This window comes from Python bivittatus, unplaced genomic scaffold (genome assembly GCF_059951505.1).
Source record: "Python bivittatus isolate LINGU-HERP-01145 unplaced genomic scaffold, Pbiv_v1 ctg000960_np1212, whole genome shotgun sequence".
NCBI classification, from domain to species: domain Eukaryota; kingdom Metazoa; phylum Chordata; class Lepidosauria; order Squamata; family Pythonidae; genus Python; species Python bivittatus.
In genome coordinates this window covers 11,930,882-12,052,777 of record NW_028277124.1, presented here as the reverse complement: position 1 = coordinate 12,052,777, position 121,896 = coordinate 11,930,882, and the positions used below count along the sequence as shown (strand labels likewise).

Here is a 121,896-nt window from a genome sequence, read left to right as displayed (position 1 = left end):
AAATCAGGAAAGGATGAAGAAATTTCAGTGAATTTCCTTCAGCTTTGCATGAGAGAGGGTTTAGCATTTGTTTTTTTGAACCTGCCTGAATGGATTGAATAAGAGTTCTACAGACCTAACTGTTCAGGAGCTCAGCATGCTAGATGGAAAAACAGAAACCTGACTGGATGGGAGTATGGCTGGGATGCAAGAAGAAAGTGGCAACCCAAGATAGGTAAAGAGATGGTCAGTTTGTCTTCAGGCCAGACTCATTACATCCAAAAATCTTGAAGGAGCTTGCAGAAGTCATCTTGAAGCCCCTTTCTGTGATCTTTGAGAAGTCTTGGAAGACGGGTTTAGTGTCAAAGGACAGAGGAAAGGCAAATGTTCCTATCTTCATAGGGGGAAGGGGGGAAGACCTGGATGACCACAGACAAGGACAGCTTGACATTGATCCTGGGCAACATTTTGGCACAGATTACTAAGCGGTCAGTTTGTGAGCATTTAGGGAAGAACACACTAGTTGGCAGGAGCCAGCCTGTGTTTACCAAGAATAAATCATTCCAAACTGAAGGAGGAAATTTTTAAATCTGCTAAGTGCTAAATGCCATGGGCTTAACCCAGTCCCCGGGTTAAGAATGTCTGAGTTACAGAGAACTCATACTTACAAACAGGCTGCCTATTACTAAAAATGGTGGGCAGCATTCTCATTCCTCAAGCTGAAAAACCACTGAAGCTGTGCAATGTTTTCATGAACCGTTGAAGCTGCACATTTTTAATATACAGCCCGTTTTCTGTGGTTTTCAGTGGTTCATGAAAACATCATGCGGCTTCAGCAATTCGTCGGCTCCAGGAAGGAGAACTCCGTCCACCATTTTTAGTAATGGGCAGCCTGTTCGTAAGTATGAGTTCCAACTTACATACAAATTTGAATTAAATACAGGCCTAGGAATGGAACTTGTTCTTAACCCGGGGGCTGCCTGTACACTTGCACAGAAATCTCCAGTAGGTCAAAGTGAGACAGACATGCATGCAGTGAGGCTTAAAAAGAGGGGGCTTAGAAAGAGGGGGTGACTATATATCGTAAAAAAATTGATCAGAAACATTCCAAAGAAACATTCCAAAGGATTGTGTAAAAAGGGTAGTACTGTGTATGTATGTGCAAAGGTGTATAAAAGGTCACCACTCTCTTTATCTAACACACATTCCTATGTAAGAAGTGTGTCTGCTCAGCTGACTGTAATGAACTCTTCTTGGAAACTGATCCTGACCAAGTTCATTCCTCAGAGAAATCCAGACCAAAATTTCCTTCCAACAAAACTAATCTAATCTCCTTTATTGATATAGCAACCACTTTAGTTGACTATGGGAATACAGTGGACATAGTGTACTTTGACTTCTGCAAAGCATTTGGCAAGTCTCTGGTGAAATTCTAGTTGAGAATATGGCAAAACGTGGGCTAGACTATGCTACCATTAGATGGCTATTTCTGTTTTCCCAACAGACTATCATATTTTGAACAAACAAAACTGATCAAAATACACCTAGGGAGGGACATTGTCAGCAGGAGCAGTCTGAAATCATTTCCACAATCACATTTTCCTATAGACAAAGGCAATAGGCTGAATTGGAGGATATCGCCATCATTTAAGGCAAAACTCCAGCTGGCTTAGAGATAACAGTCCTGACTAGGGTTATGAAAGAAAAGGTGCCCGATAGGGGAACAAATTGCAGCAGGCCTACGTACAGCAGGCCTAGATATTCAGACCCCAGACAGAATGGGGACTGGCTGGAGCCATCTGCACAAGAGAGCCTTGGCTTTAGCAAAGCCCAGACATCTGCTGGATGTCTTATGAAGTTTGGCTGCTCTGGTTTTACTGTTTTTTCCCCCAGCAACCCTGGAGGAGCTTTCTCTTTCCATAGTAATTGGCTCCTATAGTGTGAGGGCCATGCAGTGATGATGGTGGAGGAGGAGCTTCAGGAAAGTGATGACTCAGGTCTATCAAGAGAAGAAATACTGCCATTGCCCACTTCAGGAGCTGGCACCTAAAGCCTGACTCAGCCTCCAGAAATTCTGAGAGCTGAAGGTTCAAAATTCCCTGGCATGGAAGGGCTGCCTTAGGTCTAACAGTTTAGTTGGTTTGCCAACTATTTTATGATACTTAACAGATATTGCAAAGTGGAATTCTGATGTCAGGCTCATAAAGGCCTTCAGTTTACAGCAAACTGATGCTAACAATGTCTCATGCAGTATTAGCTTTATGCTCTGAGTTCTTTCTCTTCTGATCTCCTTTTACTGCTGACTTGAGACCATCTGAGAGCAAGGCTGGATGTGCCTTACATCAAGCATCTATGGATCAGTCCCAAGTCTGTGCATGTTTACTCAGAAGTAAAGCTTACCAAGAAAACATACCACCCGTCAAGCATGTATTTCATTACAGCTTTAATTCCTGATCAGAGATCCATAGTGCAATTTGTTGCATATGAAACGTTTCTTTAAGTATAATCTTACTTCAGGGCATCATGAAATACTAACTTTCTGAACAAACAAAAGAAGAGGGGCTTAGATTTTTGGGTTTTGTTGCTGAATGAATCTGAGTACTTGGTTTTTGGATAGCAACAAGGCCTGTGTGAGCCTCCTTCAATATTTGTCAGGTTAATTGTGCATAAGATGACACCATAATGCTCTGGAACAGCAAGATGGACAATGAATGGCAAGCTGTTTTCAAGATCTCGCCTTCCCATCATCGTTCAGAGAATTTCTATAAAAGTTCTGCCAAAGTTCTTTATTCCAAATATGATGTTCTGTTGGTCAATTAGGAGAACTTGCCATGCTGTCAAAGTGAAAATTTACTAGTCTACTATTCATTTGGTGAACATCCTGGTGATCATAAAATAAGAAATTACATTTTAATTTCATTCAAGTTCAATTTAACACCCATGAGGTAAGGGAGCTTAACACATTTGTAATAGACAAATAGGACACTTTAAATATTGAGAAGCAAACCCAACAAGGTAATCGACCTGTGGAACCATAACATATTCTTTATAAGCGTTTCAAAGTTTTAGGGTTGTTTCCAGCCGTTTGCTTTGTAAAAATCAGAATTAAGTATGTCAGAATATACTGTTGATTAGAAATGGAAGGAGCCATGCATCTTCTGTTAACTGAAAAGAGCTTCAGAAATTCATATTCAGGTAGACTCTAGTTCCCAGCTGGTTACAAGCTGACACATTTAGGCAGCTTCTCTTAGTCTCTGCATCTTCCACGGCGTTTATTTGCAACCCATCTTACAGTCCCCATCCCTGCTTGCAGCTCTTCTTTTCCCATCTCCCCACCTCAACTTCATCTTGCTGCAGCTTCCTTCCCACTTGTTCCTCCTCCTTGAGGTCCTCTCCTGCTGCTGCTTCCCAACCTTGTAGCTTCTACCCAATCTTCACCTTGTTCTGCTTTTCAAACCTTTCCTTCTCAAGCTTTGCCTTTTCTGTTCTCCCTCCTGATGCTGAAGCCTCCTGGTGCACGTGTTTTTCCTCTGGGAACAGCTCAGCCTGCAGCCTCTTGGCAGAGAAGCGGCCAGCTTGGTTTTACTAAGCCTATTCTAAGGGGATAGACGGCCATAGACGGAAAATGCTTTAATTTGGATTCCTGCAGTGGAGGGCCTGAGGGGCTCCTTCCATTTCTAGGATTCTAGAAATCCTTTTTCCTTTCTACTTTTTCTTAAACTGGAAAGCAAATGTTTTTTTTTTCTTCAATAGGAATGGGGCAATTTTAACAGATGGGGACGAATGGCCAAAATAAGGATAAAGAGATGGAAGGGCAGAGTTAGTTACGTTATTAAAGTTGCCTCAAGGATTAATCTCAGTAGTATGAAATGAAGTGTGAATGGGAGTGTGTGCGTGTGTGTGTGTAAACGTGCACATTTGCATTATGTACAATGGGTAGCTGCTTTGCCATTCAAACACTGCTTATTATTTATAGTAGGCACAGTTGGGGAAAGAATGTTGCCCTAGGCATAATTTGAAGAAACTGGAAAAGTTGCACTTCTTGATTGTGTCTGCCTAGGTGTGTTATAGGAGCTGAAAAAGAAAACCAAAACTGACCTTGATTTTGTATTTCAGCTTCCTGGGTTTTGGAAGCATGAATGGAGATGGGAATTAAAAAAAATTTTTTTTTTATTTAGATAAAATTTGTTTTTTGGTGGTTTCATCTTAGTCTTTAGAATGACATTGGCTGCAGAAGAAAAATGATGTTTTTTGAAGTCTGCCTAGAATCAGCACTTGGTTAATACTGGCAAGTTGCTGTAATAAACCATGGTTTACAAATCACAGTTGCTGGGAGCACAAAGCACAAAACATTTCTCCCTTCTTTTCCCTTCCCTTTGTGAAATATTCATTGTTAACTGCTTGGGCAGAGGACCTTTTCTCACCAGAGTGGCAAGAAAAGTGGGCAAACAGGGAGCTCAACCTGGGTTTGTGCCTTTTAACTACAGGTCTGAAGGGAACTTTCTCACATGCCCATGAATGAGAATGGAACCGAGTGCGCCACCCTGAGTGCACCCATGTTTGTTTGTAAGACCCCGGATCACATGCAACAAAGATTTTATGCCTGGATGGGTGAGGGTTGGACTGAGGTGGCGTGATGCACCCCATTGCCCCCACTTCAAGCTCTTCATGTGTGCAGTTGAATGCCTGAATGGGGCTTGGATGCATATATTTAATTAATGCATGGTATTCTGAGAAGCATCATGAATTACTGGCTAAGTATATGACAGTAATAGAGAAAGGGATATTGTTTTTCTTCTGTAAATCTGCTCTAACAGTTAATAGGAAGTTGTAGCAGTTATGATATTCAGGCTGCAGCCATAGCCAGATGTCAAGTTCCCAGTCTGGATTCTTGTGGCTCTATCACAAAAGATACCAAGAAAGTCCACAGAAAAGTCAAGATGGTGGCTGCTATGGCGCAAAGCTTGTTTTTTTTATGTGCATCATGCTGATTGCACCATTGTGGCTGTCATCTTGACTTTTTTTACCACCTCTTGCATACTCACCTGCATGGGGTGGCTATTTTTATTTCATGCAAACAATCTAGCATAGATAAACACAAATTTGAAACAAGCGTTGTGTGGAAAGGGTTACAAACTTGAGAGGAGAAAAATATGATTCTAAAACAATGCAGCTACTATGGCAATAAAAATATAAAATCCTTTCTGTCAACTGAAAAGTAATTAAGACTGAACCAAAGTTCATTGTTTTCATGAACTTTTTTGACTGCAAGGACCTTTCTTTGAGGGTATTTTACAATGATTGCTTTGTAAAATGAAAATGCTTTCTTTCTGAACAACTTTATTTGATCTCTGAACCACAATATTGTGAGGTTATTGGTTCCATATCACGAAGATATTATTAGTTCTGGTCACTGAATTCAATAAAGGTTTGTTGTGGTTGTTGCTTTATATAATTCCACCCATTTAATTGAATCCAGAAAGTTTTTCCTTTAATATTAATTGATGCATTGTCCTCAGCAACCCCATGACATCATGATAACATTATATCATGTCCAGGAAGAAGCCACAGAATTTGTACAACAAAAACAGTAAATTAAGCAGATGGTAAAAACAATGACAGGGAACAGGAAAAGAAAACTGACTATTCCCCTGATGGATGGAGGGAAGGATTGTAGGAACTAATCTTCCCCCAACACATGCATCTTTGTACTGCTGATTTAACTTAAAAATAGAGATGGGGAAATACAGTACCTTTTACAGATGTTTGAAGTTCCACTTCAGCCACAAAAAATTGATCAAAGACAAACATAGGACAGGGAACTAAACATCCTGTTTCACGAGATATTTCAGCTGCTAATTACATTTGTGAAAAGCAAATAGCTTCCTCTCTACAATCCAGCCCAGGAAGTGGCTTTTCCCACCATCTGCCTCTTGATCTTGTTCTACCTAGATGGAGCAAGGTGTATGACAATGGTTGTAAACGGCACACGCTTAAGCAACTCTGGAAACATGAGGGCTTTATGTCCTATGTCGTAAGTGAACACACTGATCTATTTATTTCCCTTTTACTACATTATCATACCTCAGGATGGTCACTCACGTAAAACAGTTAGATATAGTTCCAATGTCTGTTGCTGAAAATACTCTTACTACAACTACTACTAATAGCGATGACGATGGTGTAGAAATACATTCGGAATAGTAAATACTGAGGGGATCAGAGTTTTCTGCAATCAGGGTAGATGTTTAAGGAGTGAACCGCAGGATGTTCATACAGCCAAACAACCCGCCCCCCCCCCCCCACATACACAAAAGGAACACACAAATACAACTCAAGGGATCCTGTCTGATAGTAAGGAAGAGATAGTCTAACCTCCTTTTGACAGACATGGGGTGAGCGAGCACTGCTGAGCATTTTGCAGCGTGAAAACCAGCCACTCTCACCTTTGTGGAAAACCAAAACTCTGGCCCTTCCGGATTAGGGTCCACCTGGTGTTGCTCCCGAAGTTGGAGCTGTTTGTGGAGGGTTTTAAAAACAGCACGTGAAATTTGTGAGGACAGGGTGGGGAACAGGCCCCTCATTTGTTGGCCCTAAAAGAGACCCTGCAAGTCCAGTAGAAATACAGTTCCCTTAATTTCTGAACAACTGGCCAGCTGCATTTGCTAGAGCTGATGGGAACTGGAGTTCCTTGGTCCTGAACTATAATTTATAAATACAATTTAGATCAGGTATAGGTAAGGAGGGAACAGTGTTGTTCTAGAGCAGTGTTTCTCAACCTCAGCTACTTTAAGATGTGTGGACTTCAACTCCCAGAATTCTGGGGAATTCAACTCCCAGCTGGCTGGGGAATTCTGGGAGTTGAAGTCCACACATCTTAAAGTAGCTGAGGTTGAGAAACACTGCTCTAGAGACTGGAATTCTACTGCAGTCAGTCATGCAAATTCTTAATCCCTGGCTATTTCTGACAGGCTGTTCCTGGTTCTCTTACCAGTTGTAGGAGAGGCCAGCCTGCTTGCTCCTCTTTCTCTAGATAGTTGCATGGGGGGGGGGGGCAGGAAAAAGAGCGAGTGGGTGCTTGCGAGGAAAGGGGATGGCTTTTTTTCTTAAGGAATCACAGCCAAGGATCCAAAAACCTAGAATTTTAAACTGGGGCTACTGTAAGGAGGGCATGACGGCTGCAGTAACCCCAACTTGGGGGCGTTTCAGGGCAGCTGGATTTGCAAGGAGTGGCCTCTGTACAAATGGGACATCACCTTTCTTCTATCGTTCAATCAATGGTAATCCCCTTTTGCTTTACTGTCAGTATGGCTCAAAGCTTGCAACTTCATTATTCGTTTTTCAGACTTTAAAGGGCTGTAGATCAGTACCAGCAATTCAAGGCTTTCAAGGTTCATTTAAAAGCAAGTCAAGTTGAACCATCCAGTGCTAAAGAGCTCAATGCAAAATTCTGGAAGTTTGCAAAGCTGCAGAGAGGCGGTGTGGCACAGATTCATCTAAATCATCTCTCTGAATGGTTTCAGAGAAATACAAACAGGATTCAAAGTCTATGGACTGACTTTGTGGCATCTTAAACTGTGTTCAACTATCAAGGGGAAAGGGATAGGAGCTATGATGGGCTGATACTGATAGGAGTGGCTGGCCGGCTTGTTTCTTGGAGGGACTTGGTTCATTTCTGCCTTATTAAAATCTGGTATCTGAGTTTCTTGGGTGATCCTCTAGCTTCAACCTACATCTTTATTTTTCCTTAATTCTCACTCTCATTTATCTAACCAGCAATCCAAGGATGGCCACAGGATGTGGTAAAAAAAAAGGTCAAGATGGTGTCAGCAATGGTGTGATTGAAGCTCCACCTGCCTATAAAAAAAGTACCTTTTTTTTCCTACCAAAAAGCACCAAATCTACCAAAAGCACCAAAAAAAGTAGCGTATGGCTTAAAGGGGTAATATACAATTCTCAGAATGTTTAATTGGCACACAAGCAAGTCAAGAACACCCCTCTTTTCCCAGAAAACTCTAACACTGCCCTTCAGTTCAGTCATGCCAATGAGCTTGCCAGACTGGAAAAAGAAAGGTTAGTGGGTGGAAGACTTTTTGCTTAAAAAAAAAAACCCTGCTGTGCGGTGCCAGTAGATGCTCTTCTTGTTTACTGTTACAGATTTCTCCATCATTCTGCAGCTTCTGCACCCTGGCTGCCCAAAAAGAACCAGGGCAGATGGTTCTTATATGGTGCCTCCCTCAAGATGTAATGGAGCCTAATAATGCTGCAGATACCTGGACATATGATCATACAATGCAAGACAAGATCGCAACCACCTCATAACTAAAATAAATGCAACAACTCTTCAATCTCTATTAATATTTGCCTACTTTCAATCTTTAAAGATCAAGTTGTCTTCAAACTGTGCTCAAGGCATGATGACTTCATGGATTCACCCATGACATTTTCTTACCAACAACAGGGATTGTTTGTCACTGTTTTCTTCCAGGAATTCTTGGGATTATCTAAGAACCTGGAGAAGTTTAAAGTGTCCTGTGAAAATAATAGAGGGATGGGCTGAGATACAGATAAAGCAGTTTCTCTCATTATCTTAGGCACATGAAATATATTCCTTTAGACTTCCATTAGAATTTAATCATGTAGATTTACTTCCAGCTGTGAACCAACATTATACACAAAACAGTACAAAAGCATGTCACAAAATGTGAATCCAAGAGATTCACACCCAAAGGAATTAGAAGTAACTGGCTGAAAAAGCATTTAAATGGCTTTTCGAGAACTTCAACTAGTATGGGGGAATGAAAGGGGATGTTTTTACACATGAAGGCAATGAAACTTGTAGGAAAGAAACTCCACTTAAACGAACAGCTTCTTAATTTTTGTTCATGATGCAGGTACAGAGTGATAGAATTCTGAGGGAAAATATGCCAATAACTTAAGTTTATTAGTCAGTCAACAATATTACAAATATTTAAAAATGACTTATCATATAAATAGTTGGCAGCAAACTATTCCATTACAGAGTTAAATTACCAGTACAACAGACAGACTGGAGATTTAGACACTGGAAGATAACAGTAAAATGAACGGAAAGGTTTTAAGCTGAAGGTGAGTAACCAAGGGAGCGTTCTATCCAACCCAGGCTGCTTGGGAATTCGCCTCTCTGCCGGGGAATTCTGATGCTCCCCTGATCCCAATGCAGCTGTCGCAGCAGCACCGGGGGCAACGACCTTCCACCGGCGCCCTTCAGATGTGCTGGATCCCATCATTCCAACCTTGCGTGACCAAAGGTTGCAGGGCTTGGAAATTCTGGAAACTGTACTTCCTAATTCTATCTGAAGGGCACAGCATTGGGGAGGCCATGTTGGTGCATTGCTTCCCTGTGTCCATAAAAAGCATGTTTTTTTTTTCTTCAGGAAAAGAAAATGATTTTAACACCCCATTACGAATACAAAATAAACTTAACAGAAGATATTAATTTGCATATCAAAGAACAATTTATAATTACAATCCAAACACTCCGTAAACCACTTGTGCGATTCTTTACAGAAACTTGAATTTAGAAACTAGTTGCTTTTAATATTACAAAGATTTCAGCTCCAAAAATAATTCAACATAAAATAAACTTTTAGCAATTAGCATCATAAAATTATATATTTCCACATAAAAATACAAAATAATATTAATGACAAGAATATGAAAAATTATTCCAAGTACTTTTGCTATTTGAAACAAAACAAAGAAACAAAACCCAAAATGACAACAAAATAGAAATATGCATGAAAAAAGTCTCTCCCTTTGTTAGCAAAACACTATCCAAAATAACTACAATCATTTACATCAGTACAAAGATTTCTGAATTTTAAAAAATAGTAGCAATGACAAAAGGGGTTTTCTTTTTCTGACAGTAAAAAATGACACTGTGGATAAAATTTGCAAAAGATGCAATGAAAAAATAAAATTTGCATTAAAAAGGTTTACACGGTTATTCTTTTTATACAAACATTAGAAACAGTATTGCACATCACAACACAGAATCGAGGTTAGTCAGCCTTCCAAAATGTGTTATATTCAAGTTTTGTAGCATCTTTGAGGAGAGGCCTTGGGCAGCCAGATGCAAACAGGGAATTAAGGATCAAGTGTTTTCCATACACAAATATATAAATGCTAAATGTTTCCTTCTTAACAAAAAGTGTGGACTTTTTAAAGTTTTTTTTTTCCTTCCACAGTCATACATTTGAACAGCAATATGCACATCTGGGATAACAAAAGTAAAGAAGCTTTAAAAATACAAAAATACAATAAAATTAACAATCTTCTACAAAAATAGTAAAATAAATATGATTTATAAAACAAAAGCAATACAGTGGTGAACACTGGAGAAAACAGGGGCCCAATCCAGCAGAAAGACTCTTACACCCTCCCCCTCTCTATTAATAAGCAGGAGGTACGCACAAAATCCGTATGTCCCACCTCTCCTCTAAGAAATGAAGGGAGACCAACAGATCGACTGCTTTGTTTCAAAAGATGTCAATGCAAGAGATCCCTCCACTGAATTAACACCCAAAATTCATGGATTAAGGACCAAAAAAAAAAAAAGGGAGATGTAGGTTAAAGTAGCTATTAGCATTAATAGCTCCAGAAATGAAGTGACAAGCATAGCTTGATAATTTTGATGAGTTTACCCATCTCAAGTAAAGGGTAACACCACCTTTTTGACAGCTTTATTGTAGGGGAGAAGGGGGGAAAAGGCTTTTTCAACATCTCCAATTATTTCAATTGTGTACTATTTTTCGGTATTATTTTCATTATTTAAAACATATAAAGGCGCTTCAATTTTAAACTTCAAGCAAGAAATACGAAAATAAAGTTAAAAACATCTGCAGAATTAAATTATATTTAAATAATTAACATTGCAAAACTACTGATTTTTCTTTTTAATTCCAAAAATTGAGGTATAGCAAAGGAGATGTAATCAGTCAAAAAAACTGTGCCTTGAAATAGCTGACTAGTTGGAAAAAAATCTCTTACAGAGATATAAAAATAGTGCATAACAAATGTCAAAAATGGATCAAGGTTTAGCAGGGCTTAAGGTTAGAAAAGAATACTCCAAAAAGTCTGGAGGATCATGGTTAAGTAACAAATAGAATACATTGATAAATAAATCAGTTAAAAAGCTTTTTTTTAAACAGCATCAACTTTAAAACTTTAAAAACCTGAACCACAATCACAACAAAACAGTAGCGTTAGACATGAAACATACAAGCAGCTCACTAAGACAACCAATTTAAGAGCAAACTACGCTTCCATAAAGGATTGTCCCCGAGGGTTTGGCAAGAGCACAACCCTGGTTAATTTCTCTCTGTGGAAAGGGCTGCAATTCTGGACTTGCTTTTATTGGGTGCTTAAACCGCAGAGTAGCTCTTCCACTGGAACATAAAAGCTAGTTGCACTGACATGTTCCGAGATGGACAAAAACACTGCTAGTGAAATTCTTGCACTTAGGATCAAGAAAATGTTTGTTGGCTTGGTTTACACCACCCAAAATCTTGCAAGCAATACCATTACTTGAAACGGCTTCATCTGGATTAAAATCTACACTCGACTGTCAGTAAACGAACTGGATTTCATGCAACAGCGATGCCATTTTGATAAATATACTGTCAAGTGTACTGAGGTCAAGCAAGAACAGACAATTTAAGCCAGATTTCACTGTTGCCTTAAAGATAAGATTTACCTTCTGCAACTAGCTGTAGAAATATTATACCATCTCCATTTTGACTTTATTTAGATTTTTATTAGTAAAGCATTTTCTTGGTATCAGCATGTTTTAGTGCTCATTTCTCAGTAGTTTCCCATTTGGTGACTGGTTAGCAGTGGGCTTCCCCATCTTTGGTTTGGAGAGGAAGTTTTAACCATGAACAATCAATGGGGCTGAAATAAATAATAAAATATTCTAATGTTTTACTCAAACTTGTGTCTATGCTATATTACTCCACAGGAATTAGAACCACACACCACACCAATTACAACATTACATCCAGTCTGTAAAAATTGAATTCCACCACCAACCTGGTCACAAAATGGCTGCACTTTCTAATCTAAAACTAATTTGCATATTGTATACATGTAGGACATCTTTAGAAAAAAAAGCTTGAGTCACAATAATGCATGCAAGTTTCTTTTGTTACAAATTTTGCAGTGTGCTCATGCTATCTAGATTTCAGAGCCTTATTTTAAAAAATCGGCAATAACTTATCTCTTGTTAAATCTAGTGCATGCGTATGCTGTATACAGGTAAGTAAACATGCAATTTTCACATTCTAAAACTATGGCAGTTTGCGCCATATTGTGCTGCCTGCATTTTAATGGGTAATGCAGAACATCTTAAAATGTTTCCATCCCGTATTTATAGGTGGCATTACATACAACACCTATATAGCAGCAAAGCTAATACAGCTTGTGATTATAAATGTTTAAAAATAGCTAATAAATCAGATTATCTTGAGGTATTATTTCTTGCAAGTCAAAATGGAGAGCAAAAAATCAACCCTATTTTTTAAAATTGATGTATACACTGAAAATAGCAACAACGATAAAAAATAAGCTTTTTGTAGCAGACATATTCCATCTTCTCTATTTTTGCTACCTTTGGTAAATTAGTGGGGCAGATCTTGAAGTTAAAAACCCATGTTTAGAAATAAGTGCACGCTTCACCCACTAACTATAGCAGCAGACAGTGTGCCCCTATGCAAAAAACATTCTCTCATCTAGTTTTAATTCTACATATAAAAATAAGTTGGAGAAAATACAAAAAAACTTTTTTATTATTATTATTTTAACATGAAAATATCACAAAAATTAGTAAGCCTGAGATGTAGGGTTTTGGTGAAAAACAAGAGGCTTTGTAGTATTTTGGCTGCTGAAAAAGATGCATGTCTAAGAGAGCTGGGGTGAGAAGCAGAAGAATGCACTTATTTCTTCTGCATGTCAGTATCTTCAAGCTGAGGAAGCCTGCCTGCCTGCCTGCCTTCCACCTCAGTTCCAGCGGAAGTGGATCTGCCGTGGCCGGTCCGCCCCCTCCTTAACCAATGGCTTATGGAATTCACGCCCCGCCCGAGAGTGGATATTTGCCCAGCAAAACTCACAGTAATACTGCAGGCAAGTAACATTGGCACAAAAAAAAGGAGCAAACTTTCCACCACATCGTGCGCCCTGGCATTCATCACACATCTGGTCATCCAACACATATGGCTTTACCTCCACCTGTTTAAAAAACAAGAAAAGAAAAGAAAAGAAAAGAAAAGAAAAGAAAAGAAAAGAAAAGAAAAGAAAAGAAAAGAAAAGAAAAGAAAAGAAAAGAAAAGCATTAATACTGAATATTTGGACTCTGGAATATTGTTTTCTCCTTCTCCTGGATAACACATTGGAATATCCCCCGAACAAATCCCATGTCAGTTAAATAAGGCTACAGAGTTATACTCCATAATAATACTATATTGTAACTACATGCTGGTATAAAATAGCAAAGTGACAAGTCTGCTATGAGATCTACACCTTTTGGTCAGAAGTCATAAGCAAAAAATTCCTAACCATCTTGCTTCCTCATTCCTCTCTTTGCAAACAGGATTCACAATTGTTACAAAGCTGCAAATAAAGAATTAAGATATCAAGGCAGCAAATATTACTACTAGTATTTTAACTAGTATTCCTGCTTCTAATTAAAGAAACTGTATCCTTGGAAGGCCTCCAAGTTACCTGGAGTTGAGCCCAATTTGGTGGCATGTAACAAACTAACAGATACATATTATAATAATACATTTCAGAAACAACTGATATTAAAACAAAGCAAAAACACCCCCTGCCTCCCCAAAAATGTTTCAGAAGATATATTTCCAGAAGTGGTCACCAGAAATAGGTTAAGAAGGAAAAGAAAACTGTATAAAGTTAGGTGTTATGATATAAGCCCAAGCAAGAAAAACTCCTGCATACATTATTTAAGATTACAGACAATATTACACCTCTACCATCTACCAACAGTCATTCAAAGACCTCTACTAAGTATAGATACTAGGAAACAAGTTATGATGAACATCCACCTACAAATTAGGTTTTTTTTCATGGCAACTGGCTTGAGGACTAGGTGGTACTTCCGTCCCTCCCCACTCTCACACTAATTTTTATACTTCCTTCCTAATCACCTGTTTGCTCTTATTAAAAGAGGAACAGATGCTATGAATAATCAGTTTCATCAAGGATCGTGTTTCGTAACTTGTGAAAAGCAAACGATGCAAGCTTAATAATTCTCTGCAAACTTACTCGTTTATCAATATCCCCATGTTGAAGCTGAACAAACCGAGCACTGATGGCAGCAATGTAGCTCTGTTGATTGGAAAAAGCCACTCGCCCAGCACCTTTGGGGTATTTTAATTCAGGATCGGTGTCGATTCCTGCATAACACACTCCACCATAGAGACGGTCCATTATCATAGCCAATTCCACTACAAAGCAACAAAACACACTTGCTAAAGTGCCTTTAAGTAAATCAATGGATTTTAAATAGAAAAACTACTTGGAAAGTTATAATATGTAATACTGTATGCGATATAGAATATAGTCTACAACTTAATGCATAATCCATGTTAGAATCCTCTGCTTTGCCGTACACCAAAATGGAGCAGTAAGGACTAGAAGGGAACCAGGGGCATCGGGGGGCTTTCAATAAAAAGCATGGAAGACACATTAAAAGAGGCAGGCTTTGATTATATGGTCACAGCTGCCTGCTAGACCTTTTTGACCCCTCCCTAGTAGATGTGTTCAACTGCATAACAGCATTGCACAAAGAACATTGTGGAGATGGAAATGGAGACTTTTAGATGTTCTTGATCAGACAAGTTGTGGTGCCACAGGTTTTCGGCTTGATACCTAAAAAAAGGTTATTCAATTGGATTTAAGGCTAAGTCAATTCAGTAAACAGACTTGACGAGGTAGGTCTGTAGGCGTGTTGTAGAAGTTCATCAGAGTCACACAATCTATGATGGCTCCAGACATGTTCAAATGGAAAAACAAAGCGATACCAGAACAGATTCTATGAATGTGATCAACTCAGAACTCTAATTGATCAGACATTGCTATTGTGATCCACTATGTTTTAAAAATATACTTCTGCAGTGGAACAGAAGGAATAACCCAAGTGTTGATTTCTAGGAGGGATGGGAGAAGGGAAAATTAGTCAAAGGTGAACTGTGACTGTCTTAAGAATCTCTGGGTAAGTACAACTAATCCAGAATGTGTTGGACAGTGTACTAGAAAGAGCATACACTATTATGCTCCTTTTAAAACTACTGCAAAGTCACTAATCTGTTGTCAGGTATAATTCAGATTTCTGGTGTTTATCTCTGAAATCTTAAATGGCTTAGCCCCAAGGAATCATCTTCTGCACAAGCCAGCCCACTCTTTAAAATTTGGGAAGAAACACCCCCACCATTTGATGGAGACTCACGAGGACATTCCTTTTGCTTCCACCTTTAACACAGAACTTCTGTGTTCTAACTTCCTCTATTTCTTCAATATTTTTTTCTTCTTACTCGAGATATTTAGGTTGTTAGGTTGAGATTTTTAGTGACTGTGATGTATTACATTTATTTGTACCTCATCTTTTTCAGTAACAAGCCCCCACCTCCAAAGGGACTCTCATTTACAACTATGAATGTAAATCCAATCATATAAGTTTCCAGGACTCTTCCCACAGATGACAGGATTAATGTTAGTTTTGACATTTGGATATATCTGAAGAAGCTTTGGATAGCAAAAATGATTTAACATGATATTCTCTGAAATCAAATTAGCTTGCTATAATTAGAATATAAAAAGGTCTGTGTATATTTCTTTTTTATCTTTATTTTATTTTTAAAAATTAATTTAATTTGTTCAATTTAGGCACCACCCAAGTCCCAAATGACTCTGGCGGCATGCAATAAAACCAAACAAAATACAAAATAGGAAAAATACAACATAATAACAAAGTGATAAGAAAGAAAATAACAAACAAGAACAGATGGTAAGTCCGGCTAACAGAACCCCCATCCACAAACATATCCGATAGGGCCCCCAATCACTCTAACTCAAGTTGTGGTTAGATCTTTAACACTTTCCAGAATGCTATCAGGACGGGAGTCACACAGATATCAAAGGGCATCTCATTCCAGAGGACAGGCACTGTGGCAGATAAGGCCCACTTCTTGGGTCTCAATAGATGTGTCCAAGTTAAAGTTTGCATTAGACTTATTTTTAAAATATATATTTTTTAATATTGATCTGAATTCTCAGAGCTTGGTCTCCTGGTCCTCTAATATAGGAATTGAGTGTTATTTCTAATGGGAAGCATAAAATATTGTAGCAGCTGTTACCATGTACAAAGCTAACTCAGTATACTTTGTATAAGGTTCAGTGATACTCAGTAGCAAAACAGCTGGCAGGAAGGGAAAATCAGTATTTAAAATATGTTTCATTTGACAATGAATCAACTTTCAAAATTGCTCACTTTGTGACATTGCCATCATATATGAAAAAATGTAATGGTATTACACTTTACATTTCCATCAGATTTTTAAATATGCATCATCTACTTTGAAAACCAATACTGGAGTACCTGTTTTCTCTGAGCTAATATTCACAAATTTAGTATCTGTTTTCCAGTGATGTTCCCCTTATTGCATATCAATTGTCTACTTAAATCCTGCATCAATTTATAATCATGCAATCTGACTTTCAGTTCAGTTTCTGAATCATATTTCAGTAACAACTATTTCATCTTGCTTTTGTTTTTTCCGTAGAACAAAATTTTGAAGATACTGAAATCAATGAAGCTTTTCTAACCATTCCAAGGAAAGATTCTTGAAAGTTCTGATCTTTATTAAAGGTTAGCACTTGCCATTTATACAAATTGTTATTTCTCCACTGATCAATTTTTTTAGGATATTCACCTTCATAAAAATAAATATTTTACACTGAGGCCAGAATCGATAAGCCTGGGTTTATTCTTTTTTATATATTTGTCCCATACAGTACTTTTAATAAGCTATCTATAATTAAATGATTTTGTAGGCACTGGACAGCTGTATTTGTACCAGACTAAAGACTGGTAGGCTAAAGAGTAGGCTGGTAGGCTAAAGACTGCAGGCCTTCTTGGAATCCTGCTCCTTCCATAGAAGTAATCCAACTATACAGTGTTATAAGCCAATTTGTAACCCAAGTCAACCAATTTGAGAGTATAATTTAAAATTTGGTGCCGCTAATCTACCTCATTCTTTTGCATCTTGTAGAATACTAAGTTTCATGTTCAGTCCTTTATTTGAGCAAATTAAATTAGTTATATGTCTTTGCCATTCATTCAATGTCTCTTCAATTCTTATTGTGATAACTTGGAATAAAAATTTAATCCTTAATGAGACACTCTTTTTTTATTGTTGATATTCTTCCTAGCCAAAACAGCGTTAGCTTTTGTATCTTAAAATATCTGCCATTTTCTTTTTTCAGATCGGTGGACAATTATTTTCCAGGCTTGATTGGCTGGACACTGATATTAAACCCTGCTGTTTTTTGCATTTTCTTTTCAGATAGATTCCATGTGATCATCTGTGCCTTATTCTTATTGATCTGTTCTGTATGTTCCATCTATTCTAAAGACTCATTTGGATGAGTAACTATGAGTACATCATCGGCATATGATTTTAATTTAAAATCTTGATTTGCCAATTTGATTCCTGAATTTTTCTTTTTTGCCATATTTTTCTTGCCAGTGGTTCTAATGCCAATAAAAACTGAAAAGGGGAGAAAGTGCAACCTTTTCTTATCCATTTTATAATCATTCATTTTTGTGATAGAAATCCATTTACAATTAACCTGGTTTCTTATTTACTGTGAATACTTTGAGTCCTCTGTAATCTTCTCCAAGCGTAATATCCATTTTCCATGTAGCTGAGAATACTATTTGACAAATTGATTTGTCAGCTCCTTAAGACAGATTTCTCTCCATCTCAAATTGAAGCAATAGTTCCTTTCTCTTCTTTTCTCAGCTGATAGGCCAATAATTTATGACCTTTCTCAAAGTACTTCTGCTTAACAAAATCCATCTTCTTATAAGACTCATTTGCTTCCAAAAGATCTAGTTCATTACGAATTACCTTAACCTACTGCTTTACATCCAACACTGGTTTCTGCTTTGTGCCTTGATTCTATTTGCTTCAAGCCATTTAATAATATATCTTTCTGTTTTTGAATGTCTTTCTTTCTATTCACTGCCAAGAAATAAATAGTCCTCTCATAAAGACTCTACCAGATTCCCATAATGTGAATAAAGGAACATCAGGAATTGAGTTAGTTTGGAAGGAACTCAGAATGGCATTTCATTGTAGTATCTTTTTGTAGTTACAATAGGCCATTCAGTCTCCCATCTTTTTGACCTAGTGATTCCTGTATGCAATTTTGTAATTATTATATCATGGTCTGCATAAGAAAGTGCTTCAATTTCCACTACTGTAAGTTTAGACAGTAATGAACTAGATGCCAGTGCATGTCTAATATAGAGTAAATTTCATACACAATAAAAAAAATCTGGTAAAATCTATGTTGTTGTATCTCTGAGCTTTATTCCAATTTCTATTGTTATTGCAATCTCTACTTATTCTAATCTCTCTTGTTGTATCTATAAGTTTTAAAGGGATATCCTGCCCTTTTAGCTGCAGTACAGCATCCTTTATTGTTAAATATGTGAATTTAATCACGTATCACATGATCTCTATATATTTCAATTATTATTTATAATATTTAGGACAGGACTTCTCAAACTGTGGATTACAAGCTGCTGGGGGTTGATGACCAAATCTGGGGATGGTCTCAAATTCCAGGCAGCTGGAACACAGAGGAAAGGTTTGCTGCTAGAATCTGCTCCTGGCCTACCTGCATAGGCTGTTGTCTAGGTAAAATGAGAGGGTAGGCTGGCAGGGCTTTCATGGTGTGTGCATTAGATCACTGTAAGAATTTGCTCCCACTTTGCTTGGACAGACCAGTAGTAGGCTTGAGATTTCCTGCAGCTGCTACTGAAGACCCAGGTTGAACATGATGGTAGGGGTGAGAAAGGTTGTCTCAAAGTTGGAACCCAGATTTCACAGGTTGTGTGGAGCTGGGCAGGCTTATCCTTCCTACTAAGGGGTGTAGTTTTGAATCTCGTTGTTTTGCTATTTGTTTCCAATAAAAAGGTTTTATCAATTTGTCTGATTGCAAGGTTTTTGTTTGTTAAGTAGACTGAAATTTATTGAGGGTGAATGGCATTCAACTGGGGAAATGGCATTAGGATAGACAAGAACATTACCCCCTCCTCAAAATACACTTTCCCAAGGTAATAAATTATTAGCTTAGCCATAAACATTTAGATACTATTTAGAATGCTAATTAAGACACAGTAGGGGGACAGTGAAAGTGCCAGGAAGCAAGACCATTAGATAACACCTACAGAAAAGTAACTGTCAACAGAACCTTTTCTTAAAAAAGACCGTTTCTGTTTAACTCAATAAGCCACTGCATTTGTACTGCCTCCTTCATACCTCACTACCCTGACTTCATTAATACACACATGCTGCTATAAGCCAATCAATTATTCTGCTGCACTGATCAAACATACATTGTAATTTATATAACTCTACTTAGAGAGGTTGCATTCCTGCTCTTTAGGTTAGTCTCAGCTGCCTCCAGTGCCATAAACCAGCCAGCTGGGTTTCTCTGGAATTGCATGCTGGGCTCTGGTTTAAAATAAACCTTTGGGGAAATGTGTGAAAGTGTGTCTATTTCTTCCCAGCCCTAGCCCCAATAAAAACATTGGTTTTGAGGAATGGGGATAGGCAAGGAGTTTGGCTTGTGAATTTGGTGGATTGTGCTCCTCAGTTTAATACTTACCAGCTCGCAACGGTCTGGGAACACCACCAACAAAAATGGTTTTTCGAGGATCCAGAGGCTGTGAACCATCCATTACGAAGTCACTATCGCTTAAGTTCCAGGGACGGATCTGAACCTGTTAAAACAAAGCAGCTGCATGATTCTAAGTGCATTTGTGGGACACTGCCATTATAAATCCACATAAGATGCCAGTGAACCCTTCAGCCTATAACAGAAGGGTTATGCTCCACAGTTATCACATGCTCACTGTCCAATCTGAGATAAAAGCAATTTTTGAGGATTTTTTTGGGATGGGGTGAGGTGGCAGATTAGCTCCTTTCTTGCAGGAACAATTTTGCTTAATCTCTCCCCATTTTATTCATTAGGACAAATGAAATGCGTTCACTCATTTTAGCATCACATTTTTTTTTTTTTTAATCTGCGCTCAGTCGTTACCGACTCTGCAGTGACTGCTTGGACGAGTCCTTGCAGTTTTCAAGGCAATTGTTTCGGAAGTGGTTTGCCAGAGCCTCCTTCCTAGAGCAGAGCCCAGCTGGCGAGCGCAGGAGGTGGGGTTTCTGTTGCTTCGCGCCCTTTTTGGCTGCACACGGTTTTTTGCGCTTACCGGCAACTGCTCCCGACTCCTTTTTTGCAAGGCGCCGGCAGCATTTTTCCTCCCACCGGAGAGTACCCATTTATCTACTCACGTGAGTTTTCGAACTGTTGGGTTTACAGGAACTGGGGAGGAAACAGGAGCTCACCCTGCTAACGCGAAGGCTGGACCCGAACCGCTGAAGCGTCGACCATTTCTGGCCAGCAACTTTCAGCGTCATTAAGCCGCTGCGCCACCGCGTCCCCCCTAGCATCACATTTGCTTTGATACTAAATTTAAATTTCTTTTTAAGCTGTTTTCATCACCCTCTTAGAAACAGTTTTCAGATCTTTGTTCTGAAGGCTTTTTTTTAATACTCAGGTTTCTCTTCAGATAAATCTTTAGCTTTTTTTTTTTTTTTACTTACAGGCTTATCCTTGATAGTAGGGCTGGAAACACACAAATAAAGCTTTCCATCTTCTTCAAGGCAAGCATCAATCAGGGCTTGAACAGAACTCTCCTCTTGGAAAAGGAGGAATGCATAACCTGGATATCAAAGGAGGAAGAGGAGGGGAAAAGAGAAAGGCTGGAATATAGTTAATGTTTTCCTCATGTTGTCTTCAATGTGAGCAAGATCCAAAGGACAACACACATCTGCCTAAAGTGCTCCCACTTGTGCATAAGGTTCTGCTGTTATCTTCTTATTACTCAAAATCTTTACTCAAAATCTCAGGAAAGTCCCCCTGAGGGCACTGGCCATGCTGAGAAGTGGAATGTGTATAGTCCTGATACATGAGGAGAGACCCCAAGACCCCACTTATTTTAAATTTATGGAAGTCAACCTCAACATGTCATATACGAAGCACAATATGCTAACTCTGCCATGGGCAATCGGCAAAATTTCAACCCCCCTTGGCAAAAGAGAAGTTCAGATTGCTGGGGTGCGCTACCCACCACTTCTCTGCTTGCGGAAATGGAAGAGGGGAAAAGATGCAGCTATTTTAATGAGTTGTAAACAAGTGCTGCATTTGTGCTCTTGTGTATTCTAAAGCTCCTCTTGCAAATCATATCCAAAGCACAGCAATATCTGATTTAAAGAAGGTTTCATTTTTAATGAATTCCCCAAATAATGTTTTGAAAAAAGATGGGTATCAAATTTTCTGAGTTGGTGTTATAGGTACAGTGACCATATTTTCTTGGAAAAAATAAAGGACAAACCTGAAAAAGGGGCAAATCTGAAAGACGATCATAAGGATAAATTTTTTAATTGTTTATAACTTTGCTTTACAAAGGAAAATTCAAGAGCAAAACCAAGAAAAACTTTACAAAAGCACATATTCTAATAAAAATATCTAAAAGCATAAAAAGCTATGAAGTTATAAGAAGCAAGCATTGAAAAGGATTCCTGCAATCAGACTCTGCATCAAGCGGTACCATTTGTATGATAAAAGTTAAATGACTAAAATAAAGGACAACAGTGGGTTTTTGAAAAATAAATAAATCTAAATGCAGCTTTCTGAAATGAAGGCCTGTCCTTCATAATAAAGGACATATGGTCACTGTAATTATAGGAAACTAGAAGGGTCTTCGACTCATATCACTTCATTATGTTCTTTATGGCTTCTTTTTGGTCTCAAATTATTATAATCTCAACATTGTGAGAAAAACATTTTTTTTAAAAGAGATAAACATGTGATGCTGAACTACACTCCAAAAATATGTTATTTGACATTTTATGAGAAACTTTGGCTTCACTGAGCCCAGGGATCGGTTAAAAAAACTATCTCAACTCTAGTAGAAAGAACACTCCAGACACCAGAGTGGATTCAAAAAAAGTGTTTTTTCCCTGATTTTCAAAATGGCTTTGTATTGGAGAAATGGACTAGACGATGGACTAGCATGTTGATACATGATCTAGATTTTTAATAATACGTTAAAGGACTAAGCTAGCTGTATATTAATAGTGCATGGATCTTTTTCTACCCTATTAAAAGTTTTAATTCCTTTTTATCACTATCACAGATATTCCTGTTGTAGTCTCTTTCGTTAAATTTGGAAGGAGGAGGAGGAGGGATGCAACAAGCAGGAAGTGATATGATGTCACCAAGGGGATGGGATTTTTGTCTCATTTTCCTTGTTTAGAGTTTCACAATATACAGGTAGTCCCCAGGTTAAGAATGCCCAGGTTACAGATGACCCATAGTTAAGAACAGAGCTTACTCTAGCAAAATTTGAGTTAAATACACAATGATTCGAGTTAAATACACAATGGCTGGAGTTCATTACAGAATACTACTTATACAGTATTATACAATAATACCGTTCTGGCTTACATATAAATTCGATTTAAGGACAAACCTTGGGAATGGAACTCGTTCTTAAACTGGGGACTACCTGTACACGATCCCAACCTGCAGATTTTGTGCTTTCTTAGTTATTGTTTTAAGCTTCCAACAGAGGATACCTCATGCTGAAAGAATGGAATTTCACAATTTACATTTCAAGGAGTTGGGTATATGTGCATGTGCACTGGCTTTTAGTTGTTCCTCAAAACCAAGGAACCAATGTCAGCACTATTTTAGCACCCTGAATCCCCCCAATAAATAAAAACAGAATCTGCAGCACAGATCAAATGGATTGCCAAACACACCTTTTACCAGGCAATTGGCTTGCTTCGTGCAACCCTGCATCCATGAAATCTTCCCAAGGCATCTATTCCCCAATAAAACAAAAATGCCTTCTTTGAAGTCTTACAAGACTATAAAACCACTGGAAATTAGCTATTTTTGGAAGGGCATCCAGAGTGGACTGGAAAACGTTGTTGACCCTTGTTATACAGGTTTGGATATTTGCTTGTTATTTGTAATCCTGCAATTTTGCCACTGTTTCTTTTATTTCTTTTTTCTTATCAGAAAAATCAGTTAGGAAGAGAAAGACAAAGTAATGCAGGAGGCATTCTAAGAAGCTTTGGTCCTGAAGATCTTAATATACTCACATACTTGCTTTTTTCCCACCCTTTATTTTCCTAGTCCGTTTCTCAACCAAGCTAGAACACTGTATTATCACAGCCAAATCCTATTTATTCCAAACTGTTTCTTCAAAATGAAAACTGCAACAGCTGAAAGTGATCTGCATGGCTTTTGACTCCCTTTGGACTTAATCTAAAAAGGCAGATTTTGAGCGATTTCAAAGCACATAGATGAGAAATGCAGTCCTACATTTCATGCATGTTTACGCAAAGTAAATGCTGCTGTGGTTAACTTAGTGGTTAATCTCTATCACAATTTATAATCATGTGAGAAGGGAAAGGACAGAGAATTATGAGTTTCTGGCAAACAATGACAATTTCTAACCTATCTTTCACCTCTACACAGACAACTCCTCCCATCATGTCTCAACTGAATATTTTCTTGTCTACACTTGCAGAAATATTATACATTTAAAACATGCTTTGTTTGGGACTTGCCTGCTAATTAAGATCATCTGTAGAGACCCATCTTTAGGCGCATCTCCCCAAGTTAGGGGACTCTTATACAAATACAGACATTTGGCATAATACATTCCATATATTTTAGTCCTGCATTCTTCTTTATTTAGGGTGAAAATAGCCTGTTTTAATTGTGGCTGATAAAACCAAAGCATGTTGTCTTTCTATCAAAGAAAGGCATTTCTCCAAAATGGGGTTGACATTATGTTCACCTAGAACCTTATTTGCTATATTTCAGATGAGTGAAGAAATTCATCCTTTTCCCTCATTGTTTGGATAAAATTTCATCCATCTTGTTTTAATCTGGTCTTTTAGTGATTTCATTATTTCATTATTACTGTTTTTATCTGATGCTTCTTATTGTTGCTGTTCTTTTCCCATCCATGAAAGTAGGATTTTAATCTGGACACTCTGAGTGGTGGCCATAGCAGAGGGAGCACCCTGGCAATTCTCCCCATCTTTCAAGCTATTCTGAAAGGTCTCCCAACTCTTGGCAGCCGATTTTCATGGGGAAGCAGGGCTGCAGGGAAAGCAAGAGGTAAATCAAGGACGTTGTCCCTTCAGTTCAGTCCCTTGTCTTTCACCTTCCCTTGTGGTCACCACACATCCCCTCCCTTTGACGCTCTGAAGCAGCCAAAACCCTGCTCTTTCCATGCTCCATCCTGCTCTTCTGCCAAGTTTTGAAGACACTCCCTGCTTGCTTAGCCTGTTGCTCAGATTTTTGTCAATTCATAGCTTACTTCCATGCTCCCAATAAGAATAGATAAGTGCATCTTTAAAAAACAGTTATCTGAGTAATCCATTGTTCCAGTATTCTTCATTTATTTTTAACTTTTTAAAGCTGCCTGCAGCACAGGGCTAAAGATTACAGCTAAGCTTACTTAATACTGAACACAAGCTAGGCTGGGTTCCATTAATTTCCCCTGAGAATGCCACCACTCTAGTCAATTTCATAACCCTCTTCTAATGGAAATCCTTAATTCCTCTTTCTCAGACCAAGCACAAAGCAGCCCTCTTCTTTTATAACTCCAATACTTGTATTTTATTAGAAAAAACAGAGTTTTAAAAGGAAGGGGAAGAAAAAGAAAGGGAAGCAGTGACAGAAATAGGATCAGAAAATGTCTTCCACATCTCCTGGGTGCAATTCTTTCTCTGTGCCTTAACTCTGCCTTTTTCTTTTCTCACCTCTCCCTAAATGATGATACTGTCCCCCTTAATGGATTTTCTACACTAAGAAAAATGATGCGAAAAGTAAAAGAAATACATGGGAAGATTTATACACAGAAGAGGTAATGCTGCCTGGACTCCCCCTAATAAAATCCCACAGATAAGGCACAGCTCTTGCACAGGTGGGAGTGGGAGCTCATTTGCAAGTGTTCCAAATGTGTTCCTTTCTGCAACAACATTCCCAGCTCCCACCCAGTACTTGCGGTCACTGATTAAAAACAAACATTCTCTTTCTGCAGTATAACCGCCATCCTGAGCTGGGCCTGGCTTTGTTTGCTCAGCAAAAGTCTGATTCTGATTGGCCCCACACTGACCAATCCCCAGAACCCCTTCCTAACTTCAGCAGATCATCCCCTTCCTATCCAGGCAAGGAGAGAATGTATGCCTGCACACCTAGCTATTTGCAAAAACCAAAATGAAAATAGTAATAATCTTTAAAAGGCTTTGGACGAGAGTGAGGAAAGAGCATGTATCAGCACAAGCTGCAGTCCACAGAAAATAAAAGACGGTGGCTCCACCCTCACACTCCCATGAGCCGACGTGCCCCAGTTGTGTCGAAGAACCAAGAATTGTACACAGCCACTGCAACTTGGGGCTGTCTTATAAACTGATCTTTTAATGCAGGAGGGAGTTGGAGTATGATGGATTTCCTGTTTAGCCTCCACGTGAGTGAGGTGAGTTAACGCCACCGAGGAGATAAATGAAGTCAAAGACTGGAGAAAGTTGGAGGGACAGAAAAGGACTCATTAGCTCCAAACTAAGAAAAAACAGACTTTAGGAAGTAAGAACCTTTTCAAGATGTCCAGACTTTTGAAATTCTGCAAATAGATAACTTTTTTGGTGAAAAATGGGTAGTTGTTGTTTCCAAGGGCAGAAGAAAATGGAATGGAGAAGTTTCAAGCACGATTAACCAAGGGCTGGGAACTGCATCAGGGGCGGGGGGGGGGGGGATAAAAAACATCCTATCCCAGTGTGGCTATTTCCTACCGCAGCATCTCTTCTACACCAAAACCTCCTTCAATGCCAGGTATGATTCCCACCATTCAGTGCTACTGTAGCAGTAGATACCCCCACTGCTATCTTATGAGGCTGCAGGGGAAGCTCTGGGTGTATTTAATATTTACCCAAGAGACAAGGTTCAAGGTATCCCCTTTCACATGAGTCCTGAATGTGTGAGCTTATACCAACAGAATCAGGCATGGACAAATACCTTTTTGACATTGACAGAAGCTGCACTGGTAAATCCCACTCAAAGCTACGGATACTCTAACTCTCCCCCACGTTATCATTATTTAACTCAGAAATAACAGAAAAAGCATACAATATTGGGAGTATACTCTTTACATCATTCCTAAGGCAATAGTAATACAAAATTCATTTCGAAGCATTTAAAATAAGTTAGGTTCTTACATTCATTGGAAAGAATGCAGACAGAGCATACATTAAAGCCCAGGGGAATGTCAGAGACTGACATCTGATGTATATTTGTTTGAACTCAGTGGGAACAGCAAACCAACCAACCCAGAGATATATAAGGAAGTTGCCATGAATTGTATATTTTTGACAGCATATCAATGAAATAACCAAACTTAAGCTGATATATATATATATATATACACACACACATATATATATATATATATATCAGTAAAAAACAAAGGCTTATCTTCCTTCCTTTAGAAAGAGAAAAGACAAGATGGAGAAAAATCCTCATAACCAACTAAGGCTGCCTTCAGGAGGGAAAAGATCAGTTGTCTCCTAAATTTCAGTGGTGGTTCTTAATTCCTTCAGAACTTCCAAAATTTTCCATATAATGATGTAGCATTGATTTGATGGTGATATCTAGAGGAAAAAATGGAGTCTACCCTCAGCTGCCATAAAGACTGTAAATACTATAGGCAAGTTACTTCTCCACCCTGAAAAACTGAGCTAACGTGGGAGTCAGCTTGATTCGGACCACCAACAAGCGCTCTCTCTAAAATCTAGCTGCAAAAGACTAACAGGCAGGACAAGCCAAACTGCCCTCCTTTTTTTAGAAAGGGAGATTCTGTGACTTGAGGATCAGAGGCAAGGTAAGCCAGGGCAATGACTTCTTCAGCTATCAACACAAGGCAGCAGTGGTCACCCTCCTAAACATTCCTTTCTTCAAAAAGGTGATGGATGTGATCTGAACACTCTGCAAACGGGTGTCCGGGCCCTGAAGCTGAAGGGTCCAGGGTTCAGGAAGGTCTGTTCAGGAGTTCAGAACAGGATGCAGTCTAGTGGTAACTCATTTCTGTTCTTTGGAGTGTTTTACAACTTTGCATCATCTTTAAGTTCTGCTAATTAATTAGAATTAACTAATTTGGAAACAACCAATAAGCCTATTTTAGTATTCAGATTTTTCCTAGATTCCAAAAGGGAACAAAGGGGAGACCTTCTAGCAGCATATCTTCAGGCAGTAAGGTCTTGCTGTGTAAGCTTAATTCTCCCTATTTATGGAGAGCATTTGGAGAGTCCTATTGGCTGCAGACTGGAAAACCGGAGGGTGGGGGGGAACCAGTTGGCCCACAACAGGAACTTTGGTTGGCAGCCTTAACTATCAAATCTGGCTAGTATGCAGAACCAGGAGGGCAAAACTGGAGGAGATTCTGGCCAAGCCTAGTTGTCACACCATGCCTAATACCAGTTCCAACAGCTGACCCCAAAACAATGGGGGATGGTGCTAGTGCCTGTAGATCTGGGGAATGTTGCGGAACCTCATGATATAGCTATCACTTTTATTCTATTTCCTGGCAGAATGAAGCTTCTGATTAAAATAAAACTCAACTGTTACATATTTAACATACATACATACATACGCATATATGTGTATGTATGTATGTGTGTGTGTATACACACACACACCACACATTTTGCAGTTTTTATACATGTGACCATTATATTAGACAAGTATTTCAATGATATCTTGACTAATCAAATGTTTAATCTTTCTCCAATTTCTAATTATTTAACATTCATTTGGATTGTATTATAGATATTCTCTTTCAATCCAAATTAATTTTAAATACAGAAATCTGTATTTAAAAAGGCAATTCTTTTAGCAAACACTGACCAAATGTAAGTTTAGTCAATCTAATAATATTGTTGTGTATTAAGACTGGAACATAATCCCTGAGATATATTGGTCTATGAACAGAAAAGCTATTTATAATTTGTCCCAATACAGACTATAACATTCCTTTGGATACTTTAGCTTCAAAAATTTGAGCCTTTCCTTTTGGCATTTATTAAGGCATGCTTCTAAAACAAATGTGGTTTAAGTAAATGACAACTATGGATTTTAGAATCTCGAAATATAGAATTCGTCATTCTATGATTTTAAATAATAACCATCACTGCCAGACTTGATGCAAAGACAATCTTGAGATGTCAGTTAAAAATCATGTAAAGGCATGAAGAGGAATCTGGCTTTTATTGAACAACTAATAAAGGTTTAGAGAGAAAATTTACACATGAAGTGTTTACATTTCCTTCATTCTTTGCAATCCTTTGCAAGTATTTTTGCTCTTGATCCCTTAGCAGTTCTCCCCCCTGATATAAAGAAACAGTGTCCTTTCTGAGGCTTATTTCACAAACAGCAGCGAGCCACTTATTTTATCCAAGCTATTATTCAGGGTGTGAAATTGTGGATAATTTTCTATAGTGTTTACTGACACGTTTCTCCTTCTACTACAAAGGTAGAAACTGCTGAAGTAACCCCATGGCTTGTCTTCGTACATACCTGCACAAAGGAGAAATGGTGAGAAAAAAAAATAACTGAACTAGCTCTGAATCAATTTCCAAACAATACCTTTAGGTGGAAAGTAGGATTTGCTTTCTGCTTTGTGAGGCCAGTCAACCACCAGAGGTCCAAATCTTCGGAAGCTGGCAGTTATTTCATCTAAAATAAGGGGGGGGGGAGGAGGGAAATGCAATTATTGTTCTAGCTTGCAGTTCTTGTCTCAGTGTTTTTTCACATCTATTTCTGAACAACTTTCTTTGTTGTTATAGTTCAGGGATGGGGAAGTCTGATCTATGGGACTAATCTGGTCCATCTGTATACAGAGATTTGATCAAGATCCCCCCACAGTCCCCAGCAGAGGCCACGTATCTTCTGGGGTCTATCTTGAGCATGAAAGCCACAGCTGCCTTTTACATCAATTTTTCTGAAAATCACATAATTATGCTGGAGTGCCTCTCTTCAGCTATTCTGTATGTTCTCCAGTTTGTTATTTACATCTATCTATCTATCCATACATACATACATGTATGGATGTATGTCTATATATGTATATATGCATACAATGCCGATAAAATATCTCCCAGATATATCAAAAAGCACATGGGTTTTGCAAGCATTCTTGTTACATATTCATAGAAAACTGGGTGAAGGAAACACTTTAAATTTGGTTTTTCCACGTTCTCCACTTCTGTTTCATTAACAAAAAATTAGTTATTCTCCAGAAAGATGGAGTAACAAGCTCAAACTTGCAATGATGCCCTCGAGTTCAGGAATTTCAAATATCAAACCAAATCAAATCCTTTACTATAGTCAATGACCAGCCAAAGGTACAATTCAGAAAAAAATACTTATTTTCCACCATGATTTGCAAATAAATTCTTTAAAAATCAGACAATGTGATTTTCTGGATTTTTTTCCCCCATTTTGTCTCTCATAGTTGAGGTATACCTATGATGAAAATTACAGGCCTCTCTCATCTTTTTAAGTGGGAGAACTTGCACAATTGGTGGCTGACTAAATACTTTTTTGCCCCACTGTAAGTACAGTGGTATTTTGCTGAATGACAATCTAGGAAAGTATTAAAATATTAATACATTATTAAATAAAAATGTGATAAAATGCAGTATAGACTAAAATAAAAAAAATCTACCTAGAATACTTTGAGTATAATTGATGATGCTTATTTAGTACCTTAGTTATTATAATAATAATAATTTAGAGTTATATAAGAGGAGGAGAGAGACAGAAAAGGGAAAGAAAAATAAAATGGTCCAAGGACCTAGAGTTATCAAGTTCAATCTGTCGTTAACTGTTGCCTAGTTTTAACTGCTGCAGTGACAAATTTAGGGTGGTATCATGATTTGAGTCTGAAAGGAGGTAGTGGATGTAGAAATCACCCTTCTCCCCAACATAAGAGGAGTTATAATGTTGTTTTGAAGGTCCTTATAGAAGTTGCAGTAAAGGAAAACATGCTGGATGATCTTGATTTCCCCAGAATGACAAGGGCATGTATGCTGGGATATAGGGATGTTGTTGTACCACCTGTCTAGAAGCACCGATGGGATCACATTGTGCCTAGCCTGAAAAATCCTTTCCTCAACTTAGAGGAAGTGAGAATATACTAGAAGTTTGCAAGTGCCCAGAACCTGTATCTAGTAGGATTCCAGAGCGCTAAGAAACTGAGCTGACTTCAGATTGATATTTAATGTCACTCAATCCTTGCAGCAGTAGCTTTCTGGCCTGAGCATCATCCAAAGCTATCAGGGAGTCTACAGGCAATCCAGCAGTTCATGGTTTTTGCTCTACTGAAAAAAATCATCACGTTCTAGGGCTTGCTATGTTTCTTCTCTGCTAAAATGCCGTGTCTTGTGAAGAGAAAGTTGAAAAGCTGAAGAGATAAAAGCCCAATTTGAATGAGCTCCAATCTTGTTTCAGTCTGGTTCCCTTTTTAAACTGATATAAAATATATTACTCTGTTTTATTTCCTACCAAAAGAGCTTAGCAAGGCTACTGTGGTTACCAATAAATAGTATCCAATCTTCTGAAAGTTCACTAAGACATATCTTCTTAACTTCCACAATTTCTCCAACAGTGACCAGTATCCTGAATTTATGTACCCTCCTGCAATTGGCCAGGTTTTCTAGCAAATGGGTTCTTGACAGTGACTGGTCCTCCATCTTTCTGAATACTCTTTTCCACTTTCTTTCTTTAACTAGTGGTGCTCTGTCTCCAGGGCAGTTTCACCATATCTTGCTTTTCAGGGAATTTCTCATTTCAGATCTTCTCTCGTTCATCACAAAAAACAATCTAAGGGTAAACTATTATAGAGAGCAATTTATCCAAAACTCCTAAAAGGAGTTTGAAAACTGAGTATAGTGTCTTCATTCTGGAAGCTTCACCCAATAACAGAAATAAAATCATGAGTGCTTCTCAACACTGCAAAATTTGTGTCATGTATGTTCTTGCATGATCCAGTCTTTACTTCTATAGAATTTACCAGAGCTTATTAAATCACATATACTGTAGCTAATTGATTTCTCAACTCTCAGTTTAAACCTATGCACATTTATTCAGAAGCATATCTCACAGAGTTCAGTGAGACTTCCTGCAGTCTCAACTCCTCAGTGATTTATTTTGTCTCCACAGACAACTGAGATGATCCTATCTAGCCTATTACATGTCAGGCAACTCACCTTCATCGATGTCTGGAGGAAGACCACCAACAAACACCTTCCGAGAGAAACGTTCTATCCGTTCTCCATTTTGATGAGCAGGATAACAGGTAGGTGAATTCAATACACCAACTTGGTCACTGTGACCATCATCTAATAAGCCATCATCTATGGGAAAGAGGGAAGATCGACCTGGGGAAGAAAAGGATGGAAAATGTAGAATATTCTATGGTTCAAGAAGTCTTCATTCAAATCTGCCATGAGTCCATAAATTATCAAATGAAGACCAATTGACATCACCTTCCTAAGATGAAAAGCAGGTTTGAAAGCAGGAGGGAAATTAACTGCAAAAATTTTGGTGAGTCTCTTTCTGATTTGGCTTCTCTGGGACTGCTATAGGAAGAATGTGTTTAGTTTCATACAGTCATGTGAAAAAGTAAATACACCCCATTGAAACGTTTGACTTTTTCAATGTATTTCAAAATACATATATTTGATCTACATTTCATCAATACTGATAAAGGAGATATAATGTAGCACATATTATGCACCATTTACATTTTGTAGTCAATTGTGTAATTTAAATAAACCTAAATACAAATTCCACCCTTAAAAACAGTATCACGTCATCCAACTACAACCAGGCACCACCCGGACCATCCTCACAACAGTTGCCTTCCATTACCTGACACCTTCTGCTCTGAAGGCTCTGTGAAAGAGCCTCCCGGGCCCTTAACAGCGAGAAGAGCATCCTGACTTTGATCCTCTGAGAAACTATGCCAGAGCAAGGGAGCTATGATGGAGTCTCTGAGAATCCTGAAGGACAGAAACTCCAGAAGACTGGAGGAGAGCAAATGTCATTCCCATGGATGTTCCCTTCCAACTCTATGATACTAACGTTACCTAATTTTCTTCTACTGACTTCTATTTTTGCCTAATAGTAACTCACAAGACAATACAGTATCTTCAGTCTTTGACCAGGATAAAGTAAAGACACAGATGCTATGTAATTAACTATAACATAAAAAGCATGTGGCTAAAAACTAACTTGACTATAGAGTTTAAAAAAAGCTGTAAGTCTTCTGTTAAACAAAAAGCTGTAAAAAGCTGTAGAGTTAACTAATATAAAGATAAAATGTAAGTAACACTCAAGCATTTTACATCATACAGGGAGATTACATAGTATGCTATCTAAAATGTTGAAAAAAATAAACTGCTGCAAGCATTAAATCTGAATAAATGGAGGCTAAACACTACAATATAGAGGTGAAGACATGAATGGTATCAGGCCTGGTGAGTCTTAGCTGGTAGCCAATACCAAACAGGTTTGGTATGATAACATCTGGGCTATGTGTGGATAGGAGTAGGATCATATAGCCTGATTGACTTTAGTTGGAGAGGAAGTGTATTGCAGCTGTCTTTGGAAAATAAAGAGGATATGCTTAACTTCCCTGCCATCACAGGGACCTTTTGTGCGTGTGGGTGTGTGTGCACGTGTCCCTATACCTACTTTTGAACCCAACCAAAGAGTGCAGATTGGAGCAAGTCAGAGTGAAGGCCCTTCTGTGGTAAGGGGCTTCTAGCTACAAAGCACATGCAACCAGTGTTACTATGTGCCTTATGAGCCTTTCCCAGATCAGGGTAATGCTCTACGCCAGGCTTTCTCAACCTTAGCAACTTTAACATAAGTGGATTTCAACTCCCAGAATTTCCCAGCCAGCCAAGGTTGAGAAACACCGCTCTACACCCACTAAGAACTGCACTGGCCTGCCCAAAAGAACAAAGTAAACAAAGAGGGAAGAACCCAAGTGACAATAAGTTGACCAGCAGGGTGGTCTTCCAGGTGGATTAATAGCCACCCTCCAGTATTAGGAGAAAAATCTAGTCTTACCCAAAAACTGAGCATTCCATTTTTAGATATAGCAGAACATCTTGTAATCCTCATTTTCTTTTTCTTCTAGTCCCTTATACTTCTGCTAACTACCATCTTAGCTTCAAGAAAACTTGGGAAAAAAATATTTTGCAAAATGAAAATGGCCAGAGTTGTATCCCCTTTTGGTGCAGTCCACCAGCAACCTTCCAAACGTGCCAGGTAGAAAACATGCACACCTATATTTAGTCTTTCAGTGTACAGGGTATTTTGTTTTAGTGTTTCAGGACAAATCAGATTAAAATAAAAACAAGGGCCACCTCATAATGAAATTAAAATAATCTTAAATTATGTAGTTTGAAAAAAATCAATCTGCTGATAGTTCCAAATCTACAAATCCCTGAGAACCACAGCTTCAAATTTTCAGATGATTAACCAAATGGAATCCAAATCGAATCGCTATGGATCTCCTTCCTTCTATTCACGTGCCACCCAGCTGTTTTCCTATATAATCCAGGCATCTGACTATGAAGCATCCCTGTCCTGTTAAGACAACCATTAAACTAAAGATTTTAAACATTTAGATCTGAACACAATCCCTATCACAGTGTTTTTCAACGTTGGCAACTTTAAGATGTGGGGGCTTCAATTCTGGGAATTCCCAGAATTCCTCAGCCAGCATGTTAAAAGTTGCCAAGGTTGAGAAATCTTGCCCTATCATTTCTTGCAGTGGGGTCAGACTAACAGCAACAGTTTTACTGTCTATAAACTCTTTACAAGAATCCTGGTAAATAAATGAAAAAGCTTTGGGGGACAGGGAAAAACTGTATTTTAGAATCCTTTTGAGAAAACTTTCCTTGCAATATCTTTAATCTTTAACACAGCACAAAAATCAAGAATCAAAAAATGTGAGAATGTTTGGTGAAGTAACGTGAAATGAGTGGATCAAGTAATTACAAATCAATTTGTGATTTACTTTAATAAATAGCTATTGATACCTTCAAAATAATTAATATTGAAAGTCAGTTTTATCTGCTTCAACCTCAAATGGCATTACATGTATTATAGCAAACAGAAGAAAATTACCTCGTCTTCGTCCGTAACTCCTTGCTGCATGTAAACAAAGGGCAGATTGATTGTAAGATGTTAAAGAATTACACATATCCTCATGGAAATTATGTAAAAGATTTGAGTTTAGATCAGATAAGTTCACTCTGTAACATTGCTACAAATGGAAAACAGTTGTTTTATTTTACAAAAGTACATGAAGCATCAGTGATATATTCTATTTAATTATGGAAACACTTTGGGGTTATTTCATTAAAACAGTTTCATTTTTATACTTTTACAGTGCATTCGGAAAGTATTCAGACCCCTTCACTTTTTTCAATTTTGTTATGTTGCAGACTGATACTAAAATCATTCAAATTCATCTTTTTTCTCATTAATCTACACTCAGTACCCCATAATGACAAAGTGAAAACAGAATTTTAGAAGTGTCAGTAAATTTATTAAAAAGGAAAAACTGAAATATCACATTGGCATAAGTATTCAGACCCTTTACTCGGTACTTTGTTGAAGCGCCTTTGGCAGCAATTACAGCCTCAAGTCTTTTTCGGTATGATGCGACAAGCTTTGCACATCTGGATTGGGGGATTTTCTGCCATTCTTTGCAAATCCTCTCAAGCTCAATCAGGTTGGATGGGGACCGTCAGTGGACAGCCGTTTTCAGGTCTCTCCAGAGTTGTTCAATAGGGTTCAAGTCAGGGCTCTGGCTGGGCCACTCTAGGACATACACAGTTGTCCCTAAACCATTCCTGTATTGTCTTGGCTGTGTGCTTAGGATCGCTGTCATGTTGGAAGGTGAACCTTCGGCCCAGTCTGAGGTCCTGAGCACTGTGGAACAGGTTTTCATTGAGGATATCTCTGTACTTTGCTCCATTCAGCTTTCCCTCAACCCTGACCGGTCTCCCAGTCCCTGCTGCTGAAAAACACCCCCACAGCATGATGCTGCCACCACCATGCTTCACTGTCGGGATGACATTGGGCAGGTGATGAGCGGTGCCTGGTTTCCTCCAGACATAACATTTAGAATTGAGGCCAAACAGTTCAATTTTGGTTTCATCAGACCAGAGAATCTTGTTCCTCGCAGTCTGAGAGTCCTTTGGGTGCTTTTTTGCAAACTCTAAGCAGGCTTTCATGTGTTTTGTACTGAGGAGAGGCTTCTGTCTAGCCACTCTGCCAGAAAGCTCAGATCAGTGGAGGGCTGCAGGGATGGTTGTCCTTCTGGAACTTTGTCCCATCTCCACACAGGATCTCTGGAGCTCAGTCAGAGTGACCATCGGGTTCTTGGTCACCTTACTATGGCTCTTCTCCCTCGATTGCTGTTTGGCTGGGCGACCAGCTCTTGGAAGAGTCTTGGTTGTGCCAAACTTCTTCCATTTGAGAATTATGGAGGCCACTGTGCTCTTGGGAACCTTCAGTGCAGCAGACTTTTTTTTTGTAGCCTTCCCCAGATCTGTGCCTTGCAATAATCCTGTCTCTGGGCTCTGCAGGCAGTTCCTTTGACCTCATGGCTTTTGCTCTGATACAGAATGCATTGTCAGCTGTGAGGCCTTCTATAGAGAGATGTGTGCCTTTCCAATCAATTTAATTTACCACAGGTGGACTCCAATCAAGGTGTAGAAACAACTCAGCAACCATCAAGAGAAATGGGAGGCACCTGAGCTAAATTTCAAGTGTTGTTGCAAAGGGTCTGAATACTTATGCCAGTGTGATATTTCAGTTTTTCCTTTTTAATAAATTTACAGACATTTCTAAAATTCTGTTTTCGCTTTGTCATTATGCAGTACTAAGTGTAGATTAATAAAAAATGAATTTGAAAGATTGTAGTATCAGGCTGCAACATAACAAAATTGAAAAAAGTGAAGGGGGTCTGAATACTTTCTGAATCCACTGTATATTAGCCATATTGCATGGAAATGTTTGAAAGCTTGAGTTTTGCACTTTGGCTTTCAGCTGTAATGGAAATTAAATAAAATGGACAGTTTACTGTTAACAGATAGTGCTTTGATCCTTCATAACACAAGCAAAAATGAATGAAACTGAAATGTTTTGCTCTTTGGGCATTTTATACTTTATAGAGGCAATGTGTAATCTATGGTCATGAAAAAAAGCTGGAAGAAAATTAATTCAAAGGCTTTGGTCTAGAACAAAAGATTTAACAAATCTTCAGCCTTGCACCATAACTTAACAGGATGCCTCTGATGCACCCACATGGTATTTATAGGAGTTTAAGTGGCAGTTTACATATCCAGCTGCATGTCTCTTTGGGGATGTTTTCTCTGGCCATAAATAGCCATTTACCTCTTCATTCAGATGTTGACTCTCCAACCAGGACTGATAATTCTAGCCCTGGTCACCCTCCCACTTATGCTGTACATTTTAAAGTTGCCAAGGTTGAGAAACACTGCTAGAATCAATGAGTGTTCATGGAACAGCCTTCCCTGTACGCCAGAGATGATTCTGGGTAGAAATACAGTGGGGCAAAAAAAGTATTTAGTCAGCCACCAATTGTGCAAGTTCTCCCACTTAAAAAGATGAGAGGCCTGTAATTTTCATCATAGGTATACCTCAACTATGAGAGACAAAATGGGGGGAAAAATCCAGAAAATCACATTGTCTGATTTTTAAAGAATTTATTTGCAAATCATGGTGGAAAATAAGTATTTGGTCAATATCAAAAGTTCATCTCAATACTTTGTTATATATCCTTTGTTGGCAATGACAGAGGTCAAACATTTTCTGTAAGTCTTCACAAGGTTTTCACACACTGTTGCTGGTATTTTGGCCCATTCCTCCATGCAGATCTCCTCTAGAGCAGTGATGTTTTGGGGCTGTCACTGGGCAACATGGACTTTCAACTCCCTCCAAAGGTTTTCCATGGGGTTGAGATCTGGAGACTGGCTAGGCCACTCCAGGACCTTGAAATGCTTCTTACGAAGCCACTCCTTCGTTGCCCGGGCAGTGTGTTTGGGATCATTGTCATGCTGAAAGACCCAGCCACGTTTCATCTTCAATGCCCTTGCTGATGGAAGGAGGTGTTCACTCAAAATCTCACAATACATGGCCCCATTCATTCTTTCCTTTACACGGATCAGTCGTCCTGGTCCCTTTGCAGAAAAACAGCCCCAAAGCATGATGTTTCCACCCCCATGCTTCACAGCAGGTATGGTATTCTTTGGATGCAACTCAGCATTCTCTCTCCTCCAAACACGAGTTTAGACCAAAACATTCTACTTTGGTTTCATCTGACCATATGACATTCTCCCAGTCCTCTTCTGGATCATCCAAATGCTCTCTAGCAAACTTCAGATGGGCCCAGACATGTACTGGCTTAAGCAGGGGGACACATCTGGCACTGCAGGATTTGAGTCCCTGGCAGCATAGTGTGTTACTTTGTTACTTTGGTCCCAGCTCTCTGCAGGTCATTCACTAGGTCCCCCCATGTGGTTCTGGGATTTTTGCTCACCGTTCTTGTGATCATTTTGACCCCACAGGGTGAGATCTTGGATGGAGCCCCAGATCAAGGGAGATTATCAGTGGTCTTGTATGTCTTCCATTTTCTAATTATTGCTCCCACAGTTGATTTCTTCACACCAAGCTGCTTGCCTATTGCAGATTCAGTCTTCCCAGCCTGATGCAGCTCTACAATTTTGTTTCTGGTGTCCTTCAACAGCTCTGTGGTCTTGACCATAGTGGAACTTGGAGTGTGACTGTTTGAGGTTGTGGACAGGTGTTTTTTATACTGATAACAAGGTCAAACAGGTGCCATTACTACAGGTAACGAGTGGAGGACAGAGGAGCCTCTTAAAGAAGTAGTTACAGGTCTGTGAGAGCCAGACATCTTGCTTGTTTGTAGGTGACCAAATACTTATTTTCCACCATGATTTGCAAATAAATTCTTTAAAAATCAGACAATGTGATTTTCTGGATTTTTTTCCCCATTTTGTCTCTCATAGTTGAGGTATACCTATGATGAAAATTACAGGCCTCTCTCATCTTTTTAAGTGGGAGAACTTGCACAATTGGTGGCTGACTAAATACTTTTTTGCCCCACTGTATGTGAACATGGTCCTTCTTTCCTACTCTAGGTTCAAATGAGAAGGAGCTTTTCAAAGCCCAAACCCAGAGTGGGTTGAGGCCATTTAGCATGATTTTTAACTCCCTCAAGGCTAAATGTGTATTTCCAGACACTGGGTAGAAAAAGCAAAAATATGTTTTTGAAATCCTACCTTTGGACAGTTCAGCCTTTTTGGGGAGGGGGAAGGGGAACAATGGATTCAGTGTATGATATGTCTGCCAAGAGGAGGACTCATTTTTCAGTCTTCCATCTTTTGTCCATTTCCTACATCTCTGGTGGACTAGAGTTTAACCAACCGCTTATCTTGTTTATCACCCATCCTTAGACACAGCAAGATGTTTTGGGGTGGTCTTATCTACCAAATTAACGTAAGAACTATATTTTTCCTCTGAGAGGGAAAAATGAGTACATTAATTGTCTGCTACTCCTAACAGTGATATCCCATCCATTCAGATAGGGACATCATCATTGCTGGCCATCTTCTCTTTAATTATCATAATCTTCCCACTAACAGGCTACCAAAATATCATAGCCAACCATATTTTGTTCTTTTCATGGGTAGATTTTTTTGCAGTAATGCATTCTGCTGCAATGCATTTTTATAAATGATTAATTTTATCTAAATGCCTTTAGCATTGCTGAACTAAACAACAATGAAAGCTTTCTTTACCAAGGTAGATATAAAGTCTGAACTGGATATGTCAACTTGAAAGCTAACCTGTAAAACATGTCATGGGAATAGCAATCCATATTTATATGTGTGTTTTTGATTTCATAATTTGGTTTACTTTTTATATTGTTTTCAAAACTGGCTCAATCAACTTCACAAATTCACTCACAAAATGTTTCAACATTGCAGCATGCTACTCTTTTGAATCTACAGAAACATACATGAACTGTCCAAAGATAATATTAAGAAGAACTGATGATTTCGAGAACACATTAGCCACGTTTATCCACAAGGCTAAGCCAGGGTGGCTTTGATTAAATGCAGTTTCTATTTATTTGAACCTTCTCTAGGAAATAAGTTATGATTTAATTTTCAACAAAAAATGTCTTGGTTAGTTGTTTGTTTACAAATATTAGTTTGCTTTAAGAATGGCGCCAAAAATCAAACTATACTGTAAATTAAGCAACTGTTGGTGGTGTGTTTTTAAAATTAATTCTTTCTCCCTCATTCTACCTACAGAAGTCTCTGTGGAGACAGGACAAATATGAAACTCACATCAGTAAATAAACCACGTGATCTGATGGTGGGATGCAAGTATGGGCTTTGAGTTATGATGCTGCAGGTTTTGGCATTTGTGCATCCTCATAGTTTGTACTGGATGCCTGTCTACCTGCCAAGACGCTTGTCATCTCAACTGTTCATGAACGGGTTTCCCTCTCAGGCTGTGCTTCTAAGTTTGCTTGTGGTTTTATTAGCATCTGGATAGATGTCTGTTGTTTGAAAGTTAGGTGGTATTATTTAGGTAACGCTGTCCCAAGAAGGGCAAAATAAATACTTTTCAGAGAGAGCAAGGAACACTGACATTTCTTGAAGCGCTGAAAAGTTTCTGAGGAAAGTTTATTTATGATCAGCAGGTACTCAATATTTTTATTTATTGAAAAGTCCAGCCCACTCTTTCATCCACAAGAATTTTAGGACAGTTCAAAACCAAACAATATATTAAAATAATTAACAGTATTTTATTTTGTTTAATATATTTATATCTTGCTTTTCCTCTATAAAAAAGAGAGGCAAGACCATTCCAGCAGCAAACAAAGCAATCAGTTCAAATTAAGCTTTTGTAAATTATAATGATTTGCCTTGGAGATGCAAAGCATAGAAAATTATGACCAGTCTTTCATCTTTCAGATGTACATTCCAGAGAGATGACACAGTGACAGGGAAGACCCTTGCAGACTTCTCCCAGGGACATAATTCAAGAGAAAAACATTTTGATTATCTTAATTTAGAGACAGGCTGATACACATACAATATGCGTTTTCATCGTTACTTTAAAGTTAAATATAGTTACCAGAACTTTGAACTGAGTTCTCTAACTAACTGGGGACCATGGTAATTCCTTCAGAACTGGTGTAATTCAGAGAAACCATCTAGAATTCTAGCAGCTGAATTCTGTGCTCATGGAAGCTTTCAGTTCTTTTTTAAACAGCAGCTCCACACTTAAAGAGTTTAGCCTGGTGTGATTTTGGCCAGGCTACATCTTACCATTGCAGCGACCGGCTATCTCACACCATTACGGCATTTCCTTGAGAATGAAAGAAATACTTGATATAAAGTATGTTAATATATTAGAAAAGTGTGCATCTGACACATCCAAACTATAATCAGAAAAATAAAACATCCAAACACCATGGCCGACATTTCCACATATGAGATAATATATCCTCTGCCTACCATATCAACTAATACAGTGCATATTCATGTTATTTAAACTATGTGATTTATTTATTCTTTAAAAATAAAAAGTACTTTAAAAATAAAATACTTTCTCCTATTGGATTTTTTAAAAATGATAATCACTTTCAGGTAAAACGAAGAAAACAACAAACTAGAGATGAAAGAAATCTTATTTTTTGCTCTGCATTCTAGTTCTATATAATAAAAAGAGAGTAGGCAATGTCTTTCTATCTATCTGGGCCTTGACCTAGAAATTACAAAAAATAGCTACAATACTGTGTTCTGAAACACATTCTGTACGACAGCCATTGACTGAACAAAAAAATGTTTTCAAAGCAGGCAGTGGGAGGAAAAATAGCAATTGATAGGGTTAGGAAGACAGAAAGGGCTTTGTCATATCTTGTAACTTAACTCAACTTCAGAATGCTTTGATAAAATACTTGTAAAATCAGTTCCTAGTTAGAAAACCTGAAGTAAATGTATATCATCACCAAGACTGACCACAAAGAATGAAAGGTATTCACCCATATGGAATCCAAATTGAAAAATAAGGAAGGAATTCCTTTACACTCCATTTGGGTCAACTATAATTGCTCTGAAATATTGACCGACTTGCTTAGCAACATTTTGTAGCACTGAAAATGTTACCTAACTGGGTAACAAAATGTCTGCAAGAAAACCACCAAGCTCAGAGAACCCCAAGGACTCCACAATTTTGTGGAAAATTCACAAATTATCTGTAAAACTGCCTTGCTTTCTTGTCTTAAGTCAAAAGATGAATGTTGACCAAACCACTCATACAGGCCCTGTTGTGAACAGTCTGTGTATTTCTGGGCAAAAATGTGACAGTTGACAGATCCTGCTATGCTACTCTGTTTGCCATTTTATAGGCCTAAGATTATGTGGATATCAAAAATGGACCAACAACAAAGGAAAAGGAAATGTTATAAGCTTTTAAAACTTAGCTATCTGCAGCTCTAGCTCTATTAATCTATTTATCTTATAAATCTGAATAGTAGTATACAGTCTGTGAAAAAGTCCCCCCCCCCGCAACATTCTCAATTTTTGTGTATTTTTGCCACAAATGTTAGCAGACCTTCATTTGAGTCCTATAAAGGGAGTTTGGGATTTAACACCACATTTTGGTCCATGCTTCATTTATGTTATAAACAAAGTCTTCAAGTATGGGATATACCAATGTGAAAAAGTAAGCTGCAACCAAACACTTTCTGTTGTAATTAGTGATCAGTTTCTTTGACTGAGGTGTAGGAATTTTAGCCCATTCCTCCATGGTGAACTACTTCAACTCAGCAATGTTTGAAATTTCCTTATATGAAATGCTTGTTTCAGGTTATGCCACATTTCTGTACAACTGACATCTACATTTCAACTTAGTATTCCAAAATACTGCATTTGATCTTCATTCTCTTTCAGATTTGCTTGTATGTTTGGGATCCTTTTCCTGCTTAATAAATGGTGAAAGATACTTATTGTGGAATGCAGTGTTTGGTTTCCACCATACATAATGACAACTACAGAGCCTGGAAAGTTCCACTTGACTCATCCATCCATAAAACAGTTCTCCAGAAGTAGAACTGTTTTTTGGCAACAATGTTCTTAGTGAGCAAGGGTTCCACTTTCCTACTTTTCCATAAATCCCATTTTTATCCAATGCTTTTCTGATGATGGAGGCATAAACACTGATTTTAGCTAACACAAGAGGCCTGTGAATCCCTGGATGTTGTTTTGGAATGGTCTTTGATTTTTGGGAGAATTTATGCTGTTCTCTTGAAATAATTTTGTCAGAAAGGCCATTCTTGTGAAGATTCACTATTGTCTTCAATCTCCATTTCTTGATTTTCTCTTGACTGTGGAACAGTACTTTAGAAACAATTTAGTTATATTTTCCAGATCGATAATCATCAGTAACATTTTACGGCGGCATTCAGGAGTTTCTACTGAGAGGGACATAATATAGAATCTGTGAGATAAAGGAAACAGATTCTGTGTAGCAGGGCCAGCCCAAATCAGCCATTTAATGATGTAATCACAGAAGTGACCTTGTTACAATCAACAGATTGAACTAGGGTGGCAATTACTTTTCACACTGGCAAATCATGTGTTGAATTGCTTATGAAATAAATGAAATAACTCCAGTCTAAGTGCTATTTATTCATTCAGACTCCCTCTATGTATCACTAGGCTCCACATGAAGGACACATAACATTCAATGTCAAGAGGTAAAAAATTAGAAAATCTGAAAGGGAGTGAATATTTTTTATGAGACTGTGTTTTTTCAAATGGTTGAATTTCTACAAGAGATTAGTAATACAATCCAATACACGCTTATCTGGAAGTTAGCTACATTGAACAATTTGGTATGCGTAAAGCTGCACTGGAGTACTTGCAAGATTGTTCTGGCTGATCATAGTCTGTACCCGCTGGATGTTGGCATCCCAACAGTTTAAGGGACAAAAATTGTTAATATTGGCTCTTGGTATGAAGCCAAGTAACGTTGCAATATTATCTGTCTTTCTCTACTTAGATATAAGACTTTTTGAGTTCAGTGGGATTTAGTCTCAAGTATGTATGTACAGGTAGTCCTCAGATTATGACAGCAATTGGGGCTGGAATTTCTGTCACTAAGCGATATGTCATAAAGCATGACATCATGGAACTGCATCGCTTAGCGGCGGCAATGCTGTCAGTCTCGGTTGCCATTGTAACCCCAGAACCACACGGGTCATTAAGTGAGAACCTCACATGACTGCAAAGAGGCAGGAGTACCAGGCAAGCAGGCCGGCAAGAGCTACAATCAGGCGGGAGGGTGGCATGGACTATGGAACACAGGTGGGTGCCATGGGTGGGCACTATGGAGCATGGGCGGGCAAAAAACTGCAGGAGCGACTTGTGAGAATGACTTGCGACCTCCTGCCGGCTTCCCCATTGACTTTGCTTGTGGGAAGCTGGCAGGGAGTCACAAATGGTGATCTGTGAGATGCTGCGGGCATCATAATTGTGAGTCAGTTGCCAAGCACCTGAATCACAATTATGTGACTGCTGGGACGCCATGACAACCGGAACTCCGAGGACAGGTCGTAAGTCCCTCTCTTTGAGCATTGTTGTAACTTTGAACAATTGCTAACAAGTGGTTGTACCCCAAGGACCTTCTATATAGTATTTCAAATAGCAAAAAGATTCATAAATGCTATAAATGTAGAATGTAATTTGTAAATACAATGCACAAATATGCCAAGGACCCCATTTTATATACTTTATATTGGATTAATAAAAAGCTTCTGAAATAATGGAACACTTGCCAGAAGGCAAGGAACCTGCTTTAGAAATCCCCATTCAACATAACTGATGGAATGCTTCACATACCCTGGTAACATGGAGGAGGGAGCAAGATCATTGCAGGAGGGAGTTGGACCATTACAGATAAGATTCCTTAGTCCAGGGAAAGGGGAAAACATGAGAAAGAGGCTCAGATTAACTGGGCCTTAATTACACTAGATATAAGTTGTAATGGTGTGTGAGAAAGACCTTAAGGAATGGGTTGCTGCCTAGGGAATGGTTAGATAAGAGAGGGCATAGCCTGCAGCTGCATAATGTCTGGAAAAAGAGGCTCAGAAGGGACCCTCCCTAACTTCTCAGGCTGTAAAGGAGATGGTGGGAGATTTGTACTTTCAGACTTGCGAGATTCTGTTAATGTGGCCTTACAGTAAAGTAGAATTAGCTCATCTGGTCATGTTACCTAACTGGTCTACCTGGGAAGGCTGATGTAAGTTGAGCTGGAGAATTACTTTGACAGGCTTTCACAATTCTGTTACATTAACCTACTAGCAATAAAGAACTTTCCAGAAATCTAAGTGCTTTTTGTTTGCCTACCTCAAAGGCTTGACAATAACTGGGCATAACCCAGTGAATGCTGGCGCACCACCATCTAGCTCCCAAAGACCTCATAACCCAACACAGCTTTTCCCAGAGATCTTGGTGAATTCACCAAGGTGCTGAGTTTGGAAACAACATATTTAGCCTATAATCCCTCCCCCCAGTTCACTAACATGATTGAAACCATTCAGCACTGCCAATGGCACATCCAGTGGGCTTATTCCCCTCCTCTGGAAAATGTTCAGTGCTCTGGGGATCAACCAATACTCCCAGAAGAAAAAGGCCCCCATTCTAGCAAGTCCTATGCACTCTTCAGTGATACTTTAAGCAGCTAGTGTCCTTTTTCCCCCTAAACATAACTACTTTTCCTTGAGCTGGAGTGAGAAACTCAGAGGGAAGCAATAGGACAAGCATCAAAGGTAGCCTAGTCAATACTCTCAAATACAGATGGAAACTTCCATCCACTTAAAAGCAGGGAGAACAAAAAAATCCCAATTGTAGCAAGTGGATGAGGAACAGAAAGTTTCTTGGTTTTGCAGCATGTTTAATACTGGATTGCTCTCGACTCTCTCCACTAGGAGGGAAGCACCCTTGTACTCTTAAAATCCTTGTATTAAGCTCACTTAAATGTAAAGTTATTCCTCCTGACTTTGGCATAATCATGAAATCAGGTCACAAATTTGGGACAAGCCATGTTAAGTCCCACTGAGTTCAATATGCTACTCTTAGATAAGAGTGACAGATTTATGATGCTAAGGCTGCAACCACAATAACAGTAAGCAAAATTCAGGAGATGGCAGAATTAAAAGAAATTAATTCCAGTCCCATAAATCAATGTATTAGTAACTGTATTCTATATCTGGTGTTCCCATAACATCTGCAGGGACATGCGGCTGAAAAAAGCTGTATTAGATTTTATAGGTCAAGACAAATTGTTATATACTGATACCAGCCTTCATATCCTCATCATCAGACATTTATAAAAAGCAGAAGTCAGATGGAAATCATATATAAAATAAATAAATGATAGGGCTATGCATCAACATTTTGTAAGCATAGATGTTACTTCTTTAAACTGGAGATGACCATGGTTCTCTGAAGAAAGTTGAACTTTGCACACTGATAGAAAATGCAATTGTACATTTTTAAAACAGAATTTCCAATTCAATTGGATAACAGATAGTTAAAACGGACAGAAGACTAAACCTTACCATTTAACATTAGAAGATTGTCAGTTCCTGGATGTGGGTAACTTAAACGACCTAAAATCAAATAGATGAAGGAATTATAATTAAATAATCAAAGAGGAGGAAATAACTAGACGTTTAAATACACGTGGTAACTCTCTACTGTTCAGAAATAAAACATCTTAATTCATTAGCTGACATGCCTGACTTAACTTCAAGTTAAATGAAGAAACTTCTCCTTAATCCTTCGGTCATAAGACACACATGTGCTTTGAGATCAGCTTCAAAAGGATAAAGCCCTCCTTATTTAAAATATCCAAAAATAGCTGTCATTATTCCAAGTCTTCTTTTTCATTATGAAAACTTTAATCTTACTGAATAAATCAGCCCTAATACATAAATATCAAGGGGCTGTAATATCAGGGTTTTTTAAAGCTGCACTGTAGACTATGTACGATTTAATCTAACAGATGTTATTTTTACTTGTATTTTGAGATGCTAGATTAACAGATGCTAAGATAAAAAAAGAAAAGTTCTTGTTAATTTAGTTGTAAATATTTAGAACTATATAGGAAAATATTTTATAATTTATTCAATACCTTTATGTTCCAAATAACATACAATAGCTGCTTTGCTCACAATATGAAGACAGTCTTTTTAAAACTAAATCCTTTATAATCCTCACATACGTTAACAACATACTCAAGCTTTTAGTGAGGTTATTCTGTCTTCAAAATTACTACTAATACTGAAAGCTCCTGACATGCAGGATTGGGTGTATTAGTTTTATATCAACTTGAATGCAGTAAATACTGTTGAACAAAACAGGCATTTTCAAAAACACAAAAGTAATCCTCCCTATTTTAAGACTACTTAACAATTTACACACTTTTATAGTTTTCTCTCCCTTTCTTTTAAAGAAGCAACTCTTGAGACTTTGCGACTTGTAAGATGCTAAAATTAAACAGTGAAATCACCCAATTAAGGTCAATATAGTACAGCTCACATCTTTATTTCAGATTACAGAGCAAGAGACTCCAATTCAACTGGACTTTTTTGCTTTTAAGTTTTTGATCGGACAAACATTCTGCTCTGATGCAACACAGGGAAAAGTACCAAAATGGCACAATTCTGTATGACCTCTGAATTCCAATACCTTGACCCTAAAAGTTGGCAAATTTACTTTTAATACATATGTAGCTGGACAGAATTAGCAGCAGATAATTTTATGTATTCCATCCAATGCATTTATGGAGACCAGCAAAGTTTTGGTGAAGGCTATCATGACACAACTTCTAAGATGTTTATGCACAAGCCCCATAAAAATGAACTGGAGATGGTCTAATGCCCACTTCTGCACCGCTCACTCCAGTTTTAGTAGGTGGCTTGTTGGAGTTTCTACCTTCCACACCAAAACAAAACACCCTAACAAAAATAAACCCAAAGCCCTCATTAGATTTTCCTAATTACCAAGATGCTGATGAAGTATCAGGTCTCCAACAGTGATTTTCACGTAAGTTATTCTAATCATTGCAAATAAAATATATTAAAAAAAACTTTCCAAATTTATTAGGCACTGGGTCAGATAAAAAATTAAGCTGCTGCTAATGGAGTCAGTAATGAATCCATTATATGTTTTTATTATATGAATCCAAGATATGTTTTTCTATTCCAGAGGCCACTAATATAAAGTTACATTTTCAACTGATACATATTACGGCTTTAAGCAAAGACAGAAACTGTTATTTCTCAGCATTATCATTCTGTTTAGCTGTTATTCTAAATCCTGAGAAACTCGTGAAAAAATTGACATAAAACTGACAGACAAAAAATCAGGTTTAGCTCTACTTTTTAAATATACTTTAAATGTTTAATGTATAACAAACATGTATCCTTCTTGGAAATAAAAATCCTTGCTGAATCAATGTTTTCACAAGTTAATGAAGCCTCCTCTTCTTTAAAAGCCTGCTTTGAATAAAGTTAACACACAATTATGTAAGCATTTGCTCAGAACTGTGGTCCATTAAACTCAACGTGTTTCAGGCTATAATTTAATAGAGGCTTTTAGGGTGTAATCCTGGGCAGGGCCCCACTAAACTGTTTATTAGCAGGTATGATTTAGATGGGATTTCTACAGTACCAAAAATTAATAACAGAGCATATTTTGATACAATATTTGGTATTTAATCAGTGTGCACACTGGGAAGCATTATGCTTCATCCAATGTTAGTGAATAAAACTCCCGCAGTAGAGTGAAATCTCAAGAATTTTTTTCTAGGAAGTTTGAACTTGTTAGCTATCTTGTTTTAGCCGCCTACAAAGTATGTCACCAAGACAACTTTTTTGCCTTGTGACTAATGCTGTTTACATCTGTTCTTATTTATATGTTGTATGGTTGAATTACAGGCTCAACTAGAGACACGCTTGTCACCTAATTACTAAAAGCGTTAGGGTCAAGCTGAGAAGAGGGTTCAATTTGACATACTTACAAGACAAACATTAATGAATTCTTTTAAACATGGTCAGAAAAAAAGCAATGCAGTATTATGAACAGTACTGGAAACATTTTGCTACAGGAACCCATAGCTTTAGTGAAATAATGACTCTCAATTGCCCATTTTCTAAACAAGACAGCAGTAATTCAGCCTTCATTCTTCTTTTACAAAAAGTGATTTGAATTGACCGCAGGGTTTTCTAGTGTGAACGTCCATTTTTCTCTGTGGGGTTGGGAGCAAAGGTCCCATCAGAATATTTCCTAGCAAGAATCTGACAATAACTTCTGGCCACAATTCCTTTATTTAGAGTGTGCATTAAATTTTTAAATTCACTTGTTGGTGGTTATTTCCAAGCACTGCAGCATAAGCAGTGCTCTAGATTGAAGCATAAGCCCACGTACCTTTAAGAGGATCATGCTCAGCTCTCATTATGTCAATAAGGGAATTTTCCAGTGAATGCATATTCAATGTGTCATACATTCTGTTCCGATCCTAGAAGAGAACAAATCCTCAGTGTTAGAGTTTGTGCTCTTCAAAAGAAAAAAAAATGTGGTAACACAACATTATTATCATTCTCATGCTTTTTCAGCTTCGTAATTTCCCATTTTTACAGGTAACTACATACATCATGCTTCAGCTGTAGGGAAAATCTGAACAAATCACGAAACTTGTGATGTGGAAGATACAGAATCCTTTTTAAAAACACTTATGATAATCACAGGAGGAACTGAAACTACCTAGGAAAATCTATTATTTTATTAATCACATTTTTATATTGCTTCCAATGCAATCACATTTCAGAGTTGTTTATCAAGTATAAAATAAAACATCAATATAAAGCATTATTAATGAATAATTATTTATACATTAGGTTTTTGTCCTGCCTCTCATTTAGGAATTCAAGATGCCATATGAAGTCCTTCCACTTCCTATTTTTTTTCCTGCCACGATAACCCTCGAACATGGGTCTCCTCACTCAGTCCAGCACCTTCACCACTACTCCACATTGGCTCTTGGATCGAGAAGGAGGGACTGGCCCAAAGTCACTCAGGCAGCTTCCACGGAGGACTAGAACCTCAGCTAGAACCTTAGCCATCATGCCACCTGGGTCTCTAGTGAATATATAGGCAGAGGGAAAAGAGGAACAAAGGGCCCACTCAACCAGCCTTTATGCAGGGAAGGCTGAATGGAGACATCAGCCATGGGCCCAGAGGACAGAGGTCACCACAGGCATGCTGCGATTCTCAGCACACACAGTATGGCTTCCCCCACAGTCTCAGGGACTGGCCAGTTGTTCAGAGAAGATGGTCTATTAGGGATCCTCGTCCCCAGCTATTCAGGGATTTGTATGTCAAAAGCAAAAGCTAGAACATGACTTAGTACTAACCGGCAACAATGCAACTGCTTCAACTGAGGCACAGCATATGCTGCAACTTGTTACTAAGAGGATCATATTAGCAAAGCTAGCAAGAAGCTAACTGCTCCTGGCCAAGGAGGCAACTTGGAGCTCCAATGAAAGCGATGACTCCAGGACATTCCCCAAGTTCTTTCTGACAACATTCAACTTCATTTAGAAAAGGCAACACCCCCTTCTCAAACTAGAAATCATCCATCCATAAGGCCTTTGCCTGAATTCCATCTCAGTTTCTTGGCTCCATCTATTCCTCTGCTGGATCTAGGTACTAGTTCAAAGCATGCCTGTCCTGACCCAGAGGTTAAGAGTATTATCAGTATATTGCTAACCCTGCTTGCAAAACTCTTTTTTCTAGCTGCTTCAAATAGAAGTTGCATAATACTGGGGAATCTCAAACACACCTGCTGTGGTGCAGAAGCTCCATCAATCTGAGAGGTGTGCAAATGGTTTCAAAGTTGAAACATTCTGATCTTGAAACTTTCATTTTGACCTCAGAATGGCTGCCTTGATATTGGATTAGGCTCCACTGACTTTATTAGAAGAGTTCTGAAGCCAGAACACACCATTCTGAGTGTGTACAAGTAATATACATCTGACCTCAAAAAGGGCTTTCTGGCCATGGAACCATTTCCGGTAAGGACAGAATGACTGTTTCAATATCAGAATGCTTCTAATAAGGCTGGAACAGCCCATTCCATGACCCAACATTTTGATTCTTAAAATGTTTTGCCTTCCTCTTGAGCCAATAGTTCTGAGACTGCTCCTGCACACAGTAGAAGTATCCTTATCTCAACTTCTGAAGACTGTCCTTGAGAATATCATGATCAATCATATCCAAAGATATTGAAAGACAGAGCAGGATCCAGATAGTTGCATTCTCTCTTGTCTTTCTCCTGCAGGAAGTCAGTTATTAAGGCAACCACAACCAGTTCACTCCTGAAACCAGGCCTAAACACAAGACTGAAAAGGGTCAAATTAATTGGTATCCTCCAAGAATGTCTGCAGTTGCCCAGATTCCCCTCTCCTGAACACTTTGCTCAAAACAGGGATACTGGGCAGTATCCTGTTCCTTTTAAGGGCAGTGACCCAAAGAAATGTTCACTACTCCTTAGATCTACTTGTCATGTCCCCATCAAATAAGCTTAACAGGGTAGGGGATAAACTGAACAGCTGTACGAGTTTTTCCCTTGTCCTCAGAGCTCACCAAATGAAAGCGCTCCCACGCAACTAGAGTAATGTCCAGAACATCTAAGCATGGATAGCATCAAAAACAGCATTCAGTTTGGCAGGACGATGACTGACCACAACTTGCAAATCTTTCACAGCACTCCCTTGAAGCCCTTTACCACGATTGCCCACAGAGTTCTAGAATCCCTCAGATTCCCTCAGTCTCCAGGGCCACCCCTATGAACGAGAGGAAAATTCAGCAAATGGTGATGTGATCATGACAGAGGGGTAACCGTAACCCCTCTTCCAATATCCAGGCCACACTGTCTCATCCTTTATAGCACTAAAGTATTCTTGATTTCCAAGAGCTCCTCACTGAACAATGTAAGAACAAGCAATGATTACTGCATTATGGATGCTCCCATTGAGACATCTCTCTTCCAAAGCAAGCCTGGATGTGGTACTTTGGTGAATGGTAGAAAAGAGAATGAACAAATTGTTGCTCTAATTCTCTTATATTTCTTGGTGAGGTTAAGCTTCATAGAACATCTGTATACTGTTCCAGCACTTTGCCCTTTTGCAAGCAAGTATTTTTTCAGATGAAGCAAAATAAAGCACCTCACTCCCATCATAAAACATCTGTCACAGATCTCCACACATAGTTTAGTTGAGCATGAGAGAATAGTTATCCCACCAGAGGAAGTCAGGCCAGACTCAAGAATATCTAGTACTGAATCATTAAAGAGTATCTTCAGATTATATGTAATCTGTAATTTGACATCACTCTAAAATAAAAACAGCATGACACAGATTGAAGGACTATTAGATACCCATTTTTCCAGATGCTATACCTGGGAAAATCTCTCTCCAGGTAGAATATCTAAATAATTTTCTCTGTCACACATTCCCTCATACAGTTGTTCAGCCTTGAGGAATCTGCTGAAGGAACATGAAGGTTATTTACTTTGGCATTTTACTACAGAAAGGAACTACTGTGCATGGTAGTTCCTATATCTATTTATGGCTGGGCTCAAATGTAGGGACAATGGACCCAGCCAGAGGGAAAAGACACCTATAATTAAAAAACAAGCAAATCAAGTTTGTGAAAACAAACTCATCTGGTATTATTTTGTGTTCCTATGCAGCTTCAAGCTCTGTAGTGCAATAGAAAACTATTTCCTAATTTTGTAAGAAGGGGCAATACTCAAGTTTCTCAGGCGTATGAATAAATGGGTTAGTCACAAGCTTTTCTTCAGTTTGTACCCTCTCACTCATTTGCACCTAATTCTTGATGTTGGCTTATAAAGGCCTGTTCCCACAGTGTCAGGCACTGCTTTGGATCCTGTTCCTAATATCTTTCTCTACCAGATTTATCCTTTTATTGCTCAAGAAACAAAAAGTGGGCTGTTGGAGTAGAGAGTAAAAAGAAATACATTTTGTGTGCTGAAGATATACTGAAAGATAAAACCAAGGGAAATTAGTCCAGTGCAATACTTACACATTTCAAATACTAAGATCTGTACATTTTTCTTTAAAATGTAAGTAACGCAAGGAAGCCAATGGTAAACTGAAATGATCTTTTGATATATTGAAAGATATTTCAAAAATATGATTTTCAAATCATACTTTGATTCATTGAAGAAAACATGTAATCAAATAAAGTCTTAATTTTGCTGTTAACACTCATATGTATTATGAGCTACAGAGGTAATTACACTGAATGCAAATTAACATGACATACATTTTATTAACTCATTATAAGTTAGATACACATGCTATACACTATTACTCTGACCAGTTTAAGACATGATAATATTTTGAATTTAAGTGAAAAGCTTTAAATAGTTCTTCCTTCCTTATAGTAACAAGCTGAGGGTTGATTCCTGAGGTTTGGCAGAGTGGTATATCTATCAGATCTCCAAGACCAAGAAAGTCCTCATTATTTCAATCATGCTGCCATTCACATTTCACAAATAACATACAAGAAGTTCTGAAATAACATGAAAAAAATTATATGCATTTATATAACACCTTACCAGGGAGTAGCCCTGGTAAAACTAAGATCATGGCATCTGGACCCATCAATTCCTGGCAAATAGAAGAGGTAGAAATGGAAGCAGTAACAGACTTCATTTATTTGGGCTCCAAGATCACCGCAGACAGAGACTGCAGCCATGAAATTAAAAGACGCTTGCTCCTTGGGAGGAAAGCTATGGCAAGCCTAGATAGCATATTAAAAAGCAGAGACGTCACCTTGCCGACAAAGATCCGCATAGTCAAAGCTATGGTTTTTCCGGTAGTAATGTATAGCTGTGAGAGCTGGACCATAAAGAAGGCTGAGCGCCGAAGAATTGATGTCTTTGAGCTGTGGTGCTGGAGAAGACTCTTCAGAGTCCCCTGGACTGCTAGGAGGTCAAACCAGTCAATCTTAAAGGAAATCAACCCTGACTGCTCATTGGAAGGATTGATAATGAAGCTCACGCTCAGATACTTTGGTCACCTAATGCGAAGAGAGGACTCTTTGGAAAAGACCCTGATGCTGGGAAAGATTGAAGGCAAAAGGAGAAGAGGACGGCAGAGGATGAGATGGTTAGATAGCATCACTGAAACAATGAGCATGAAACTGAGCAAACTCAGGGAGGCAGTGAAGGACAGGAAGGCCTGGCGCGATATGGTTCATGGGGTCACGAAGAGTCGGACACGACTTAACGACTGAACAACAACAACAAATTCTGTAGAGCAGCCTTTCTCAACCTTTTTAACCATAGAGGAACCCTTGAAATAATTTTCAGGTCTCAGGGAACCCTTGTATCAAAATTATTACACCGTGTGCACAATTATTAGGCAAGTGAGTATTTTGACCATATCATCATTTTTATGCATGTTTTCCACCTCCAAGCTGTAGAAACCTGAATGCTTATTGGATATAAGCATATCAGGTGATGTGTATTTGTGTAATGAGGGAGGGTGTGGCCTAAGGAGATCAACACCCTATATCGAGGTGTGCATAATTATTAGGCAGCTTCTTTTCCTCAGGCAAAATGGGCCAAAAAAAAGATTTAACTGACTCTGAAAAGTCAAAAATTGTAAAAAGTCTTTCAGAGGGATGCAGTACTCTTGAAATTGCTAAGATATTGGGGCGTGACCACAGAACCATCAAACGTTTTGTTGCAAATAGTCAACAGGGTCACAAGAAACGTGTTGAGAAAAAAAGATGCAAATTAACTGCCCAAGAATCAAACGTGAAGCTACCAGGAACCCATTATCCTCCAGTGCTGTCATATTCCAGAACTGCAACCTACCTGGAGTGCCCAGAAGTACAAGTGCTCAGAGTTAGGAAGGCTGAAACTCGACCACCACTGAACAAGACACATAAGTTGAAACGGCAAGACTGGACCAAGAAATATCTGAAGACAGATTTTTCAAAGGTTTTATGGACTGATGAGATGAGTGACTCTTGACGGACCAGATGGATGGGCCCATGGCTGGATCAGTAACAGGCACAGAGCTCCACTTTGACTCAGACGCCAGCAAGGTAGAGGTGGGGTACTGGTATGGGCTGGTATTATTACAGATGAGCTAGTTGGACCTTTTTGTGTTGAAGATCGACTCAAAATCAACTCCCAAACCTACTGCCAGTTTACAGAAGACACTTTCTTCAAGCAGTGGTACAGGAAAAAGTCTGCATCTTTCAAGACCATTTGTTTATGCAGGACAATGCTCCATCGCATGCATCAAAGTACTCCACTGTGTGGCTAGCCAGTAAAGGCCTCAAAGATGAAAGAATAATGACATGGCCCCCTTCCTCACCTGACCTAAACCCTATTGAGAACTTGTGGGCCCTTCTCAAACGGGAGATTTACGGTGAAGGAAAACAATACACCTCTCTGAACAGCGTCTGGGAGGCTGTGGTTGCTGCTGCACAAAAAATTGATCATCAACAGATCAAGAAACTGACAGACTCCATGAATGGAATTTGCTGTCTGTTGCTGTCTTCTCAATTCTGGCTTTATATACTGTACATTTGTTCTTAAGGCTTGGTCTCGTGCAGCCAGAATTAGCCCCTCTGTCTCTTTCTTCACCTTTCCTGCTCTTAGCCACTGCCAGGTCTTGTTATCTGATTTGCCTGCTAGTTTTTTTGTGTATTGGCCATGTAATACTTTGCCTTGCCGTGTCTCTTTTCTGTTCTTCATATGGTCTTTCTTATGCGCCAGTTTGGTTTCTTTGGTATTCAATAACCCTTCATGGTGTTTTAGCTTCAGTGCATCTTCTTCACTGTCCTTCAGATATTCTTCTAATGCCCCTTTTTCTTCTCCAACTCTCTGGTGTGCTTGCAACATTCCATGATGATGATGATGATGATGATGATGATGATGATGATGATGATGATACTATAGTTACTAAAGTGCTCCCAATGCAAACTTTTAACAAATTACCAAGAAAAGATTCCTGTTCATCATTTTTCTGAGAAGACACCTCAAATCACTGTATCCCGGGAATAGATTATTTGAACCTGACAGGTTTATTTATTTATTTATTTAATCTATATAGCCGCCCATCTGAAGTATGTGACTCTGGGCAGCTCAAAAGATTGAAATAAAAATAAATACAGTACAAATACAAAATAAGGAGGACCAAAACATGCAGTAGCCAGAGGATTATAAAAAGCCTTCAGCATAGCCAGGAAACAGGCTTGTCACACACACATACCCAGGGCCCCAGACTCAAGGTCAGAACTAGGTTCTCAAGGCCTTGTGAAAGGCCAGCAAGGTCGGGGCCAACCTGATCTCCAGAGGGATGGGGACCATGGCAGAAAAGGCTCTCCTGGGCCCCACCAGCTGACATTCCTTGGCCAATGGTACCCATAGCATGCCCCTCCTGCCAGACAGGACAGGTAGAAGTAACCAGGGAGAGATGGCCCTAAGTAAACTGCCTTCAAGCCATGTAAGGGCTTTAAAGGTAACTACCAGCACCTTGAATTGCACATGGAAGCTCACTGGAAATCAATACATCTAGCAGAGCAGTAGTGTCACATGCACTGAATAACCGGTGCCATTAACTGCCCGCAGCACATTTTGCACCAGCTGAAGCTTCCGAATACCCTTCAAGGGTAGCCCCATGTAGAGTGCATTGTGGTAGTCCAACTGGGAGGTCATGAGGACCCCCAGTCCAGGCTGCTCTTGCCAATAAAAAAGGAACAATGTAAAAGCTACTTTTCTAATTTGTTCATATCAAATGAAATATGAAGCTATTTAAGGATGAAAACTTGGTGGCATGTATCTCCTAGGGAAATTGATATGATCTAAAATCAAAGAAATGGAAGCTGCTGGTTCTCTTGCAATCTTTTTTACTCAAATGACTATGCATTCTTGGCTTTCAATCTAACAATGTTTTGTAATGACAAGTTCTTTATAGTTGTCATTATCTTAGCAGAAAAAATGACATTTTTAAATTACTTCCTGGCTGAAATTCATATCTTCGCTCACTAAGGCAAAATGCATTACTTCTGAAGATAAATTATGATATGCATTCCATTTTTCAAATTCAGATTCTATGATTTTTAAATTTTTCAGGGACTATTAAATGCCTCACATTGATCATTATCCCAGTTTAAAAACAGTACAAAATAATAGTTGGATAATACAACTGTAGATTACTCCAGCCCCTTAACCTTCTCTATTATTGAAATAATTTCAGCTTAAATCTTAGCTTTTCATGATATCAAATATATCTATAGCATCATCTATAAATTCCTTAATTTCTTACCTGGAATAGAGACTGGACTAAATCCCACACCCACTCAGTCACTCTAGCCTGCTCTTCCCATCCAGATCCTCTATAGCTCCAGGTGCTGGGAAAGAACAGCACCACTTGGATTGCCCAGGACAGAGATTTATAGTTGAGCATCACTGACATACTAAGGAACTTTACCCTGTGCCAATGAATGAAATGTTAAACAGGAGTGGGGACAAAGTCAAGCCCTGTAGCACCCTGTAGGGCTGAACCACCACCATCAGTGCCTGGAATTGGCCTTGGAGGGAAGACTGTAACTACTGCAATATTATGCCCCCTATTTCCAATCTTCTAATCCAGTCCAGAAGGATACCGATTGATGGTTTTGAAGGAGAGACTAAGGAAAGCTAGGATGGATATATCATTTCGACCCCAAACCTGCCAAAGGTCATCAACGAGCACAACAAATGCCTTCACAGTACTATAACCTGGCCTCAAACATGATTGAAAAGGGTATAGATAATCCACTTCTTCCAAGGTCCTTTGGTAGCAAGCCTACCACCTTCTCAACAACCTTCTCTAGGAAAGGAAGGTTAGCGACTTGATGAAAACTGACCAAATCTACTGAATCCAACAATAGCTTCTTGAGGAAAGGGCAACCCACTACCTCCTCGAAGGACCCTGTTTACTTTATCAGTACTAACAAGTTTAAACTTTTCCCAGCTAACCAAGCAAGACCACCTGTTAGTCAACTCCACGGGACCTACTCCAGAGCCAGAGTCCTACTCTGAATGGATTTGAACAACTTCATCCCACAGCCTCCAGAATCTGTCAGATGACAACAGCCATTCCACCACCCTTGCCCTGGATTCATGACTGATGCCACACACAAAACCCAAGTAGGCACATTTCTCAGAGGGGAAACCTCCCTTCCCCTCCTTTCACAGCCAGGTTTTGGTAATGCATTATCAGGTCAGCTTTCTCATCCATAATTAAATTAAGGAAAAAACAGACTTTACCACAGAACAACCTTGCATTACTTCAAGAAATTATTTATTGGGATTATTTAACATTTTAAAAAGAATCAAGGAGGGATATATCTTTATTACGTGTAACATATATTCACAAAATGATACATTTTTCTTCTGCAGTACCAAATTTGAAAGTACTAAATATTTTGCCTCAAAGTTGATTTGAAACTGGTGGACCTGACCATCTGTAATTAGTTGAATCAAGCCTAGTTCCTGGTAGCTGCATGGATAAATGTGTGCCACCTTGCCCTGTATCTCAGATATAATCCATAGCTCTTACAAGGTGATTCCAGTAATATCTCCAATTCTGCCCTTCCACCACAGCAGTCCTCCTTCCCGCTGGTTCTCTCAGCCTTGCCAAGCATACTTATTTTTTCTAGCCCATCAGCACCCACATCACCTGCCAGTCAACCTTTACTTGATCCAGGATTGATGGTTCTTTTTGCAGTCCTTTATACTCTTAGCAATCGTCTCCTAATCCATAATTCAAAGATGTCTATCTTATTTCTTTCACTCTCCAGGTTCAACAGTCATGCCTTACTACTGAAAAATAATACTAATTTGGGAATTCTGAGTTAGAAACACCATTATCCTTCATGCTTCTGACTAATCTCTTTACTTCTCCAGCACATGTCCATTTTTACTCTTGCCTCTAAGAAAGCAAAGAATCACTTTCACTTCTCTGCTATCAACTGTGAGTTCATGCCATTTTATATTTCCTTTGCCTTAAAACTTAATATTAACCCATTTTTACTTTCTTTTTTATTTTCATAATGAACTCTTCCAAAGTCTACTTTCAGGTAACAATGCAGTGTCATCTGCATGTCTCAAGTGGTTACTGATTCAACCTCAACATTTCTCGCCATTGTTATAATTTATTCACTGTACAAGCTAAACATACACAAGATGTATTTAATCTGGCCTCATTCTGAACTCCTCTGTTTCTCATGCAGTAACATCTTGTTTGTTATAAAAGTTCCTCAGAAGAACAATGAAATGTTCTGGCACATCTACTTGCCTTTTATTCCGCATTCTGGCATGATATACACAAGCAAAGGTCTTGCTGTAGTTAATAAAGCAAAGACAAAACTCATTACATTCTCTTAAAATGGTACATACAGTCCATCTTCCTTTTCTCAAGTTTCCAGACCAGAGAGAAACCGATTTTATATATGTCATGTCCTCATTTACTACATTACTTCCAGCCTCCCTTATTTCGTGCTAGTAACTAATCTCATCTCCCTTTCCCTACTCTCTCCACACAGGCTTTTTTCCCCTAGAACATCTTAAGCAACTCTTTGCTGTCAGGAGAAATTAGAGTATCAGTTCAGCAATTTGCATCTTCCCGTGTTTAAGATTTGTCCAATCTCTAGGCTGTAGTCTTCTTCCATGTATGTTGGCACAGAGTTCTTAACAATTTAACTGCCTCCTCTCCTGTTGTTTTAACCAATCCAATGAATATTTTCATCTGCTTGTGGTGCTTTCCTACTTGACAGCTGTTCTATTTCTTGTTTGACCTAATTTTCCAGTGAAGTCTGTGATGATAATGTATAATAAATGTATTAGCAAATGATTCTGTTGTTCTATAATTTTGTTAGTAAAGCATTTCATTATGGTCTTTCCATCTTTCTTAAGCTCACTTGTTTCTCTTAGAACTCTTCCATGATTACTCTTCAACAGTCTTATTTCAGTTGAAAATTTTCTGTGATTTTTCTAATCTTCTTAATAAAACCTGCTTTTCTTATTCCCCATTTGTTGACATTCTTGATGAAGGTGTCTTCGTCCTTTTTTGCTTCACTGTGGTCAGTTGTTTTTCTTCTTGCTACCTGATGCTTTCATCATGTCTTTCCTTGACAATCATGACAATACGTTCAGAAAACCACTTGAATCTTTTCCGCTTTGAAATTTTGAGCCTCCCCCCCTCCCATTTTTGCTTTCATGATGTGTCTTGGCTTTTCTCCTCAGGTTCTCTTTTACATAAATAAATGAAGTGTTCTGAATCTGTTCCTAAATTCTGACTGTACGTTCTCCAAGTCAAATCTTGTTGACACCTTTAATCTTCTAAGACAACCAATACCAATAATTCACGGTCTATCCCACCATCAGTACCTGAAACTGCCCTACAACCTGACAGAATCGTACATCCTCATTTTCTGTTTCCTATTATGCTTGTTTTCAGTCTGCATTTATGTTATGTTACCTAAAGCAGATTTTGGCAAAAAGCAAATACAGTGGTACCTCGAGTTACGAATTTAATCCGTACCGTGACTCTGGTTGCAACTCGAATTGGTCGCAACACGAGGCAAATTTTCCCATAAGGTTCAATGTAATTACCATTAATCCGTTCTGGTGTGGAGGACAGGGAGGTGGCTATTGCTTGGAGGGAGAGTCAGGGGCGGAAAAATGGCCGCGGATCACGTGTCAGGGGAGTATAAATGGCCGCGGACGTGTCAGGGGCGGAAAAATGGCCATGGACCACATGTCAGGGGCGGAAAAATGGCTGCGGACCACGTGTCAGGGGTGGAAAAATGGCCGCGGACCACATCAGGGGCAGAAAAATGGCCGCAGACATGTCAGGGGCGGAAAAATGGCCACGGACCACGTGTCAGGGGCGGAAAATGGCCACGGACCACCTGTCAGGGGCGGAAAAATGGCTGCAGACCCCATGTCAGGGGTGGAAAATGGCCACGGACCACGTGTCAGGGGCGGAAAATGGCCGCGGACCATGTGTCAGGGGTGGAAAATGGCCGTGGACCACGTGTCACGGGAGGGAAAATGGCCGCGGATCTGGTTCGTAACTCGAGGTGGTTCGCAACACGAGGTAAATTTTTGGGGCCGGAGCTGGTCATAACACGAAAAATTCGTAAGCAGAGGCGTTCGTAACTCGAGGTACCACTGTAATATTTTTCACAAAACTCTAATAGAGTATCTCTTATATTATTGCATTTACCCAAACCAAATCTTCCTGCAATTCCAGGTTCCTCCATTTCACACTGCACTCACTACATCCTTTCTTGTGACTGTAATATGGGCAGATTGTATGTATGTATGTATGTATTTCTCTGTAGCTGCCCATCTCACTACCGTGACTCTGGTTGGTGTTATGCAGGCCATCCACTAATTTTAATAGGCTGACTCTTGTCCTTTATTAGGTAATAGCTAAGCACATACTTAACAGTGACCTTTTTGAGTATCATCACCAAACCCTGTGCAATGCATCTAAGATTCTCTTATTATAATAGACTTCCATATCAAATATGAAAGGCTGGGGGACAGGTTTAGGCTCACATATCTGCACTGCTATTAACCAAGAAGAAACATTTAAGCATAACTTATGTTTCTATTTTCTCCTTCAAGGAAGCAGCAGCTGCCCGTCTTCATGATTTGCACTGGGGAATAGGTATAGCAGCTTAACTGGTCCCTTTGCCCAAATAAATTCCTCTTCTGTTTTTACCAAACATAAGCTTTTAAAAAATTCAGGAAATCCAGCCACAGACTCCCTGCTTCATGTGTAATTTGACCTTAAGAAAAGTAAACAGAATATGTTTCATAAAAAGCATATGAGCTCCTGCAAAGACTGTTATACATTAGCATTTTATTAACTCAATTGTGGGTTTATTCAATGCGGATTTGAAGAATTCTCTCAACATTTGGCAGACAAAACTGCCCAGGATCGAGAGAGCTGGACTCCAACTGGAGAGCGTCAAAGGAGGACAGTGAGCCCGTCAGTGATCTGGCATAGTTTTGGGTCTGCAAGTCTCAAGGAAGTGGACAGGGCCCCTCTGAAGTGTTAGTTTCACCCCTTCACAGTTAGATCCCTACTACTCATGGCTGGTTAAGGCCCCAGGCCATGATATAGGAGGAGGTTAGATCTGAGCAGTAATCAATGTGGGATATTTCTTCACCTTGGAAGGAGGATGTGGTATGCCCAACCTCATAGCTTTTGCTTGACCCAACTACTTTGGACTTTGCAGACCCATCTCCAACTTTCCTTTTTTAGGAAAGTTTCAGAAACTCTAAAATAGCACAAAAAAAAAAAAAAATTGATTGCCAGTTGGTTTCTAGATGTGATTCAAAGTGTTGCTGACCCTTTAAGGCCCGGCTCCAGACCTGGTTAGCTAAGGCATCTAAGGTCATCTAAATCAGTGTTTCTCAACCTCAGCAACTTTAAGATGTGTGGACTTCAACTCTCAGGATTTCCCAGCCAAGTATGGCTGGCTAGGGAATTCTGAAAGTTGAAGTCCATACATCTTAAAAATTGCTGAGGGTGGGAAACGCTGATGTAAGGGACTGCCATCTCCCATATTCCTCTGCCTAGCCAACCAGATCAAAGAGGATTAACTCCCTCCATATTTTGCTCCTACAAGACTGCCACCTAATGGGACCTTGGAAGTGGGTGTTTCCAGTAGCTGCCCCCTTTGTCTTTAGAACCCCTCCCAGCAAAGACTGCATCAGCTTCACCCCTCTTGGGCTTTTGGAAGACGATGAAAACTTACCTGTTCTGTCTTGCTCAGGAGGAAGGTGTGTTGTAATTGAAGGGGGTGGAGAGTCACCTGTATATGACATTTGCATTTTCTGGTTTCTTTCTTTTTTTTCTTTTGACATCTTTGTATATACTTGAGGTTTGGGGATAATTTTATTTTTATTTTACGTTGACACCCAGACTCTCTGGGAATTCAGAGCATATGAGCAAAATAATATAGAAATATATAAATATCACTAGAAAAGGCATATATTTGAGCTTAGGATATTTTAATTTCTGGGTAATATTTTCAAGCATCACTCACAGTAGTATTTTATCATAAGTTTTATAGTTAACAGTACAGAGCACAGGGCTTATAGCACAGTAGCAGCTGTGATAATATTGTTCCTTTAAATTTCTATTAAATAAATTTTAAAATCTGTATAAAATACTATAAATATGAGATGGGAAGTTATCTTGTATTAATACATTTCATAAAGCCACACTTCATACACCATAAAACTAAGTAGCAGAAGGAACAAAATCAAAGTTTTCATAGTAGTAAAATGTTGTCTTTTCGGTGCCCAGAAATGCATTTGCTTTCAACAGCAATAATAATCTAATCAGTTGTCCAATTTCTGATGCTGAAATTCCACAACACACCCAATATAGTCCCACTGATCAAAAATCTATTTAAAAAAGATTATTTTCCAAATACAGAGATTGTATTTCAACCTGCAGTGAGAAAGCAGCAAACAATACAAACCATGAAATGGAAACACTACCAACATTCTTAAAAGCCCCCAAATTTTGCATAGGGACACAGTCCTCTCTTTCAGCCATCCATATAACATTTCTGTGCCAATCAAATTTCCACACTCTTGGAAAAAAAAAAGTGAGCAATAACATTTTAAGCATTCCTAAAATCCACATGGTTTGCAAGAGGCCCATCACTGAGGATGAGATGCTGGTGCACTGCAACTTTAAAAATGGCTGACATATCAAAGGTGCTGATTTTCTTAAGATTTCAGTCATTTCATCCCCAAAAGCTCTCCCGCTATCACGTGACATTTGGCATTCTCATCTGAGAAACTGGGGGAACTCTGTAAGCTTTTAACTGTTTTTATTTTTAAAAAGTATACTTAATCATGAGTTCCACAATCTGAGGTAGTAACAAAATAGATTAATGGCATTATTTTCTATAGCATTTCTGCTCCTGTGCATGAATGTTGTCAATTAATACAGAGGACAACAATATGCTTGTGGCAGAACTGAAGTCACATAAAACCTTCTTTCTTCCATCTTTGATCCAAAGATACCATAAAATTCTTCTTTGCTTCAACATAATATCCTTAATTTTTGGAGTGATATCACAGAAAGATTTTTTTCAGGCTGGACTACACACCTGACCACTGGCCCTACTTCCTGGAGGCTCCATTACAATTTCTATTTGATGTCTTCATGTGAAATGCATGAAAATACATTTGCGTGAACGGAAATCCCTTTAATGTTCCTTAATTCTAGTCTCGGCTGCAATATATACTACCCTCAGAGCATCAATGTGTTTGTACTGCCTCATTTATAGAAATAAGGAACATTTTCAGTCTTGGAACTGACAATCCACCAGCTCTAAATTCAAAAGATGTTTTAGTATCTCTCAAGCTGATCCATTTCAGCACTGCAAAATGGAAGAAGGGAAATGAAAAAGGAAAGCTAGAATGTATTTCTTAATGAAATAAATAACAGGATGAAATTATGCTGGAAAAAGGTATTTTTCAATACCACATCCACAATAGCGATATACAGTGGGGCAAAAAAGTATTTAGTCAGCCACCAATTGTGCAAGTTCTCCCACTTAAAAAGATGAGAGAGGCCTGTAATTTTCATCATAGGTATACCTCAACTATGAGAGATAAAATGGGGGGAAAAATCCAGAAAATCACATTGTCTGATTTTTAAAGAATTTATTTGCAAATCATGGTGGAAAATAAGTATTTGGTCACCTACAAACAAGCAAGATGTCTGGCTCTCACAGACCTGTAACTACTTCTTTAAGAGGCTCCTCTGTCCTCCACTTGTTACCTGTAGTAATGGCACCTGTTTGACCTTGTTATCAGTATAAAAGACACCTGTCCACAACCTCAAACAGTCACACTCCAAACTCTACTATGGTCAAGACCACAGAGCTGTTGAAGGACACCAGAAACAAAATTGTAGACCTGCACCAGGCTGGGAAGACTGAATCTGCAATAGGCAAGCAGCTTGGTGTGAAGAAATCAACTGTGGGAGCAATAATTAGAAAATGGAAGACATACAAGACCACTGATAATCTCCCTTGATCTGGGGCTCCATCCAAGATCTCACCCCGTGGGGTCAAAATGATCACAAGAACGGTGAGCAAAAATCCCAGAACCACATGGGGGGACCTAGTGAATGACCTGCAGAGAGCTGGGACCAAAGTAACAAAGGCTACCATCAGTAACACACTATGCTGCCATATGCAGTGCCAGATGTGTCCCCCTGCTTAAGCCAGTACATGTCCGGGCCCGTCTGAAGTTTGCTAGAGAGCATTTGGATGATCCAGAAGAGGATTGGGAGAATGTCATATGGTCAGATGAAACCAAAGTAGAATGTTTTGGTCTAAACTCAACTCATCGTGTTTGGAGGAGAGAGAATGCTGAGTTGCATCCAAAGAACACCATATCTACTGTGAAGCATGGGGGTGGAAACATCATGCTTTGGGGCTGTTTTTCTGCAAAGGGACCAGGACGACTGATCCGTGTAAAGGAAAGAATGAATGGGGCCATGTATCGTGAGATTTTGAGTGAACATCTCCTTCCATCAGCAAGGGCATTGAAGATGAAACGTGGCTGGGTCTTTCAGCATGACAATGATCCCAAACACACCACCCGGTCAATGAAGGAGTGGCTTCGTAAGAAGCATTTCGAGGTCCTGGAGTGGCCTAGCCAGTCTCCAGATCTCAACCCCATGGAAAACCTTTGGAGGGAGTTGAAAGTCTGTGTTGCCCAGCGACAGCCCCAAAACATCACTGCTCTAGAGGAGATCTGCATGGAGGAATGGGCCAAAATACCAGCAACAGTGTGTGAAAACCTTGTGAAGACTTACAGAAAACGTTTGACCTCTGTCATTGCCAACAAAGGATATATAACAAAGTATTGAGATGTACTTTTGATATTGACCAAATACTTATTTTCCACCTTGATTTGCAAATAAATTCTTTAAAAATCAGACATTGTGATTTTCTGAATTTTTTTTCCCATTTTGTCTCTCATAGTTGAGGTATACCTATGATGAAAATTACAGGCCTCTCTCATCTTTTTAAGTGGGAGAACTTGCACAATTGGTGGCTGACTAAATACTTTTTTGCCCCACTGTATATAAGTGAAGAACAGGCTGATGCAATGCTTTGACTGGGAATACCATCCATATGCAGAATTTGCCTGCATGGTGATTTGAATTATCATTTGATATTATTTTAATCAAATGAGGAGGCACAGAGAGGGTGAAGCGGAAGTTATGTCTGTGCACATTCATTCATCCATAGTCATACTTCCTTTCTTTCTCAGCTTGCTGTGCTCTTAACCAATCTATTGGAGAGGAGCAATTCCAAGAAGAATGGGGCACACTCTCCTTATATTCCTTCTTTGCCTTTAAATTAAACTCTGGACAGTCTGTTCAGCAAGCTATCTCAAGTGCTGAGAAATCTGAAGTATGAAAAAATCTGCACATTGTGGTGCACCTCCTTTCCCACCCCAATTCTAGCAATAACAGCACTGATACAAGGGGACCTGGAGAGCAACACATAACTTCAGCAGGCTGCAGACTTTTTAGTCTTTAACTTTAGTGACTGAGGAAATTTTTTTTTAATTTAATTTAAATCTAAACCCATGCAAAGTAATTAAGTTACCTTATGCAAAGTAATTTCAATGAGGAAAAAAACCCAGCTATTTTGCTCATTTAAAATAGGATTCAAAGTTGTAGATTGATACCATGCTTACCTGTAAGGGCAAAAGTGGGTTACTGTTGTTGTCTGTTCTGAAAACATTATCCCCAGTCCATGGTTTTGGAGTCAAGGATGAAGCAGAACGAGAAAATTTAGGGGGTGCGATGACATTACCAGAAAATGGCTTCTTTAAGGGAGAGACTTGGTTCACTGTCCCTGGTATTCCCATATTTCCATTTCTACGATGGTCTCGACCGTGTAGGCCTCCCCAGGATATATTTCCTGGGCTCCATCCACCACTCTGAAGATTGCTCCAAGGTGATGGTTTCAGAAGAGGCTAAGGGGGAGGGGAAAAAAGGCATTACTTAAAATTCTGATGTGCATGGGAAAACGCAGCCAGTCCATCTCTAGCAACAATACAACAGCAAAGGAAGTGCTAGACAGCGTTACAGAATAAAACAGAGTTTTGCTTTCCTATACCATCCCTCTAATTCTTCAGGATCAAGGGCATTTCATGGCCATTATACTAATGCAAGCATTCGGCTGAGTTCCTTGTACTGTTTTGTAGCAGAATGCTTAAACCAGCATGAATGGCCAGAGACCAAAACAAATGCATCAGCTTTGAGGGGGGAATGTATCTATTTTGTAAGGCGGGCGTTATCCTTTACTTTGATAACCAAACTAGCTAGATGTGTGGCACAAGACTGCAATTTCCATGGGACTTACTCATGAGTAGTCCCATCGTTGGAGGCTGATAAATATTTCTTAGATCAAATACCACAACTCCTGTCATATCAGATATCTATAAAGAAAAATATTCAAGTATTCCACTTTGTCAAATGCTTTTCTCTTTACCATAGTTACTTGGAAGAAATTCAAGCCAATCAAATGAGCAGTTTTCCTCACAAGCTTGTTAGACATATTTAAAAATTTTATAAAGCAAAAAAAGTACATAAATAATTGAAGATTAAATACAATGAAAGCATTTTAGTGCTAAAGTACTTTTCAGCTGACATAGGAGAAAAAGGGCAAAAAACAAAATGGAAATACACACACACACACACACACACACACACACCCTGAATGATGCTGCAATATTTTATTTCAGACTGTGAAGTAAAATGTGTTCACAATACAATCAATATGGAAATGGTTGCAGATGCGGATGCAAATGTGTTCACAATACAATCAATATGGAAATGGTTGCAGTCCAACTCCAGACATCTCTGGGCATTATCATCGATATACTATAGAAACTTAAAAAGACAAAAGGCTTCTTTCACTTTGTGGGCAAAAAATCCCCTGAAAGTAAAACTACTTCTATAAAAAGGAAAATTGTTTCTGTAATCCTCTCATGATTTGAAAACAGAATGGGTAGTGGTAACCCAGATTATTTAACAATAGTGAGGCCAGAGTGAGTTCTGTGTTTGCACATGCTTCTCAACTGACTCCACACAGAAATCATCATTAGACCACACATTACCAAGTGGGCGCCATCCGTGTCCAGTCTAGCTTTAGCTCCCCTCTCCATGGACCTCTGGGCCCTTGGAAAAATGGGGTTAGCTGAGGTCTGTCAGGCCTCTTGTTTCAAGGAAAAACTACTTCAGCAAGAAAACTTCACATAAAGAAGCTTTGTTAAGAGATCTGTCATAAGACTAGAAGGAAAAACATTCATGCCAGAATATAAGCATAAAGGAATAAATAATATTTGAAGACAAGTGGGATGCAACTGACTGTTTCTTGGACCCCTGAAAATAAAATTAATCTGTTGCAGAAGAATATATAGGACCTTTGCCAGGATATAATTCTTAAACGGCTCCCTTCTAGCCAACTATAAAGTCCCACCTGCAGCAGGAAGAGACAACTCAACTTTTCATGGCATCCATGACTCCTTAGCTGGCAGTTCAGCATTGAAAAATAAAATATAAGCTTCCTTTTAAGGGGTGTATTCAGAGATGAACCGCCACAGCAGTCACCCTGTCAAATTTTGTTCTACCCCTGATGTCAATTCAAATTTCCTGATTCCAAGTTCTTGACCCAAAAAAAAAAAAGGGGTGTGTGTGTCAAAAAGCGAAATTTTAGCCCAGGATACAGTTCTGATACCACTGATCTCATCATCAAACGCCATCCGGCATACAACTAACAGGAGAGCAAATGAAACTTCCAGCCTGGCAATACTCAGCAGTTACTCAGGGAAGTAACTGAAGCCCAAGAAGGGCCCTGCTGGACTAAGCCAAAGACCCATCTGATCCAGCCTTCTGGCCAAGAAGATGCCTGTAGAACAGCAGTGGCCTTCTTCTCCAGGAATTCCAGCTCTATTCAAATCATGCTATCTGTCCTTCCAGCTGTAGCAGCAGACATTTTAAGACCAGCAGCCATGGACAGTGATCCTCCATGAATCTGTCCAGTTGCCTGAAAACCATCTAAATGGGTACCCATCACCACCATCACCACGCAAGTTCTTTGATTTAACAATGTACCAGATAATCTTTGGTGGATTCCCAACTAAAACTGCCATCCTACATTGCAATATTAGTACATTATCACACTATGGCCAACATCTTCCAAGCCACCCAGCCATTGCCAAAATCCAAATAAAACCTACCTTTCCTGCTGCTCATCAATGGTTAGGTGACTCTAGAAGAGGCTGTATCTTAATGGAGCAAAATACAGCAAAAATATCCAGGTCAACTGGCTTGAGAAAAGAGCAAATCAGATGTTCAAAACATCTTCAACATCTGTTCCTACTGTCAATTAACACCTGGGCATGAACAATAACCAGCTATATATTGTAATAATCTACTTTTGTAGGACCTCTTTGCACATTAATAAATTCCAGGGGAAACCCTTTCAGCATTAAACACTACATATGTAACACTGACAGCCATCTGTGACATACACACTTCTCGTGTGTTGTTTTCACACCATGCACACATGCCGGGAAGAAACTACTGATTACCTAATACCCACAATCAATGCAAAGAAATCCAGAATGACCTTTATTTATTTATTAAATTCTGTATTGCCTTTTCTCCTTATGCTCTTCTTGGGCGGTGCCCAGCTAATTCTATCCAAGTACAACTACGGCAATAAAACAGACAAAAATGATTTGATCTGGTCCAGAAAATATCTGCAGCCAGGCAAACCTCTTAAGGAGGGCTGTCCACACCTGAATTGCCACTGAAGAAAAAAAAAAAATCTCTTTTTGCTTGATAATATATTGCCAATACATATTTAAAGTACTGAGAATTGCCATGTTGCAATTTTGAGGATTATTTCGGATTTCTGGTCCTCCCACCTAGAGAAGCTACGACTGTCAGAAAAGTCACAGCATCGCCGCCAGGGCGCTGGGTTGGAGGGGGCAAGCTGGGCAGGGCATCCCACTCCCCAAAGCGCCAGGTTCCAGCAGCGAATTGGGGCACTTCAGCCTGTCAAACAAAGGACACCGATTCGCCCCCAGACCGGGAGCTCCAAGGGGCGTCTCTCCCTCTTTCCACCCAACCTGCAGTGCATAGGCTGGCAGCGAAAGCCGATTTTCGCCCCTTTCGCGGGAGCGAAACTCTCCGGCTACCGTTGCCCCACGGAGACTGTCCGTCCCAGGGAGGACGCCGCGAGGTCCTTTCCCCCACCCCAGAAGGGCTTCTCCGCGCGGCCGCGAGCCTGCGCCTCTGAAGGGCGCAGGGGCCCCAGAGCCGCAGGAAGGCACCTCTCCCCGGACCCACCTGGTGATGGTTGTAGGAGTTCCTCTGCTGCAGGAAGGCCGCGGCCGCGGCCGCCACCGCCGCCTGGTGCTGCTGCGGGCTGGCCGGGGAGCGGCGGCTGGGCTGCGGCGGGAGAGGCATCGGCGGGGCGGGCGCGGGCGAGAAGGGGCCGCCGAAGGGCCCGGGGGCGGTGGCGGGGGCCGAGAAGCTCTGCAGGAACGCTGGGCCCAGCGAGGACGGCAGGCCGCCGCCGGGCGCGTAGAAGCCGCCACCGCCGCCGTCCGAGGCCTCCGGGCTGGGCGGCGGAGCCAGGGCGGCGCTGGCGGGGGGCGGCGGCGGGGAGGCCGCCTGCACCGACCACGCCGCGCCGAAGCCGGGCAGCGCCGGCGGGGGCGAGGGGGCCGCCGCCGGGCCGGCGCCGTGGTGGGAGCCGGGCAGGTCGGGGCTGGGCAGGCTGCCGAAGCCAGGGTCGCGCCCGCCGCCGGGCAGGAGGCTGCCCGCCCCGCCCAGCAAGTGGCCGCCGCCGTTGGGGGGGGACTCCATGGGGATGGGCAGCGGTCAGCGGGCGGCGGGGACGCGCGGGGGCAGCGCGCCCCGCATGGGGGTCCGCCCGAGCCGCTCCGGCCCCGCTCAGCCCGGCGGCGGGCCGGCGCTCGACGGTCTCCGGGCCTCGGGCGGCCGGCAGGCAAGCACGCTCCGCTCCGGCACAAAGGCGGCGCTCGGGGAGCGCGGGTTCCGGCCTCGGCGCCGCTCAGCCCCCGGGCCCCGGCGGTTGGCGGCTCATGGCTCGAGGCTGGGCGGCGCAAGGACGGGCGGGGAGCGGGCCGTGCGCAACCGCCCGCGATGCTTTCCCCGGGCGAAGGGAGAGGGCGCCGCAGCCCGACTCCCGCCGCGACCCTACATCCGCCGCGCGCGCCCGGACCGGCGCAGGAGCTCCAAGGCGCGGCTGCCGGCGCCGTCCGCCCAGCCTCTCCCGCTGCCCTGCAAGCGCCTGAGTTGGCGGCGCCGGCGCCGGCCGCCCGCTTAAGAACCCCGGAACTGTCGTCACGCGGTCGCCCCTCGGAGCCCCGCCCGGGGGAGCCCCACCCCGCCTCGCCTGCCCCAGAGGCGGCGCCTGAGCAAAGCGGCCACGCGCCGGACGCGTCCTCGGCGTTTCAGGGGTGCGTCTGCGCAGGCGCCTCCCGCGGGAGGGTTGTGGCTCCCTCTCACGGGGTGTTAGCCCCCTCCGCATCTGCTGGCGGCTCCTGGAGATCGAGGGGGGCTTCTGCCCCCGCCCCCTGGGATCAGTGCAGGCTGCTGCCAAGCCCCGTTTGGTGCCGGCCCGTGGAGGATGGTTCTGCTCCCTGCGAGGGGCTTCCCCGAAGAGGAGGACTTCCTATTTGGGCCCCAGAAAAACAGGCATGGGGCTCCGGGGCCTTCCCGACCCCCCATCATCACCGGGGCCCCAGAGACCTAGCACCCGTGTTTGGTCTCCCAGCTGCAAGAAGAGCCTTGGCTGCTGCTGGGCACCCCTGGTAACCTCACCCTCGCCCTTGGTCTGGAAAGGGCAGCTGGCCAGAACAGGGTGGCAGCTTCCGGGGGGGGGGGGGGGGGCTGGCCGTGGCAGTGGTCCCCTCCGCCAGCTGCCGGTTAGCTGAGCCCACCCCAAGGTTTTTCTTTGAACGTAGGTAACCCCAAGCCTTGGGAACCCGGACAGCAGACCGTGCTCACCAGAAGCACTCCAGTCATTCTCTTCATCCTGGCTTTTCTTGGCTGAATGATCTTTGAAAGAATCCGATTTTATACTGTTGTAATTTATTAGGCTTTATAAGTCCCCCACGGAGGAAGTGCTGTAAGAATGTGTTAAATCATATGTTACCATCTGCCTTTCATGGTTTTGGAAATGGTGAGCTCAACTGTGGTGTCTTTGTCCATGAAACTGGATGTGTTCTCAGTCTAGCTTACCCCCTGGTGTCTAATTTATTCTCTTGTAATATCCATCTGTAAGCAGAATCCAGGCTAAAAAATTCATAGATTTTGCTTTTTTTAATTGATCCATGAGAAGAAAATATTCAAAATGCATAGGTCTATTATCTGGAGTTAAATATTGCATAGAAAATTTAGAAAAGGCTTCACTGGTTATGGGTGTTAAATGTATAATCCTGTTCACTCATCATCTTGCGTGTGTGACTCTGCATCTCTACCCTCAAGGCAAAACAATCACACCATAGTTTCACCTGGAAACAATCATGTCTTTTTTTCCCAACTACTCATGACTTTTTTCTAGATTAATGTACCTTGATGATTGTAGTTACCATATCATAGGGATGAACATGCAAGAATGCAACCTCCTTTGCTTGCCAGGGATGAAATATTATTGGATGAATACTACTACTATAAATACAGATGAAATACTAATCCTATCATGAACTCAATTCTCTTGCATTGCTGAGGATGAGAACAGCAAGGCTGTGGGCTACACGTAAGCAAAATGAAGGAAGACCACAATATGCTTCCCATGGACACATCACATTGCTGGTGTTCAGGCATTCCCATTGTCACCTGAGGCTAGCTGAAAAGCAGATGGACCAGCTTCCTGGATCATGATTGAGAGCTTCAGGGCCAAGTTTGTCTCACTGCATGTGTGCACGAGTAATCAAACCGCATTACACCCCTATTCCAACAACTCCATCCCCAGATAAATGAAGTGGAGCCCAATATTATGCCTTCATATGCTGTGAAGTGTGATTGACTCTGATGGGAAAGAAGTGCAGAGGCAGGCAGAACCAAAGGAGAAGGGAGAACACTCCTTGCTGAACAAGATTGAGAACAAGGCAGTGGCCCCAAAATCAATGATGTGGGCAAGTGTTGCTGGGATGAAAGATGCCCAGGAACTCTGATGTGCACTGAATCAAGGGCTCAGGACAGTGGGAACAGCAAAAACTTCTGTGAGGCCACAGAACACAGAGGTCATGGACAGCTCAGAGGCAAGACCTTTGGCCGTGCTGTTCACTTTCTTGCAGTTGGATGTGTGTCCTTCAAGACATGATTGACCTGTCCTTGGCCAGAGGTTAGACCTCTACAGATGGATTGGAAATAAACATTTTGGAACCAAACAAAAGAGAATGGTCTCAACTGGCTGACCTTGTTTTCAAGCAACAATTCCAACCGCTTTGCCATGCTTGCAAAACCAGAAAAAATGGAGGTTTACTAAAATTGTAAGTGAATGTGTCAAGTCTGTCCCTTAAATGCACCTGGGTATTATGGCCCTGCTAGACCATGGCCAGGGACATCTAGGGACAGTAGTCTTGGCATGGGTGATTCCAATACTGGTGGAGCCAAGGACTCCACTCTGGCTGGGGCTGTTTGGCAACTGCACCCACTGATGGCCCCTCAGACTCTCAAGTCCAGCCACCCAGTCCAAAACTGAGGTGTGTGATAAAATTTCAACAACAGAGAGCAGAACTCTGTAGATCAAAGAGATTTGCCAATAAGTAAAGCTGCTGTAATTCCATTTATAGTTGCTGTCTTAAGATACTGGTATTAGGTGGGTGGGTAGATATGCCTTCAAGTCCATTTTTTGTTTTTAAATTCCTGGTGACTGGACAAGTCCCTGCAGTTTCTTGGCAAGATTTCAGAAGTGGCTTGCCATTGCCTGCTTCCTAGGGCTGAAAGAGAGAGACCAGCCCAAGGTCATACTGCTGGCCTTGTGCCTAAGGTAGGACTAGAACTCACTATCTTATTGGCTGGCAGTCAGGAGTGCCAACATAGAAAACTAGGTTAGATGAATGGGCATGACTGAAATGTAATATGGTTGATGCATCCTACGATGAAGAAATTCACCATGTCATCCACCATCATCTGAAATTGGAACAAAGGCAGTACTGGGATAATATTACTGCAGAATTGCAGGATGCTATACACTGATGAGCATACCAGACTATGTATACTGTATTGTGCCATCTTGAGGGTCACACATATGGTAACACTTCCAGGAGTCGTACCTTTGTACATTCCAGCACTGAATGTTTAAACCAATGGAAATAATATTTGCACCAATTATATAATCACCAAGAACCTGATAACTCTTTGCAGAATCACCTCACAACTCAGACCCTTCTGATGAATCAAAAGCAGAGGAGGTGCCAAGCACTGGAGAGATCAAAGAGCCTACAAAATGATTAAAGCAAGGCAAAGCAGCTGGGTGCAATGAGATCACAGCACAGAAGTCAGGAGGTTACAACAGCTGTGTAGTACAAGAAAAGAAGGTTGCCTCAACATCTGAAGTGAACATAGGTGCCACCACGGCTGCTATTGGTTCACTCATCTGTTGCTTATGGTGAAAGCCTAACAATCCCATATACACCACAGTGGGAAGATTTCAGTCCTGGATACTACCATTACTACTACATGGGGCTGAACCATGGATGCTCCTGCAGCCAGAGATCTAAAAATGGAAACTTTCCAAATGCTTTGTCTCCATAGGATTCTTGGTGTCACGCTGATGTACCACTTAAGAAATGAAACCATCCATCAGGAATGTTGCAGCCAGCCAAAAGTAGCCAGTGAAATACAAAAACAGTGTCACTTTTGCAGAATGGAACTAATTGGCTACCCATACAAGTATTCTGGAGAAGATGCCTCATGGATGGAAGGTTCAGTGCAAGGTACCTGGATAAGGCAATCTGAAATTGATGTAGCCCATTGCAGGCTGAATTTGAATCAAGCTAAAATCACATCAGTGGACAAGGCACTTTGGTGAAACATTTTATCAAGCATGAATGCTTGATAAAAAGTTTCCATTTTTAGATCTCTGGCTGCAGGAGCATCCATGGTTCAGCCCCATGTAGTAATGGTAGTATCCAGGACTGAAATCTTCCCACTGTGGTGTATATGGGAATGTTAGGCTTTCACCATAACCTTGTAGCGCCCTCAGCAACATATTGGTTGTAAAACCATACTTAACCAATTGTGCTGTAGGGAGATCAAGTTCAATAATTATGAGTTTTAGCCATTATTGGACAGTTATCTCTGAAGATCATGGTTCAAACATTGTAAGTACGTTGATTTAGGGAAATTGATCACTTAGAAGAAACTGAATGTCAGATTTAACTCAACAATAACATTGCTGATAATCTGAGAAGGTTATTCTGCCTTCATTATCTGATGACTTAAAAGCAGCTAACTTAAGATTCATGTTTAAACAAGGTTCAGAAAATTACATCCCTTTTGAATTTTAAAAGTAGAAACCATAATTAAGTGTAAAATGTTGACACATGCAAACAGTAGCTATGATGAATAGGAATAAACATAACTTGTGCTCAAGTAAATCCTATCTCAGTATTGTCCTGAAGTTATTTGAGAGTCTTAATAAGTCTATAATAAGAAACATTTAGGGGGGGTTGTCAAAAGGTTTTTGACAAAGTATTTCCCCAAAGGATACTGAACATTTAAGTAAAAAGAGATGAGCAGTGTCAGCATTCTTCTACACATCATTTTCTCCTGTGCTGAATAATAGAAGGAAGTAAGTGACCATTTACCATCTCAAGAAATGAAGAGGAGTGCAATGTTTTTTGAAGTTCCCAGTCTTTTGCTTGCCCTGACAATAATCAATACAAGAGAAAGTTAAATGGCAAGTAATTTCAGGTGATCTCTGCAGGGCAGGTAGTGGGGCCCCACCTCTTGGCAACCACCTTCCTGATGCTTTAAAAAGATTCTGTTAATTAAAATAAATGGGAAACAAAGCATCACCCTCTACTATCTTCCTCCTTAAGTATAACTCTGACCCACCCACCATTTTTCTTAACTGTAAACTCACCATTTTATTTGGAAGAGAAATAAGCTCCCTACAAAAAAAGTGGGATCAAGGGGAGCCGCTAGGCATGGTGCTTTGACATATGGTAAGTAGAGTCTTTGGATTAGTAACCCCACTGTGGTTTGGGAAATAGGCAAGCATCAGTGTGCTTTAAGAGTGCTTGCAACCTGCTGACCCAAGCTGGCCTTTCCTGTTGCACGAGAAGGACCTGTGCACTGTGCCTTTCCCCCATCTACTGTTGACTTTTGAAATATTACTGCAGTAGGGTGGGGGAAAGCCCTCTGGAACACATTTATGGTGATGAACCCTGAATGCACAACTCTCTAAGATGCTAATGAGCAACTTCTTGTAGATTTGTTGCAGGAACAGCCTGAAAATTAAGGAGCTAAACAACTTAGTGGCTGGAACTCCAAAGCAGGAATACTCACCCTGCAACGTTTTCTTACCTGCCCCGCCTGTCTTTCCTAAAATGCAGCAAACAGGTTGCCTCTTTGGGCCAAAACTAGATACAGTGGGGGAGATCTATGTGTAGAATTGGATAATTGCATATCTAGATTTAGACTGTGTGTGAGAAAATTGGTGGGACAGTGACTTAAAAGTGCAACACAGAAATGGAGGAGGGCACTAAATTTGTCTTTTGCCATGCTCTGCCCTAACTGCTTATTTGCAGTTGTTTTTCTGTCCATGGCACTTCACTAGTATCATCTGTTTGACCATTTGTGCCAGGAAAACTCTTCCTCCTCTCATAGAAGGCATCTATGATCAGTGTTGTCATTGGAAACATCAGTGAGCAAAGTGGCCAGAACAAACTGAGATGTGATCAGCTGGCCTTTTGATCCAGGTCAAAGTGGGCTGGTCTTCCAATGCTTCTGTTCTTGTTGCACAGTGATTGTGATCCTCAGTCCCCATCCAGAACTTCCATCCCAGGGCAATTGAAGGAGCATCATCTTTTCTGTAGCCCAGAGGAGTGGAATAAGCCCTTCACACTTTTGTTCATGTCTGTTGGATTCTGGTATCCAAGACTCTTTGTGCTGCTGCCTATGTTAATTCCTGCCTATGTCAAGCCCCACGTGACTGGCAAGACCAAAGAAGAAAGGATAACACAGATTTCTCTTTAATGCTAATCTGGGATAAATACAGAATTTTGGAAAGTAAATTCCTACTCTTAGTTATACTGTAGTAAGTTAATTAAGGTGGAGTTTCGAGAAAGATCTTTCTTCCTGGAGAAATGTGCCTTCCGACGCCATGCTGGGAATATCATGGAACACTTCCAATCCAGAGAATTTATTTCTGGAAATCACTGAACCCACCTTAGAATGGGGGAAGGAAAGAGAAGAGGACAACTAGCAGCAATGTGGATAAACTCAGTTACAGTGGTGATGGGGGCACTGTTGGAAGACCTGAAGAACCAGGTTGGGACAGATCATCATGGAGAAAATGTATCTATGTGGTTGCTGAGTGTCAACACCAACTTGATGGTGTATAATCAATCAAAATCAAGGCAAAAGTCATACTGTGGCTGGGGCAAGGGAGGAGCTATAAAATAATACATTTTAAGCTTGGTAAGGCTTTGGATTCCTATTTGCAAAAGTCCTTGGCAGCTTCATCCTTCAGGAATAAGAACAAATATAAATTATCTTGGTTTCTTTTCTTGTTGAAATGTCTGGTGCTATTTTAATGTATACTTCTGTAATTTGCCCTGATAAATTTCTCCTGAATAGCTGAATTTAAATCTGTGCATCAAGTATTTATTGATGAGTACAGTAATTAAGGATAAGATGATCTGGCTGCTTTAGAAGCACTGATTTCCTAACTCTGAAAACCCATTTTGTGATGCTGGTAGTTCTGTTCTTTAGAGAACCCCAATATTGCTTTCAGCATTAAATCTATCCTGTAACACTGGATGCAAATAGGGAACATAATATTAATGCTGCATTTATGTTACGCAGTCTTGTGTCTAGTAATACTGTAATAAAATAGAGGATTTTTTTAGAATTGGTCTCATATTTTTCTGGCCCAATGTTCCTCTCTATCAATTCCACATAGCAGACTTATCCCCTTTATTTTGGGATAAAATCCAGTGAATAAAATTTGCCCAAACAAAGTGCAACCCTTTGGGTTGTACTGGGTGTCCCTAAAGCAGAGGTGGGTCACCAGTGGCCCTAAAAGTCCCAGCACTGGCCAGGTTGGCTGAGGCTGCTTTTGAACTGGAGCAACTGAATCCTAAGACCTTTCATAGTTGGCTAGATGAGTTCATTTTGAAAGGTTTTCATTCTAGCAAAGCTGGTCCAAGACGTTTTGTAAACTTTGAGTGGTTTGCAATAAACACAATGAAAAAGAAATAATAGAATTTGAATTAAAACATATCCAATAAAATCAAATAATATACAAAATAAAGATACCATACAAGCTAGACAAGGTTGGCCTTCCTATAGACATCTCAAGATTGCACAGTTTATTTGCCTGTTCTTATCCTCCTAGGAAACATCAGAGATAGATAGGCTTAGAGATAGTAAGCGGTCAAAGCAGATAAGCTTTGATTTTAGACCAAGGTATCTGTCCTCAAAACCCATCACTCGAATTGTGCCACTCTGGCACTCCCCTTAGTTTGTATAGCCTTACTGCTGCTGGGGTTGCACATTCTGTAGTGTATCTCATGCCTGCCGCAGAAGGCCTCGCAAGGGGCCTTTTGGGTCCCCCCAAAAGAGAAGCTGTGTTCTCCATCCCTGTTTTCCTTGTTGATGAGTTGTGTAGCAGCTGCCAAACGTATCAGAATGCAAAGGTGGCAGTAATGGAAAAGAACTCTGGCTGGTGCTGGTCTTGTAGACCTCACCTTTGATCTATGGGAGGCTGGGAGGTGTGAAGGCCTTTCTATAAGAATTATCCATCCCAGGGTTCTTCCTTGTGGCCAAGCTAAAGTGCTGTCCATAAGGCCTTGAGTTGGTAGAAAACTGGCCAGAATAAAATTTGTTGCACCCTGCTGGTGATCCCTATCCTGTGATAGATACGATGCTAGCAAAGGCCCATTAAGCAGAGGAGTTGTTTCCCTCCCTCCCACAAATATCACCAGCTGGTGGGAAAACAGCCCTCAGTCATTCTCTTATGCAAGCTGAGGCTGGGAAGCATGTAAACGAGAAATAACTAATCTGGCAGGTTTAGCCATCTGTCAAAACTCATTCTGGCCTTGGGCAAGTGTTTTGTGTGAGTTGGTTCAAAGGATGCCTGACTATCTGCTGATAGCCTGGTTAGGCACAATTCCTGAAGATGCTCAAATGGTTTTTGAAAGCACTCCAAAAAACAGATGACTGGCTATAGGGATGGGGTATGCCATGAGGGGGCAGAGAAAGGCAGGGCTGTCCACTGCTTTGCTACACAACTCCCATCTCCAGAATCACTTGACTGGTGAATCCCCTCAGATTGTATCCATGGCAAACCTGTGTGGAAATAAGGAGAAAATCCTACTTTACCCCAGGTACAGCTAAAGATGACTTAAAGCTGCCTCAGGTAGGACCTGGGGTCCATGAGGACACAGCATAAGGACACGGTAGGAAAAAAAGATTTCTGGGACATGCTCATTGATGAAAGTGAGGAAAAGTTGTAAGAGACACATGTGAGCTGAAATGAGAAATGGTTACCAGCATCTCCAAGTAATCTGCTTGTACCACCACAATAAAATTAACTGAAATAAAATGCCATCATTCTGGGGCTGTTTCACCCCACTGACTTGATTGGGCTCCCATTTCCATAGCTGCAGAGCCCTCTGAGGCAGTCAGAATTATGGTCATTGGGACAGTGCTTACTCACAGCAATTGTCAATCAATGTGCTCCCATTGTTTTTGTCAATGCACAGTAAGAGTTTAATTGTGTATACTGTATGGTCTCACAAGAAAGAAGTTCATTGCTTCATTGTTGCTTTGAAGAATGTATATTTAAATTGTCCCCTTCTGTAGAATACACAGCTACTCCCTGTCATTCCTCATCCCTGTTATGTCCTAAAAATGTTTACTAGTATAACTGTGCAGGCTGGTGTGGCTCTCCAACCATTCATATGGGGCAGCATCTAACTTATGGGGTGTTTTAATCTTTTCTTAAACTGTGGAGGAGAAATTGCACTGGACTTTACATCCCAAGTAAGCCCAAATCAGTTTAAAAAACATGGTGCATTTGAGCTGTATGGATCAAGGCCCCGATAATCTTTGACCTGCATCCTGACAAGGAACACAGAGTGAACAATGTTGGGTTAAGTCATACGGTCAAGTCAACATCTTTCTCTGGAGAGAATCTTCTGCTGTGAGTACATAGACTCCAATGACAATCAGCTTTCATGCTTCCAACATACATTTACCTCCCACTATGAGTTCTTTGCCCCCAATCTTGACCTTTTACAAGCTCTTCTACTCTGGCCATGTGGTCCAGATGGCATAACCCTGTCAAGGGAAGCAGCTGACAATGATGCTCAGCGATTAGTAATCACAGGCTGAAATTAGCCAGACTTGCTGCAGACTCTGCTAATAGGGAACCAGCCAGCTGCCCATGATGAGAGATTGTCTTACAGATTATGGTATATTGGCTGTGAGTTGGGGAAAGAATTGGGGATAACGTATTTTCCTCTCTTTCTTATTGAAATATCCTGTATTCATTTAAAGTCTGAATTTTAAATCTTCTAGACGTAGTTTTCAAATCCCACAAGCATAAATAATTTTTCATCATAGTGGAAAAAAGGCTATATTTGTTTTTTCTTTTTTTTGCCTGTTATCCTCAACAGTCAAAAATACTTTGCTTCAAACATATATGAATTTTGATTTGTTTATGTAATTGCTCTTAAGCAGCTTAGATGAATAAACATGGGGTTCAAATAACAATTAAAAGAAGATAATTAAATATAAAAGCCTACCTCCTTTTTTAAAAAAAACATGCATTTATTAATATTTTTAAAAAAATAAGAGAGGGAAAAAAGTGACCAAGCAAGCAAAAGGAGAAAAGGGGGAAAAAATAGTTGATATAGAAATGTCTATAAGTGGACAAAGGAATTATCAAGATTGTACAGTTTGTGCTCAGGGTATCACTTGATGAGAAGTTAACCATAAAAAACTAAAATACATTAAATTATTAGTTTATCAAATCCATAGTAAGGATTTGATGAGCTAAGTGCCCAAATCTCTACTATTTGTTGTTTAAGAATACAAAGAAGAAGAAAAAGAATTACTACTGAAAACATTATAGATAGATAATAGTTTCTAACTTCCCCTTTGTTGTACTCCAACTAATGTACAATATTTATAGACATTTAAATTTTTTGTGCGCTTCTGATTTCAATTCTTTAGTCAGTTCTTTTTCCCCTTAAAAATCATACCCTAAATTCATATATTTGCCTTGCAAACACAGTATGCATGGAAGCCATTGCCTCACTCTTTTTTAACCTGTGTCACATCTATGATGCATGTTAGAAAGGGGTGGGTCTTCAATCGTGCAGACATGGCCATCATCTTGACTTTTTTTTACTGTCCCCATGGTTGCCCTTGTCTCCATAAAGAATCAGTCTACCCTGCACAATCTGGTTGGCAATGGGTCCTCCAGATGCCTGCTCCTGGATGGGCCAAAGGGGCAGAAACCAGGGAATGGGGTTCTCGGGCTGCTGCCTCCTTTTCAACAGCCAGCTCCTGAGATCAGTGTAGCTTCTTCCCTGTATCCCTCTGGAAGCAAATGGAGCCATCCTCTTCAGCAGGGCATTTGGGGAGTGAGTTTTCATGGAAGAGAGCAACAGGCTTTGGAAGACTGCAACGTTGCACTGAGTTTACAGATGCTTTAATGTATGCAGGTTGTAAGCCAGCTAGCGTTGTTCAAGCAAGTGGCATACTAATTACTGAAACAAACAAACAAACAAACAGATAAAGACTGAAACAAAATGCAAAGCACACTTACATATCTTGTTGCAAATATTTTTAAAAAGAACACGTTTTTCCTATCCTGCTAATGAGAACGGATTTTCTGAATGGCTTCAAGGGCTGACACCAGATTTCCAAAAACAACCTGAAGCTTGGACCTTCTCGAGAGGAACTTAGCTCAGGATCACTCAGTTTCATTCTCACATAGCTTAATATGAGAAAAACACAAACCTCAGTAATTCACGTTGACCCTAACAGGTCTTGGTTCTGAAGAAACCGCCTGAGAATTGCCCCCCAAAGCAAAGTTAGCCATTTTCATTACTTCATTATTCCCCTTTGGACAAGAATCAAGAACACTGTAATTGGCATGTCTGCATTTTTAAACCAACCTGTCCAAGGTTAACACTGTCTTTTCCTTTGACAACACTTCCGGCCAGCAAGCTGTGTACTAAAGACCACTCTTTGCAATTGTTTGGGGCTTGGTGCTGATGCCCTCGGTTCTGAAACCGCACGTAGGTTATCAAAATAGATTCCACGCTGATAAATAAATCATTCAGAGCTGGGTCCTGGGATGGAGCTGGGCATTCTCCTTGTGAAGGAGGCCATATGCAAAGCTAATCCTAGAGTGCAGCTGTTGTCTTTGTGAGTGGGGACTCCGCATCTCCTATTGTTTGTGATTACAACAGGCACGTGGTAGTGGGTGCTGTGGGAGAAAGATGCCTGGGCGCTGATAACGTTTGTCCCCATTGCTGCCGCCAGGAGAATTGTCTTAGCTCAAAGGCTAAGAGGCACCGACTCTTCTTGGGCCTTTTTCAATAACTCCGTTTCACTCCACAATTTGGAGGGATCTCAATATGTTCACTTTCTGTGTATATCAGCTGGACTTTACCCAGGCAACATGAACTGAACTGCGTCAACAGATGGTGAAAAAACAGGAGGCAGAACAGACACTGTTTCAGAACTCAATCTGAAATATTAAACCAGCATGGAAGTAAGACAAGCTAAATAATCAAAAGCACGCGACAGGGACAAAACCGATTCAATCATTATCTGCTGTACTTTTAAATTTCATTTTCCTTTATCAATCTCTTACATTCCCCTTGTAATAATCGGAAGGAGGGAGACATTTAAATCATTGCTTGCATAAATAATAAACAAGTTGTTTGCTATAGAGTTGCTATGCCTCATTCACTTACATGTTATGGATGAATCCTTTAATATCATTTGACATCTGTTGTTCTGGTTGCCAACTGGCATCTCTAGTGTTATACAAATATTTTTAATGCAAAGAGATTCCTAGGAACTTGTTTGTTCTCCCCCTCTGGATCAGAAATGCCATGTTTTACACGAAAGCAAAATGGAATCTTGAATGATTCCATTGATTTGCTTTGTCAACAACTATATAATCTAAAAGCTGGCCTGTCAAGGCAAAAAAGTTTTGCTTTACCAATGATCCACATAAAAAGAAAATAGAGAAAATGGTTTTACAGTCTGGATACCAGTCATACCTTTGGGATAGCACCAACTATATTCTCATTTCATCTTCCAATCAAATTCATTTTGTTTTGTTTTGTTTTTACGACTCTATTCACTCCTGGCTAGTGTTCTAAATCCTGTTTGTGCTCCAGGATGCTTTGGGGAACAGATTTCCAGTGGGACAAATTTCCAGTCCAATCCAATCCAGCATCCACCAAGTTGGTTCCAGGGGTGGACGAGAGTTGTATTTGTTTTATAAACCATATGAGATATTTAATGGGGGAGGGTCTCTTTCATATGCAGTACATTTATCTAAGAAGCCTGGGGCATTTGTAGCTGTGTTGTTTGAAGAAGATTCAGTATGCTGCTATTCTGGCAACAAGTTGCATGTCGCTTGGTCAGTTCGAGAAAGGCTAGAATTAGAAGCCACAAAGAACCTGTACCCCTATAAGCATACCAGCTTTTCTGAAAGTTAAAAAAGCAACAACAGCCCCCCACATAAAATACCTGACCACTCTTGTAAACCTTGGGGGGCCCGTGCAGCCCTCGTCTGCCACCAACTTGGATATTTTCCCAGAAAGGATGCAATGTGAGCCAGAGTTCTTTCTGGTGAAAATCTTCCCAGCTCCTACATTCTCTCCAACCCAGTGGCAGGAGCAGACAAGAAGCTCACTTCCCACAGCCCAGTGAAGGAATGCAAAAGAAGAACTTAGAAATCACAAGGCTGCTCCATCAGAAATATTTGTATTAATCCCCAAACAAAAATGGCTCAGCCTGGACCCTGAGAAAGTGATGAGCAGAGTGACAACGAGGGACATTTTCTTGCACTCTTGCAGCTAATTGCAAACCATGATACCCAAATTCAGTTTAAAAGAAATAGTTTACCTTGCAGTGCAAAGTATCCACATGTGGATCCAAAGTGTTATGTACCATGAGCAGAATGGTTCTACACTCAATTTCCCAAGAGGTCAAAAAGCTGTGGGTTTTTTGCATTAATTGTTGATGAAACAAAGGAGACACATATCAGAAAACAAATTTCAGTGATCCTCTATTATTGATATATATGAATGATTTTTTTTTTTTTGGTTTTGATCTGTGTCATACACTGGACGCTGCTTTGTTAAGAATTTATATAAAGAATGGCTTGGCCTGTGGTTGCATAGATATAAAAAACTGCATAACACAAAATAGTGTTATGAGTACAGCACTATAGTTTATTTATTTATTACATTAATTTTTACTCTGCCACCTTCTAGGACTCTAGATGGCTCACAATAACTGGTGTGCTAGCGCTGTTCCTGAAAGAGGTGCCACAACCTTTCTCTGTTCATTGTCACAACCATTGGTTGATCTTGACTGCTGCTGATGACTGTAAAAACATAGATGCTGCTGAAAATTTCTTTACTCTTCTTGAACAACTCTGTGTGTTTTATCACATTCTTCTGTGTATTAACGTTTCAATGAATTACAAAACAAACTGGAAGCAGACATACTGAATTGAAGAAATCTTTTTATGTCAGACTGCATCATTCTTAGCTATTAAATCGATGCTTACAGTAATTTTATTGCTTCTGAATAAAATCAGCAATGAATCAAATTTCGCAATAAGTAAGAAGGCATGTGGCATTCTCACCGTGCTTTGCTTTGCTTTGTGTTTTGTTCTAGTTTGCTCTGAATTTTTTTAGTCAAATGTTAAAGTGGTATCGGATGACCTGCAGAAGTCCAAGGGCGACACTTAAACTTCCTCCCTTATTAAGTCTTTGACAGATGAACTGTGAGACTTAAGGGATCACAAGGAGAATTTCAACAAAATGATGACTGATGGAAAGATATTGCAAAAGGAAATCCCATCAATATGCAAAGTAAAGTGAATATACTGTATGCCCCCAACGAGTGGCCTCCTTCACTCACAGAACTTGATCTCAGTGGTTTGCTAGCCTCAGGAGCCTAGCAGCAAAGTTTATCCTTTGCCTACAAGCACTTCTGGTTCCTAGAGATAAGTCCTCACAATTACTTTCTATTCCGAAGTCAGTTCAAGAGCAAGCACATCTACATGGATGTACACCCGTCCAGGGGCTCTTCCATCCCTTGGACCACATTCCAAGGTCTGACTAGAGGGATCTCGGACCCAGAAGTTTTTCCCTGCAGAACCTCTTGGCCTCCAATCATAGCCAGCTCTTGAAGCATGTTGGCTGGGAATTCTGGAAGTTGTAGTCCAATGTATCCGAAAGATGCCACATTGGGAAAGTTTATTGAAGTCTGTCATCTGCCAGCCCTAAACCAGCATACCAGCTAGATTCAGACATTATTACAGAATATAAAGACTGGAGATCATAGTCCAGCACCCAAATCTACAATTACATCATCCTCAATAGTTGGATATCAAGCCTCTGTTTAAGTCCCTCCAGCAAAGAAGAGTCCTCTACCTCCTGAGGCAGTCTGTTCATGGTTAAACATTTTTTTCTTAATGTCAAACAAGATCTACTTCCTTGTAATTCAAATCCATTATTTCTTGTCCTGCCTTTTGGAACAGCTCTGAACAATTTTGCTCCACCTTCCAAATAACAATCCTTTAGATACTTCAAGAGAGCCAGTATGTCTCCCCACAGTCTTCTCTTCCCTGGGCTAAACAGACACTCAGTTTTTTTCTCTCCACATCCCTTACAGTATCATGTTGGTGGCTCTCCTCTGGATATGCTCCAGTTTGTAATTGTTAAATGTGGAAGCAATATGGTAGGTGCAACCTTGCCAGCCCAGAGTTGTGCTAATTCATTACATAGCTTATTTGGTTTGGATTTAATATATTGTACGAACCCAGCTATTGTGGTTTATAAATTGTGATTTATGACACAGTGTTGTGTGTGTTTAATTCCTGGGTTGTATGAGGAGCTTTATTGCATTTTTCAGCTCTATGTGTTTTATTTTTACATCCCATATGTACAACTTAAATATCTGTGGGACAGGCCTGTCAGAGTGGTATAAGCAAAGAAAATGTGGGTTCTAATCACATTTATAATTATATGGCTATAATTATATAAACAATCTAAATCTTCAACCATTCCATTTTTTCTTTCTTTGGAATTATAGAGTTTGTATAACATTTTTAGTGAGACTTGTATTAATTGATGTCTTAGGGTTTAGGAGAAACCAAGCAAATAATCACAATTAATGCAAGGCAAATGTGGGATTATTTCAACTTTGTGCTTGGTTTGAAGCTGAATTAGAACCAGATATCTTTCTAATTATATAATACTCACCTCTTCCATTTGTGTCACTGATTTGTTTCCTAATGGGATTAGGACAATGCATTAAATGCAAAAGATATATATATATATTTTCTAAATACATTCCACTCAGTATTTACAGCAGTAAATACTGTAACTCAGTTATCTTAGGAATTCAGACAGAGGTTCAGATTGTATAAAATTCACTGAATAAAAATCTAGGCAATTGCTTATTTTAAATATCTGAAATAAAATCCAGCTGATTCAGCCTTCTTGGGTCAGGACAATTATGCACCTAGTCCAGCCTCATGTTTCACTTAGTGGCTGGCCAATGACCATCAAAACAGAAGAGTTTGTTTATTGTTGCTTTCCAGTGAAGTTATTCCTATTATTTGGAAGAGTGAGGCATCAGATCTTTGTGATCACACATCTCTTGTTGTTTTAGTGCCAGGATGGTGAACATTATTGAATCTTTTGTCTCAGATGTCACAATAAGTCGGTTGACTTTGGGTAAGATGTACCATTACTTTGAGGAGATCTGTATTCTATCAGCTAATTAGCCTTAGGTAGCCAGATGTTTTGGACCAGGCTTCCCAGGAACATATATGCAGATGTATGATCTCTTTGGACCTGAAGGTCTAATTTGTCTGTCATAACTAATACCCATAGATTACATCTATCCTCCATGATTTTTTCTAGCTTTACCTTAAATACAATAGCCACTATATCACACTGCTCTTTTAGGAAGTAAACTCAAGTGAACTAACTTGAATTTGGCAGAGGAGTTCAAGGAGGTTAAAAGAATAGGTCCATAACAAATGTTCTGTATAAGTGGACAATGCAGAGAACAGGAAAAAAAAAAAATGGATGGCGGTTACTCTACAGTTGTGACCTACAATGTTTGTGGCCAGCTTGTATTCTCACCACAGTCCTTTAGGAATTGCATTGTTTGTGTTCTTCAGGTAAAAGCAAGAGAATTGGAGTGGCCATATTTTAGCTCTTAAGTGAGGGTGGAAAGTTTTTGGACCAAAGAAAGGAGAGGCTACAACAGGAGCCAAGAGAAAAGGCAACTTCCTGCAAGGAAGGGAAGTACAGTGGTACCTCTACTTACGAACACCCCTACTTACGAAATTTTCGAGATATGATCAGCTCCGGCCCCAAAAATTTACCTCTACTTATGAATTCACCTCGACTTACGAGCCGTTTTCTGCCCATTCCACGTGGTCTGTGGCCATTTTCTGCCCGTTCCACGTGGTCCACGGCCATTTTCCCACCCATTCCACGTGGTCCGCGGCCATTTTCCCACCCGTTCCATGTGGTCCGTAGCCATTTTCCTGTCCATTCCACGTGGTCCGCGGCCATTTTCCGCCCGTTCCACATGGTCAGTGGCCATTTCCCACCCATTCCACGTGGTCCGTGGCCATTTTCCCACCCATTCCACGTGGTCCAGGGCCGTTTTTCTACCCCTGACACGTGGTCCGCGGCCATTTTTTCTGCCCTGCTGTGTGGTCTGCGGCCATTTTTCCACCCCTGATGCGTGGTCCGCGGACGCCGGAACGGATTAACAGTAATTACATTGAACCTTATGGGAAAATTTACTTCAACATGCGACCAACTCGACTTGCGATCAGAGTCACAGAACGGATTAAGTTCGTAAGTAGAGGTACCACTGTACATAGAAGAGCAAATTCAATGGCTAAAAGTGACAGTCAGGACTGAGAGATTCCATATCTCAAAACCAGAAACCACTTTCAAGCCCTCACAGTAGAATTAGATGCAGAGTCTCCAGCAGAAATGCAAGATATTGTACTGAATAGACGTTCAGAAGTTATTGCCCTGAAAAGTAAGCACCTTACTGCTCCTCACTACAAGAGGCAATTGTAGTGGCCTGAATTCCAGCTGAAACCATTGATTTGTGAAGTCTGCTGTCTTCTAGGAGCACAAATTAGGGGTGTGACAGAACAACTGGCAAGACCCCTCCAGATCACTCACAGTATCCCCTCTTCTTATTCACAAAGGGACAGAAACTGCCAAGAGTAGCTAGCATGATCCTGAAGAACCTGGCAGCTCAGGTTTTGATTATCCTTCTGGTCCATGGAATAGGAACAGAAAGGGAAAGGAGAACACTGCAGGTGAACGACTGGCTAAGGAAATGGGGTTCATGAGAGAGATTGGCTTTCTGGATCCATGGTTTGCATCATCAGCTGGCATGAAATGGGTTGTACCTCTCTAGGATTGGGTGAAGGTGTTTGGACAAAAAGAGGCAAAGGCAAAGTTCTTTAAAATAAATCAAATGCACAATTATATGGTGGAGGATTCCTAGCTTGACTGTAACAGATATTAAAAGGATATTGGAATTACTGCTGATCCCAAGCTGGGTACTAAGAATTCTTTTTTGCCTGTAGCTTCTCTACTTCAAGTGGATGACAGTTCTATGGAATCTGTGTGTGAAAGCCATGATGAATTTTAAGCTAGTTTAAATTTAGAACATTGTTTTTAAAGCTGATGGCAGACAAAGGTTTTTGTCTTTGTACTGCTGCTGTTCTTTTAATAAATGATCCAAAAGTCAGTTTTCAGAAGCCACACCAGAAAATTATTCTCTGAAGCAATTGGAAATAAGACATTGATGAAACAATAGCATTAAGGGGCACATATGTCAAGTACTTGATATATAGCAAAGTGAGAATGAGTTGTATTCCTTTCTGAAAAATACTGGGGAAATAATAATTCATTGATTGTGATTGCAAAAAGAAGCCACAATATGCAAAGAAGACAAATCTTTGGGCCTTTCCTGGCCTTTTAAACTCTAGTTTTGAACATAGATGAGGGTGCAAAGCATTCAGCCAGATAACCACATGCTGCTTCTTTTCTGTGCCCCCTCCAAGAGGGTGGAGGCAGATTTGGGGCCTCTTTCATATTTTCTTTTTCACTTGGGGGGTTAGGAGGCAAAATGACAGCCAGTTTGGTCTAATCGTTAAAACAATGGGCTAGGAGCGTTGTTTGTAGTTCTGCCTTAGGCACGAAAGCTGGCTTGGTGACTTTAGGCCAGTCACTTTCTCTCAGCCCTAGGAAAAAGGCACTGGCAAACCACTTCTGAATATGTTGCGAAGAAAACTACAAGGGCTTCTCTGATATCTCTCAGGAGTCAAGATTGATCTGATGATACAAAAGAGAAAAAAGAAGCAAAATGCAAAACAGCTTGCAGAAGTTTAAGAAAGCAACTTCTTTATTTGATTCATGCCTGCCACTATCTATAGACTCTCAAAAGTTGACAATAACTGTATGATAAGCACCAGGACAACAACTTTGCAATAAAAGTACAACAAAACACCCATAATATAAAAATAAAAACTCAGCTTTCAGAGGCTGTCCAGAACAATTCAGTTTTTAAAAGCTTACAGAAAGCCAATAATATACAGAAAGCCAATAATCAAAAAAGCCTTTGAATTGCATCAGGGAAAAAAAATGAATGAATGAATGAAAATAAAATAATGTGGTGGCCAATCTGATCTCCAGTGGGAGACTGCTCTATTGACCTGGGAAAAAAATGTGGCACTAAACATCCCTTTAAAAACACTTGAAGCCCAGGGCTAAAATATTGTTTTCTTTGGGTGGAAAGCAATGGCATAGTTCTTGGCATACTTAAGAGTAACAGGCAAAGACAAGGGGTGGAAATTTGGGCTGTGCCAAGCTTGGGATTCAGTTCCAAAAAAAGGTGCTTTGCATCACCCAAAGTCGTATTTTTCTGTACTGTTCATAGCAGCCATGTCTTTTCCCCAGGCTGCCATGTGATTCTGAGAAAAGACGTGGATGCTTTAAAGAGTTGGGGGCAGGCACTCATTTTCTATTTTAGGGAGCTCCAAAGAATCTTTTTTTAATCATTTCCAAAGTAGTACCAATGAAAACATTGCTTTAGAAGTTCTGGACAATACAGTTAGCTGACTTGCTACCTAGACAAAATTCAGGACACATTTCTAATTTCCTGACAAGTTTTTAAAGTTTCTGTACAGAAAATATAAATATATATCCAGCAACTTTAAAAAAAAAAAAAGGTCTGATCACTTTGCATCATTTTTTTTCCAGCTGAGTTTGTCCTTCACTAGCAACAAATTTAACACTTCTTATTTTATCTTTATTTCTTTTATGAGTTCCAAATAGAGAAACAAGCAGAATTAATGGTGTGCCAATTAATTGCATGATATATTTGGAAATCACGAAGATGGCCATTAGAAAATACCAGGAGCTGGATCTCACCCCCATCTGCCTTTGCCTGTTCTGCTCCATAGAGCTATTTACTATTTGTATGCTTTGTGGTTCTGAAGACAGAATTCTAAATACCTTCAAGGACCTGATTGCTGCAAGAATCATAACAATCAGTTTCCTGCTTTTTAGCAATTAGAATCTGAACCGGAATGTTCCATTAGCATAGTTTTTGCATGTAATTTGCTATTTTACTGATAATACACCACTTTGATTGCCTTTTAACATTTCTGTGCATTTTCTGACATTAGTTTTTTGGGTAGGAGAAAGCCTCCATTTTAATGAATGACAGACAGAATCATGTTCTATTTTATCTAACTGCATTTTAGAATATTTTTATAGAGAGAAAGGTGTATCAGATACGCTGTACCCTCGGAAGAGGCAACAGAGAATTGTACAGAAATGTTTGTAGCTGACATATTTGGTAGTATTTAGTAATGGTCAAGATTCTTTGCTCCATATTGATAGTGATTCAGCCATCAATTTAGCTTCCATTAATACTCCTCCAGCACATTGCCTGAGGGCCAACAACAACATGGTCTCAGGATTTAGGCTTTGCTCTGCAAACTGGAAGAAGACTTGACTGCCTCCTAAGATAGATAGATAGATAGATAGATAGATAGATAGATAGATAGATAGATAGATAGATAGATAGGTCTTGATTGTTTTGTTTTGTTTCGCATATCCATATCTATCTATCTATCTGATAGATATAGATATGCTAAACAAATCAAAACATAATCAAGACAACCTACTAGTATCAACATCCCTGGGTTGGTAATTTTGGGGTGTAAGGCTCTAAGACTGTGTAGAAAGTCTTGTAAACCTTATCCAGTGGATGCAGAAGGCCCACCTACCAGCAATTAGGATAATTTACAGTATTTACATATAAGCCAATCTGAATTTCAATAAATTTCAATTTAGAAAATAAACAACAATGTATTCTATTTTCTGGGATGAACAAATGGACACCATTATGGAACAAGTTAATTAAGGGGAAACTAATAAAACATGAACAAAAGCATAACATGGCTAATACTGTAAAACATTTATTATGCCAGGGTTTTATTAGACTTCCAATTCTGTCTGGGCCTAATTTAGAGCTCCAGAAATATCCTGCTCTGGTTGGAGTGAGGTTCAGAATGAGCTTCAGAAAAACCAAACTCTTGTTTTCTCATGGTCTGCAGGGAGAAAATACAAATTGCTAGTAACATAGGATAAATTTAAGGGGATGCAGTTTTCATAGTCATCTGCAAGAATTGTTTTTTTAGAGTTTAAATATTTATTGGTAAAGTATAACAGCTATAAGATATGATGAAGTACAATCAAAATATAACATTGCTAATATAATCAAAAAAGAATATACAAAATAGTACTTAATTGAATAACATTTGAAGTAACTAGAGATATACTCATCTGCAATAACTTCTGAGCTCCACAGATTTAAAATACATTTGTTTTTAAGTATCTGTGATTTTGCTGTGAAGAATGTGCTGAAATTTAGAGATATTATTAGCCCCTAGACCAGTGTTTCTCAACCTTAGCAACTTTAAGATGAGTAGAGTTCAACTCCCAGAATTCCCCAGCCAGCTATGCTGGCTGGGGAATTCTGGAAGTTAAAGTCCACTCATCTTAAAGTTGCCAAGGTTGAGAAACATTGCCCTAGATGTAGATAACCTATTCCAAGTTTCAGCTGGATATACTTCTGGAAAGGGAAAGTGTGCTCAGGATGACTCTTTCTATAAGAGCTTGAGCTGATTTTCAAGAGATGAGGTGGAATTATAAAAGTTTACACACTGGTCTTCTCCATAAAAGAAATCAGGCTCTTTCCAGGTCAACTAGCTAATCCAGATCATGAAACAACAGTTGAATAACCATTTAGTACTTAGACTGCATAACAATGAACTAAAGTAGATAGTAAAATAAAAGATCTCTTACTCATACTCTGTGAAAAGAACAACCAATGTTGGTCTGATTAGAATCCCAATTCTTTCTCTCTGTCTCTTCTCACCATAGCATATTGTGTTAACAGCACTGGTTTTATTTTTCTAATGGGTTCTCTTCTGATTTATCTCCGCACCCTTTGAAAAATGTCAGAGCACCAAAGAAGTAGATCTGCATCAGAGAGGTGTGGAGGCTAGAACCCTCCATGGATCTAGATACATGAAAATTTATTCTGAATTATCCTTCTCTAGCTTGGAATACAGTCGTCACCCAAATCTAGTATTCATCCATAGTCGCTGCCTCTTTTTATGACGGTCAGAGGTATGACTATGAAATTTTACAAAGAATCTTTTTTAACAAATGGAAACATACAACTCAATATATAAATTATATATTTATTATGTAACACCAGCTTTCTGAGCCATGAACAAAATGTAAAACTGATAAAGTTAACAATCATAAATGCATAAAATACAGGATTGTACTGGCCCGCATTACCAAACTCAGTTGTAGCCACAACTGATGGGCCCCGTGAAACATCTGAAAGGAAGTGGTCAGAAAAGGCTATTCTTACATAAAATATTATACTATACTGTAGATATTTTATTTCAATGTCCTTAAGTCTATAGGTCTAGGTAATTTCAGTAAAAGCTATCCACTTACAATTTTGTGAAATGCCACCCATCATTCTGAATATAGGCAACAGATGGGTGAGGTGCATCTAAGCCTTTATTTCATCCCGTCAGCAAAATGCATTTTGTCAAATTTCTTACTCCATAACTCACCAAGAGTTACTCATCACAATTTTGTCAACAGAATGTGATTTTATTCCAATCATTCTGTCAAAAGGAGAAATATCATAAAATGACTTTCCCCACCACCACCACCAATTATATAGCTTCCTACTCTTGTTCTAGAGAAAATGGAAGTATCAAAATTCCTGTGACAAAAATGAAAATAGATAACATCTTTTTTTTTTTTGCAGAAAAATATTAATATTTTTGCTACCATTCTACAGTTGGTAAGGCTTTAGTGCAACTTTTGTGGAACAATTTATGTTGTTTTACTTTTATGTATTTCAGAACAAGGCCTGATATAGTTGCAATTCTCAGCTTTGGTTACCTGGATCTAAGTTCTGTTAACGTGAGTGGGACTTTCTGGTGTGGGAGATTATATATTCAAGATTGTTAGGGGCCAAATGAAACACACTTTAAGACTAGCAAAATGAAGACAGCAATATAGAGGTCATATTGGAGGAAAAGAGCTCCAGTAAGACAGTTGCTTATTTGCATACAAATGATTTGCAAATTAGTTCAAAGTCAGGGTAAAAAGAGAACATTCATGCTTACTTCAATGGCTGAGTCACAGAGAAGAGGAACAGGGCATTCCTTATGAGCACGTTCCCAATGGAAATGACTAATACAATCATTTAAATAATCTGCTTATGGTCTTAAATGCTAAATGTACTTTGAACAGGACTCAGGTCTGTAGACAGAAGCAGTGAAGTTAGTACAAAATTGCTGAAATATCTTTGGCATTTCTGACTTCCACTGGCAACTCCCTGACCACTACATTTTGTGCTAACTGAAATGTCCTGATGATTTTTAGAGGCAGCACCGCATCAAATATCTGATGGTAATTAGGGATGGCATATTTGGGCTGCGGAAAAGGGCCAGCACTACATTGCAGCCAAGAATTAGAGTTCTATGTCTCTTTGTTGCCATCCAGGGGCAACCCAGAGTATGGGTTATGGTAGCACCACAAACAATCTAATTTGGAAGACTTTAGCACATCTCTCTGCTCTAACTAGGACCAGGCTGACCAAAAACATCAGGAGTCTTGTAGCTCCTTTTCCGACTAACAAATTTAATTGAAAAGCACCAGCTTTTATGAGCTGCAGCTCCCTTCATCAGAAGTTGGTAGGAAGCATCCCTGGTCATAGTGCCCAGACAGACTTCTTAAGGTAGACCACCCAGCCAGATGTACCTCCTGGTTGTTCACCTGACACTTCAGAGGATATTCATTCTACAGCAAGATCCAGATTAGCTGACTTCCCAAGCAACAGAAACTCCTTTATGCCATTTGTTCTCCCTCATCACTTTTAAGATCACATCTCACAGGTATACAACCTGCACTCCATGGGCCATTTCAAAGTCTTGGGATTTGGCCTTTAGAGTCCCTTCTGAAAGTTGACAATCAAATGTAATTTCTGGTATGACAGAATGGATAAATTATAAATTGATAATTGATCATGTATAAACTATAAATACGAGGAGCAACCCTAATTAAATTGATTCAATTAGTTTATTTTTTCCCCCTGCCTCCACCCATTTTTCTGATGGCATCTTTCCAGCCTGCCATTCAAAAATCATTGTGGCTCTCCCCTCTCAAATGGAAGCATAGTTCTCCATATTTAGACATTTATTTGGGTTGACCTCACTAAATTTAGTCAATATGCTATTCAAGATTTTAAAAATGCCAAAAAAGAGAGAAAATCTAGGCAGGCCACTCTGTAAACATGGAATCATCTGAAAGATCAAAAAAAGGAGAAACCATAATGTATCACATGTGTTGCCTATTAAATGGCCAATCTCTATATACAACCCATGTTTCCTATTTCTGCCCATGCCTATTCACTCTATGGGTTGAATTTGGGTGAAGTCAACTCTTCTACCACTGTCTCTTTCTTAAAGGGATTCCAATCTGTGTGATGAGTTCTTCATTCTAATGATCATTGATGCTCTTGCTGAAAGTATACTTAAGCAGGGATCTGACAATTGCAAGTGCTGAATTTTTCTTTGATTTCAGTTTATTTATTTTTATTTATTTATATTTCAAATTTGTCACCGCCCATCTCACTGTGGAATGACTCTGGGCGGTTTACAGTTACTGGCCAGTAGTTGATCCTGATAGATCAAAACATCTCTACTTGCCTATTGGCCAGAGCAGCAAATGCTGCTTCTTCAAGTGTGACAGAGGTGCCCATAGATTCTTGGCAAGTTTAACTTCAGGCTCTACAACACTGTAAATGGGAAATTAGAAGGCTTAGGTGACAGAAAGCCTCATCATCTCCAAGTACCCTTAGATATACCATATGGTAGCTGCTGTTGGTCTGTAGGAATGTGTGCTAACCTGTCAGCAATTCCAGAGTGGGAAGGTCAGTACTGTTTACCAGAGACCTGTGTCAGACTGAACTCAGGATTCAGTTTTGGGGCAAATCAGTTGGATTCAGATTAATTGGTAACTACGTGAGGTCAAGTGTAGAATCAGTCTGAGGCCCTAATAAGGTTACAGGCGAAGTCTCTTATTAGCTTCTCTTTGTTATAAAACGCCCAGATGAGGACAAGAAAAGAACTGTGACATTCAGAGTTTGGGCAGAATCTGCCCACTAGCATTCACTAAAAGGAATAGGAACACATGAAGATTAGGGTAAACTCTTGCATATGTCATCCTTTTCTAGTATGGAATTTTCCAGATTTGTTGGGACTACAACTTCCAGAATTCCCACCCTCTTTTTACTTCACCATTAAATTTGGCTGAGATCATCTTGCTTCATGATAACTGCTGGCCACTCTCCATGCTCAGATTACTCACATGAAGCCAAGAGTCTTCTATACTGTATCAGAAAATCTGCAAACAGCTTTCTTGCCCTCTGGCTCACCCCCTCCAGGCTTTCAAAAAAATCATAGAATCGAGTTGCAAGGGACCTCAAAAGCCACCTAGTCTAGTCATCTAGCCTCATTTGAAGACCTCCAGTGAAGAAGAATACATCACCTTATTAGGCGTTCGGTTACACTGGATATTCCTCCTAATGTCTAACTTTTTCTTTCCTATAGTTTCTATCCATTGGTTCTAGTCCTGTCCTCTGGGGGAACAGAGAACAAGTTCCTTCTCTCCAAGACAACACTTATCCTATCTAAAGACTGCTATCCTATTTCCCCTCAGTCTTCTTTTTCTAAGCTAAACATACTTAGTTCCTTTGTTCCTCATAAGAGTTAGTGTCCAGCCCTCTCACCATGTCAGTAGCCCTCCCCTGAAGTCACTTTGGTTTGTCAGTGTCCTTTAGAAGCTGTGGTGTCCAGAACTGGAGACCATGCTTCGGGTGGGGCCTGAACCACAACAGAATAGAGTGGGACAGTTCCTGTGATTTGGGTTCTCTGCTCCTGTTAAAGCACCCCAGGTAGCATTTGCCCTTCTAGAATCTGCATCACACTGTTGGTTCATGTTCAACTTGTGGTCTGTTAGAACATTCAAATCCTTTTCATGTCCTACTGCCAAACCAGTTCTCCTCCATCCTTTATGTGAGCCTTTAACTGTTTTTCTCCCCAGATAAAGAACATTATATTTCTCCCTGTTAAAATTTCATTCTGTGCTTTTGGCCCACTATGCAAGCTTGTTTAGATCTTTTCAAATCTTCTCTTTAGTGTCTAAAGAGTTAGTCACTCCTACTACTTTTGGATCATGTGCAAATATGATACCTCAACCCCTCATTGTTAAAATGTTGAACAGGACAGAGCTCTGAGTCACTCCATGCAATGCTACTCTCCCAAGTGATGTGGAGCCATTTATGAATATTCTTTGGGTATGGTCGTTCACCAAATTATGAATCCTTCTAACAATTGTATCATCCAGCCCATATTTTACCATTTTTAAATGAAGATATTATGAGAGACTTTGTTGAATTCTTGAACTTGCTAAGGTCAAGTTACACTATGCCTATGACATTCCCCTGATCTATTAAGCTAGTTAAGTCTGTCAAAAACGGGGATAAGTTTAGTCTGGCATGACTTGTTTGTGAATAACTACATTGGCTGTTATCCGTTGGATTCCTATCAAAGATCTCACATATATGTTATTTAATAAGCTTCTCAAGGACCTTGCCCAGTATAGATGTCAAACTGATGGGTCTCTAATTTCCCAGATCTTCCTTCTTTCCATAGGAACATTTGCTCTCCACCAGTTTTCTGGAACCTCACCATTTCTCCAGGAGTTCTCAAAGATTACAGTTAATGGTTCTTTCTTGCGAGTATCTAATGAATAAGCTGTTGGAAGCACCAAGATGAAAAAGCAGCCTTTGCCATTCTGGGCTGAGCAATTCAACAACACACCTTTAAATTTGTTTGTAGCAATGCAGATAATCAAAGTTCTTTTGGCTACATTCTGAAAATACCCTATTTGCAAGAAAATAATTTTTCCTCTCTGAATCTGGCAGACATCACAGAACAGACTGCTTCACCCCTTATCCTCTTCTTGGCTTTTTCCATCACCATCGGACTTAGGAATAGATTGCACATTAACCTTCATAGTTCTCATATAAGCCTAAAGGCATGTCTGAACTTAACCATTAAAGGTGTGTATTTGATAGGTTTTGTGTAGATGTCTCACTTAGCGAAGAGCAAGGCACAAACAGCTGAAATCTGAAAACTCCAGACATCTCAACATGTAGCTTCCCAAGAGCCATGTTTTATGGGCCTCTTCAAACAGCAGATACAAGACCTTTGCAGTCTCTGTATAACTCCAAGGTTTTGTGGAGGGAAGTAGAAAGCAGCATTTAACACTACATAGCTAAAAGAAGTGTCAGCTGTTCTTTCTAAATCAGTTACAAAAATAATCTTTCACTAGCAATCCATTAAAAAAGGATAACTAAATTCATGCAAACAGAAGCTAAGCAGTCAGAACATCATCTACACACAAACACATATGCATGCATGTACATGTACCTGCGCACGTGCAGATACATGTCCACACAGCAGATGACCAAATATAATATTCTTGTCCTTTGCGTGTTTTGAATGTTTGCAGTCTGTATTCTCTGTAATCACATTAGCTATGCATTTCCTTGTTTGCATTTATTTTTCAATTCAGTTGAACACCAAGTATTGTTGAGAACCATATTGCTTGTTAGTAGAGATTCTGGTTCAATATAATTTACTTCCAAGTAAAGAGGCATAGGATTGCAGCCTAAGGGTAACATTAAGGTTACCCTAGGTCTGATGACTTGATACTGGTTTTTAACTATGAATAATGAAAAGCTGTTTAGTAGCTTCTGCAATATATGCTTATTATCCACATTGTTAAATACAAATCTAGTGGCTCATATATTGGACCCAGGTTGTAGATATGAAAGGATCACCAACTACACTTTCATTTGTAGAAACTGAGTACTTTAGGGACTAATCTAAAACCCAACTGATATTCACTTGGACTGCAATACTTAGTCACCTTAAGTCACTAGAATCATCATTGTCTTTTTATTCCTAATGTGCATCTGGAACCCTCTTGGAAGTGAGAAAATCATGACTGGTGTACAGTTGACTTAGGACTTTGTTGTAGAAGACAAACATGATTTGCAACTATCTCTAACAATTAGAAGAGCATGTTTTAACATTGTCTTCACTTTGCATTCTATCTGTTACTAAGGTGCTATCTGTAGTGTGGAAACCAGTCTCCTGGTTTCTAGCTGCTGCCTTAACCCTCAATCTGCCTCACTTGTAGTTTAACTCACAGCTATTTTGCTGAACGCACCATTTTAAATCTTTATTTTATGAAAACAAACCCACAATCAGTGTCCATTAATCCCTTGGATTTCCTTCTATGTCCTCCTCATAATTTTTCAGTTTTGGAACCAGGCTTGCAGCGAGAGATGTTACATCCAATCTGTCATGAACAAAGATGGGCTCTAAGCTCCATCACAACCACCAGAGGGAGTTTCTACCAGTCATTGACTAGTTGTGTTTTTATGTAAAGCTCACCTATAATCAAGTAATAATTAGGCAGGCACCAAGATGACAAACAAAAGATTCAGACTACTCAGAGCAGTGTATCCTAACCTTGGAAAACTATTTCCAGATGTGTGGGTTTCAGTTGGAATTATTTCCCAGCCAGCATGGCCATTGCTGAGAATTCTGGGAGCTGAAGTCTACATTTCTGGAATGAACCAACATTGGGAAGCATGGGCTCTGAGGCTCAGTGCAAACAGAAGGCCTGGGAAAGTAGCACTGTTTGCAGCTTCTCATCATCTCATTGAGTTGGATACATCACATCGCATTTGACCTTGCTGATGGGAGAAGTCAGAGACCCAGCAAGTCAGAGACTCAATCAGATTTGGTTTTTCCATAACCATATCTGATTGGAATTTGAGTTTCATTATCAGTGCCTTACTGTACATTATCAGTTCACCAGCATTTAAACCTTTGGGAACCATGCTTAGGTATCTGCCCCCGAGAGAGAAATGAGTCATGACTTTACTGACTGGAAGAGAAGCTGCATAAAAGAAGTGATAGAGAAGTCCATAGGGTTACAAATGAATTTCTACTTATACGGGAATGAAGAAGAATTAAAGAGGATTTTAACCCTAAAGGATATAAATTTGTTCTAGCATCTGAAATCTGATAGGAGATCTATTTGAATACAAAAATCTATATTAAAAAGTTAAAACCCAGCTTTGAATTTTCACTGAGACCTTGAAGAAAGCAAATTGGGCAATCTTATTTCGATTTCACCAGAACAACTGTTCATATACTAACCCTCCCCCCCCCCCAATTCCACCTACTGCACTTATGCTCCAGAACTGCATTGCCATGGAAACTAAATTACCTGCTCCTACATCTGCTTCTGAACCATGGTGGAAGATGCTTATTTCTAACCTAGCAATAGAGGGGTATGCTAATGTGCCCTGTAGCACCACTGACTAATAGTTATACAATGTTAAGTAAGATCTTGTCACTTGGGGACTGGAGAAGAGACAATAACCAAGGTGTCTGGTGAATGCAGGCAACAGAAGAACAACCTATCCACAACCTGCATTTAGAGATACACCGAGGAGGATTGGTTTTGAGAGAGCAGCAATCTCTCTCAACAGGGTCAGGACAAGGGTGGGGGAGGTAAAAAGTCTCAAGACAGCAACTGCGACCACACTACCGACGCTTTTGGTATGTGCTCCATGCGTGCAATGCATGTATAAAAGGAGTGAGGGTTTGACCATGCAGTTGCAGCTGCCCTCTTGACTTTTATGACACCTCCTACAGACCCCCCTGGTGGATGGTAATTTGTGGTATTCTGTCCAGGGAAGTAGTATTTATCCATTAATTTGAGGACAGTTTTGCTTGAAGTTGCTGATTCCCCACTTTATACTGATCTTACCTTGTGGCTGTCATCACATCTTGTGATGGCGATTCAGCCTTAGATAATTTACATTTTGGAGAAATTCCTTCTTTTCTCTGTTCTAAACCCATTCTCAATTTCTCTGGATTCTACTCACATGAAAAAGAGGGAAGACATATTCCCTACCCAATTTCTAACTTTGTAAGCTTCTGCCATCATTATCTCCTTAAATATTCTTCATTCCTTTCCCTTAAGGTGTTCCTTCATTTGGCCTTTTTCTGCCCTCTCTCTAGCACTTAAAAAACCCTGTTCTCAGTGGGAGACCATATCAGGCCCTAGAAAAGAAGACTTGAATATGGACATGCTCTTCAAAGGTCAGAGCTTTTCATGATTTGCACATGGCCTCCGGCTCCTGTTCTATTTTGCCCCTTGATGTGGCTGGCTTATTTCTTAGAATGTCCATATTTGATATAATCTGTCTTTGATCGCCTTCTTGTGATGGCCACCATTCTTTTCTGGCCTCATTCCCAATTGAATCCTGAACACATCAGTCTTATTCACTGCATGTCCACTGTCTGAACTGTGGTATAAAATGATACGTGTATCATTTTGAGTACCACAAGCAGAGCAGCCAAATTTTTTATCTTCCCTAAGTCACCCTGTTGCGAACAAAATGAATAGCTACATGTTTTTAAAAGCTTACATTAGGAAAGTTTGGTTTTAAAATGACAATAGGGAAATTTCCATTAAAAATTGAGTTCTCACAGAAATCATTTTAAAGAACAGAAATCTTAGGAGAAGTTTGAGCTAAACACACCATATGTTAGAGATCACTGAAGTAAAAACAGGCAGGGAGGTTTTTTGTCAGATTGAAAAAGTGTAAAAAAAAGTAATATGTTAATATGGTAAAGTAAATTAGATTCAACCCAATCTTCTCGTTATTGCTTCTTATTCTGTCACTGCCTTCTCTATAGGATTGCTGTCCTCTCAAATCCAAAGATGAATCTGAGGATGGTAGTGCTGGAATAAGTCCTTGCACTTTGATTTGGATGGTGATCCAAAATCTGGATGTTTATCCTTGAAGACTCCATGTTACTCTGGATTGCTTGCCTCCACATACCACATACCAGCTGTAGGGGAGCAAGGGTGGGAGAAAAAGATGTCACCATTGTCAGGTTCAGCCTGGCATGGCACACGCCACTCAAGCTAGCTGCCATTCTGCCTAGCTAATTTCAAACGCGCCTAGTCAGTTTCCTTGCCTCAGGTGCAGGCGATCGAAAGAGGAAGCGCAAAACCGCAAGTAAACTGCCGACAGGTGGCGGCAATCAGCCCGCAGCAGGAATCAATTACTTTGTAACAAGCAGGACTTCCCCAGCCGCCGCAGGCCAGCAGCCAACAATGAAGACAAAAACTCTGCAGCTCAAGCCGTGCTCAACCACCCATCAAGAGCAATCGTGAGTCAGCCTCACGGGACCTGCCACGCAAACAAAGCAGTCAAAAACAAAGGACCCTGGCTGAACCTGCCATCAGCCCGGGGCGGGGAGAGCCAAGGATGGGCAAAGGCGGGCAGGGGCAGGCAGCAGGCGGGACTTGCTAAGCACGAGAAACGGGGAGACTATAAAATGCTATGTAGCCTGTGCCAAGCCAACCCTGGCTTTGTTTGTAACCACATGCAGTACACCTGAGTAAGTTGCTTTCGTACGAGCCTGCGTCTCACAGAGTCTTTATTCAGCGTCAAATGCGGCGATTCTTACAACCATCTCCTGCTTGCAAATAACCCAGAGATATCTGACTGGCTACTACGGAAACAAAATAGTAAACTATTTTTCAAAGGGCTGGGCAAGCTATTGATTGAAACTGAGGAGTCACCAAATGCAGACTCCTAAACTTCTTTTCTCCCAGTGTATCCATTTCTAAATTTGAGCCCAATTAAAATGTATTATTAGGAAAATCAAAGTTATCCTCTCATTCAAGCACTTACAAAAGCCTGAAGGCTAATTATATTCCTCACCTGACTCGGTGGTACCCAGTTGGGTTGGTTCAGGTATGAAGTCACAAAAATCACATTCCTCCAGCATCTCTAGAATCTCATACAGGGAGGTGTCACCCCAGTCACCTCATTGGGTGCTGCCCCTGAGACATCTTGCAATGTTGCCCGTGAGAAGGATGAAAGAGACACAGATAGAATCCCAGCCGTGGTTGTGCATCCAAAAATCATTTGGCTCCCTGGTAATTCCAGCTTTAGGTCTAGAATAGATCACACTCTTCCTACAAGAAAAGTTTGTGGGTTCTTCTGAACTTGGGGTTCCTGCTTGAAATTCAGGTAGAAGACATGACCAGAAGAGTCTTTGCCCTACTTCAGCTGATGCACCAATTGCAACCTTTAATTTAATACTTGAGCATTTGTGTGTAAATCCTGCAAAAGTTTAAAAAGTGTACCACTGAAACTCTTGACGTTTATCTACAAGACAAGACACAAAAAAGTTGCCTTACTACAGTATTTAACTTGAAAATGGAAGTTGTTGAACCTACAATTTCCTAAATAGTCTTCTTGAGGGAAATTAATGTAAATTAAGTGTGTTCAGTTGTAACCAGTTGTGACCTTTGCGAGGACAGCTCTCAACATTACAACTTAGACTTAAAGGTCTTCCAGGCATGGACGTCAGCTCCCTGAATCAGTCTGTGTGATAGCTGCTGAGAATTGTGAGCACTGGTCCACATCTAGGGGTCTGGAAGATTGGGAAAGGCCATCATAGACAATCCGGATGTGGTAATCAATGCCTGAGCATATGTGGTATGCCCTATAACTGGGAACCCCTAATTGCCAGCTCCATTAGCAAGCCTGACCATTCCTGTAGGCTTCGGTGCAAAATGTAGTTGTCATCTCTGAAAGAAATACATATTTGGAGGAATAGGCTAGAACCTCAGATTCATTACCTCACATCCAATCTCCAAAAAGATGCTAGCATTTAAATTATTTTGGAACTCGAACTCATTCTTTCTTGATCTGGTTCACTCCCTAGCTCAACATTCATTTTCTCTTATTCCTCTTTAGAAAGAGTCCAAGAATGCCATCATTTTCCACTAAGGCCAGGGGTAGGGAAGAAAGCCATGACCCCTGTCCTGCTCTCATAATAATTTAGAAGTACTGAGGCAGACTGCCTTATAATTTAACTCACATGGAGACACATTACTTGATGCCCCTTAATTTGTCAGAACAATTTGTCAGATATGATTTATCTCCACTCCTCCCTTTTCCAATCTTAAATTATGTTTACTCTATCTCTGCATCAGTTTGAAAGTTTCTTTTAATTTTTTTGTGCAAAAACTATACCTGTTTTTATGCATATTTAGCAACTTATAAAGGTGGTGCATGTATACCCAAAATGCATATTTTGTATTCATTTTGTAACCTGAAAATTGCATTGCAAAATTGAAAGAAGTACAAATTTTGAGGAGATTCAGAATTTCAGCTTGCATGTTTGTTCAAAAATATAAAGTTAAGTGCTAATGGAACATCTCTACTATTAACACTCAGTTGTCAAGAATAGAATCTGCCCACGTGTAACTTTAAGTCAGTCTATAAGGATGACCCTTTTTACAACATTTTAACATCCACATTCATTACAATATAAATTCTGGTTGTCACTGACTACTGTATATCATTTTATTTTGTTCTGTTTTTGCTTTTTTAGCTAAGTCCTAAGTTCAAAATAATTTTTCACTGTGAAGAAGAAATACAAACACGGAAGAAAAGAACAAAATGTAAAACCATGATTAAAACTTGGCTCTATAAAATACAACCCCCACGCCCATGCAAAAAACCCCCCAATTTCACTCAAGCAGTCAAATAAACTATCAAATAAGTTTGAAGCCTTTTAAAATTGCCTTGTATTACATTCTGGTAAGACCAACACCAGGACTTGAGAGAGCCTCTGGAGAGCGGATTTGCATTTCATAGATGATTAAATAGACTTGATTGCCTTTGGCAGCAGTCTGGTGGCTAAGGGCACATCTGTCACATCTGTTTTTGGGCTGGGTTCCTAGAGGTAATGGACCAGGCAGAGCTCCAGCACAGACCTTTTATTCTCCCATAGCAAAAGGAAAAGTCTCCCCTGATGGGATGCACCCATTCCATGAGCCTCTGAATCTGTTATATCAGATGGTTCCAGGTACCTAATCTTGTAGAGGGGGAAGCTGGGCACTAGCTGACAGTGAAAACCAAATGAGACTTGAAGTCTTTTCTCCCCAAAGCTATAAAGGGCTCTGGTAGCATATCTAAGGATAAAGGAAATGAAACAAAGCATACTGCTTATTAGAATATTTCGCATGTTTGCTTGAAAAGATAATTTCAGGAGTTTGAAGTACAGTAAAGAAACATACAGTGGAACCTCGAGTTACGAATTTAATCCGTTCCGTGACTCTGGTTGCAACTCGAATTGGTCGCAACACGAGGCAAATTTTCCCATAAGGTTCAATGTAATTACCGTTAATCCGTTCCGGCGTCCGCGGACCACACGTCAGGGGTGGAAAAACGGCCGTGGACCACGCAGCAGGGCAGAAAAATGGCCGTGGACCATGTGTCAGGGGCGGAAAATGGCCACGGACCATGTGGCAGGGCGGAAAAACGGCCGCGGACCACGTGGAACAGGCGGAAAATGGCCGCGGATCCGGTTCGTAAGTCGAGGTAAATTTTTGGGGCTGGAGCTGGTCGTATCTCGAAAAATTCGTAAGTAGGGGTGTTCGTAACTAGAGGTACCACTGTATTCTAAGTATTTTTGAGAAGTCACTCATAGAAAATAATCCTATGGACTAAGATAAGATGCCGTCAGCAAAATGATAAAAACATTTTAGAAAATGCTAACATTCATTGTGAACACTCTTTCCAAAGTGTTTCAGAGGCACAGGAAATTGCTACTGAAAGAAGAAAACAGTATCTCAGAGGCAAGAATGAAGGCTAAAGCAACTTTTACTTGTAAGCTGCCTAGAGTCACTTATATAGTGAGATGGGTGGCATATAAATTTGTTAAATAAACTATATAAAATAAATAAATAGATACCTGGGACTTCTTTGGAAAAGGACATCCAAGGATCAGAGATTGTTCTCTCCTCTTTCCCCAATAATGATTTAAGTATGTTATGAATACCTTTTTGTGTATCCTCCTCTTAGTATCATTATTACATAAGAGATATGGTGGACCTTTGTGTTCTGAGCGCCCCAGTTCAAAAAGGAGAGTGTTTTATTTATCTGTTAATTTATTTAAAATACTTGTATGGCTGCCCACCTTAAAAACACAACTCTGGACAGCTCACAACAGTTATATAAAACCATTCATCATAAAAAAAAATTAAAAAATTAATAAAAAACAAAAACAGAAAAACCTGGCACTACAAACAATCCAGCTCCAACTTCACCCTATCTCAGCACTTGAGAGAAGAGCCAGCTCTTTAGCTTTCCAGAAGAGGGTGAGGGCCTTCTGGATCTCAAGAGGAACGGGCTTCCACAGGACAGGGGCTGCTACAGAAAAGACATGCTTCCTAGGTCCTGCTGGATGACATTTAAGGGAAGGGACCTGGAGTGTGCCTACTCTATCCAATCTGGTGGAATGGACAGATACCCTCAAGGAGAGGAGAACTGGCAGATAACTTGGCCTCATGCCATGCAAGTCTGAGCAGAGCAGTGGCATTAAGATGTTGAGGGACCTGGAAACCAAGCCCTATGAAAAACAGTTAAGTGGTCTGGATATGTTTAGCCTACAAAAGAGGCAACTGTAGTAAGATAAAACAGCAGCCTTCAAATATCTAAAAGATTGTCATGTAGAAGAGGGAATGAACTTAAACTCTATTCCCCCAGAGGGCAGAAACTGAATCAGCGAGTTAAAGCTTCAAGGAAGTAGGTTCAGGCTAGACATCAGGAGGAACTTCCTGAAGCAGCGAGTTCTTTTTCATTTAAGGTCTTCAAAGGCTAAATGGTCATCTAGCAGGGAAGCTCTGATGAATTAATAGAAGATTCCTCTGTAATTCAATGAAAGTATGATTCTATGATTCCCTCCACTCTTTGTTATTACTTCCTCCTTTCCTCAACCTTCCATCAACCTACTTGAATCTTCTTTTACTTTGGAGATTTTTCAGCTAAAAGGAAAAACAGACAAAATTCTTTAGTGCTACATGGAATCTTGGTAGTAATCTGGAAGACTGGAGGAGAATGAAATATGCCTATGTTTTTTTTGATGGCTTCATGGGCCTCAGGAATCTGCATCTTAAATCCTTCCACTTGCAAGCTAAAGACTGCTTTATATATATAAGGACAGCAGCTGATTTTGTGACACCTAATGGCTCCATGTAGGAAAAAATGTACAAACTTTTTCCTAAGAATCAATTTATTTTCATTATTAAAACTGTGTTCATTTAATTATTCATACATTTGATTAAGATTAGTTTTATATTCATTAACTTCAGTGTCATCCATCTAAACAGCATAACATTTTCAACAATCAATTTATTTATTCATTAGAGATAGTTTTATTCCACCCTTCAGTTAATCTGTTCAGAGCAGTTGATATAAGAAGAGCAGCAGTGTTCACACAAAAACAATTAAAACATAAATCACGTTGCCCCAACCACTCATAATAAACCCAAGAACTAAAAAGCAGCACATTCTCAAAAACCAAGTAAAAACAATAGCGAGGTGTGAAATTATTTCTAAAATAGAGAAAACTAAGAAAAGAGTAGGTGCCTGGTGTAACTCCTGGGCAGGGGCATCCATGGGTCAGCACTTCTACACTGCCTGCTTGCCCTCCTCTCAGGGCCCCCCAGTATAAATTGTGGATAGCCCAGCAAGGGAAGAGAAGCCGTGAGTTCCTGAGCTGGGAAAAGCCACCGATGCCCTGAGCTCACATAACAGGATACCCCTTTAGCAGCAGTTGGGGACTGATGGGGCATTTAACATTGTAATATAGCCATGTCATATAGCACCAAAAACTAGTCCTTGAAACATTTCCTGACTGCTAGGGGTTGGCTGAGGGATATATGGGTCCTCCATTCTCAGTGTTCAATCTCTCAGCTCACCCTGATGCTGTCCAAAGACCTCTGGAGAAATTCTATCATTTGGAAATGGAGACCTGGAAATTGAGCACATCTTCATTTTTTCTCCAAACCTCCATTCCAGTAACAATTCTATTACTGTTGATGAAATGTGGCAACCTTGTTTCTGGGGCTCTCAGAGTTGCTGGAGGAGCTGTAGGCAGTCTGTCAACTGTTGGTTGCCCATTTCTGCTATAAGGACCCCATTTCCTGGCCCTTGTAAAGACACATACTTCCTTGGTTTTTTTCCATGCAGGAGCCAAACATTTACTGACATCTCCATCATTCTGTCCTCCTCTTTGAATATATTTTAATACAACTCTTCCTCAACTACTAAGTATCTTACCACCATAATTTACCTAGACTTCGCTCTGTGCTCATTTTTCTTTAGTCACTACCTGAAATTCTATTCCAAACAAGAACATTCCATCTCTCCTCTAGCTGAAATCTAGATATATCACTTCAAGCCTCCTGTAAAAAATTGCAGTGAAATTTGGCAAGTTTTGGTCTAGTTCACCTACCAATTTATCTCATTCTTCTGGAGTGGGGTGGGGTGGGAGAAAGTTGCAGATGCTGGCATTTTCCCCATGTTAACAAAGCCTAGACCCAGCAAGTTGGATCAGGCATTCTCTGGAGCAACTAGAGTGAGTCATTCTGTGTCCAGAATTCCATTTCAGGTCCTCAAACTGGATTTGGCTTTCTCTAAGCAACCAGTGATTTGCCAGTCACTATTTCATGCTGGAACCCTCCTCTCCGATGTGTTCCGACAAGGCTTTCCAGGGAGCAGATGTGCTCATTTAATGTTGTGCGTGCCCTCCAGGACTGGGAGGTTGAACAGGGCTTGAGCACAATCAGCAAATGACAAAAATTGGCTGAGTTGTTCCTGATGGAAGGCTTCTCTCTGTTGTGTTGCACCTGCTTTTCTCCCAGACTTCCATGCCAGTGCAAGCTCTTGCAGAGTTTTATTCATTTCAATATGGATTGCACCAAAAAAACTGAACCAAACCAAATACCCTTTTCAATAAAATGATGAGTTCAAATTATTACTGAAAAAAGAGCTGCTTTATCTATCAGCAACTTGAATACAAGAAAGATACTTCTTTATAAAAGAACCAAGGCATGTGTTTCAGACCTCATTTTTATTCCTGTCAGAAAAATCACTCCTTGTTTGAAAATCAGTGAGCGTATACATGCTTGGAAATTGTTTACCATGTTTCAGATGGTAAACATAAGGATCCACTAAGCTTGATCAGCCACGTCTGACTGTATCCTCTCCAACAGACCATCATTGGCAAGCAGCATGAAACTATAATTTACAACTGCATTGGGAAAAGGAGAGGAGGTTTTCTGGTAGTTAGGAAGCTTATTTTTTTTTCTAATTTAAGAAAGAAACAAAACAAAGCAAAAACCCTGAAAGAATATTTCAGTCTCTGCTCCAGTGTTGTAGATAAAAACTGATGCAATTTTAATGCAGCAAGTTTCAGATCATTCAAAACAGAAGGAGTGGCATTACTTTGTTTTTTCACTCTGGATGACAATCCAAAGAGCATGTGCAATGGTTCATTTCAAAGTGGTCCCTGAAAGATGTATGAAATCCTTGTCTGCAACCTTATATGAAGATAAGGCAGCAAGTGAGGGGAAAAGTGTTGTGTGAACATTCAGGTCCACAAATGACCCACCTAGCCAAAGGTAACACATTGTCATTTGTCAAGCTGAATTATATCCCTCCTCTTTTCTTGTCCCCAAAATGCAATCCACTTGGAAGATTGCCTAAGGAGCCACCATAGGAGGAGCGCATTTCTTTGCTATATCAGCATTTTTGGAGAAGTTCTTCACAATATCTGTTTCAGTGAGCATGGGCAAAAAGTAATGACCATGTATATCTAGGCAGCCCAGAGTTCAATCATTTTGCTTTCAATTATGTGATAAACTATCATTACCAAGCCACAGAAAAGTTTTCAGGAAGATTTGTAAGTACAGTTTCCAGCTCCATGGACAGAGAGGTGCTTTACTTCAGTAATATGCCCAGGACACCAAAAGGGCAATTAGATTGGGAAAGAGAGAGACAGTTATCATTCTCATTCATCTCTGTACTCCCTGGAGGTGTCTACAACAGAAATCAACAAAGATGAAAATGTGATCGTTTCTTGTGAAATTCATTCTGCATCTTTCAGGTTTCAGCATCAGTTGAAAATTGAACTATATATATCTATTCCAAACCATGATTTAAATTCAGCAATGGAGATTATCTACTTAGCTGGAGGGGGGAATCCTTGAACACACTGTGAATGTCCACCCTGCTCAAAACCTTTATTTAATATCTTTCAGTTCTAGTTTTGTCCAACATTTGAGCAAATAAGAATATTAAAAGTACAATTAAATATGAGACCAATACAGAGCAGAGTAGTAATAATAGAGAAAATTGTGGCTGATGCATCATGAATAACAACGCCTGATGGTCAGTTCACCCCAACTGAGAAGACACCATCTACTCTTCAGGCAGAAGGCTGAACCCTTTGTACTTTATAGATTACAGGCAGAATTATCCCAGCCAGATGCATCTAGTAAAGGCAAAATCCCCCTTTTTAAAAAGCAAAAATACCATACAAAGATAGAATCGTGTAGCTAATAGGACAAGCCCTCACTGCCAATCACTTTCAACAAAGACACAGCCATTTCTTGAATCCTCTTGAGGCCTAATGAAGAAGGCAAGTTGGTGTAGGATTACTTTCACTCAGTGGCAGCCATTCTGAAGGAAATCAGTGAGCTGCTCACTTTGTAGACTGTTCAAAACTCTTCTTTCTCCTTCTGATATGGACCCCTGAGAGACTCCAGCCTTGTGTTCACAGACCAGAAGAATCAGGTTTGCCTCCAGCCTGACCCTGACAGGGTTGGTTGCTTTGTTTATTTGAAATTCATCAACTTCTATAACTCCAGATAGCCAAAGCACATCAGGAGGTTCACAAAACAGAATATTAAATCCAGATCCAGCAATAAAACAATTGAACTACTGTCAATTGACAGAAAATAGCACAAAAAGTTTCCAACCATCACAAGTTCCTTCAAAGAAGACACATTCCTCATTAGCACAGGAGTATCCATCAGTGCTCTAAGTGGTCTTCCAGGGTGGAGGATCAGAACAGAATGAATGGATCATGACCTGTAGCAGAAACTTTCGTTTGTGATTCAGAACATAAACAGTTTGGATTTCTGCAGACATTATAGTTCATTTAGCGGGTGGTGTGGCCCACTGAAGAAGCTTGTGGACGCACTTTAGCAATAAAATAAAGCATGTAAAATTTCTCTGCTGACCATTCTCTGAAAATTGTTTTTAGGGGGATTGTGTGTGCCTAAGTGATTGGAAGCATTTGACATCAAGCATTAAACAAGATTTCAAATGTAGGTATAATGAAAAAGAGGAAGCAGGAGAGAGTTTAAAGAGAGAACATGCTGAGTCCATTAGTAAAAAATGTTGACTATGTCTTTATTGAACTCAGTCAACAAAATGTATTGTTAATAAATGTTTTGATATCCTACTTTTAAATTTTCTATATAATTTGGCAAGCACTAGCTTTGAATTCCTAAATTAGAAAGGGTTTCTTTTCAAAGTAATATGTTCAGATGATAAATGCTATAATTAGAATTAATTAAGAATCATAGGGTTGAAAGGGATTTTGAAGGTTCAACCCCTGCCTAGAGGAAGAATCCTCATATCATTCCAAATAAATGGCTGTCCAACCTTTGCTTGAAAACCTTCAGTGATGGAGCATCCATGATTCTGGAAGGCAGGCTGTTCCAATGTTTGATAGCTTTCATGGTCAGGAAATTCATCCTTATTCTGATTTTGGATATCCCTCTGTAAAGCGTCCATCCATTGGTTCTTGTCCTACCTTTGGGAACTATGGAGAAAAAATCCAACCCCTCTTCCCTGTGACATCTTCATGTGTTGGAAGACTGTTATCATGAGAACTTTTGGATCCAGCTGATACAAGGCCACTTCTGATCCACCTCTGGAATATTCTGAAGAGGTCTGGAAAAATTATATCTCTGATGGCTTCCCTATATCCACAGAATGTTTGTAGTGAATGGGCAAGTCCCACTCACTCAAGCATGCATTACTGAATGTGGGCAAGGCAGGCAGCGTCCACCCCCCCCCCTTCCTCCAAACAACCAGGACAAAGTCTCACTGATCAAGGAGGAAAAAAAGAGAGATCCTTGCTGATAAAACATGCCTAATAGACCAGAGGGATTTCTCACAGCCCCTCCCTTTCTCTTAAAAAACCTTGCTCGTGAGGAAGAAAGTAATTGATTTTTTCCCACTTTCTTATGAACAATTGCACTGTGGTTATTCCTTTCATTCACTCAGTGGAAGCAAGTCCTCTATTACAGGATGTGCAGTCCTTTCAGGTTGAGGGAGATGATGTAAGTGAATCAGGGATGCTCTTAGTTATACAAGCATGGGAGCCATCAGTTATCAAGAGGATGTACAGAAACTTTTTAGAGAGTAGAAATATACTGGGGCAGCTAAGGACACTTTAGTCACTGGAAGGGCACAGGAAAAGCAGTCTCCAGATAACCACATAAGCTAAAAACAGAATGCAACGGCTATTTAAGATGATGGATTTATATATTCTCAAGCTATAATAAATGCTACCAATGATTGTATTTTAATTAGTATTTATTTTTGTTTTATTGTAAACTGCCCACTCGCTCTTTGAGTGAGATGGGCACTGACTAAATTTGAAATATAAATAAATAAAAATTGTGATGGAATATCAATCATTTGGGAACTAATAGTGCAGTGTATTTCTGCTTGGAAGGAAATCTCATTGAGTTTAGTAAGAATTGCCAATGAATCAGTCTAAAATAAGTACAGGAATATGAGCTGCAAACTGGAAAGTTATTGTTCTTCATTTAGAAACTTGTTAACCGGATTAGGTGTTCTCTTGATATGTAGCATTCTGACATGAGAGTCATGACTGGAATGTTTAACTCAAAGGATATTCCTTGTTCAAAAGATATAGATCCAACAGAAGGGGAGGCAGAGTGACTTTGCATGAAAGAAGCTGTTCACCTCTGAAGAAATTTATGACTTTGAACATCTAAATCCTGTTGAAAACATCTGGGTAAGATTTAAAGGAGAAAGAAATGAAAGTGATATGATTTTACTGCAGGCCACTTACCTAGACAAAGGAAGTAGATGATGCCTTCCTTAACCTATTCACCAAGTTCTCAAAAGGGGATCTCCTAGTGGTAATGGGAGACTTCAATCATCCTGATACCAGCTACAAAACTAACTCAGCCAAGAATGGAAAGTCTGACAGATTTCTGGTATTGCTTGGTGATATTTTCATTTTTCAGAAGGTGGAAGAAGAAAGGACATCAACTAATGTGGACCTAATCCTGATCAAATGAAAAGATTGTATTATTTTGATAAGGCCTTAGGGCTAATCAATAGACTTCAGTTTGATTTGATTTGATTTGAAAAGATGTTATTGATAGCTTGAAGGTCTCAAGCATCTCAAGAAAGGTCACCATGTCATTTTGGAGTTCCAGAAGCCAGAGTTCAATGAACTTGGATAAAAGATGGATTGAAAAGTGTACCATGGATCACAATCTTAAAGGATAAATCAGACCAAGGAATATGGGAGATCCCGAAATAAAATGAGATGCTGAAGGCACAGGCAAAAAATGGGGAAAGCTTGAAGAAGCCCCTAGGCAGGAATAGTGAGCTCACTTATAAGATGAGAAGCAAAAAGGGAGAGGTACCAGAAATGGAAGAAGGGTAGGATAAGGTAGGAAGGCATACAAATTGGAAGCTTGAGTGTGCAGGCATGAGGCAAAAGTTCAGACTGAAATGAGGTTGATTGCACACAATAGCATGAAGAGTTTGTAGGTTGAAATAAGCAATTAAGGAGGTTGTTGGTCTGGTGTGCAGGGAAGGGAAGGAATAACAGGAAGGCAGTAGGGACAAAGGGGAACTGCTTGACACCTTTGGACTGCTCTTTTCTCAGAGACCCCCAGCACAACTGATGGAAGAGAAATGCAGTTTCTATAAAAAATATGCCCAAGTTTAAAATGAGGCAGTATCCCGATTATATACAGTAAACAAAAAATGGATAAAGTGTATGAAGAGTAAAATAATTTTTATTAGAACAATTTGAATGTTTCCAGATCTTTGTTTAATAGAATAGCCATGATTCTAGGGCAGTCTAGAATTCAAGGAGTTGAAGTCCACACATCTTAAGGTTGCCAAGGTTGAGAAACACTGTTCTAGGGCATCATTATCATCCTTCATGAACCAACTGAATCCCATCTGTTGACTGAGACAGGAGGATAATGAGTATTTTTTAAAATCATCTCACAATTCTATTGAATCTCTGTTTTTAAAAAGTTCAAAGATGTTGATGTTGACATGACATATTTCATTTTCAGGGAAGAAGTGTTTCACAAAAAAGGCACACTAATGCCTCTGCGTTCACCTACTGACTCTCCACAGGAAAAGCATAAAAATATTGAGACACATTATGAATTATGGTTAAAGGCAGCTCTTACCATCATAGCATCTTAGTCCAAACTGACCAGCTTCTCCCCACTCAATACAATATCTGCATGCTCCCCCCCCCCCTTCAAAATGTCTAATTAGGGAAATGGGGCATGTGTGCATTTTAAGAAAATATCCAGGAAAAATATTCAGGAAAATATGAAAAAGAGAAAAAGAATTCTATAATGTTTTAAATGTGTTCAGATTAGCTAATTAATTAACATAAAGGCACTGCCACTGATCAAATCTTAAGAGCATTTTGCTTTTAGAATCAATTACATTTGTAAATGTGGGCTTTAATTATTTGGATCCTGTGTTTTTCTAACAGCTAGGATTGTCTGCTCACAGGAGGACAATGTAAGCACCTTCTTTGCACCCTTCCCATGCAACGGTGTTTTCTATTTCCTTGTATTTAAGAGTATAGCAACTTCAGTTCATAGGTGCAAGACAAAGGACAGCTATTCTCTTGAATAAGAATTTGTATTTGCTATCCCTCAGTTACAGATTACAGCCCCCAAATCTGAACCATTTCATCTACATAGCATGAAAATAGATAACTAATTAGGCAAATTTCACTCTGATAATTAAAAAAAAAAGCATAGCTTTAAAACAGATTTTAAACATTTTAAAACATATATTTATGCAAGCTTCAGCAAGAACCTGAGTGCTAGATTTGAAATGGGAAGATATCTAAGCAGGTATGTGTGGTATCGCAATAAAGATGGAGTTGGAGTAGAGTGGGGAGATCCTGGTCTAGTCCAAATGACTTAACAGGTCACTGGGAGACATTGGACCAGTCACTATTTCTTATCCCAGTCTTCCTCAAGGATTGTTGTGGTGGGGAAAAATTAAGGAGGAAGCCATCTATGTATGCCATCTTCAGCTCCTGAAAGAAACATTTTTATAATATAACAAATAAATACATAAATAAAAATGTAATTGGTTATTCCACCCTTGGCTGTGATTTGATATACATTTTCCCAGATAATGGACAGCCTACCAGATTGGAATGGACACCCAAAGGACCTTTGGGCGATTCCCTTCTACCTTTAGCACAGAATGTATGTGAAGGTCCTTCACAAACCCAGCTCCTTTTTCCTTGAGGTTAAGCGCCAAGGGTAGGTGTACTATACCATGGCTGCAGAAATCCAAATGACCAGTAGATGGCAGCAAAGGCTTGGACTTTCTGTCTCCACCTGTCCCATTTTTTGCAGCCCAGATGTGGTTCTCCTAAGGGAGTGTATCTCAACCTCAGCAGCTTTAAGATGCATGGACTTCCACTCCCAGAATTCCCCAGCCAGCAATTCTGGAAGTTGAAGTCCATGCAACTTAAAGTTGCTGAGGTTGAGAAACACTGTCCTAAATGAAGACTGTGTTTCTGGAAAGTTTTGTTCTTTGAATCTACCTGGGGGGAGCAGGTGCCTGTGAAGAAAGAAAAGAAAAATGTAAGCCTACCCCAGGTTCTGGTATGAGATCTTCCAGGATCCAGGAAGGAATCCAATACACCCAGACATCTAGATGCAATGAGAGATCAGATTGAGTGCCTTTGAGTTGGATTTGATTTTGCACATGCTCAAGCCCTGCCTGGTCTCTTCCCAAGCTGGTTTTCCTCCCATTGCTCTTTTGTTCATACTTCCTCTTTTGAAGGCTAACCCTTTTCCTTAAGCCTAATATCCATCCACGTTTTCCTCAGCTGTTGTCTGTTCTTCATAAACTCAAAACACTGTTTGGAACAGAGATTTTGGGCTACCCATTTATGTCTTCTGGGGAAGTTATAATCTGGAAACTTGCCTCAGGAGACAAGGCCCCTCCAGGTTGACTACCAGATACTGGCCTTAAGGTACCCTGATATTCCTTAGATTTCAGAAAGAGGAAACCTTGTCCTTCTTTTGACCTTGTCCTCTAGTCACGTTGGAGGGGAGGCAAAAAGTTGGTGGCAGAAAATTCCAACTAAAGGTAATTATTCTGCATCATCCATGATTGTCCTAGATGGCTGGTAGAGGGAGCATTACACATTTTTTACTACAATTTCAATCATTCAGTGAAGGTTGTCTGATAAGAATCTTGACATTTCAAACCACTATTTAGTAGTACTGGGATTTTGATTATACATTTTAAAATCATCAAACTTTAAAAATGGAATAGGACCATAGATATTTATTTGCTTCAGTCTTTCATTTTTAGACAGTCAGTGCTGTTCAGCCACAACTTTATTTGGATGGATCTTTTCTTTTCTATCAGCAATCACTGCTTTTCTCAAACAATGACTTCAAAATCAAACTTTTATTCAAACACAAGTGGTTGTCAACCTACCCTTTTTTTCTCCAGATAATATCCCTTCTCTCACAGTAATGAATTCCCATCATGACTAAGAACAATTGGCTGCAAAATCTGTGCTATAAGATTCTTTTTCTTTAGAGTATAAAGTGGAAATTGGAGGGAAACTAAATGAACAAGTGTTGGCAAAGTTATCATCTGGGCAAAAAGAAATTCGAAGTGAGCCACATGGTAACTTTGGCCTCTGGACACCAAAGTCAATAAAAACAGCATAAGAGACAAAAGACAAAATTTATAATAACCACAAAAACATATAAATGGATATAATCAATTGATAAATAAATAAAATTTTATGCCTCTGATGGGCAACATTTCAAGTGTGAATTGCTTTCAGCCTTAGCAATCTTTGACACAAAAAGCTTCTCTCTAAGAAAATGCAAATGTATCAGAATAGGAAGAATATTGACTTTGAAGAAAGATAAGAAAAATATTGACACTTTTGAACTTTGGGGTTGGAGAAGACTCCTGAGAATGCCGTGGATAGCCAAGAAAACAAACATCGAACAAACAGCCAGGCTCAAATTAACCTATGCTGAACACATTATACAAAGATCCAGCTCTCTGGAGAAGGTTCAGATGCTGGGAAAGATGGAAGGAAACAGAGGACAACCAGCAGCAAGGTGGATGGAGTCAGTTACAGTGGCAATGAGTGCAGCACTGAAGGACCAGGTTGGGGATAGATCGTGATGGAGAAAATCTATCTATGTGGTCACTGAGTCAACACTGACTTGATGGCACTTAATAATCAATGAATCATCAAGACAAGCAAGAAAGCTTCTTGTTTCTATGAGGATTTAGAATATGTCAGGTGGAAATGTAACATGTCTTCTTTTTTTCTTTGCTTCCCTGAAGAGTGAGGATGCAAAAGAAAAGAAGCTCCGTGTGTGTGTGTGTGTGTGTGTGTTGCACTCCTCCCTGAGCAGATGGTAAACTAACTTATTTTTGGTGATGTGTTTCACTGCCAAAGTGATGGGAACTTACCCACCTAATTATCTCTTAGACTGAAGGGTACCAGAATTGAAACCTGGGAATTCTATATGGAAATTGGGAGAAGTGAGCTATAAATCTACATCTTAGTTGGTGACTGATTGATGAATAAGGTGAAGAGAAAAATGGGAAAAGGGAATCCTTTCTAACATGAAATGATGTGGTAAAATTGTTTCCAGATGTTCATGTCATGTCTTGCTAACCTAATGCAATATCCACAAGCTTTAAATGCTAAATTCTAAAAACTTAACATATTATTTTTGAAAAACAAAAAAGAATAGATCATTTTAAGGCAAATATAATTTTATTCCTGCTATACAAGGAAGGGTTCTTTGAAACATTACTTTTTAAAATAATCTTTGGTGAAGGACTTCAAGTTTCTTAGGTGTCTTATGTAAGGTACTTTACTAAAATGTACTTTGCCATGTAATGGGAAAAATTCCTTCCATTTTTTATCACAGAAGGACAATGAAAGAAGTATTATTACTGTTCTTTCACGGATGAAAATATTGCATAACTAGCTGATCCAAAGTGATGAGCAAAAAGGGAACAAAACCTTGTATCAAAGGCAGGGCCATCTCAACCATCATGTCTGGGAGCAAAAATTCTCACACAGTGGCTCTTATTATGACGTTCACACCATTTGTTACCATCACAGAGAATCATCTTTTAGTTCTTCAGTTCTGAACCAGTCCACTTGCAAATTATTTAACTTTTCAGAGAAATATTTCATGCTAAAGATGAACAATGACCTGAAGTTATTCTATTCCTGATTCTGGACTTCTATTTTTTTAACCACTCTTTCAAAATATCTGGTCTCCTCCCTCCTTCAAATCTTGGCCATGTAAAGTTGTAGATATATCAGAGGATTTTAAGGCTCTGTGAAATTGTGAATTCTGTTCTTCTGTCTAAACCAATTTTAACCCTCCCCCTTTTATATAGCTTGTTTTTAAGATTCCACCCCTCCCACTTGTGTTCAGCTCTAATTGCTAATTATAAATTCTAGATTTTTCCATTTTTGTTTGCAACTGGGAAAGCTCTTCATTCACGTTTAATGCAATATGACCCACATATTGCATTAAAGTCTATTTACTTAGACACATTTATCATTCTGAGAATGGTTCTGAGAATGAGAATGAGAAAGACACAAACTCATAAAGATAATGATCAGGGAATGGGTAGAATATGAAACATTATACAACTAGGAAATTACTTCCCACATCCCATAGGAAAGATGGTGTTTAGAAAGCCAACAAGATTGATATTGTTACTGTACTCCATAACAGTATTGTGACATACCATGCACCAATGCATTCTTTGTCCTGAAAATGGCTTTGTATAGTCTAATTTGAGGACATTTCTACTACTTTCTTATCTCTTGCTTTTTGTTAATTTCTTTCCTACTAGAGAATTCTGGGGAACTTAACTAGCTTAATAAAGACTGTTATTTTTCTTCTCCTCATGGGCAAAACAGCTGAAATTTTTAACAGTTTTTCAAGCTGTTAATATACCCTGGAAGTAAGTTCCATTGAACTTAACAGGACATACTTCTGAATAGCCGTGTATAGAATTGCAGGACTGTGAGTATGAATACTCCCCTTTTTTAATAGTTCAGAACATTTTTGCTTTGAGTACTAGCTACTTTACTTTAGTGGCAGAACAGTTCAGACTGAAATTCTGGGCTCCTGGGGCCCAAAAAATTTGTCTCCCTCCTGATCTCCAGGGGAAAATAAACATGGCATATTAATACCCTCCAGCCCTACCTCCGAGGTTAATAGTTCAGAAATTGGGAAAATCCCATGTCAGAAAGCCTAAGAAGAAGGCAAAGCTTAATGGACACAAAGCCCACCTAATCCCTCTGGCCTTGATAGGTCCCAAAGTCACATGCAGTGGTGTGGGGATGGAAAACTGCACCAGGAGGACTTGGAGTCTTTTTCTGTGGGCTACTGAGGGAGCAGCACTCTTCCTCGTTCAGATTCTTTGGGGGTGACACAACAGCTAAGATATATGATGATGGTGATGATGATGATGACCAAAATTATCTTACTTTTCTTCTGGGAACTCAAGATAGTGTACATGGGGAGTTCTTTTCATTTTATCCCTATAGTATCTAATCTGTGAGGAAGGTTGGGCTTAGTAAGAGCAGCCAGCTCACTCAGTGAGTTCCATGGTCAAGCAGGGATCTGAATATAGATCTCCCTCATTGAAGCCCAGCACTTTAACCCCCATGCTCTATTGGCTTTGAAAAAACCTACACTGGAATTCTTATGATACTCTTAACTGGGTCATGGATAGAATTAATGTGCCTTGTGAAGACTATAACCCAGTTAGGTGTTTTAGCTTCAGTTCCAAATGCCAGAGATTATTTATGACTAACTTTCCCTGCTCAGCTTGTCATGTGAACATAGTCAATAAGGTTAACAGAGAGTCTGTCTGCTGCCTGAGAAACCAAGTTCTAGCAAGACCTGCAAATATGAAGTTTCTCCAGGAACCTTGTTTCTCTCTCAGTTCCTTCTCACCCCACAGCCACAAGAATGTGTCAGCATGAAACAGGGGAGAGAGAAATTGAGGTGGGCCAACCTTGCCCCACTCTGACATGGTGCCACCATTATGATCTGGCCACTATGAAGCCTGCCAGTGATCTTGGTGGTGGCTGGGAAGCTGTCAACGTTGGCTGCTCCCTAATTGCTCTGGACATCCCTGAGAGTCCTAAGAGAGTTTTCTGGGTCACCAGTATCATGCAAGGTGATTTCCTAATCCAGTGTTTGCCCAGACCTAATTGGGCTATTAAAGTTACTCTCTTCAGTAGAAAAAAATGGTTAAGAACAGTATCCCCAGAGCTGCTATTGAATTTCAGAAAATAAAATGAATTAATCATTAAATAAAAATCCTGGGCATCCTGAATAATCCTAATTAATGAAGCCTTTTCTACTTCAAGGATGCATCTGGTTTTTCAGTCCAAGGGATAACTTGCCTCATGGAAACCTCCTAGGGAAACAGTTGGTATCACAGGAGCTCCATGCATCACCAAGACCTGTCCTCAAAGCCCTGTGGTTCTGTTCTTCTCTAGGCCTGGAGAATGGGATGACCTCAATCTTCAGGCCCAGGGTGGCTAGGTTGCAAGAGGCCAACATTCCTGGGAGAGACCTTGTGAGCTTCATCACTGTTCCACCACTAGACCAGAGGTTCTCCATCCTGCTGTCCCCAGCCCACATGCTCAAATGTTTTGAACACACAAGCACATGTTTCCATACTTAACCAGCCATATTCCAAAAGTTTCTGTATTGTTCATATGGATGCAGAAAGGGAAACTCTAGCAGGTATGGTTTGCTATACCAATTCTACCTGCTAATAATTTCCTCTTCTACCCAGCTATGAAAGATCCAGAAGAGTGGTCCTCTTTTGCATTTGGCCAACCTATCTGATGCATTGTGCTCATTTACCATTCTTACGCTAATCTTTTTTTTGCCATTCAAAACCATCAAAATAATAAGAAATGGAGCATGGAAATTAAGACTTTGGTTGAATAGCAACTTTCTTTAAAAAGAGTACAGTCCCAAGCTGGGTGGAAAGGCTTTCCGTGAAATGATTAAATGGGACTAAAGGGGAGTTCAGGTGTGACAAATTCAAAGGGCAGACAGTGAAGGTGTGCAGAAAAGCCTTTGAAGTGCACCTAGTTTAATTCCCAGCTGTGGCTAATTATGTGGTCACCTTCTCATTTTCCCAGTGACGTCTCATTGCCCAAGATCAGGAACGTAGAGCCCAATGGTAGCCTATTTCTGACAAGAATGAGGGAGTCATTAATTTTAATTATTCTTCACTGATACAATGATATTAGGAATGGTATTGATTCATGCATGATTGCCCAATGAAGGGATCCTAATATACTTGAACAATGACTGTTTTTTTGGAAAAGTAGAGTATCTGTAGAGTATCTAAACATAATCTAGATCACATCCTTATGTGCATGTATAAATGGCTTCAAAGATTATTGGCATAGCCATTCTTGGATTTTGCAGTAATTTCTTTTAAAAAGTACTTGCCTGATTCCATGGAAAGTAGCAATGTACCTTTGGTGACTTTGATGAATTGACATGGCAATGCAAATTGAAGGATACATTCTTGTAAGACAGATAATC

At 39.9% G+C, this 121,896-nt stretch overlaps 1 protein-coding gene and 1 pseudogene across 3 annotated transcripts; one reads left to right on the top strand and one right to left on the bottom strand.

The window, feature by feature from the left end:
- Positions 1-6,866: 6,866 nt before the first annotated feature.
- CPEB2 (cytoplasmic polyadenylation element binding protein 2) lies at positions 6,867-71,151 on the bottom strand. Of its 3 annotated transcripts, none has more exons than XM_088131604.1 (11): positions 70,142-71,151; positions 66,475-66,756; positions 49,050-49,140; positions 46,178-46,228; positions 31,674-31,844; positions 29,050-29,139; positions 20,931-21,049; positions 19,933-20,047; positions 14,299-14,480; positions 13,128-13,245; positions 6,867-8,511 (listed from the first exon to the last, which is right to left on the bottom strand). In XM_088131604.1, coding segments are annotated over exons 1-11 (1,743 nt in total). In that variant the 5' UTR covers positions 70,664-71,151; the 3' UTR covers positions 6,867-8,509. The 3 variants fall into 3 exon arrangements, with proteins under 3 accessions (XP_087987730.1, XP_087987729.1, XP_087987728.1); XM_088131603.1 differs by lacking the exon at positions 6,867-8,511 and adding an exon at positions 8,897-11,913; XM_088131602.1 differs by lacking the exon at positions 6,867-8,511 and having other exon boundaries at positions 8,897-13,245.
- A 144-nt stretch (positions 71,152-71,295) lies between these two features.
- Positions 71,296-74,914, top strand: LOC112541348 (N-alpha-acetyltransferase 10 pseudogene; annotated as a pseudogene).
- The last annotated feature ends 46,982 nt before the right edge of the window (positions 74,915-121,896 follow it).

What these genes read in the sequence shown, in the direction of transcription:
- CPEB2 (XM_088131602.1), bottom strand. Translation starts at nt 70,663, where the DNA reads ATGGAGTCCCCCCCCAACGGCGGCGGCCACTTGCTGGGCGGGGCGGGC. An exon ending in TGAGCATGATCCTCTTAAAG is followed by an intron (nt 46,229 to 49,049) that starts GTACGTGGGCTT and finishes ATTTGATTTTAG; the next exon opens with GTCGTTTAAGTTACCCACAT. An exon ending in ATCCTACTTTCCACCTAAAG is followed by an intron (nt 21,050 to 29,049) that starts GTATTGTTTGGA and finishes TTTGATATCCAG; the next exon opens with GTTATGCATTCCTCCTTTTC.